The sequence below is a fragment of the Magnolia sinica genome, chromosome 4, assembly GCF_029962835.1.
Source record: "Magnolia sinica isolate HGM2019 chromosome 4, MsV1, whole genome shotgun sequence".
In the NCBI taxonomy this organism is placed as follows: Eukaryota; Viridiplantae; Streptophyta; class Magnoliopsida; order Magnoliales; family Magnoliaceae; genus Magnolia; species Magnolia sinica.
The window spans coordinates 38005459-38149637 of record NC_080576.1 but is presented as its reverse complement, the minus strand read 5'-3'; the positions used below and the strand labels follow the sequence as shown (position 1 = coordinate 38149637).

General features: G+C 39.8%; 5 protein-coding genes, 2 long non-coding RNA genes, 1 other non-coding gene and 1 pseudogene across 9 annotated transcripts in view; 4 read left to right on the top strand and 5 right to left on the bottom strand.

The window, feature by feature from the left end:
* The window catches only part of LOC131244126 (putative beta-glucosidase 41), a 9528-nt gene extending 355 nt beyond the window's left edge, over positions 1-9173 (bottom strand). The window contains exons 1-4 of the mRNA XM_058243781.1: positions 9064-9173; positions 1973-2220; positions 1852-1883; positions 1673-1778 (exon numbers count right to left, since the gene is read on the bottom strand). Coding sequence (XP_058099764.1) covers positions 1673-1778; positions 1852-1883; positions 1973-2220; positions 9064-9173 — 496 coding nt within the window. The remainder of the gene's footprint in view (positions 1-1672; positions 1779-1851; positions 1884-1972; positions 2221-9063) is intronic.
* Positions 9174-14404: 5231 nt separating this feature from the next.
* Positions 14405-14898, bottom strand: LOC131244453 (RING-H2 finger protein ATL67-like; annotated as a pseudogene).
* Positions 14899-27795: 12897 nt separating this feature from the next.
* On the top strand, positions 27796-30840 carry LOC131243039 (uncharacterized). 2 transcript variants are annotated; one of them, XR_009169822.1, is made up of 5 exons: positions 27796-28059; positions 28394-28887; positions 29129-29842; positions 30052-30123; positions 30565-30840. It is a non-coding gene; the product is annotated as an uncharacterized LOC131243039 (long non-coding RNA). The 2 variants fall into 2 exon arrangements; XR_009169821.1 differs by lacking the exon at positions 30565-30840 and having other exon boundaries at positions 30052-30428.
* A 15185-nt stretch (positions 30841-46025) lies between these two features.
* Positions 46026-50075, bottom strand: LOC131243038 (serine/threonine-protein kinase TOR-like). Its single transcript, XM_058242101.1, has 4 exons — positions 50055-50075; positions 49885-49980; positions 49360-49490; positions 46026-46255 (listed from the first exon to the last, which is right to left on the bottom strand). The coding sequence occupies exons 3-4, from the start codon at positions 49476-49478 to the stop codon at positions 46147-46149; spliced, it is 228 nt and encodes a 75-aa protein (XP_058098084.1). The 5' UTR covers positions 49479-49490; positions 49885-49980; positions 50055-50075; the 3' UTR covers positions 46026-46146.
* Positions 50072-63086, bottom strand: LOC131244125 (uncharacterized). Its single transcript, XM_058243779.1, has 5 exons — positions 62940-63086; positions 62529-62651; positions 52222-52413; positions 51511-51576; positions 50072-50315 (listed from the first exon to the last, which is right to left on the bottom strand). Exons 1-5 carry the CDS (start codon positions 63084-63086, stop codon positions 50190-50192), a joined length of 654 nt encoding a protein of 217 aa, XP_058099762.1. The 3' UTR covers positions 50072-50189.
* Positions 56009-56115, bottom strand: LOC131244693 (small nucleolar RNA R71). The gene has a single exon (XR_009170471.1). It is a non-coding gene; the product is annotated as a small nucleolar RNA R71 (small nucleolar RNA).
* Positions 63087-85631: 22545 nt separating the features above from the next.
* Positions 85632-103113, top strand: LOC131244124 (uncharacterized). The gene is made up of 4 exons (XM_058243778.1): positions 85632-85799; positions 102350-102562; positions 102624-102947; positions 103096-103113. Exons 1-4 carry the CDS (start codon positions 85707-85709, stop codon positions 103111-103113), a joined length of 648 nt encoding a protein of 215 aa, XP_058099761.1. The 5' UTR covers positions 85632-85706.
* A 709-nt stretch (positions 103114-103822) lies between these two features.
* On the top strand, positions 103823-110605 carry LOC131244123 (probable helicase MAGATAMA 3). The gene is made up of 5 exons (XM_058243777.1): positions 103823-104842; positions 105414-105738; positions 106457-106712; positions 107465-107692; positions 110338-110605. Exons 2-5 carry the CDS (start codon positions 105504-105506, stop codon positions 110603-110605), a joined length of 987 nt encoding a protein of 328 aa, XP_058099760.1. The 5' UTR covers positions 103823-104842; positions 105414-105503.
* A 2877-nt stretch (positions 110606-113482) lies between these two features.
* On the top strand, positions 113483-117199 carry LOC131244452 (uncharacterized). The gene is made up of 3 exons (XR_009170287.1): positions 113483-113657; positions 115622-115647; positions 116898-117199. It is a non-coding gene; the product is annotated as an uncharacterized LOC131244452 (long non-coding RNA).
* The last annotated feature ends 26980 nt before the right edge of the window (positions 117200-144179 follow it).

Below are 144179 nucleotides of genomic sequence, written 5' to 3'. Positions count from 1 at the left end.
TTCATAATTTCCATGGGAATGGTTTTATTTAATGATAATTACCTTATTGCTTGAAGTGTGTAATTTAGTGTATCTTTGATGAATCAGATCCTGTCCGTGTCATGAAGGATGTCTTCCAATGGCTGGCCATCATCTAGAGTTACATAACTTGGAAATATCCCAATTACTATCATCATATTTCTTCAAAATTAATGAAGCTTAAATCGGCTTTAACTATAATGTAATAGAAACTAAGGTTTCCACAATCAAGAGGAAAATCATTTCTTGTTTATATCCAGCGTTATTTTTGGCTGTCCATTGCATGATATTGCATCTTATTATAAAAGGGGCATGCTCCAGTTGTAATGGTGCCACCAGAAGCTTACCGTGGTACCAGGCAGATGTGGTGTCCGGTGATGTGTTCATAGAATCCAATCCATCCGTAAGATGGGTAGCCTCAGAAAACCTCTAGAGCTTAAAAATCAAAAATCAGACTGATTGAAAATTCAGATGGCCCAGAACAGGGAACATACTGAGGGGGAATGCCCACCCACGTTGTTATTTACATATAAGCAAGGCCGTTCAGACCCTGCCAAGATTCGGGTTTGGTGTTTCCGTCACAGCTCGTTGCCGTTGTTGTGGCCCACACTAGTTTTGGATTGGGCTGAGTTTTGGGTGTTATATTTTCAAAGGCGACATATCTGATGGACATGTTTGATGGTGAAAATACATCATGACAGACCCACATCTGCCATGTATCGACGTAAGCTTAAAATGGGTCGTCTAATATTCACGCACTCATAAAATCAGACTTTGATGGTGAAAATACATCATTTGGGACTGATGTAAGCTTAAAATGGGTAGTCTAATATTCATGCTCTCATAAAATGGGATTTTGTGATCTAATATGCTAATTCAATGGATCGAAGATCCACATTTTCCTTTCTCTACGGTGTGTTGAATTTGTTTGAATTTCTAGATTATAAGCAAGGTATCTCAATTAGTAAATGAGATAATTTTAGGTCTGGCCTGTTTGGATGTCATACAGAAATTGGGCAGCTGGGAATTGGGTCATTGGCTAATTGGGACTACTCTGTATAAATTTCAAAATTTTCTCATAGATAAACCAAAATCACCTCAAATCTTGCATCAAAATTGGCTATTTGGCAGACGTGTCTCCTATAACTGGGTTTGGCTCCTAACAAAGTAACCCTGATGGAAACAGAATCCATTAGTAAGGACCTTCATTTCCATTTCAGTGCTGCAAAATTGTTGAAATGGATTATTGAGGGGAGCCGTTTTGATCCATTTTACGGATTCATAAGAAAAAGTTGTGGAGCAAATCATTGGGGATTTGATTCCTCTCTAATAATCCGGTTTCCAGTACTCAACCACTATTTTTGAAGTCCTGAGGATGGCTTTCCCAGTACCCAAGCAGCATAGGCAATCTCTTTCACAAGAAATCGGTTTCCACAGAAACAGATTCGCTTGGAAACAGATTCACTCCACCTTTTAAGATTCCAAGGAGCCAAACAATCCCTTGCATGTCTATCTTCTCCCTTATTGAGGCATCACATAGAAAGATAGATAAATGAACTATCATATGGAGAACTCTATGTAACAAATCCAAATACATAAAATGAATGGCAGTAACACTAAAAAAAAAAAATCATAATTGGTAAATCTTATTTACCTATCTCAGTAATAGAAACGGGTGGATTTTCATATTTAACTTTGATATAATCCAATAGAAGCTTAATTCCAAATGGATAAGATCTCCAGTAGCTTACTCCTCCTTCCTGCACAAGCATCAATGTTTAATACCATTTAAGAATGAGTCACTTGATTTTTATTCTGAAAACTCATACGTACGCTCGGTCCAATGACAACACCATCTTTCTCACCTGCACATCAAGATGAACATTTGCATTAATGAACATAGCGGATTAGCTTAGTTAACATAAACATGATGGAAAATGTGAAAGAAAATTACTTGTGGTAATAGCAAAGGTATCTTGAACTTCTGGGCTGTCGGGCTCATCTTGGGTGGGACCGTCCATTGGTGGGGCAGGAACTGCAGTGGAATTATCCATCACATACATTGTTATATAATGATTCATTCCAATGAAGTCGGAAGAGCCCTTAATATCATTGGATTCTTGTTCTGTAAAAACAGTTAACCGATTTCCGACCAGTTTTTTCACCGACGATGGGTCACCAAAGACAACTGGGTCTAAGTATCTGTGACATCCAAACAGGTTCCTTAAAATGACTAAAAGAAGATGAATCAGAAAATGAATATACTTGTTAGATTGCTGAAATTACTACCAAAACAGAAGCATCAATTGAAGACAAATGAAAAAAGTCAACAGGTTGAAAAAATCAATGGCTCTGAGACATGCTCGTGACAAATCATGTCTTGCACATAGGTTCCTAGAATTCCAACTTATGGTGGATGGAGATTCAGATCCCGACACCTCTATAACTTGATGCAATGGTCTTATGCCAACATTTTGCTTGTTTGAACAACATTTGTCTAGCATGGAATTGAAAATAGTTACTTAAAATAAAACGCATGACTAGCCAAATAGGAACAATGAGACTCGCAAAATGGATCATGGAAGAAAAGCTGCGTACATCTGTTAGCCCATTAATATGCACGACTATGATTGTAATGTCGTCTGTATGAGCTAGTCTTGTTCTGCAGCTAAAGACGATATGATTCAGCAACAATTGCATCACATGCATCACGAGGATCTTTAAACTTTGAAACCTGAAATTTTAATCATAAAATAAGGTGTAAAAGAAGAAATCATAGAATAATTCTATTAGAAGAAATAAGAAGATCAATGTATAGATTTGGTTTTCACTTTGAAGAGGCCTCGTAGAGATCCTTTCTTCCTTTTATCTTCCTTCATCGTTGTGAATGCTAGATCTTTGGATAGAAGCTTAGAGGGTGTGAAGCCACTCTATCCTTCGTCCCTAAGATCCTTCGTCTTTCACTTCATGCTTGATGGTTTGTAGGTGGTGGATTCCTTTGAATCTTTAAATCTAAAAAGATAAAATTTTATCTTTCATTGTCCTCTCTTGAATTATTTTTTTACCTGATCCTAAGGGCCACCTCAATCCTTTTCCATTATTATCAGACCCAACTCATGCATGGATCTCAAAATTTCACTTATTGAGCCTGGATTATTCCTATGCTAGTTGGAAGATCTTTATCTTCCTTGGGCCCTATTTTCTAAGCATTTTGTTTAGTCAAAAGGCTCATCACTATGATTTGGCCTCAGATCATACCCGTCATCTCTTGGGTCTCACGTTGTTTGCATGTGCATCACATTTAGCTTGGTGATTTTCTTTTATATAACTTTGATTTTATATTAGAACTCAGCCACAGCTGGATTTGCATCATTCTACATCAGCAACCCAATTGCATCTTATTTGTATATTTTCAAGCCATTTATGTAAGACCTGTATCATAGCCCGTACCGTTCCTTAGGCTTCCGCGATCCTCCCGGTCGAATTCCGGCGATCCTCGATCTGTAATCGACATTTGCACGCGACCTTGAGTCGCATCCTATCAATCTGAGTTGGCTTGACCCAAGACTTGTATCCTTGCGACCGCACCGTCGCCGTGGTTCTGACGCCGCGTCTCGCACGCCGAGGCGATACCCAGGCCAGAAGATGCAGGCCCATGTTCATTCCGAAGAAACGCCGTGTGTTGTGAATTTTGAGAGATTCTCTATAACATGTCCCATCAATCAATCAATCAAGTACACAACCTATCTCAAGTACATCACCCATACCCCATGCCACCTCACCCCCTCACTAGTCGACTCCCTCTCTCCCCACCCATACCTCCTTTACACAAATTTCAACTCAACCCATGCTTTCCCATTCCCATCCCTTACAACAACCATTCCATCCATCCCTTTTCATCCACCATTTCTCTCTCTCTCTCTCTCTCTCTCTCTCTCTCATTTCTATCTTCACTCTCTAACCTCAAGAGAAACATCCAAACGTACAAGATCTCCAAGCCTTCCCAAAACAACAAGTGTGGCTCACTCTCCCACCCTCTCATCTCCCATCTCAACCATTCATTCTTCATCAACCTCCATCAAAATTGACGGCAAGGAGCATAGGAGTCCAAGGAGCTAAAGAAGGAGGCCAAAAGTGGGTGATCTACCGTTGATTTTCATTTGAGAGCCCACTTGTATGTGGGACCCATTTTGACGTATGTGTTGTAATCTAGAGGAGCCCAAAGTGGCGGGGTCCCTCTACTGCATCGTCTCTCTCTCTCTCTCTCTCTCTCTCTCTCTCTCTTTCTTTTTGTTCCTAATGATGATGATGATTGTATGGCCCACTTGATCCACGCCGTTCACGAGATGGACCCCACCTTGAAAACTGATTGGCTGGTGTGTAGTAACACCAAGTTCTGGTGGGCCGTGCATGAGGGACCCACCTGATATGGAAAATGGGTTGGCTGGATACCTCACACCAGTTATATAGCTAGTGTATTGACACCACCAAGCCAAGTGGGTCCCATTGTTGACTAACGTTAGCAAGTTCTGTGGGACCAACATGATGTATGTGCTTTAAGGCCATGCCCTACCTCCCTGGTGTGGGGTCCACCTTGATGATGCCTTCCATCGTCCATCCGCTGGACGTCCAGGACGTCTAAATGAAGTGAAATACAAATATCAACTTCATTCTAAGCTGTAGTGGGCCACACGTGTGGACCCACCCCTGATGTATGAGTTTCTTCCATGCTGTCCGAGCATGGATCCCACGTGGGGGCTACCATGATGTATATGACATGATCCACACTGTCCAGATATCTGGACGGTGAGTCACACATGATATATGTGTTGTATCCATGCTGCCAGCAACGTGGGCACCATACACGTGTGGAATCCTTCGTGATGTGCAAATCGTGGGGTCCAGCTCTAATGTATTTGAATCCATACCATTCCATCTAGACGTGGAATCTGTCCCACGTGTGGGACCACCTTTATGAATACTTTGCATCCCCGGCGTCCAATTCATGGACGTGGGCCTTCCTTGATGGTGTGTGGGTCATCCACACCGTCCATTGTTTAGGACGGTAGGGATCCACCCTGACGTGGGGCCTACCTTGATGAAGGGAGTGGATTGGCTAGTCCACCGCTCACCAGCTAAATAGCTGCTGTATTGCGTCAGCAGCTAGTAGCTGGGTGGGTTTTACCCGCACCGTCCATCTTCATGGACTCCACTTTGATGAATGTGTTGTATATTCACCGTGTGGCGGCGGCTACACATGATATATATGTGTTTTATCCATGCCGTCCATATGGTTGGACGGTGGGCCATACCGTGATATATATTATTTCCAACCATCTATCAGGTGGACCACACAGCAGAAAACAGTGGAGAGATGAACGCATACCATTGAAATCCTTTTACGACCACAACAGTTTTGGATCTAAATGATATTTGTTTTTCCTTCCCTGTTCAGGTCTTTGTGACCTTATGAACAGACTGGATGGAAAATAAATACTATGGTGGGGTCCACTGGAATTCAATAGTGGAAATCATTATCACCACTGCCATTTGTGGTATGGTCTAGATGATCCTTGGGATATGATTCATTTTGTAATAATGCTTTAAAATGATCTCTAGCTATAGATGAATGGTGTGGTTGGTTTAGGCCCATTCGACTTGACCCATTTGATTTGGCCCATTTGAATCGGCCCATTTAATTCAGCCCATTCGATCAGCCCATTTGATATGTCCCATTTGATTCGGCCCATTTGATACGACCTATTTGATTTAGCCCATTTGATGTATTTAGGGGCCTTGAGTGAGGCCCCATGATAATGTATATTAGGCCCTTGTGTAATGCTGTGGGCCCACTGTATGTTCGACCCTATGTGGGCCACTCCTTAGGAGCAATGTTGGTTAAATGTCCACATTGATGGGCAATGATGGTTAAATGTCCACATTGTGACCTTCCCTTAAGCCTGGTTAGGCCCATTCTCATCATTCTCTAGTAGGTTAACCCAAACAAATGGGCCTTATTGATATTGCTTGGACCATATCGGCCGTCCATCTATGAACCTCACCTTGCGTCGAGATCGATTACCGATTTTGATTATCGAGGCCTATTCCGATTGTTGAGGTCGATTCCGATTGTCGAGGCCGATTCCGATTATCGAGGCCGATTATTAGGGCCGATTCCGATTGTCAAGGCCGATTATCGAGGCCAATTTCGATTGTTGAGGCCGATTCTGATTGTCGAGGCCGATTCCGATTGTCAAGGCCGATTTCGATTGTTGAGGCCGATTCCGATTGTCGAGGCTGATTGTCGAGGTCAATTCCGATTGCCGAGGCTGATTGTCGAGGCTGATTCCAATTGTCAAGGTCGATTTCAATTATCGAGGTTAATTCCGATTGTAGGCCGATTCCACTTGTCGAGACCGATTCCGATTGTCCAGGCCGATTCCGATTGTCGAGGCTGATTATCAATGCCAATTATCTGTGCCAATTGTTGATACCGATTACGAGTTTGTGACAGCATAGCATCATGATACATGCCCATACGCATCATCTGCATGTTTGTTATGAGATATGGTTAACCATTGCATATGTCATTGGGCAGGTTATTATGAGACTCCCTGATAGGCGGAGATTGTCTCACATGAGCGCACGGTATAAGCAGGATTGATGCCTGACTGGATTGTATGACTCATGCATCTTACATTATGTGTTGTGATTACTATACGCTCTAGCGACATCAGGGCCGTAGCTTCTACAGGCATATCGTGGATGGCCAGATGGGACACCGGAAATATGTTATTAGCATCGGGCTGCCATAGATAGCCCTTGGTGAAAATTCCTAAACTTTCGAGGCCAGGAGATGCCCAATGTCGAGACCGAGTGGATACATGAGTGCCTGAGTACCAAATACCTTTAGGCCGCGTGTCTCACTGTGTCGTGGTCGGTTGAGAAGGGGTGTGGCGTTACCCGCCCAAGGGTAGGGGCATAGCTAGGCTGAGATTGACCAGCTCGTGATTCGATCCTCTATCGACGTGCCGGGTAGAGATTGACTGACTACTGGCTAGGCGGATAGTGAGGTCTCTTCCACTTGCATGGTTGCGCGTCCAGTGGGCGACGATTGCATGTAGAGTGTACTAGACCCCGGTGACGATCCCAAAGATGTACAGTACTGATTTGTGGAGCAGGAGTTGCATACTCATTCATTCATTCATTCACTATCCATTTGGGCTGGTGGTGCGCAACTATTTGTTACATGTACCTTCGCAATGGTCAGGATTTCGGTTGGGGTGCGCGACTAACCTGAAATCAGGAGTTCACCACATTGAGTCTGACTATCCAAATTAGGTATGGGATTGGTTTGGATAGAAGTCCCTTGTGATGGACCCCATAGCCTGCGATACTACATACTATCATCCCGACTTCACACTCTAGCATGGTCATTCCATTTGCACCACATATTGCATTACATCTGCGACATATGGTATTTTGGGCTATTGTATTACTGCATTTATATGATCTAGGTACGGCTGACGGTATTCGTGAACTCATCAGGAATTGTATAATACATTGCATCATCGGCATATGATATTTGACTCTTTATGACTCCTCATTTGTATAGCTGATCTGTATTACGTATTCTGATATTGATTGGCTCATGGACTTGTCAGTATTTCCGTTTACTCTGATATCTTATGATTCATGATCTTACCAGTATTTTTGTTATTGTATAATTATGGCATTGTATTGAATATATTGGCACTTACCTTATGCACACACTTACACCACCCTCTAAGCTTTCTATAAGCTTATGCACGATAGATGTGTGAGGTAATGTTAGGTTGTAGCAGCGTGGAGCTTGGAGCATTTATCTAACTTCTGGATTTTTCTTTGATATTTCTATATTGTATTTCCCTTTCAGCATTGTACTCAAATGATTATATTAGTGGATATGTGATGATGATGTTATTCTTGTGATCTAGGTATACTTGCGGTTATGCTTCTTATGAGACAAATTCATGTTGAAAATCCTCCTTGTAGGGGATCCCAGGATCGGGATTTGGCGTATGAGCGTTGGGAGTCGAGAATGGGGTACTACGGAGGCTGTCGGCACCGGATTTGGCGATCGGAAATTTTGTGAACCTGGTTTTCAAGTTTGGCACATGACAATTTACCTGACAGGTGCATATAGTTTCTTTTTTTTTTTTTTTTTTTAAGATGTGGATATCAGTTTCTTTTAAGAGAACTTGTTAAATGCCAATTTCCATGTTACTTGAGAGCTCTCAACTTGTGAACATTGACCTTTTAACAATTCATTAGAAAACAAGGCTACAAACTAAACAACGGAATCATTTTCTTATTTTCCATTTTCTTAGGGTCTCATACGGTTTTTCATTTCCAATTTTTTTAATTTTTTTTTCTGAATCATCTTTTCAGCTTTCGGTTGTAAACTAGTGCGAAGTTAGCAATTTTTTTTCATTTCCCGAGAATTCATAGGTTTATCATCCCATCCACATGACACATGGCAGGTTTATGTATTGATCAGGTCCACGCATATAGACAAATTGCTCACATTTTAAAATAAAAGCCATGAGACAATCCCAATCCGTCACTTCTAATGTTTATCCAGCTTATCCCACTGCAAATTTGGGATGAAAAAGTGATAATGCAACAATATTGCTAACCATTTCCACAAGTTCATGGTTAATGGGTTTTAGTTCAACAATACCAGCAACAATTAGAGGTGGGCAATTTGGGCCCGATCCGGTGGATCTGACCCGACCAGACCCGACTCGGTACCGTTCCGAACAGAATCGACGGTCTGATCGGGCCTAATCGGTTCTAATTGTCTAGATCCGATGGTATTTCGAGTCGGGTTCGGATAGCACTGAATCCGGATAGATCCGGTTCGAATACTCGGACCGAATGGGTCCGAACCGACCTGAACAGACCCGACCCGGAACGACGCTGGGAATACTATAAATACCCTTTTTTTCACCCAAACATTTTACCCTAGCTCGTTTTTTCCCCCAAACCTCTCCCTCTTTTTACCCTAGCTCGATTTTTTCCCCAAAACTCTCCCGCCCGAACGAGAACATGCGAGCTTCCTCTCCTCTTCTTCTTCCTCTCCTCTCGTCACTTGATCGGAACCACTCCAGCATTTATCATGTAAATTTGTGAATCTAGTAGTCATTTCTTCTACTAAAGGTGAGTAGAAGTCTCAAAGCAGCTGTTCTGGCTCCAAATTGAGTTTTGCTAATTTAAATGGCGCAAACTGCTTTCATGGTGTGTGGATGGGTTTTGAAACATGAGCTGCGTACTGAAATGATAGATTTGTAAATGTTGGATATAGTCTTTCGACAAGCTTGTTGGAAAATGCAGAAAATTGGTTTGGGCATGTGGCTTTGACTTGAGAAATTTTTAGTGAGTTGAAAAGAACTTGGGAATGGATGGGTGGATATTTCCTGTTTCCTTCCAATAGAGGATCTACCATCTTTTTATTTCCTTTTCATGCTTTCAGGTTGTCTGTCATAAATGATTGACAACTATAATTTGCAGGTCCGGGATGAGCTTGAGCACCTTCTAGATGATGATGATGATATGGCTGAGATGTATTTAACAGAGAAGTTGTTGCAGCAACGCCTCGATGGGTCATCATCTCTTTCTTCTCTAAATGACAGAGATGGCATGGATGATGGCATTCTTCGCTCTGATATGGATGATGACAGGTACTCTTTTCTTCTTCTTTTTTCCTTTTTCTTTCTTTCTTTCTTCTTCTTCTTCTTCTTCTTCTTCTTTTTTTTTTTTTGAATGATGACAGCTATTCTGGCTCCAAATTGAAACAAAATTCAAATACCAGGAAGACTATTCCACTAAAAACAGTGATGAATGAACATTAAAAACTATTTGTAGGCCACAGGAAAACAACATATCCGAACCTGGCCCAATCCGATCCGACTCGGTTTTCCTGACCGAGTCGGACTCGGATCGGTCCAGGGCAGCGTGTGTTAGGATCGGATCGAGTCATATGACCTGGACTCGGTCCAGGATCGGTCCGAGTTCGGGTCAGGCCATGCAGAACTCGGACAGGGTCGAGTTGGACCCAATCCGATTCGACTCGGTCCGATGCCCAGCTTTTGCAACAATATAGATGTACAGTGACTGATCAGGCTTTTCAATTATCCAAGGCAACTAAATTATAGTCTTAATATCCTCCATTTTAAGTGGTCAAGGGTCAGGATTTTGTGTTCAGAACATCTCTCGGGATGGTGAAGATTGGCAGATTTGGGATCCTAATCCTAACTGAAACAGTGACAAAGCTGTCATTTCAGGATATTTATGGTAGCAGCAGGCCTGACTCAAGTTTCAGACCTTGTTTAGTTTAGTTTAGTTTTATTAATATTATTATTATCATTTATTGGATGCTACTCAACTTCCGAACAAAAGGAACAATAGTAAGACATCCTCAAGGAACGAAAAGAAAATAGAAAGACATCCTCTGATGTGAAGCAGACAGAATTTGATGTGAAGCTGAATTTTTCCATCTGTTTGCTCATTTCTCTAGTTACTTGGAGTTTTTTTTTTCCAAGATTGGGTGCATTTTCTTTCCCTTCTGTGTATGTAGTCTAGGCATTCGTTGTTAGTATCAGATCTTGATCCTTTCTTTGTTACTCTCTACTTCTCTTTAGCACACCTTTTGGATTGCTGATTCTAACTGAGATTGCGATGGATTATTTAGTAAGGATAAGACATTTTCCATCGGGATTACAAGATATTTGGTCGAGGAAATTGCAAATCAACAGTCAACAGATCAACAAATCTAAATTAGCATTCCTGTATAGGCCAAGTTCTACAATCTAGTTTGACATTTCTTGTGTTTCCCTAATGATGGTTCCATATCTTCCCAATTTTATTTTACTTCTTTCCTTTGATCATCATTTAAAGCAAGTTTGTGACATAGCACCAAACTCATTCAGAGAGCAGTATAAAAGACATGAGAAGTCTATGCTTCCGATTGTAGAAGATCAAGCTCAATATAAAGAAGATCAGAGAGGGACAAAAATAAAAATAAAAATTCTACTGGTGCAAGGACTCCAAAAGGTGAAAAAATCAAACTAAAGTAGATTCCCCACCTAATGAAGGTGAAAAGATCAAACTAAAGTAGATTCCTATTAAATCTTCCATTTAATAAACTCATTTCTAAACCCAATTTGGGACTGTTTCATTGTCCTGATTAAAACTCAGATTCTTAAAGTGAAGAGTCTGAAGACCATCCTAGTGAAGGTGATAAGATCAAAATTTCCTCCCAACTATAGCTACCTTTTAAAGCTAAAGCAATATGCAATTTGCCAAAAGAAAGATGGTCAACACAATGCTGGAACATAGCCCCAACTGCAACCAATCCATTTCTACGACATATTCAATGCATTGGAATATTAAAAAAATGAAAAACAGCAACAAGGGACAGATTCTGCACCCAGATTCGATAGGAACACACCTGAACATGGATTTAAGTGGTGGTTTCGGAGTGTGAATTGCCTGGGGAACACAAATGGTTTTGTTCAAAATAGATACAACTTGGACAATATTTAAAACCATGCACCTGGATCAAAGCACAGCATTAATCAGATAGATCACCCAGATAGATCACCCACGGAACAAAATCTCGCATGATATTAAAAAAACCATGCACCTGAATCAAAGCACAAGATCGCAATTGGTGTCCTTACATTTCCCAAAAATCAGGTGGCCTACATCGTATAAATTTTTTCAAGCATTTAGTGTTTTAAATCACTAACGCTATGCATTATTAAATGACATGACAAGGATTTTATAACAAAAGAAAGGGGAAGAATGGTTTGATACTCTTGCAAGTGTGATGGTTAATACAAGCACTAACAAATTGTACACCTGGCATATAATGCGTCAGAGCTAAAACATACAAATCAAGGGCCCTGACTAAAATGGCTCTTAAGAAATAAAAGGAAAAACTTCCATTGGTTTAATTTCCTATAAAATTGGTTGATTGGGGATGGATGTTCCAAATTCAAGAAACAAATGCTGATAGATCAGAGATTACGATCATTAAATCAATCTAAATTTTATATGATAAGCTATTTAAAATGTATCTGGAGCTAATGTATGCTATGTTTACAATTTCAATGTGCCAGAGTATCAACCATCACACTTTACCAGAGTATGGAGAACTGTGCTTTTGAAACCGATCCTTATTTCTTAATTTACAGTTGGACCTCCATTTCACCTTAACTTGAACTCTCCAAAGTTACACCTAGACTTCAACCATCTCCCCATTTCAATTCTAAGTACAACACGCATTCTAGCTCCAAGTTCAAGGAACATAGCACTTACAAGCAAGTTTATACAAGGTTTCAGGGCAAACAATTCAATTTTAAAATGTTTAGTGTAATGTATGGATTGCAAGGCCACTGCATCAAGATGTGTCATTTTAGACATTATTCCTCTTCCACTGCTCTCTTCCTATCCTCTGTCCTCCTACTTCATCCTTGAATACCACAGTTGATCAGAAATGTCAAGAACTTGAAGTATATGTTTTTCAGATTTTTTTCCCTGCAGCTATCCGAGTACTAGTGAAATTATTTATTTATTTTTTGTTTGTTTAAACCCCTTTAATTGGTCATTTGGGATTGTATGTCAAGAATAAGAAAGCCTAAATATCAGATTTACAAGTCAGAGGTTACTTGAAGAGAGCGGGTATTCCCTGTGCCTCTATGTCCTTCTAACACATGGCATTGATGGGATTGAAATTGTCAATTTTCATATTGCCAGTATTGAATGGCCCATGGTCCATAAATCACAATGTTTGGACAATCCTAACCCTTTAATTTGTGGCATACAAATAAACACAAAAGCGCAAAAATCAGCAGGGTCTCCCATCAAGCCAGGGAAGGCCCATTCATCAGATGGTTAAGATTGTCCAATCATAGAAATATGTAGTAAGGGGCCAACCAAGCGCTGAGCCAATAACGTGCCTAGCTCAAATCATAAGACACGTGTGCATGTGTTTAGTATGCAATCTGCAGGCAACAAAATGTCATGGCTTCAGTGACAGGTAATCCACTCCATTGAAATATCCTTTCATCTCATAACTAAGTGTTACGGATCCAGAGCTTATGGTCAACTTTTTACATATGACGGAGGAAGAGCAGGCGTTTCCCTCCGTGTAATTGCAGGAATATTCCTGGCTTTCTACGGAAGTCGAAATATCGAGTCGCGTGCAGTCTTTTTTCTAATTTAAACCAGAGTTCATAAACTCCAGTACTCAACCGAACTCCATGTCCGGTCAGGTCAGGTCAACTCGAAGATTTGTCCGAGTCTTTTACTTGACTAGACTCGATATTTGAATAATTAATCTAAAATTAGAGATTTTTTTTTTTTAAAGTAGTTTGGAAGGAACAAATAAATAAAAATAAGGTGACTTGACAAATCTTGTCGTGTCCCGACTGAGTCAGGCATGGGCTCCAAAATTTCACTGATTTGAGCAATCCTTCGCACATGACTGTTAGGGTAGATTAGAACATGTTTTAAGATTCATGGTAAAAACACCTAATATTGATTTTGTTGAAAGTATAACAAGTGGCTTTTGGATTTCAGATGCCCAGTAAAACCACTTGGTGGTGATTCTGTTGGAAGAATAACAAGTGGGCGTTGTGGATACTGATGCCTAAATTCAGTTTTGCCTTTTGCGTAACAAGTAATAGCAGGCACTAATTGCTGCATTTCAGTTTTGGGTTTTGATTTTCATTATCACCTTAACAAAAAAGTGTAGCAATCAGGTAAGTTTGATATTGAGATCAATCCCACTGCCCTTTTAGAAACTTGCTCAGCCATGTAGGCCACAGATAGAATAGTCAGGGTTGTTCTCTATCCAGGACATTTTTGGGGCATTGTCTATCCAAACTTGTAATCAACGAACCAATGGCCTGGATGACCGAATCACGGGCCCCACTTGTTGGAAGTGGAAAACCAAGTAACCCCAGCAAACTCATGGGAGGAGTGTCCTATACTTGGTCTTTAAGTAAATACATAATCCAAACATGGCAAAATTTAGTGAAAGGAAGATATAGTTGTACACATGAAAACACGTTATGCAAAGCAGAATTCATCCTCGTTTTCACAGACTAGTCTGAGTCTTTTGTTTCTTCTTTTTTCTTTCTGCCAAAATAACAAAACTCACTCCAAGTAAACCCTAGAAGCTTCGATGCTCTCTCTCACACTCTCTGTATTATCCTATCATAAATCGCAAATCAAACCAAGGAAAATAATAATAGCAGTACTCAGCGCACAACACCCCCCCCCCCCAAAAAACAAAGAGAGAGAGAGAGAGAGAGAGAGAGAGAGAGAGAGAGAAATGTCACCTCCTTCCTTCCGCAAGGAAATGTGAGAGGGGGACAAGCTCAGACGGAGGCATCAACATGGGCATTGGGAGTGGGGAAGTGCGGCAGATGGGGCACGAAGCATTCAAGCGTAGCCACGTGTTAACACAGCAGAGATGGAAGAAGTGGCGGCAATCTGGCAACATCCTCAGCATCTCTCCGTCCCTGTAATCATAAAGATAGATGGAGCAGATGGAATCGCCAGAATGATCCTTGGAGTTGCAGAAGGAAAACTTTGGATAGGAATTTATGCAACTAGGTCGAGGCCAGGACCGGGATGATCCTCTCTTTCATCGTTGTCGTCGTCTTCGGTGACGAAGATGATGCAGGGAAGGACGACGCCGGAGACGTTAGGGTTAGAGGAGGGAGCAAGAGGAGTAGCAACATTGCGGGAAGCGCGGCAGCAAATGTAGGAGGCGAGGAGGATGGTGGAAAGGAGGACTAGGGATCCAAAGGCGATAGCTATAGCATAGCCAAGGTGGTTATGTGGAAAAGATGGTTATGCGGAGTTACAGAGAGAGAGGGGGGGGGAGGGAGGGAGAGCTTGAGGGAGAGTGAGCGGAGAGGGAGAGGCAGAGAGAGAGGGAGGGAGAGGGAGAGCAAGAGGAGAGGCAGAGAGAGAGAGAGAGAGAGAGAGAGAGAGAGAGAGAGAGAGTCAAGGCAGGGAGAAGAGCGCAAATGAATTAGCTAGGGCTGCATTTTTTTGTTTTTATAGGGTCCCTTTGCCGACGGTCGGAAAAACCGGCTGCCGGCAAAGGGTAACCTCAAGCGACGACTATGCCCATTTTTCTTATAGTGCTACATTAGTTCAGAAAAATAAAAGGAGAGAGAGAGAGAGTGAGTGAGTTGTGCAATAGTAAATGAAGTTATAAAAATACAGGATTGAAAATATATGTACCACATCAGACATCACAATGCAGTTTCATCACTGAATCACCTCTTGAGCTCCTTGCAGGATCCATATGCAATGTATGTTTTGGGTCCTAGGTCAGGCTTCAAGCAAACCTTAGGAAGCTTTGTGGCAAGATTGAGAATACCATATTTTGGGTGGGTATAATCATAAAATAGGAGCGCTGCAATGAATGCAGCACCATGCCTTGGCAGACACTCTTCAAATGAACAATTTTAGGCAATGAAAAAAAATTTGCATGCTGCATATCTTGCCAATTATGTCCATAATCAGTTTTAAACAATGCAAATACATAAATTTTCACCATATTAGCAAGCGAGATAAAGTGTATGGAAACAATCCAAGCACTTTTAAGAGACAGAATGAGAACCTTTTGAAAATTTCTATCCAGGTCTTGCAAGGGTTCTATCCGCATGAAAAAAGATATTAGATACTTCAATAAATGCGCGAAATAGTCCCTGTTCTACCTACAAACACAAAACATGCAATAAGCTGAAAAACATTAATGTAATAGCCTAACGGTGGTGTCCTTCACTAAGATTAATAGGGATGCAAATGATGTAACTGTTTTTTAGCAAAATATGGGGCAGCATTGTTGAGGGTCAAATATTGCATAGTAGACCCCAGTTATTACCTGATTTTATGAACATGATACTGTTTAACGCCCGATTTTAGTTGTATTTATGTTGCAAAGTGAAATTAGGAGCTTGGACTGAAAAAGGGTGCTAAATGCATGGATTTGACGCTCCAGAATCACCAAGGTAAGGGATAGGACCCCAGGGGACCGAGATTAAAGAATTTTCACGCCAGAGATCTGAGAAAATCAAGTCATTCATGTTAAAGAAGCCTGAAAAGCGTCCTGAATGCAAGATCACAGGGTTCCCACTATCCATTCAGCTCAAAACTTTATATATGGCTTGAACACCATAAATTAACCGTACATGTCGATTTTCAGCCATTAGATCTCTTGTGGAAGTAACCCAATGGACAGATCAGCCACCAAATCTCTGATTTGGGGCTTGCCTGATAACTGGATATGCTTCAAATTTGGTCGCAACCCCTTAAATGGGGTGACAGAACAGATGGATGGAATAGATTTCTCATAAACATCACGATGGACCTCACAGTGTTTCAGCAGCTCCTTTTGAGTTAGTGCACTCTGATGTTTGGGGACCTGCACCTCCTTTAAAGGTGGATCCCATCTATTATATGACGTGACCTTCATTGATGATTCTTCGAGATTTATTTGGATTGACTTTATGAGACTTCGTTTTGAATTGCTTTCTATTTTTTCATAATTTTGTGCTATGGTTGAGACACGATATTCTACTAAGGTGAAAGTCTTGCGTTGGGATTCAAGGGGAGAGTATCTCCTCTTCCTTTCAGGATTTTCTATTGTCTCGTAGTATTGAGCCCCAACGTTCTTGTCCGCAGACTCCTAAACAAAATGGAGTTGCAGAGCGCAAGCATCGCCATATTATGGAGACTGCTCGTTCCTTGCTACTCTCTGCTTCTGTTCCTTGGGAGTTTTGGGCAGAAGCTGTCCTTATGTTGAGGGTCAAATATTGCATATCAGACCCAGTTATTGCCTGGATTTATGAACATGGTACCGTTGAATAGCCCATTTTAATCATGTTTGTGTTGCAAGGTGGAATTGCGAGCTGAGACTGGATCGGGATGCTAAAAGCACGGATTTAACGTTTAGAATGCACCAAGGCAAGGGACGGACTCTAGGGGACAAAGATCGAAGAAATTACATGCCAGGGGTCCGAGAAATTTGAAAAACTGAAGCTCAAGTGGCCTGAAAGTCAGCCAGATTGCAAGATCACAAGGTTTCCACCATCCGCTTGCGAAACTTCATACATGGCCTGAGGACCAAAAACTAACCGTACACGTCAAATTTCAGCCATTGGATCCTCGTGAAAGTGGCTGAACTAACAGATCAGTCTATAAAACCCTGATTTGGGGCCCACCCGCTATCCAGATACGCTTTAACTTCGGCCCCCATGGCTCAAATGAAATGGGGAACAAGATGGATGGTGTGGATTTCTCATAATCATCATACAGTGTACATAGTACACTTTTTGCACTTAACTTGCATGGCAACACAGGAATCGAATTCCGATTTTTCTGCCACTGTGAACGCGAACAGATAGTCGCGGCTGACATCTAGTGGGCCACTACCTTTGATCACACGGTCAATCCGGACCGTCCAGTCACTCCAGAAGATCGAACCGACCGTACAAAAGGAGTTTCTCCAAACCCATGCACGTATATATGCGTAGGTCTCGGTTTAAATGCAGGACAGACGGCTGAATGAAAGCATCCATGGACCACACCGATTTGGATCCAAAAATAGTGATTTCCGCCTGGTTTTTCGAGCAGAACACAGTGGACGAAGTGGATTTCCCAAAACAGAAGCTATGTGAGCCCCACCAAGTCACAGCGAAAGCCTTTCGCAGGCTCTGTTTTAGCGCCGGACGTCGTCCGACTTTCGCGGCGGGTTGTGCGATCATGGCGGTGATTGGACCCGCGATCTGAACCGTCCATAAGCTCTAAAAGGCGGGACTATCCCCATCCATGAAGGCCAAATAGACGGTGAGGACGACTAGCTGTCCCAAAATCCATCCAAATGCAGGTCGTTTGCGTTTTGTTCCGTAAACAAGGCATGCGGAAACCGGATCCTCTTTCGCTGTTGCTGCGAAAGAGGAGTGCGTGACTCCTTGTTCTCTTCTAACCGACTTACGCACTGACTCAAACATCCACCCACCGCCATCTCTATTGTTTATAAAAGGAGCTGAAGAAAGAAAAAACGAAGGAGAGGAGAGGAGGGCTGGACGTGGCTTGGCTGCTGACAGCGTGGGGAGAGACGAACGGGAAGACAGGGAGGGCTGGACGTGGCTTGGCTGCTGCTGCACGTCAGGGAGAGAGAAAGAGAAACAGAGAAGAGCTGGAACGTGATGGTGAGATCCGGTTTTTATGTTTCTTGTTTTCTTTTCCTTTTATTCATTTGATTGTTTTGTGGTTCTAGCATGATCATGCTAGGCTAAACCTCTTAGCTAGGGCTAAGAGGTGAAGCCTGTAGTGAGATGGGAGAGTCTACGTTGTGCCTTTAAATTTCATAAACTGAATTTGATTTAGTTAATTATTCAAGGAATATTTTTCTTAGTCTTTAATGGTCTGTTGTGACTAAAATTACAATGGGTTTGCAATGGCTTTGAATATTTCTTTCCCCTTTTTATGTTTATGAAGTCAGGAAGCCCTGTTGTTCATCATTGTTCCATGGGCATGGTAGGATGGCAGTACCCTTCCTGAACTTCATACATTGTTGATTGGTTGGTAATTAGTTTAATCCTGTTGTTTGCTTTGTCTCCTGGGCATGGTTAGATGATGGAATCCATTCTAATTCATATACCTTTCATTTCTTGAGAACCAGATTAAGTAAGTTCAGTTTGAATTCCATAATCCTTGATGCAGGCATAAGATCTCCCTGATCTCTACAAGTGGATCCTCTGAATCCCTAGTTTCCTTCCGTTGAATTCCTTAAAGTTTTACATTAATCTCTCACCATTATTCATCAATTTATATTTGATTTAGACTACATCTTAGACTAGTTCTATTTCTACCTAGTTCCAGGAAACGTACAAGTTTCAGTCCCTGTGGATTCGACCTCGGTCTTACCGAGTTTATTACTACATCACAACCCTATACTTGGGGAGTGAACACCTTACCTCTATATACTTGATTAATCGTATGTCAACTCCCCGTCTCTGCAGCCAGAAGTGGTGGGGCAACCGATCATTCGTGATTGAGTCGAGTAGTTGAGTCTATCGCGGAGGAATTCATTCATGGATTGGCGGGCGCACAAACAAACGACTATTGAAACTGAGTCGATTCCTATCTCTCCGTCGTAGTTGAGTCGGAAGATATCCGCTTGACGCTTCCTCCCCCTTTTTTATTTAAGGAACAACAAAAGAAGATTCTTGCGTTCTCTTTCCTCGCCCTTTTTTATTTAAGGGCTTAGGGTCCGCCTTGAATGGTCGGTGTGGCTGATTCCACCATTCGATCCGGTACGAGTATCCGCCGGGCGACAACGAGTTTCATTTCATCCAAAAAGCCGCTTTCTTCAGGGTGCTCCCGCCGCTTCCACCCGCCCGATGCCAGGAGTGGAGATTAGCCGGCCTAAATGACGCTTTCTTGTTCGGTAACCGGTGTCCCTACCTCGGTTTCATGATCAAGCGACCGGCAGAATCTCTTTGTTGATTTCCTCTCAGAGCCTTAAAAGGAAAAGGTTGGGAGCTTCCTTGAGCGAATCGCCCACTCACCATCTTGTAATGCATTTGCAATATCTCGCCCGACCCTCTCAAAAACTCTGTACTTCCTTAGTCCCCACCCCGGTAGTTTCTTGGTACCGACATGCTACGGTTCGAACGTGACTATCAGATATTATTGCCTCGTCGAAAGCGATATCGACGTTTCTTCGACCCTACCTAATGAATGCTCATCAAGGGCTCCCGCGCATACCCCGGGGTGATCATCACCACCTGCACCTCACATCTCGGCAAAGCGGAACGTGTAACCCGCCTACTGTCCCATTCAACTACACTTGTTCATGTAATCCATAGCCTAACATAACACAACAGCGAGGGACAACCCACCCATACAGCCAGCGGGGAGGATGGCACTACTGGCAAAGACTGTCTGGCGAAAATGCCACAGGCGCGAAGCGTGGTAGGCCTGCGCCGGGGGGGAGCATAGCATAGGGAGGAAAGGGAGCCCAAATGGTGGAAGAGCCAGGGGAGGCCGGGTCATTTGACGGAAATGGAAGGCTTTTTCCGAGCGGCTCATGAATTCTTGGAAAAAGAGGGAGCGAGCCAATGGATCAATGAATATATAGATCTCAACGGTACGACAGACAGCGCTGCCTACACGCGAATTAGCTTCCGAGGTCGAGCAGTCTCAATTTCACTACAGGATTAACAAATGAATGCTAAGCTGGGCCACCTTGAATGGCGTGAGCCGCATGCGGGGAGACCCGCACGTACGGTTTTTAGGGGGATCTGGCCGAAAGACCGGCCGGCGCCCACCTGACTAGAGGGACTGAGAAATTAATAGAGTACAAAAGTTTTCTTTAAGCTTTACCTTATTCTGATCGTTCAGAGGGCGATCGCGGAGTCACTGAATGAAGTCCTCCGTTTCTTTCGGAGGTGTTGACCCGCAGAGAGGTTATCGAGGCATATAAGAGGCCACCATACTTTTCTCAATCCATTCCAGATGGTGCAGGACAAACTTGCTAGTCGGGGTGTTCGACGCTGATTGAATATATAGAGGTTTTTGTGTGTAGGTGAGCAGAGGGATCCAAGAGAGGGACAGAAGTGCTTCGAGATGTCCATTGCCATGAGGGGGAGGGAAATTGACGGCATGGTCCCTCTAGCGCTGTCATGGCCCACACGTTATTCTAAATGGGGCGTTGTGGAGTTTATGGCGCGCACGGATCGAGTTGTGCTCAACAGCCGTAAGTCAGGCTCCCTTCGCCTCTCGGAAGCGAGAAAGCAAGCAGCTTCAAATCTGATGCGCGTCGTCACTACTTTAGATAAAGACTAGGACCCAGCTGAAAAATGTATGCGCGGCCGTTGCTTGCTGGCTGAAAAGCCTATTAGTAAATGCGTGTTCACCTTTGACTTAATAGTCATAATCATTTTGAAGCTTCAAAACTACTGTGCGCGTTTTACCACGAGCCATGCACCGAGCGAGGAGTCAGGTCAAACTATGTTTGACCCAACGAAATTAGAAAGCAGAGAGAGAGGGAGGCCAGCGTTCGCACTAGGCCCCGATGGGACGTGTAATGGGCCACCATCACGGACCGGTTCGATGATTGGAACCATCCAATGCGTCCAAGAGGCGGGGCCGACCGTACCCATGGAGACTTTATCCTCCCATGCACAAGCACACACGATTTCCACCGTCAAACACAGGACGGACAGTAGAGTAAAAGATTCTGTGGGCCACACCGAATCCAATCTGAAACCAGCCATTTCCAATTGGTTTTTTGACGTGCATTCAGTGAATAGAGTGGATTTCCCTGAAGACATCAATTGTGGGCCCCACCATTAGCACAACGTAAGAAATTGCGCAAGTCCCTGCGGCCGTGAAAATCGACTTCAGTGGGCTATTATGCGATCTTGGCAGTGATCGGATCAGCAATCTAGACCGCCTATAATCTCCAAAAGGGGGTCACGACCCTTCCCATGAAGTCAGAATGGACGGTGTGGATACTCCCTTCGCCAAGACTCGTTCCAAACATGGCTCTTTCCACACCTTCGCTGCACAACATGCATAAACAGAGTTGGTTCGGCCGGCTCCAAACCGACCTCCTCCAGTCTATAAAAGAGAGAGAGAGAGAGAGAGAGAGAGAGAGAGAGAGAGAGAGAGAGAAGGATGTGTGAAGACTATCCTTGGAGCTGTGAACGAGCAAGAGAGAGAGAATTTGGGACGTGGGCAGCCGTGGAGGCAGTTCGTGGAGCGTGGGCCGGCTTCAAAGAGTATTTTTTTCCTTCTTTTCTTTATTTCTTGTTTGTTTATTTTATATTCTTTTAAGAGATTTGGTTTAATCATGTCCGTGATTAGCTAAACCTCTTAGCTAGGGCTAAGAGGTGAAGCTTGTAGCGTGATGGATGGTTTTCTATGCTTTGATTCATACTTTAGTTGAACTTTCTTTTGATTATAGTTTGATATTAAGGAATGCTTTCAGTTTTTAATGGTTTGTTGTGACTTAAATTACAATGGATTTGTGGTAGCTTTGAGCATGTTCTTAGCATTGTATGGTTGGATGATGGAACCCTTCCTAACATTCATAACTCCCTTGGATTGGATGTGGATTGGCTAAATTCTGTTGTTTGTTTTGTCTCATGGGCATGGTTTTGTGATGGAATCAATTCTAATTCTCATACATATCTTCTATTGAAAACTATATCAAGGGAAGTTCAGATTTGGATTTTAAGGTTATATCTTCCAACTGGATGAAGATAGGACTCTAAGTTCAGTTGTGTTCTTGAATCAAGCATAGATATCCCTGATTACTACAAGTGAATTCTTGGCACCCTAGTTCCTACCTTTGAATTTTACAAGTTTTAGTTTAACCATTCACCATTATTCTCTCATCTTCACCTGATTTAGATTACATCTTCGCCTAAATTCTAGTTCGAGTTACTTTCAGATTACGTACAAGGTTCAGTCCCTGTGGATTCGACCTCGGTCTTACCGAGATTATTACTACATCACAACCCTATACTTGGGGTGTGAACAAGCATTGGATGTTCTTTTTGTCAAGCTCTGGAGATATGTCTAGTTTGGGCCCTAGCTCATTATGTTGGAGTTTGGATGCTACTCTGATGGTATTTGGTTTTCCCTTGTTAGGGGCATCTATTTTATGTTTCGTTCTTCTTCCTTTTGGGTTTTCTTTTCATACATACATACATATAGAGAGAGAGAGAGAGAGAGAGAGAGAGAGAGAGAGAGAGAGAGAGAGAGAGACTTGATGTTGTTCCCAAGGTGCCTCAAATGGCACCCTCAGCCTCCAAGCATAAGCTTTATATAAGTAAAACTTATATATTTTGGCAAGTTGGACTCACTTTTATTTGTCGGTGTGATGTGTCAACTAGTTCTCGACTCAAGTAAAGGTGGGCTTATGTCAAGTAGGTAGCTGTTTATTGACCTTTTCCAAGCAATCATGAGATGCCCAAGTAGCTGGGACAACTAGACAATACTAGTGATTATGGTGATGATGATTTGTTTTACTTTTTTTCCCTCTTTCCCATGTATGGGTGGCAATGGGTAACATTGGTTGTGGGTGATCTATGTTGGTGGTGGCACCCATGATGAGAGCGTGTCTGTGTAGTTTCATGTTTATTTCAACCCCACCATATTTGCAAGTTATGGTGATGTGAGCTGCATTGGGCAAACTAAGACCAGTCAATGACTTGTTTGGACCGCACTTCCAAATTCATTGAGCAAATACCAATGCTTTCCGTATCGTTATCGTGCAATGTAACACACCCTTGGGATACAGATATACATCGGTTATCGCATGTCACATATCGGTTGTATCACATAATTTATCGATGTTGTTGGGAAACATGGGTAAACATTGGGAAATTAGTTGAATTTTTCAATAAAACTTCAAAGATTGTTAAAAAAGACACCAATACACACTTAGGAAAAAATACAAAAAATAAGTGCACATAATAGATTTCCTTTGTATAGGATCATAATCTATGCGCTATCTAATTGAACTGATGCAACTATATTCAAAGTCAATTCATAAATATTATAAATGTAAGAAGACATGTATGGAAACACAAGCATTACATGTTCAAAAGCAAAAGAAGCAAAACCCTAGAAATATACCAATGGATTTCGAATATATATATAACAATATTAAATATTTTTAATTAAAAATTATTTTTTTACATAAAAATCTCCAAATTGGCAAGAATATGTAGATTAGGTTATATACATCTTTGATTTGTGTGTGGACATTAAGATTGCAACCAATTTGGAAATTTTTTAATTTTTCTCCAATTTTCGGCAACTTTGCCCATCTTCCCAAAATCTCAAAATCAAAGCTCTGAATCCACAATTTTTCATGTGAAATATGAAGAATCAAAGATTTCTTACCATTTGAAACTATTTATAATATATAAAAATGAAAAAAAAAATCAAAATCAAAACTAATAAATATGCACCTTTTAGAATCCAGCCCTAAGAAGCTTCTGTTCACATTTTGGAAATTTTTCAAAAAAAAAATAAAAATTCCAACAAACTAGAGTGGATTGGTTGAAACCACCCTACAATGTACTAGGAAGATTTTATTTTATTTTTGTAAAAATAATAATAATAATAAAATAAAATAAAATAAAGATTTTTGTGAGTTTTTAGGATTTTACAGACAAAACAGCGCCAGTTTCCTTTTATCCCTTTCGATATTGCACTTGGTATCGATATATTACACAATACATTAAGAATTTATAAAGGGGGAGTATGTATATATTGCACAATATCGCAATATCTAGCAATATATTGCACAATACAATGAAAAATGGGTATTAAAACTTGGTTTTGTATCACCCAGCCGAGATAACGGATATATCGAGGAATATATTGGTAATTAAAATCGCAAGATACTAAAAACACTAGCAAATACCACAACAATCAAATTATTCTAACCATACAATCGATGGGCAATAAAATGGATGCTTAAGTTAATAGAAAATTGGAGCGATCATTGATCCAAAGCATCCATCTGGAAGCACCTAACCATCCAATCGTGGCCTAGAAAATGAAAATCTATATATAAAAATAATAATAATAATAAATAAGGCCAAGAAGACCAACGTTTGGATGAATATGGTCATTTGATTGGCGTGCTATTTGCATGGCAGCCCATGAAGTGTGGGACAGACTGAATGAACTGTCCGGATCAATTAAGTAGGTTGTCCATCTGGGTCCTATTTTTCTTTTTTTCTTTTTTTTTTTCTTTTTTTTTTTTTAACACACGCACACACACCACCACACACTCACGCTTTAGTGGGATTTCACCACCTATGGGTACTCAGAACCCTTGACCAGGTGTTGAAACTCCTAAGAGTCTACCACTGGAGCAAGAGTAGAATTGCATTGTAATATTTTGTGCTACAGGAGCACTCAGTTTACTTAATATGTAATTTCATAATACAGATGCAACTGTTGGTAACACAAATCAATCAATTATATTTCATACATGGTGCAGGCTAAGTCTCCTTGCATGCCTCCTACATGCAATACTTCATTATTTACAATTTACATTGAGCTCTTTTCATTCTTACTATTTTATTTTTTCTTCTTTAAACATTTGTGAAGCTTGCAACTTGGTACACCTTGAGGCCATAACTAACGTCATGGCGCTCAATTGCCTCAACCATACTCCTGCAAGGGACTAATGGAACTGGCATCAACATATCAGGTCAAGCAGAGTTTGCCATCTAAGAGTTGATATTTATCAATAAGACATCAATCATCCTTGGATTGGGCTTTTACACTGCGGCATTTCTTGCAGGTTGTGCAAAGCTCTCAGTTCATACTAGGAGACTTTGCACGATGACCTGAGTCTGAGGTTTAAGAATATTGATATCGGGAGGTGTATCTGCTGGCCACAAAACCGACAAGGCATGGGGCACATCAAACCATATCAGACGATACAAATTACAAACCCATATTGGCCAATTTCTATTTTTGGATTTTGGGCCCAAAATCTTTGAAAATTATCAGGAAGGTAGGAGAAAATGTGGGCATTGACATTGCTTGATATTTCAAATACAATAATGTTCTTTTAGAGGCTAATTTTGTTTTTATTTTTTAAATCTGTCAATCGTTTTTATTAAAGAAACAAGAAGAAACCATACAAAATCCATTAAGGCAATGGATAAGAGTCCACTATATAAAGAGAAGACTTAGAGGCCGCATCTGAAATCTTTCACAAGGAGCTAAATCAGTGTAGTATGTTCAACTAGGTTTTAAAAAATGACGATTATAAGGCCCTTATGCATAATTCAAGATGTGTATTGTTTAAACATGCCAAATTTGACAAGGGAAATCATGGTTCAAAGATTTAGAATCTGGAAAGGTTGTGACCCAATATTGATTGGAATCATCATCATCATCATCTAAGCCTTTTTTCGAACCAGTGTTTGAATTATCTTCGATATTATCGAAATATCTCCAATATTATCTTTATCTCTGGCTTAGCGATATCGATAACACTGGTAGCGATACCGATAACGTTGGTAGTATCAAAAATTCTAGGTATTAGTAATGCATCACTAAGTATCACCAATATATCAATATCGCTAATGTAATCGTCAATATTTTCAACTATGTAAATTCTACGTGTCACTTCACTACACCAAAATTGTCGAACTGGCACGGTTTACATTTTGGTTTCTGATTTCAAACAGTAACGAACCATACTGGATTCATTATGTTATACATGGTTCTTTCCATTGTTTTGTTGGTGTGTCCCAATTGAGTGTTGGATCTTCTTATTTATTGGTATTTTGTTTTATTGTTTTATTTTGAAATAGATGGACGGAACGGATTCCATTAAAAACCTCGAAATGAACCCCACAAGGCCCAAGAGGCACGTTACTCTATATCTGCCGTAGACTACCGATGGGTTTTAACCCTTTTCTTAATCCGAAAGCCCTGAATTCCTCGTTTCGCATCTCCATCACCGTCTCCGTCTCTCATTCTCCTCACTTTTGATCTTCCGATCTCAAACCCTCTTTATCAATCTCCCTCTCACCCTCCCTCCTTCTCGTTCGATCTCCCTCTCCCGATCTCAACCCTCTTTCTCGATCTCCCTCTCACTCTCCCTCCCTCTCTGTGTAATAGGCCCACCGAAAACGGGTCCAGAACAGATGACGAGAATGAGTTCTGGGAGAAAGTGAGTGTGGCGGAGGAGAGGAAAGAAGCTATGGTGGTGCCGTGGTGTTCTCAGTTGAAGGTTCTGTCTCACTCGTCTATAGGGTGCTTTGTGTCACACTCCAACAAAGTGAGATATTCAGTCATTCAGTCATCTGAGTATACTTTCACATGAAAAACATAAATGATTATGTTCCTTACCAATCTCCAATTTGTTAGTAAATTACCAGTTATTATTAATTTTTTTTCTTTTCATTTTATACAAGTTGGGCCCCTTTTTTCAGATTTTTAGTGTATGGATCATATATAATATCAGAATTTAGGTCACTGAACAATGGCCTCACTTGTAAAAACTGAAAAATCCATTGTATAAAATCTCCTATATGTCATGTATGCTAACTGTTGGATGAAATGTCTCAACAAGGAATGTTTTGTGTGGATCGCATTTGAGTTCCATTTTTTTCTCTACCCTTGAGTCGGCCCATATGGTTGTATGGTTAGATGACTGCAAATGTTTTTGATAGTTGTGGAAAATTAGTAAGTGATATTTTCTGAAATTAGGTCTCTCTCTTGTTGAGCATTGCTGTTAGTCATTGTTTTTATTTATTTTTAATTACTTTGTGTTTCTATATACACCATCTGCTGTCATCCTGTGATATTTGGTTTGGAAAATCAACTTGTGATTTATAGGAACTGGTTTTATCTTGTGTTTGAAGAATCAGCTGGACACCATCTGTTGTTGTCTTGTGATATCCCATATGTTGTTTGCAACAATCCGCTTGTGATACATCGTTTGAAGTAGATTGTGATGTGTTCTGAAGGAATCCTATTGCAAAAATCAGACCATCTGCCATTATCTTTATGCCATTTATTGAGTATATTAGGAGGTCTTTTGGGTTTTTCTAGAGGATCTGATTGATTCTATGCACAGAATTCATCATTATTTACAAAAGGGAGCTAAAAACAAAGAGTTTTTCCATTCGAAAAAAGGTCTGTTTTCCGCCATCTATTTCTCTCATTAATCAGCTTACCATGACAAGTAGATTCCTAATACTACATGGATCTACTTTGAGCTATCAGCTCCCCCATTTTGCGTGGTCAAAATAAATGTAAGCTCATGATATATGATTTAATTGTGGACTTGTTCTGCGTATGAACTGAATGTTTCTTTTGCATGTGCTCCTTGGACTCGGATTGCGTAGTGTGGCACACAACACCAATGTCAGTACTGTGCACTATTGGAAAAGCTATGGGGCCCATCATGATGTATGTGTTTTATCCACGACAAGCAGATTCCTACTACCACATGGATCTACTTTGAGTGATTAGCTCTCCCATTTTGTGCAGTCAAAATAAATGTTAAGCTACGATTTCGTGTGTGCCACTAATTAGATTGGCAAGAGTTCTACAAATGGCTCCGCCCACCAGACATTACTCTCCATCACTAATAGATTCATGTGTGCCACTAATTAGATGACAGGGCATTTGAGTGCAAGTAAAACTTAAAATTCATTCTGAAAGTTTTTTTTTTCCTTATGTTTTCTTCCCTTCATTTCTCTGATTTATGCTCTATGTTTCTGTCTGTTTTGTGTTATTTGAGAAGGAAAAACAGAAGCAGGAAGGACACTGAAGTGGCATATGTAGAAGGACAGAGAAGTTTACATTTTCTTCATTCTTCTTTTCACTTCTCTAATATTCCATTGTATTAAAGAAGTCTTATACTAAGAAAGATTTGATTCACAACTTAGAAAATCATAAAGCAACAATATTTTTGTGAATACAAATTCCTCATGTTTAAAGTAATCAAATAACTGATTGGTTAAAAGCTTCTCAATCACCATCTGTCAACATTGCCTGCAATTTTCATATTTTTATGCAATTAGGTGGTCTTTTTTTTTTTTCTTTTTTCTTTTTTCTTTTGTATGTTGCAAGTTGCATTGTTGGACAAGGGGCTATGATATTGACATTTTCAAACTTTATATATTGACAAATTCAGTCTTTGCATAATCTATATAACACAATGAATTCACAATTAGCAGGGGCTGAGCAACTCTCTGATTACCTCTTAAAACAGATGGATGTGCTTAATATAGAGTCAATGCCTGTAAAGAAACAGAATGTAGCAAAAGAGTTGTTTGGTTCAATTGGCCTAGCCTATGATGGTGATGGCTTCTTCTTCTTCTTCTTTTTCCTTTTTTTTTTTAATGAATTTCTAGTATGTGTTGTGGTATTTTTTTCCTCCTTTATTTGATTATGTTGTTGGGATTTTGATGTTTTGCTTGATATGAGTTGCATTGAGTTGTGTTTTTTTTTTTTTTTTGGGAGAAATTGGCAGGCATCATTGGAATGTGAAACGGGTTTATCTAGTGTCAATTGTAGAGGAATCATTCTATCCTCTTCTTCTTCTTCTTCTTTTTTGGGTTAGTTTCAGTCTTCTATGATTACTTTGTCGACTGTATGAATGGTTTATTGCTTTTCGTATTCTATCGTTTCCACATGCTTCTCTCTTAGTAGTTAGTTACTTGGAGTTCCGCAACAATTTGCTTTTTGTGGACGAGTATAGCAGTAGGGAGTACTATGTTAAAATGTTCCAGGCCATGGTCAGATAATTTCTTATGTTATTTGTATTCTTTACTTCTCACAGTTATGCATGACTTGCGACTTATTCACACAGATCTGAAGCCGGAAAATATTCTTCTTGTTTCTGTAGATTATGTGAAGGTGCCTGATTCTAAGGTGTACTTAAAACATGCATATTTAGGTTTACAATTTCATATGAGATTTTTATTGAAGTTCAACCTAGTAAATGTGTTTTCCATTTTATTTTATTTTTTGTTGAAATATGTATCCTCTGACATGCATCATCATCTCATTTTTTTTTATTTTTTTATTTTTTGTGATTTGTTTAAGTTATATAGATATGTTATATGTATACAAACATGCTATAAGGATTTAATTGTGTTTATTTTATTTGTATCATGCAGAAGGCTTCCTTCTACAAATGTTCAGTCACCTGACATAAATGCACTGTAGTTCTAGAAATGAGAAGGTATTCCATTCATATGAGTTTTTAGACCATTTCCACCTTTTTGTCTAGAGAATTCCACACTTGGATGCTCAAACTATATTTTTCTATTGTTCTTCTTTTAACACATTTGTGACTGCCATTTTCAGAAAGCCTGCATTTGATAGTTTTCTATGCTGAAGTTGGGCTAAAAGGCTTTCTTCACATCATAATTTGTTGCAACTTGTTGACAGATGTGTGAAGTCGTGTGGGATGTTGCAAACTATTTCCCAATGGCAATAATTAGTGGAAGATGATGTGATAAGGTACTGGAGCAATTAGCTACTTTGCATGGAAAATGATCCAATTTTGGACCTGTTTATCTAAGTTATCGTGCATTGCATTTCCATACACTTGGCATGCATGTACTGTTCATCGCTCGGCATTGTCATGGATGGCACATGGCCCAAATATGCTAGTCAGTGCATCGTAGCTGCCGAGTGGACTTTTGGGAATACAAATGTTCTGAAGACGGGTATTGATGCTGCCAAGTTCCTTGCATATTAAGATAAGTTTACCAAATTCATTCTGTAAACCAAAGCTTAAACACTCTGCAACTGAATGTTCAAACTTAGAGCTGTTGGATGGTTGTAATGAATTCTCTGTATCTTGGATCCCCATTCGCATTGAGTTTGTGTAGCATTATCATCTATATGGGGGCTAATCCCTTCGCACTCAGTCTCTCATACAAACTCTGCTATTTGTAGTTGGCATATGGTGGTATCAATGGTTGCAGGACAAACTGTACAACTGCCCCATTGTTTGAGGCATTTGGAGGAGTGCCCTTTCAGTCAGGTCCATATGAGTCCATCCAAAAAAATAAAAAAACAGGGGCATGCATTGGGTACATCGCCGGTATCAGTTAAATACATCCAATACAACATGGAGGCTGGAATTTGAATTTTTTTTATTTTTTATTTTTCAAAATCTCTCTTCTTTTTTAATTTTATAATAGGTGGACTGTGTATGTAAAAAAAATGAATGGTCAATAGAATTGGACCAACAACCCATGGTGCAGGTGAACAAGTTCCCTTTCTTTTTCTTTTTCTTTTTTAAATAATGTTTGTACTATTCCCTTTTACTTTTAAGATTGGCTGGTTTTCAAATGGCTATAGATTGTTGTTTTACCCTGCTATCTAATCTAGTCTTTGAGTACTCTTTTGAATTTTTGAGCTATTGATCAAAATGTCAAAGTACTTTTGACTAGGTTCTTTAGCTTTAGAGAAACCCAAGCTAGCTTGCTGTAAGTATTGACTGACTCAATTTGAATTGACTTGATCAAGTGAATTTGTTCATTACAAGTCAATCAAACTTAGACCCTTTTTATTTGCAAGAATATTCCTCCTATGTCTTAGAACTGCATATTGTCATGTCCAAGCCTTTATTATTGTATGGCATCTCAATTCATGGGAGATGCTCTGATCCAATTATATAACTAGTAGGACTTGCTGACTTGAGTTATGGTACTTTCCCTTCATTAACAGTCACGTGTTTATCAAATCTGTTTTCTTCTGACTGTGGCATGATCCAACTGATTCACATAAGTTGGATGCGGTGGATTCGCATAATATTGTGATGCATGGTAGAACTAGATAGATTTTATTGGCATAGGTATTTAACTGAACGACAAGGAAAGTAAATGGCTGTGAACAGGACATTTCAATGAATGAAATTTGCAACAGTTTCCAGAACTGAGTTCCAGACGATGAATTCAATCCTTTCATCATGAGTATACTTGATTTTCCATTCGTCCATGTCAACCAAAAACCAACATGTATTTATCTCTTTTTAAAACTGAAAACCTCAATTTCCTTTTGAGAGGGCTTTGCTTCACAAACTGTGTTTTACAATAGTAACTTAATACAATGTTCTCATGGTTATATCTCGAGAAAAGCTCATTTCTTGGAAATGCTAACCTTTTTCTATTGGTTTTCATTGCTTTCAAATTCTCCACCAGTCATCAAGGTAGCATTTGCATTAGAGTGTTGTGGAACAAAACATGCCTTGTTAGATAACCTAATCTCTTATGTATTTGCATTACTTGCCAAATAACCTAATCTCTTATGCATCTGCATTATAGTGCTATGGAATAAAACATGCCTTGGGTAAATAACTTGGCATTTCACAGTGATTGATCAATTCTAAATTGTTTGGAATCTTATATGATTTGTGATATTTGGGATATTTTGATAAACATGATGCTTAGGTGCAGTATATGCCTTTTGTTAATGGTTGGAGCAATCAATAGTTGTGAAGCTAGTTCCATTACATTAACTAGAATTCTTTGCTTGCTTTACTCCTATTTTCAGGAAATGGTGAAGGGTAGTTCCATTACATCCACCAGCCAACTTGTTGAACCTAGTTCCATTACATCCACCAGCCAGCTTGTTGAAGAAATGAATGGCTATTTAAATCAAATTTATTTTTCTTTAAGAACTATTATTGCTCCTTATGTTCAATTTTTGTTTTCTCGTGACACTTCTTTGCAGGTTCATCAACATAATTTTTGCCCAAATTATAGATATGATACTAATTATAATTTTTGTTTCTTTTTGTTGTCCTTTAAATTATAGAAACCATGCTAATGATGATTTCCAACTTCATGCATATGCCACTTTTGGGATTTGAAAGTTTAATAACTGGGGAACTCATTATGGAGCCCCACAGTGTTCCTTCTCTTCTTTCCAAGTCATCAATATTCTTTTGTTTCCTATGGTGTGGCCTACCTAGTTTTTGGAATATTGCACTTTTTAGGTAGTTCTTTCATCTTGACAAGGAACACCAGAAGAATGGTTTTAATGTAATCTGCAGGTTTGTGGGAGATACATGTGCATTGACAACTAATATTTTAATGGGGTGGATCTTATGAAAGTTCCACCCAAGGGGCTCTCAGTTTGTTAGCCGGGTTCTTTTTGGATTATGGGAGATATGTGTGCATTGACAACTAATATTTTAATGTAATCTGCAGGTTTATGGCTAATGATGGGAAGATGAAGCTGAAGGCAATGCTTCTAACCCATTCCTCTTCAGAAATACATTCTAGAAAACTTCAGAACTTTGGTCTGATTTCTATTCTTGATTATACCTGCAATGCCATTCCAAATCAGCCTGGAAAGTCCTATTATACCGGCAATGCCATTCCAAATAATGCCATTCCAAATATCTTTTTACAATGTACATGATGCATTTCTCATAAGAATCTAGAGTATTCCATTCTGGATTTTGAACATTCTTCAGCAGAAATTTTCAGCATCTCTACCTTTTGCTAGTTCTATATGCATTACAAGTTTCAGTTAAGATGATTGCCGGAGTTTCCTTGTTGAACTACCAAGGTGTTCTTATGTTGTTATAGATTTCACAGGAGATACATTTTCGCACCTAGCAAGTAAACAAGTTTGCCTTGCTTGGTCTAAAACGAGCTCTCCTCAGGTCAAGAGTGCATTGAGCATATCCAAAAACCAGGTGAGTCAACTAACAACAGTCCCCCATATGTATGTTCAATTGTCACAATTTTTTTCACACTGTTTTGATAGTTGATTGTTGTTCTTTCAATCTATTCACATGTTTTTGTTCTTATTTTTTACTTGTTGCTTGTTAGTTAGGTATATAAAAGGCCATCACATTGTGGAGCTCTTCATCTACTTGACGGACTTTCATTGAATTGTCTTTTTATTTTGAAGTCTTCCATTGTAGATTTTAGTTTTTACTGTTAGGTTTGCAAGTCAAAATAAATAATGTTTCAAATTACATCATGGTTGTTTTTACTTTTGTTTCTTAAATGAATATGGCTTAAATATATTTTATTTTATTTTATACAACAGGTTTTTTTTGTTTAAAATCGTTCCGAAATAAGAAAAAAATACCCTTCTCAAATATGATCGTTGGCACCAGAACGGTTTAAAACCATTCCTAAAATTCCGTTTCTAAAAATTGAAACAGTACCCAAAATGGTTCTGAACCGTTCCTGATTTTTTGCGACGCCTCATTTAGTAATGGTATTTAACCGTTCCTGAAGCATTTAGGAACGGTTTAAAACCGTTCCTAAATGACGATTTTGGTGTACTTGTATTGCCAATGCATCAATATCGCCAATGTATCGCCAATATTTTCGACTATCTAAATTCTAGGTATTGCTTGTATCATAAGTGTATTGATGATATTTCAATAATATCACTAACGTATTGATATCATCAAAATTTTGTTTATTTGGAAAAAAAATTATTTCATGGGCACATGGTTGTATTTAGCGTTCAATTTGCCATTGATAATATTGATAATATCTCGATATTATCGATATTACAACATGCGAGATATTGAGACCAAAATCTTTTGTTTCATTTCCAATTGTTGATGATTTCTTGGTGAAATATCATATGTTGTTGATATTTTGTAATATCGATATTTGTTTGGATGGAAGGTTGGATGATTAAATTGGCCGGAGGAGATGGTTGGACTGATTTCTTACACAAGCACATGCTTTTAAGGTCCCATTAAATGGAAACCTGTTATGCATGCATTCCTTTTGCAATTTTTTTTTTCTAAATATACAAATATGTACATTTTAACATCTCTTGAAGTTTCGCAGAAAATTCCACCATTTTTCCTATGTTTCCATGCATTTTCAGTTATCAGTGATATTATTGGCGATATCGATATTGTTTCCATATCCCTAGTCAGCGAAACTTGTAGCGATACCAATATTTAGAACACTGATTCCACCCAATTGGCAATAGCTACACGAATCTGTTATGCCATTCCACTCTATCAAGAACCATATTAGCCAAAATTGATTGGATGTAACCCTTCAAAAAAAAATTGATTGGAGGTCTAAATAATCTCCACACATCAATGATCCTAGCCATCCAATTTTTGGCCTGTTTTCAGATTGTTGCCCTTTTTCCCCTTAACTATATGCATGTTCTAGACCATTAAAAGGGTTAATGCAGTCTATTTAAGGGGCTTTTTAAATATTAGAATGGGTTAACTTTTTTCAGGTAAGACACTTAAAAGGAAATATAAATAGCATATTGTGAATTCGATATTCAAATTTGTGTCGTCCTGGATCTAAGGAATGGAGATGCCAAGGACCCCAGCATCCTTTCAACATCTATATCTGAATATCATAGCTCTATATAGTAGAAGGTCATCAGTTCATCCTCTTTTCTAGGCATATCCTACCACTTTCTCCTTCCAGTTAAGTATTTCATCCAGCATTTGCACCTATAATTGCTCTTAGCTCTCATTGTGCGTTTATCAATGGTTTTTCTACTTTGTCAGATTCAAAACCAGAAGATTCACATTCAAAAGGTGTTGAATGCTTAAGCATAGGTACCACTCGACAAGGCATGTTGGTGCATATTCTTGCAATGGAGTTAAGAATCAAATCGATATCAAACCTTATGGACCAAATGACAGTTCTTGTGAACAGATAAAAACAATATTGGCCGACATTATCTATAATTGTTGTATTTTGTTTTAAAATAATATTAAAATTTGATTTTTAAAATTTTCGGTGGTTTCCCTCCACTTTTAAATTTTGGTATTTTTGAGGTGTGGGTTTTGTCCTACGTCAGATTTGACAAAGAAAATTCTCTTGTTTATAAGATAGGCTTTTTGCTTTGGGCTTGAGCCTCATTCAGAGGGCATGTGAATTTAGTCCCGGGGGGCTATGTCAATAGCTCTAATCTATGCCATTAACCACACATGCGCGCGCGCCGATCCGTGCCGAGCCGCAACGAGACGCGACGGGACGTGCTGGGCTGGGCGTGAGTGCAGGTGCGTATGAGTGTACCGCGTGGGTGTGTGTGTATGGGTACTTGCGGGACTTTATTTGCGAAAGTGTACTCGCACTTGCGCCTTTTCGTTTTAAACCAGAGAGGTGTGTCCGTTTCGATTGGTCGCATCTGTTGGGTTTAAACCCAACGGACCTAACCCTTTGTAAAGGGTGCTTATGCACCACTTCGGAGTCTATATAAGGACTTCCATTTTAGTTTCAAAAATACGAAAATCCTTCTCTTTTATAAAACTCTCTCTGCTATTCTGGTTTAAGAATTTTACTGAGTTCATTGCTGAGTCAACTCAGCACTTTCGATGTAAACTGTAAGTGGTTCGAGCCCGCGCACAGTGAGTACACCGTTGGGACCGGGTCATAGTCGTTCTATCCTGGAGGTCGATTGCTCTGGAAACCTGTTACACTTGGGACGCTGTCCAAGGGGAGCAAATTTGATTTCAAACCGAGTGACTTAGTCACGCCTCCACTTAATTCAATAAGTCTTTTTTCTCAAAAACTTTATTTATTTTTTGTTCTTGATTTTAATAGTCTATTTAATTCAACCAAATATTCCAACAATCTTGAAATCGAATTGTTGAATTACATAGACTATGGCTATAGTAACAGTAAATGCTTCTGTTGAGTTAGCCAAAATCGAACCGTTCGCTGGACAATATTTTAAATGGTGGAAACAGAAACTGATATTTGCATTGACCACCATTAAAGTTTCATACATACTATCTGAATCATTTACTATAGATCCAGCAAATCAAACTGAAGTAGCAGATGAAAATAATTGTAAAAACTATATTCTAAACTCTTTGTCCAACAAACTATATGACGTGCATGCTTCTTATGAATCTGCTAAATACAAATGGACTGCTTTAGAAAAGAAGTACATATTGGAAGATGCAGGTGCTAAGAAACATGCAATTGCTAATTTTCTTCATTATGAAATGACAGACGATAAACCTGTCACAAATTAGATTCACGATTTTCAAAGTCTAGTTCACGAATTATCGATAGAAGGAATTAAGTTGGATGAAGTGTTTCTGTCAGGAGCGTTAATAGAAAAGCTACCACTCTCCTGAAAAGAATATATGAATAGAATGAAACATACAAAGAACGGTGTTTCTTTGGAAACCACTATCATACATATATGAATAGATGAGGCCAATAGAATCAGGGACCAAAAAGAAAATGGAAATGAGATAAATTCAAAGGCGAATCTTGTGGAATCAAGTCGGGCAAATAATAAGAAAAATGGCAATTGTCATAACTGTGGCAAACCTAGACATTACGCAAATGAATGCAGGCTCAAAAAGAAGAATGCAAACAATGAATTTAAGAAAAAAGGAAAATTGCTACAGCTGTGGAAAGCCAGGGCATCACATTAAAAGCTATTGGCTTAAGAAAAATAAAAATAAGCTACATGCTAATCTTACAGAAACAGGTAATGAGTCTGACATGGTAGTAGCTGTGGTGTCAGAAGTCTTTCTTGTAGACAACTTGGAGTGGGTACTAGACACTGGTGCAATTAGGCACGTGTGTAAGGATCGTAGCATGTTTACCTCCTACCAAGTATCAGGAGATGATGAACAGGTGTTCATGAGTAATGTTAGAACATCTCCAGTTGTAGGGAAAGGAAAAGTACTTCTAAACCTCACTTCTGGAAAGACTCTAATGTTGAATGATGTCCTACATGTGTCTGACATTAGAAGAAACGTGGTCTCTGGTTCGCTCCTCAATAATGCTGGTGTCAAATTAATATTTGATTCAGATAAACTTGTAACGACTAAGAATAGAACTTCTGTTGATAAGGGGTACTATAACGATGATTTATTCATTGTAAATGTATCCAATAATAATAAGAAGAAGACATCTGGTTCTGTTTATATCGTTGAACCTTTTTATCTATGGCATAGTAGATTAAGTCATGTGAATGTAATATCTTTGAAGAAAATGAAAAGATTAGGTTTATTACCTAATATATCTAATGAGGAATTAGATAAATGTGAAACATGTGTAGAATCAAAATTCATTAGAAAACCCTTTAAACGAATAAAAAGATCCTCTGTTCTATTAGAATTGATACACAGTGACTTAGGTGATTTTAGAAATCATATGTCTAGAGGTAGAAAAAGATATTACATAACTTTTGTAGATGACTACTCTAGGTTCACTAGAGTCTATCTGTTAAGAAACAAGATAAAGCTTTAAATGTTTTTTCTAAGTATAAAATTGAAGTTGAAAATCAGTTAAATATAAAAATTAAAAGACTTAGAACAGATAGAGGAGGTGAATATGAATCTTCTCTATTTAGAGAATTATGTAAAAAGAGTGAAATAGTTTATGAAACTACAGTTCCTTATACACCAGAATAGAATAGAATAGCAGAACGTAAGAATAGAACTCTAAAAGAGATGATGAATGTCATATTAAGCAGTTCAGGCTTACCCTCAAATATGTGGGAAGAAGCAATTTTATCTGCTTGTTATATCCTAAATAGAATTCCTTCTAAATCTTCTGAACAAACACCTTATGAACTTTGGAAGAATCATGTTCCTAGTTATAAATATATTAAAGTGTGGGGATGTCTTGCTAAAGTAGGATTGCTTAAAACTAAGAAAAGAAAGTTGGGCCCTAAAACGACCGACTGTGTATTTATAGGTTATACACAAAATAGTGCAGCATACAGGTTTCTAGTTTTAAAAATTAAGAATAATATTCTAGATGCTAAAACAATTATAGAAGCTAGGGATGTAGAATTCTTTGAAAACGTATTCTCTATGAAATCTAAATCTATAGGAATAAAGGAAGTCAATGAATCAGATATCGCGTCTACTAATAAAAATGCTTATGAGAAAGTAATAGAAGAAATACAACCAAGAAAAAATACTAGGGTTAGAAGAGAAACTAACCTAGGAGATGGTTTTTTCACCTTCTTAGTAGAAGATGATCCTACAACCTATGTAGAAGCTATTAACTCTCCAGATACAACTTTTTGGAAATAAGCAATAAATGATGAGTTAGAATCTATAATATCTAATAACACTTGGGAACTTGTAAATCTACCACCTGGAAACAAACCAATAGGCTGTAAATGGGTGTTTAGGAAGAAACTAAAACCAAATGGAACTATTGATAAGTTTAAGGCTAGGTTGGTAGCGAAAGGCTTTAAACAAAAAGAATGAATAGATTGTTTTGATACATATTCCCCTTTAACTAGAATTACAACTATCATGGTCTTAATAGCGATAGCTTCTATATATAAACTGGTGATATACCAGATGGACATTAAGATGGCTTTCCTAAATGGAGACTTAGAAGAAGAAATACATATAGAGCAACCTGAGGGTTATAAGATATCAGGTAAAGAAAATAAAGCATGTATACTAATTAAATCACTATATGGTTTAAAACAGACTCCCAAACGATGGCATGAAAAATTTGATGGTGTTTTAAAATAAAATGGTTATCATCTAAATGATGTAGATAGATGTGTATATAGTAAAATTTCTGAAAACGATTATGTTATTATATACCTTTATGTTGATGACATGCTTATTTTTGAAACTAATATTAAATTAGTTAATGCAACTAAGAAATTCTTGTCATCTAAGTTTGACATGAAAGACTTACGAGAGGTTGGTGCAATTTTAGGTATTGAAGTAACCAGGAAAGATGGTGTTATTATATTATCACAATCTCATTATATTGAGAAAATATTGAGAAAGTTTAACCATTTTGAGTTTTTACCTGTCAGTGCTCCTTATGATTAATAGTGTAACTCTCATAAAAAATACAGAAAATAGTGTGTCTTAATTGGAGTATTCCAGAATAATTGGTAGCCTCATGTATCTAACAAACTGCACTAGACCAAACATAACTTTTGCAGTAAGAATACTTAGTAGATATACACATAACCCTGAAAAAGAGCATTGGAATGCCTTGTCTAGGATTTTGAGATACCTAAAAGGCAGTCTAGCTTATGGTTTACATTATAATGGTTATCCTGCTATATTAGAAGGATATAGTGATGCTAACTGGATTAGTAATTTAGATGAGACAAAATCTACAAGTGGATATGTCTTCACTTTGGGTGGAAGAGCAATCTCTTGAAAGTCTATCAAGTAGATATGTATCGCTTGGTCGACTATGGAATCCGAGTTTATTGCCTTAAAAAAGGCTGGTTCAGAAGCCGAGTGGCTTAGAAATCTCTTAGTTGATATACCATTGTGGCCAAAGCCTGTATCGGCCATGTCTATTTATTGTGACTGTCAAGCAGCTATAGCGAAAGGAAAGAGTAAAATATATAATGGAAAGAGCAGGCATATTAGACTCAGACACAACATAGTGAAACACATATTGCGTAATGGAGTCATATCTATTGACTTTGTGAGGTCAGAAAAGAATCTGGCAGATCCTCTGACCAAAAGACTATCTAAAAGGTTAGTCAATGATACATCGAAGGGAATGGGGCAGAGCCTAATATATGAGCTACCAGTGTCAGCAACCCAACCAATACAAGTGGAGATCCCATGAGATAGGTTCAATGGGTAAACAACAAGACACGAGGTAGACGATTGCACTGAGTTATATAAGCTCCTTCTATGGTGTACGGTGCAAGCAGCAATGCAAAAGGATGAGTCTTTAGAACTCTTCATGGATCCATAGTTATATATTTGGTGGTGTATACAATTGTTGGATACACTTAATGGAATTCACCTATATGGGTGTAGAGGTGGAGGCCACTTCCTATGAGAACCTAGGCGAATTCTATAGAGCACTCATGAAATTCAGGTAATGGTGTATAGCCGAAACGCACCGAACCGCAGAATCACTTATAGAGGAAGAGTTGTGTGAGTGGCATGTACTTGCGACCTATATTAAAAGGATTCAGGTTCAAGACTATGGTGTCACCTGATTCCTGTAGACCTGTCTTGCTTATTCTAATGTCAGTTCAAGTCTATGGTGACACCGCTCGGTTTGACTAGTGTATAGCTTTAATGAGCATCTCTTCATATACGTATATGTATATATGCTATTGTATTTTTTTTAATAATATTAAATTTTGATTTTTCAAATTTTCGGTGGTTTCCCTCCACATTTAAATTTTGGTATTTTTGAGGTGTGGGTTTTGTCCTACATCGGATTTGACAAAGAAAATTCTCTTATTTATAAGATAGGCTTTTTACCTTGGGCTTGAGCCCTATTCAGGGGGCATGTGAATTTGGTCATGTGGGAGGGGCTATGCCAATAGCTCTAATCTATGTCATTGACCACACACGTGCGCACGCCGAGCCGTGTCATGTCGTGTTGTGCTGAGCCGAGTTGAGTCCGAATCCGTGTCCGTGTCCGCCTGCGCGACGCGATGCGATGAGACGGGACGGGACGGGTTGGGCTGGGCGTGGACATGGGCGCGGGTGCAGGTGCAGTGTGAGTGTACTCACGTGGGTATGTGTGTGTATGGGTACTCGCGGGACTTTATTTGCAAAAGTATACTTACACTTGCGCCTTTTCATTTTAAACCAAAGAGGTGTGTCCGTTCCGGTTGGTCGCATCTGTTGGGTTTAAACCCAACGGACCTAACTCTTTGTGAAGGGTGCTTATGCACCACTTCGGAGTCTATATAAGGAATTCCATTCCAGTTTCAAAAATATGAAAATTCTTCTCTTTTATAATACTTTCTCTGCTATTCTGGGTTAAGAATTTTACTGAGTTCATCACTGAGTCAACTCAGCACTTTCGGATTAAACCGCAAGTGGTTCGAGCCCGCATACAGTGAGTGCACCGTTGGGACCGGGTCATAGTCGTTGTATCCTGGAGGTCGATTGCTCTGAAAACCTGTTGCACTTGAGACGCTGTCCAAGGGGAGCAAATTCGATTTCAAGCCAAGTGACTCAATCACGCCTCGACTCAATTCAATAAGTCATTTTTCTCAATAACTTTTTTTTTTTTTTTGTTCTCGATTTTAATAGACTATTTAATTCAACCAAATATTCCAACAATAATCTCAGCATTGCTACGAACATTAGATGAAACATTGCCTGAAAATTGCACTAGTCAGTTGATCATGACACCTAATTTGATGGTTAAAAGAGAATGGTCAGTGGCAGTATGCCATTTGGACTGCATGGATGTTCATGCGTATGGTGGCTAGGTCACCATGAGAGGACGAACGGTGTTGGATGGAACGTCGTATGTGAGGGAGTGGGCAGTGCAATCGATCTTGAGGGCGGTATCGTTGGAGTCCAATCGGCATCGACCGTCAGGGAAATAGAGATTGGATGGTCCGAAATCGGTGCCATCGAACATGACGATTTGGTTGGTGTAGATGAGCTGCATGTGCATGGCTGAGATGCCAATGCTCTTCTGCAGGAGGCGCCATTCGCCTCTGGCGGGAAGCTGTTGGGAGAGGGAGAGGGAGAGGGATGGGATTGTTGAAAAGATGAAGAGGGAGAAGAAGAAGGAGAAAGAACGCACGATTTTCCATGAGAAAGGAAAAAGATTCGGAGCGTTTGGATGGTTTTCTTGAATTTTGGAGGAAGAAGAGGAATTGGAGAGCAGAGTAACGGGAGTGTAATGAGAAAGGAATTAGATAATGAGGTTGAATCGTTGGAAGAAAGTATTTAAAGAGGGCGCCTCCTTCAGATGCCGCGCAGAAGGGGTTGAACGCATACATGAATATCGACCGTTGATTATCTTCTTTTTGGTACATGGGTGTCCCATCTGTGAATCTTACTGGTCCGATTTACGTGTAATGTCATTTATGGGTATGCTCACCTGTTGAATGGTCCGGATCTATCGCACATGTGCCACGAGCTAGCGATTACCATGAAGGTGTGCAGTTATCATTTTTGTCAATCCCGCGGGAGTACGAAAACAGAATGTATAATCCTTTCTTGATTTTTCATATCATATGTGCAAGTGGGGTTCTTGTTCGCGTGATCCAAACCGTTCGTCACGGTGAATGGGCATGCCAGGAAATCTTCAATGGATAAACTTTGGATTTACATACTATAAATGGATGGTTAAGATGAGAAAAGCAGCAATGGTCCACACCCAAATGGAAAATGCAAGCGGATTGGTACGCGAGAGCTGGAGTATGCTATATTTTTGGGATTATCATCCACGGTTTTCAGTTTCTCATTTTTTTTTTTTTTCTTTTTTTTTGTTTGTTTTAGGAGACTGGTTGTTGTGCAATGTTGTAGGATAGGATTATTCCATGGCATTATTTTTATTTTATTTTTGTATGTGGGGCCTGTTGTGGTGTGTGTATGGCGTGCATGCAACCCATCGAACCATCACATGGGACATCATGCTTCAATATGGGTGTTTGGGTGGTTGTGCATTGTTTTCTATTGTGTGGGGCCCACTACAATGTGCGCATGTGATGGAATTCAACCTCACCAGTCCATCATGTGGACCACCACTCTACAGTGATGGTTTTTTAGTAGTTGTCCTGTGTAGTGTGTATTGTATTGTGTTCATGTCATGACGATGGTTTAAATATAATTGGATTGGCTTTTGATAAATGATAATAACTTGTTTTGAACATGCTTTTGCTTGAAATATTTGTTAGGCCTTTTTTGAGTTACTTTGCTTTTTCTTTTCTTTTTTTAGTGAATTTTACACAAAAAAATCCACCTAATTAACATGGAATTTACATTCTGATAACTTTTTTTTGTTCTAAAAGCTACTTCATTAATCAATATTATTATCATTCCACTACCTTCTTTTATAGGGCCGAAAGTTGGGCGGGTTAGGTTGGGTCGGGTTGGTGCTCAACCCTAGCCCAACCCAAGGTTCCTATACCTCAACCCTAACCCAATCCAACCCAACATCAGGTTGGGAATTCTCAACCCAAGCCCAACCCAAGCAGGCTCTATCGGGTTGGTCGGGTGGATATATGCTGATATTTTCATTATTATATTAATCTATTATATTTCAATACATCTTATTTTTTGTATTTATGATTTTATTAATTATATATGTAGTTATTTATAGTAAAAAAAACTTCATTTTTTATAAACAAACAAGCTAAAATATAAGAGAACTACTCCTTTAAAAGTGGTGATGTATAGCACGCAATCTATTTGGGAGTGAGAAATCTTGCATATCTTGTTAGCTTGAGTCATTGGAATTGATGTGGACTGATGAGACCCGACAACACTGGAATTTCCTATGCCTTCAACACAAATGATTCACACTCAATTATAATTTATTAGTAACTGACTTATATATTGATCGGGTTCGGATTAGGTCGGGCAACCCAAGACCTTAAGCTGAGCCCAACCCAAGTTTTATCAGGTTGTTGTTTGTATAGCCCAAGCCTAAGACCGGACTCGATACATCCTGCTTGAACCCAACCCAATGTCGGGTCGGTCGGGTTGAACCCGCCTAACTTTCAGCCTTACCTTCCTTAATGTTTTTAACATCAGTTGGGTTAACATACCTGCAAATGGGTCAGTTGCTTGGGTGGGCTCTACCATGATGTTTATGTAAAATCCACCCTGACCACCAGGTGCATATATCACCTCATGTTTTGACAAGGACCCAAAAATCACCCCCATATGTGAATTAGGTGGACCACGTGATTGGAAACAGTGTACATGGCAACGATCACCCTCAAAGTTGTTTCCCTTGGTATTACTCACATCAATCATAGATGGGCTTGAGTTTTAGGCCCCAAGCTTGAAATTTGGTTTGGCATCTAACAGTTGGAGTGGATTTCATATAACCATTACAGTGGGCCCTGTAAGAGGCAAGGGTGGACATCTCTCCCTAATATTTTCTTTGGTAGAATACTTGAATCACAAGTTTGCATGAATTTTTTTGGGTTTTGGGCCTAAATTGGATTACACATCTAATGGTTGGAGTGGATTTTGCATATAAATTATGGTGGGGCCTACCAAAAATCAAGTCCTAACACTGCCCAACGATACAGAGAGAGGGAGAGTATTTAGAAAAAATGGAGAATTGCGTGGTAGGTTGTTCTTGATTTTGACATCCCACTGTGATGTTTACGTAAGATCCACTGTGAGCATTAGATATTTAGTCTCATGATAGGCCCAGAGACAAAAAATTCAGTCTGACGTGTGATTCTGTTGAAGGAAACACTTGCGAGAGTGACGTCCACTCTTAATTTTTACAAGGCCCACCATGATAATTATATAAAATCCACACCAATCATTAGATTCCACAAAAAAAAATTTAGGCATTTGTCCCAAAAATCATACCCATCTCTGATTTACATGGGCTATATTGATGGAAATAGTTTAGAGGGTGTGGGTTGCCCTGTACACTGTTTCCAATCATGTGGTCCATCTAAATCACGGATGGAGCCAATTTTTCGGCCCTTGGCCTAACATGAGGTGACTCACGTGGTGGTTGGGGTAGATTTTACATAAATATCATGGTGGGGCCCACACAAGCCATCAATAGGTTTACTCGCATGACTGGCATAACGGAAAGCAGGGGAATGACCATTATACTTATTAATGTGGTAGGCTTTTGAAAGCCTTTTTGAAAAAGGTACTTGAAATGAATTGCATGTTAGTTAGGTTGTTCTTTGTAAAATTCATTTTTTAAACATTTATATTTACTGTTTGATATATTTTCCCCCTTTTTCTTTCTTTAATTAAAAAGCAGAAGTATCCCATAGCTTACGCTAGACGCTATAGAGGGTTGAACTCTACTTTGGCTACCTGCTTTTTAAAACATTACCTTATGCTCCTCCCATTGTGTTGCATGGGTTTATGCCTCTACATCCTTTGAAGCACTAGGCTAGCCCTTCACATTAGCCAACCTCTTGCTAATTGTTCCTTCAACCTAAACCCCCACCACCAACTCCACAAAACATGTCCATAGTAATTAGTTTTAGATCCAAATCTATTCCCCTCAATGGGTGTTTGGCGCATGGTATTGGGAAGGCACTACAAGAAAAGGGGGCTTTAGCCTCGGTTCAAAACTGTAGCTAAAAAGGTTAAAAACTATGGCTAAAGCCTTTAGCCTCAGTTTTGTCTCAGTTGTCCAAACCGAGGTTGAAACCCCCGTGGCTAAAGGCTTTAGCCTCAGTTTTAGCAACCAGGGCTAAAATGACTTTTATAGCCTCGGTTCTTCAAGTGAGGCTAAAAGAACTTTTTTAGCTTTAGTTTTCTCGAAATGAGGCTAAATCAAAATTTTAGCCTCCATTGTTTCCAACTGAGACTAAATCCAAATTTTAGCCTCAATTGCCTCCAACCGAAGCTAAATCTATTTTTAACCTCAGTTCACAACAACCGAAGCTAAAGCTTTAGCCACGGGAATTTCAGCCTTGGTTCTCAATAACCGGGGCTAAATCCAAGCCTCGGTTACAAATTGAGGCTAAAAATATTTAATTTTTTTAAATATTTATTTAACTACTAATCCATTCATTCAATTCACTCATGAAACAATCAATCATAAAAGCCACAATACCAACAAAACAGTTAACAACAGTCTATTTAAAGTTTTCAAAATAAACTCAATCAAACTATTACACAACATTAGGTTCCACAAATAATACAAAGTCACGACGCAAGATTTGGATATGACTTTTGCTTGGCTGATGAACAACTACAGCTTGTTCGGTTGTCTGAAAGCATCTACAAAGAAGAAGAACTCGCCATTAGCAATAATTTATAGTAGAGTCCATCATATCAACAGTTCAGATCGCTCCACTGGCATGTCCCTGGCTCCTAATTTTACTTTTAACAACTCTAGAGGTTTCTTTCTCAGCATTTAAATGTCCAAAAAGCAAAGTTACCATATGAAGTCTAAAATAGACTTGTTTGATACATGTACAAGCATATGGATATCCGAGCAAAAACATATGAGAGCAAAAGAAATGAAAGAAACCTTCATTGCTACTTTGCAATAAGACAGAAACATCAATATCATTGTGATATATGTCAAAAATGGTACAGATCTTCAGTGGGGGAAAATGTTATTCAATCCAATAGTCAGTTTATGGATGCTAGCAGAATATATCAACCTATATGCATGCACACAAACATTGTACATGTGGCACAAGCATGCAGCGATTGAATGCTAGAAAGAGTGCTGCTGCAGGACATGAAAATTAAATATGATATGGGAGATTTCAGGCTTAAGATCACGTTAGTTCAGAAACAATTACACAAATTCCATATCCCACATGAAAGTCCAAACATTCAATTAAGGGGAATCTATGCGGGTTCAGGCCTACACATGATAGGGCTAGATCAATAAAAATTATGAACCAAACGATAATCAAAGATAAGAAATAATCATCCACACATGCATAGTAATCAGTCCCTAATCCAAGGGATTCACCAATTTCAAATCAAGGAACCCTAGGGTAAGAAAATGGGCATAAAATTGGAGATTTGAGTAATTTAGGGTTAGGTTTAGGAATTTTGGGTGAAAGCGGAGTGAAAGAGAGGAGAGAGACGAACCAGAGAAGTACCGCACGCATGGACAACAACAATGGGCCAGACGCACATGCGTGTGATCTCGGCCGCATGTGTGTGGGGCCCACTATTCAGAAAAAGGCCACTTTGGCCCTGGTCGGTCAGGGATGGACTCCAAAACCTCCAAATCTCAGCTCGATCCGATGTACGGTTTGTGCGGGTGCTCCGTCGAAGTTTTAGCCCTCATGTAGGGCTAGATTCTGAAATTCTGCTGTGGGGAGGAGAATTGCTGCAATAGATGATTGATTCGAAGTGTAGATGATGGAGTGAGCTGAGAAGATGGGTAGTAGAGATGGTGATAGATAGGGGTGAATCGGGATAGATGTGGCTTCGCACCACGGTACTTAACCCTTCAATAAAGGGAAGGCTTCGCACCCAATTAGGCTTCACAATTCTAGAAAGTAGGAAAACGTAGAATTTTTATTAATCTTCAATCAAATAAAAGAACTACAAGGGGTGCCTATTTATAGGGAAAACCCTATACCTCAAAACTCGCGTCATGTGCATAACCTATTACTTGGCGATGAAATAAACTAAAATAAAAATCAATCAAAGAAATCTACAGCGTTCACGATGTTCTAAATAACATAAATAAGCAAAACCTAAAATATGAAATCAATCCGACTAGTGGGCCACAATCATGAGATCCCATGATGGGCTTTTCTTGACTAACGGGCCCACTCTTTTAAATCAAAATTTCATCTTCTAGGTAGGAAGCCCTCCCTGGACGTCGTCATCTATCCAGATCGACGATAGAGCCCTCCTTCTGGCGTACGTGCGTGGGAGGGGGGGCCTCCCCCGTGTGCACGTGATGTCCCCATCAAGTGCTAGTATCAACAGACAAAAATCTCACCAGGAATAAACAAACATACTAAAGAGGTATAAAACAACAAGTTGGTTCAGGTCAGGTACTTAATAGGGTAGACATTTTGTGTGCGACTGTCCATGTGTCAAATGAACACAACTCCCCGTGCTATCTTCCCTATTACGACCTGAGAAAGTGACTAAACCCAAAAACAAAAACAGAAATAACTCTGCTTTTAACCTTTTGGAACATCAGGTCAATGGAATCTTGGCAATGGTTAAGTGAGATGTATGCAGGACCTTCTTGAACACATCTCACTCAAGTTTATTCAATGCACACACCATGGTTCTTCACAAACTGTTTAATTAGGGACCTAATAGCTGACACTTCAAATGTGCTAGGAAAGTAATTTTTTTTTAGTCCATGTATGGTGGAGCATACCAGTTCAATTGTGCTTATAACCATCCAAATCTCAGAGGACGTAATTTTATAGATACTTACAGCAGGAGGGAAAAAAAAAAAAACCCATAACAACAATAGATGATTAGAACTCACTATGGAAGGGATTCCTGGATGGGTGAGAACATAAGCATATCCTTGCATGACTTTATCCGAAGGGAATGGCTATAACTGTTGTGTGGATCCTGTATCATGATTGTCGATGAATGTGACACTCTTTTCTGGCCACAATCCAATCATTCCGGGCGGTCTCCCATCCACGTCCTTCATCCACCACAATTCCCCTTGCACTGCAGCTTGGAGAACCCCTTTAGTTGTAAAATCAAAGGCTGTCGCAATCCACCAGCTATTTGAACCCAATCCACCAGCTCCTTCAACAATTTCAATAGTAAACCAAGCAGTTATGGGTACTCTTTGTATGGAGCAATCACATAACTACCAAACGAAAGAAATCAATCCGACATTAATCAAAACTAAGGATTATCGCTACGAGTTATAGAAACCTATTTAAAGGGAAACTCAAAATGCATCCCCAGTTTAGTTAATATAAATGCTCACGGATCAAGAAGCAGAACAGTAGAGAGTTAACCTGGGCTCGCCTTTTGTAGACACAATCATGGGGAGTTCTCATTAAAAGAAATTAGAGAGGACCAGTTTGGACCAATACTTGCAAGGAAAAATAAAATTCACAAAGGTAGAAGCCCCTTAGAGATCACTTTTTGGGAATTGAAAATCTTTTCTTTTGTTCCTCTTAGCGAAAGCATATCATTTTATTTATTTAATGTCAATCAAATGGAACTTAAGAAAAATTTGGAATTGTATTGGCGACTGAAAGAAGAAACAAGATGTGTCCTGAGAACTGGTTATCGAGACTCTTAGAAAGCATGCCATTTGGGGCAAGCTATTACCAATCATAGCTAAGACTGGTCAATGACCATGCAATGTCAGGTGATGTAATATTAAATTGAGAACAGCAAATCAGAGGACAGCATACCCAGCGCTCTGTACAACTTGACCAAGAGTTGCGACAGCCACTTCACGCTTTATAACAGTAGTTCCATCCAAGAGGGCTTCAACAATTACTGGCATTAGTTCACCAAGATATTGCTTCATTCCAAAACTTCCCTATAACAAGGACCACAACAAACGAATTAAGATCACACCATTGCTAATAGAGAAAAAACATTCACGTGGAAACATGACTCGTAAGTGATTATCCTCACATCATGTGGTCCCCAAAGTGTAATGCAGCAAGCATGCTAGCCTCTATGAAAGGAGGTAGATACCAAAATGACAACATGATCACTACTTGTTACAAATTAAAGTAAACAAGCAAAAACTCCTAGAGCAATGCTTCGATAATTTAGCATCAAAATAGAACCTTTTCATCATTCCTTTTCATACCACCCACATAAAAGGCAAGCTAATTTAAAGTATCAGACTTGATGAAATTGGAACTTGTACCATAGCACACTGCGTGATTCAAAATATAACCCAAAAAATAGGGAAGTAAACCCACCACCCTAGCAAGCTCCCCAACAGTTGCAAGAACTCCAGTGACAACACCAGTATTAGCATTTGGCCCGGTGCCTTCCCTTAGCTTCACCACAAGTGCCTGAAATGTGACAACCTCACTAGATGAGATGGCATACATTTAGCTTGTACTAAGGACCAAATCATTGAGTTGACCTTGTGTATCGGAGCAATGTATGGAAGAGAAAAGTTGTGATCTGAATATTTCAAAGATAATGATGTGAAACAAATAAAAGGGCATCCATTTCCCCATAAATCAATAATATTATTGGCAAGTAGATATCTTTCAGATTACCTTTGCTCAAGATGCATCAACAATTGTATGAGATGGCGACGAAGTGCAGGCAGAACATATGCTGGATTCTTTTCAGACGATCTGCCAGCAACTGATATAGCAAACTCTCGAACATCAAAATCCTATGACATGGAAAAAAAAAAAAAGATAGTGAACATGCCCCTATGTTCATAAACATTTTTCAAATAAAGATAACAGTTCAAATGCTCATAGAAGAGCCATTGGCAGGTTGTAAAGATTGAACTGGAGGAAAGGAGAGAATGGTCCAACAAAAAGCGAGAGAAAAAAGAAATTCAACCATTCAATATATGGTCTTCATTTCCTAAACAATAGAATAGATCAGAGGCCTGAAATTGACTGAAGAACAGGTCCCCCAAGTCAAAATCAATGTGCATAAAAAGGTACAAACTCCACAAAAGAGAACTGATCACCAACAGCCAGCCACATGCTAACTTAGCAGGCAGCCCCATCTCAACTGCCTGCATGTCACATCAGTGGGAGATCGGATCCATGCAAAATGAGACCCACCATGAAGCTCACCTGCCTCAAAAATCAGACCAATCCACTCATTAGGGGGCCGCACCTGTGTTGTATCAGACCATTGACCACCCATTGATTTCAACAGTGTGGCCTACCTGATAGGTGGATCGGCCTGATTTTAGCAGCAGGTGATCTTTGATGTGGGACCCCCAGTTTCGATGTATTTATTAACCAAACGTTATGCTTGTTTGATTATCTGACCATCAAATTGGTGGATGCTTATTGGATGGTTATTTTCCACTTACCAAGAAGAGCATTTACTAGACCCCCAGAACAGGTCTCTAGTGACCAAGAATCTATCTATCTGAACATCCTCGTTTCAGCTATAATCATCCTATACTGGTGAAAAATCAGCAATCCAGACAGTCGAGATTGTATTCTTGGATTGGAGATATGATTTTTGTGTCTTACTGTGAATTTGAACTGATAGTTGCTGAATTCTGAACAGATTCCACACGTCAGAGCTTGTAAATAGATTTAGTACAAAAACTAATGCATTATTGATGTGGACTTAGATATGTAATGCCTGGTCCAATGCAGTTCCCTAGTTGCTGCACTCCCAAAAGGGTACAACAATTAAACCATACACCAAAAGATAATGACATTTGAATCCTTTTTCTGTTTTCTACTTCCACACTATTTCAATTTTCACGTCTCCCCAAAGAAAAGAATCTCATGTCACCCTATTGATCAGCAGCAATTCATCATTTCTTCTAAACAAGATATGTAAGAATCTAGAAGAGATGGAACACAAAATAAAAAGGTGGGACTGCTCACCTTTATTCGAAGTTCCTTCATTGGATGAGGTGTCAGGTAAGCTCGGATTGTGGTAACAATAGGCCCCTAAAATGGAAGAAGGGAATATATGTAAGAATCTAGAAGCATTGTACAATACCTTTTCTTTCAAGAAAAGGAAAGAGAAAAAATAAAATATAATCTAAAAGTCGAGATATCATCTCGATTCACATTGGCAGAAACAAAATGCAGGATGCTCGATTAAGAACATAAAAGAAGGAATGATCCGCTCGAGAAAGAAATTTCTCTTCAGGATCTGAAAGAACAAAAGCCAGGAAAATGAAAACAACAACAGAAATCAAAATCGCTGCAAATAACAGAAAAAATAAAGATCCAGAGCGAGATAAACTCGCTAGAAATCAAGTATTTTAGAGATTTCATCAAAATCCCCAATATAAAAGGTACAATCAAACGAAATCATCTGCTGAAAAGAGATCCAACAAGAAGTATCGGCATACAGAGAGAGGAATCCTTCAAAGAAAGAGCGTTTTAGAGCTTTCGAATTACCTGAAAGCAGTATCGGCATACAGAGAGAGAAAAAAGCTTCAGATAATAATAAAAAATTTAAAATTAAAATAAAAAAAATATAAAAAAAAACGCAGCAGAATCTCACTAAACACATTCAAAAGAAAAAGAGAAAGCAGAGGGATTTCAGTAAAGAAATTGGGCCCAAAGAAATTCCAACAAGAATACCTGTAAGATCGAGCTTCTTCTTCGTTTCGATTCCTCCAATCGAAGATCCAAAACGAGGAAAAGAGAGATTAAATTGCTCGCCTCTGTCTGATCGAAATACGAGCGCTTTTGATTTTGATTTTTCTTTTCTTTTTCTTCTTTCAAGGAAACGATGATAGAGAGAGAAAGGACTGGCCTTGGAGAAATTTCCGACTGTACGACCCATTTAGGGCCCATTTCCGAGACGAAGCCCACCTCATTTTACCTTCCAAGAATAAGCCCCGGCTGTACGGACACCTTCCCAAAGGTAAAAAATGCCGCTACTTTTCCTTCCGCAGGAGGATCGGCCGCTGACGCTCCTCGAACTCCGAGTTGTACGAATGGTTCAAAAGATATCAAAGTTACATAGCCCTACAGTTATGTATTTATTATATCCACAACGTTCATCCATATATTTCGAGATCATTTCGGAGCATTATCAAAAAAAAAAATCATACCCAAAGATCAACGGGACACACCACGAAGAGCAGTGGGAAAATTGATTTTCACCGTTAAAAATTTTGTAGGGCCACCGTAACATTTATTTTCCATCCAATCTACTGGTAAGGTCACAAAGACTTGGATGAAGAGAAAAAACAAATTTCATAATAATCCAAACTTCTGCGATCCCTAAAAGGGTTTCAATGGTAGACGTTCAATCCTCCACTGCCTTTTACAATGCGGTCCACTTGATAGCTAAATCTGTCTTATTTTTTGTCTTAAGACTTAATACGAGTTTGCCAAAGAGATGGACGGTTTGGATATAACACATACCTCATAAAAGGACCCACAAAGGCAGTGGGGATTATAACAAGGAAAGAAAAAAAAAAAAGCCTGGAACCTATGGCTACGGATTATAACCGTAGCCATAACCGCAGCCCATGCTTTTTCGATATGTCCTTTACTATGTATCGAATGCCTTTCGATATGTACTTCGATGTATCGAAGGTCTTTCAATATGATCGAAAAAAGTCTAGAACTGTCCAACGAGTTTGCATAAAAAATCCTGCAATTTTCGATACATATCGAAGTGTATTCTATATGTATCAAAGCTACAGCTACAGATTATAGCCGTAGCTATAGCTGTAGTCAGTAAAAGTCTATGTAAATTTTTTATTTTTATTTTTATTTTTTTACATGGAGAACTTTATTCTACCTACAATTTTCTCTAATACATATTTATATAAATATGTATATATAAGCATATAAAATTTTTTTTCCTCTTTTTTTCATTTCTTTCTTTATTCATTTAACAAGAATATCATCTAAACCAAAATTAGTTACTTGACATACCATATATGATTTTGGGGTAGGATAAGCTACTTTAACCAACTAACCTTGTTATTTTCCAACATTCCATCAGGTCGATGGTCGAAAATCCATTTCATTCACTTCGCGGACAATTTAAATCAGTTTGCGGTCAATTTTATTTATTGCATTTACTTCGTGATCAATTCCATGCATTTCAAGGTCAATCTCGATGATTCCCCTTCACTTCACGGTCAATTCCATGCATTTCACAGTCAATTCCGGCGATTTCGTTTAGATTCACGGTCATTTCCATGCACTTCACGGTCAATTCCCTTCACTTCACGGTCATTTCCATGCATTTTACGGTCATTCCCAGCAATTCTGTGTTCATTCACGGTCAATTCGACGCACTTCACAGTCAATTCACTTCACTTCACGGCCATTTCCACGCACTTCGCGGTCAATTCACTTCACTTCACCGTCATTTCCATGTATTTCACGGTCATTCCCGGCAATTCCGTGTTCATTCATAGTCAATTCGATGCACTTCACGGTCAATTCACTTCACTTCACGGCAATTTCCACGCACTTCACGGTCCATTCACTTAACTTCACCATCATTTCCATGCATTTCACGGTCATTCCCAGCGATTCCGTGTTCATTCACAGTCAATTCGACGCACTTCATGGTCAATTCACTTCACTTCACGGCCATTTCCACGCACTTCGCGGTCAATTCACTTAACTTCACCATCATTTCCATGCATTTCATGGTCATTCCTGGCGATTCTGTGTTCATTCACGGTTAATTCGACGCACTTCATGGTCAATTCACTTCACTTCACGGCCATTTCCATGCACTTCGTGGTCAATTCACTTAACTTCACTGTCATTTCCATGCATTTCACGGTCATTCCCGACAATTCTGTGTTCATTCACGGTCAATTCACTTCACTCGCACCGCCCGTGCACCGGACGGTCAGCCCGGTCAAAGACGGGCTGACCCGTCTTCTTCTTCCGCAACAACAGCGGACGGACGCCGTCCGTCCGTTTTTCATCAGTAGGCCCCACTCGCTCTCCAGATGATAAATCTGGACCATTCATCAGACTCCCAGGGTCCATGTTACTATGGCCTAGGTGGAGAAATTTCAAGATACATCGGAGATTGATTTTCGATCGTTCAAACGGAAGACGGACGGCCGGTTTAAAAATTCAATGGGCCACACTCAACCCAATCCAAAACCAACCATCTCAAAACGTTTTTTTGAGGAGAAACTAATGGACGTAGTGGATTTCGAAGATACCAAGTATGTGGAGCCCACCAACTCTCATTCAAGAAACAGAGCCTTCCGTTTCGGTCTCTGCTGCGAAAGCTTGAACAGGGACTTGCGGCGGATCACTTTAGGCCAACACCGTGTATCAACGGTTAGATCCGAACCGTTTATGAGACTCAAACCACTCCTCTCACTCAGGCCTAGGTGGATAGATTTCAAAATACATCGGAGATCGGTTTTTGATTGTCCGAACGGAAGATAGACGGAGGAACTGTTTCAATTGATGGGCTGCACTAAACCTGAGAAAAAATACTCCTTCTTGACTGAAATTCCGAGAGAAATTCAATGGACGGGTCGGATTTCTCGTCTGACATCAATCCTAGGCCCATCAATCATCACAAATGCATAAGGCTTTGCTTTTTGATTCCTGTGTAAACAGGGAGTCCGGCTCCGTTACAAACTAACTGCGAAAGAGAAGTCGGTGCTCGACTCCAGCCAGGCCTCTCCTGAGAGAGGGAAAGTGGGAGGATGGGGAGGATCAACCGAGGTTGGCTGCTGGAACGTGGGAGAGAGAAAGAGACAATAGTGCTGTTTTTCCTCTTTTCTTTTATATTTCTTTTTCTCTTTTTATTTGCTTTGTTTAAAAGGTTCAGCCCATTCATGTGTGGCTAAACCTCTTAGCTAGGGCTAAGAGGTGAAGCCTGTAGCGAGATGGGAGATATTATTTCATACTTTTAATTTAAATTCATGAACTGAATTTGATTTTAGTTGATTATTAAAGGAATGTTTTTTTCTTAGTCTTTAATGGTCTGTTGTGACTGAAATTACAATGGGTCTGCAATGGCTTTGAATATTTCTTGTTTCCTTTTGATGTTTATGACGTCAGGAAGCCCTGTTGTTCACCATCGTCTCCTGGGCATGGTTGGATGATGATACCCTTCCTAACTTTCATACATTATTGATTGGTTGGTAATTAGTTTAATCCTGTTGTTTGCTTTGTCTCCTGGGCATGGTTAGATGATGGAATCCATTCTAATTCATATACCTTTCAGGCTGATTGTATCCTCAGATACATTATATTTTCCTAATGTATCTGAGGATACACTCAGGCTGAAACTCTTTCCTTTTTCCTTAAAAGAGAAAGCTAAGACGTGGTTATATTCACTGCGTCCTAGATCCATTGGCACATGGAACGACATGCAGAGGGAATTCATAAAAAATTCTTCCCACATCATAAAACGATTACCCTCAGAAAAGCAATCATGAACTTTGCCCAAAAGGAAGATGAAACATTCTTCCAATGTTGGGAAAGGTTCAAAGATTTGGTCAGTTCATGCCCACAACACGGATTTGAAACGTGGCGCATTACAAATTTTTTCTATGATGGACTGACATCGTCCATGTGCCAAATGGTCGAGACAATGTGTAATGGCGAATTCATTAATAAAAATGTTGACGAGGTATGGGATTACCTCGATAGTCTTGTCGAAAAAACACAATCATGGGACTATTACCCAAAGTCGAACACCACGTCTAGGCCGACTCAATTAAAGGAGAAAGGTGGATTATATCTCTTGAAAGAAGAGGATGATCTCAAGTGTAAAGTGACTACGCTCATAAGGAAAGTTGAGGCCATGGAAGGAAAGAAGGATAAGGTTAATGAAATTGTTTGCGGCATCTGTGATTGCAACATTCATACAACTGAAAATTGTCTTACAATACCCACCTTTCGAGGAGTGTTGAATGAACAAGCGAATGCCATAAACAACTATCAAAGACCTTTTACTGGACCTAACTCCAATACGTACAATCCTGGTTGGAAAAATCATCCAAACTTTAGTTGGAGGAATGGACAAACGGCTACCCCTCAAGGTTTCTTTAATCAAAATCCAAATCAAGTGAAACCTCAAGAGGAACCGGTTCAAAATTCCATACAAGAGCTGGCTCAGGCAATGAGAGGAATTACAGATTTTATGCAAAAGATAGATTCTCGTATGACGGTTATAGAAAAGGGGATGCTTCTTGCACAACCTCTCCCCAATCCTAAACCGCAGTATGAGATTAATGATCCCAGCTCTTCAAATCAGATGGGGCACGCTAAATCCATCACCACTCTTAGGAGTGGAAAGATCATTGATAAAACTCTTCCGGTTAGGCCCGAAAAGCCTCAAGAACTAGAAAAGGACAACAATGATGGATCTAGTGATGCCCCACAAAAATTAAAACTAAAACTTCTAGAGAAGCCAATTGCTCCGTTCCCCCAACGGTTGGTTTCACCAAAACCTCTCTCTAACTCTTAGGATATCCTAGAGGTGTTGAAACAAGTGAAAGTCAACATTCCTCTACTTGATGTCGTGAAACAGATACCTTCATATGCCAAATTCCTGAAAGACTTATGCACGACCAAACGACGGCAGAGTATTCAAAAGAAGATCTTCTTGACCGAGAAAGTGAGTGCCATCCTAAAGCAAGACGTGCCACAGAAATTCAAGGATCCCGGTAGTCCAACCATATCATGTGTAATCGGGGACCATCGAATTGATCATGCATTTCTTGACTTAGGAGCGAGCGTCAATCTGATTCCCTACGCCGTATATAAACAGTTAGGTTTGGGTGAATTAAAACTCACCCTAACCACACTACAACTTGTTGATCACTCTGTTCGTGTACCAAGAGGGATAATTGAGGATGTATTGGTCCAAGTTGATAGATTTTACTACCCTGTAGATTTTATCATCCTGGATACCGAACCCATCGATACCATAAGCACTCAGATCCTCGTCATTCTTGGCCGCCCATTCCTTGCCACTTCAAATGCAATTATCAATTGCAGGAATGGTGTCATGACTATGTCTTTTGGGAATATGACATTGGAGTCAAACATCTTTTTCAATAACGGCAGAAACTTAGAGGAGGATGACGATTTCCACGACATTAACATGATTGACTCTTTAGTGGAAGATACGATACCTCTAACCTTATCCTCTGACTCTCTAAAGACGTGCCTGGCCCACTCCCATGATTTTGATGATGACATGATTAGGGAGACGTGTGCCTTACTTGATACTGCACCGGTACTTGAAGTTAACCGGTGGAGGCCACAATTTGAAGAATTGCCACAAATCGATGTAATGCCTCTACCGTCTAACCTCAAGCTGCCGAAGCTTAACCTAAAACCTTTGCCCTCTAATTTGAAATATGCCTATTTAGGTCAAGATGAGACATACCCGGTGGTGATCTCTGCCCACCTGGAGAAAGAACAGGAGAGTATGCTCATATCTACTCTCATTGAGCATAAAGGAGCCCTGGGATGGACGATAGCGGACCTCAAGGGAATCGATCCCTCGATATGTACTCACTGCATATATCTTAAGGATAATGCAAAAACCGCTCAGCAACCACAACGTAGACTAAATCCAAACATGAAGGAAGTGGTTAAGGCCGAGGTTCTTAAACTATTAGACGTGGGTATCATATACCCTATATCTGATAGTCAATGGGTGAGTCCAACTCAAGTGGTCCCTAAGAAGTCTGGAATCACCATCGTAGCCAATGCTAATAATGAACTCATGCTAACTAGAGTCACTACTGGTTGGAGAATGTGCATTGACTACAGGAAGTTGAATACCGTCACGAGGAAAGACTACTTTCCTTTACCATTCATTGATCAGATCCTGGAAAGGTTAGCTGGTCATTCCTATTACAGTTTCCTTGATGGGTATTCGGGCTACAACTAGATAGAGATAGCCCTTGAAGACTAGGAAAAGACCACATTTACATGTCCCTACGGCACTTTTGCCTACCGAAGGATGCCATTCGGACTATGTAATGCCCCTGCCACCTTTCAGCGATGTATGCTTAGTATCTTTTCTGATATGGTGGGGCAATATCTAGAGGTCTTCATGGACGATTTCTCTGTTTACGGTCCATCTTTCAGCAAGTGCTTGAAAAGTCTTAAATGTGTGCTGAAAAGATGTGAAGAAAAGAACTTGGTACTTAATTGAGAGAAGTGTCATTTCATAGTTCAGAAGGGAATTGTTCTTGGGCATATCATCTCGTCCAAGGGAATCGAGGTAGATAAGGCAAAAATCGATCTTATCTCTAACCTACCTCCACCTAAGAACATCAGAGACGTGCGATCCTTCTTAGGACACGCGGGATTTTATAGGCGATTCATAAAGGACTTTAGTCTCCTCTCTCGTCCTTTATGTAATCTTCTTCAAAAGGATGCTCCGTACGAGTGGACTGAGCAATGCCAGGAAGCTTTCACTAAGCTTAAGGGCACGTTAACCACTGCACCTATCATGTAGGCACCCGACTGGAGCCTTCCTTTTGAGCTTATGTGCGACGCTTCTGATTATGCTCTTGGAGCGGTTCTAGGCCAGAGAAAGGATAAGAGATCCTAAGTCATTCATTACGCAAGTCGGACTTTAAATCCGGTCCAAGTGAACTACTCAACTACGGAAAAAGAACTCTTAGCCGTAGTGTTCGCCTTGGACAAATTTGGGTCTTACCTGATCGGATCCAAGATCATTATCTATACAGATCATGCGACACTGAAGTATCTTCTTTCTAAGAATGATTGTAAGCCCCGCCTGATACGATGGATCCTTCTACTCCAAGAATTTGATTTGAAAATTAAAGATAAAAAGGGAGTAGAAAACGTTGTGGTCGATCACCTTTCTCGCCTTAATACCTCTGATTCCCTTGAGATGACCCATATCAACGACATGTTCCCTGATGAACAACTGTTCAGAGTCTCTCATTCACCTTGGTTTACTGATATTGCTAATTATCTTGCTACAGGTGCCATACCGACATAGTGGACTACGCAAGATAAGAAGAAATTCTTCACCAAGGTGCACAACTTTTTCTGGGATGATCCTTATTTATTTAAATATTGCCCAGACCAAATCCTAAGGAGATATGTACCAGACGATGAGCATCAAAGCGTCATCTCCTTCTGTCACTCACAGGCCTGTGGTGGCCACTTTTCTGTTAAAAATACCACGGCCAAGATTCTGCAGTGTGGCTTTTACTGGCCCACTATGTTTAGAGACACTCATGAGTTTTGCAAAGCTTGTGAGCATTGTCAAAAATTGGGAGCATTGTCCCGTTGGAATATGATGCCTTTGAATCCCATCCTTATCATTAAAGCATTTGATTGCTGGGGCATCGATTTCATGGGACCATTCCCCCAATCGTTTGGAAATCTATATATTTTGTTCGCCGTGGATTATGTCACTAAATGGGTCGAAGCGATTCCGTGTCGAACTAATGACCATCGCACGGTCATTAAATTCCTAAAAGAAAACATCCTTTCTCGATTCGGAACACCTCGAGCCATTATTAGTGATAGGGGCTCACACTTTTGTAATAAACCATTTGAGAGCTTAATGAAGAAATACGGTATCTCTCATAAGGTGAGCACCCCGTACCACCCACAGACAAGTGGGCAAGCTGAGATTTCTAATAGGGAAATTAAAAACATTCTGGAGAAAACGGTTAACCCTGATCGTAAGGATTGGTCAATCCGATTGACCGATGCCTTATGGGCATACCGTACTACTTTTAAAACCCCTATTGGAATGTCTCCCTTTAGACTTGTCTATGGGAAAGCTTGTCACTTGCCTGTAGAGTTGGAACATAAAGCGTACTGGGCGATCAAAAATCTTAATTTCAATCTGGACAATGTTGGCTTGCTATGCAAACTTCAATTGAATGAACTTGAGGAAATCTGGAATGATGCATACGATAATTCGAGAATTTACAAGGACAAGATGAAAGCATTTCATGACCAACACATTTTGCCAAAATCATTCACGCCTGGTCCGAAGGTCCTTTTGTACAATTCTCGATTACATCTCTTTTCGGGTAAGCTTCGATCTCGTTGGACCAGCCCTTACATTGTTGTTACACTTTTTCCTCATGGGGCCGTTGAGATAAGAGATCCCGACAATGGCAAAGAGTTTAAAGTCAATGGACATCGATTGAAACCATTTGTCGAGAAATTTAATTCAGAGGACATGTCCATGCCCCTGACTGCTCCTATTTACCAGGATTGATCTCCTAGTCTGATGGAGGTATAGGTAGGTTTATCACTTTCATAGGACTAGGGTAGTTGCTTTATTTGTCTGGCTAAAGACGGTAAACTTAGCGCTCCTGGGAGGCAACCCAGCTCTTCATTTCATTTCGTTTTTATCGTTTATTAGTTCAATGTTTGTGGGTAACATTACTGCAAACCCTCACGAGACTACAACTCGTCCACTAGGGGCAACCTAGGGGTTTAAAAGCTTGTTGCATACGCTAAATGCAATCGAGAGCACCTACGAAAGTGGTATAGGTAGGATTTTATTTTTATTTTTGTGTTGCCTTCTCTCTCATGCTGACCGACGCCCATGTTGCGATCTCTTGGAAAGTGTCTCTCGATTCATCATCCAGGTACTATCTTCCCATCACTTCATATTTACTTTTCGTTGTCCCAAGTGCATTACATGCTCATATCTTTTACATTGAGGACAATGTAGATTTTAGGTTGGGGGTGGGAGATTAGGTGACCTAATCAGTATGTTCTTGGTCTTGAACAAAAATTGTGGAAATTTTTAAATTTTTTTTTTTTTTAGGATTTCTGATGAATTCGAAGTGATTTTGACGGCCATCTAGGGCACTTAGAATTTCAAGATGCATGATGTTGGTACTTTATGACTCTTGGATTCAGTTATCTATTAAGATTTCACAGTTAAATTTAAATTGTTAGTCCATGGTTAGAGGTTTTAAACATTGATGGAGTCATGATTTCACAGGTCACATTTCGCTTACACATTAAGATTTCAGTTTGATACTGAAGGGTTAATTTGGTGATCAGTAAGCATGGAAGGAACCATCTTGAAAAATTGCCCGTCATGATCAATTGAACGGAAAAGATACCGTTGACAGAGGTTAGGCAAGGACTCTTCACTATAGGTTTGCTCCCTATACGTATGGATTTCATTCCCTACGGATAATACGTAAGAAGGTTTGAGTACGCAGTCTTCACCATAGGTTTGCTCCCTATAGGTGAGGATTTGTTTTGGTATTACTTTTAATGAAAAAAAAAAATCAAAAGCTGAAGGAATGAAAAGATGATCTTCGAGGCAAGTGTTGATTATCATGGACTCTCTTACTGGTTACCAATGATATCCTGAAACAGAGAGTTGCGTATTAATGTTGAAAGCCGAGATTACACTATACACCTATGGAACTCAGTGTTTAGGATTGTTCTAATTGAGGGACTAATACTTTGAAATTGATTATGAAATTTACCATGTGTTTGAGTCTAGGAGAGAGTAAGGCCCAGCGTTCATGCAACGTAACGGTCTCGTATCTGAATTATTTTGCAAAAGTCACTCGAGTTCATACGAATTGTCCTGGAATTCTCAACTTATTTTCGCATATTTTGCTCGGGACTAGCAAAATGCTGGTTGGGGGTTGGGCAGACCCATTGTAATTTCAGTCACAACAGACCATTAAAGACTAAGAAAAAAAACATTCCTTTAATAATCAACTAAAATCAAATTCAATTCATGAATTTAAATTAAAAGCATGAAATAGTATCTCCCATCTCGCTACAGGCTTCACCTCTTAGCCCTAGCTAAGAGGTTTAGCCACACATGAATGGGTTGAACCTTTTAAACAAAGCAAATAAAAAGAGAAAAAGAAATATAAAAGAAAAGAGGAAAAACAGCACTATTGTCTCTTTCTCTCTCCCACGTTCCAGCAGCCAACCTCGGTTGATCCTCCCCATCCTCCCACTTTCCCTCTCTTTATAGAACTGTAGTCGGAGTAGAGCTGGCTGGAGTCGAGCACCGACTTCTCTTTCGCAGTTACTTTGTAACGGAGCCGGACTCCCTGTTTACGCAGGAATCAAAAAGCAAAGCCTTATGCATCTGTGATGATTGATGGGCCTAGGATTGATGTCAGACGAGAAATCCGACCCGTCCATTGAATTCCTCTCGGAATTTCAGTCAAGAAGGAGTATTTTTTCTCAGGTATAGTGCAGCCCATCAATTGAAACAGTTCCTCTGTCTATCTTCCGTTCGGACGATCAAAAACCAATCTCCGATGTATTTTGAAATCTATCCACCTAGGCCTGAGTGAGAGGAGCGGTTTGAGTCTCATAAACGGTTCGGATCTGACCGTTGATGCATGGTGTTGGCCCAAAGAGATCCGCCGCAAGTCCCTGTTCAAGCTTTTGCAGCAGAGACCGAAACGGAAGGCTCTATTTCTTGAATGAGAGTTGGTGGGGTCCACATACTTGGTATCTTCGAAATCCACTACGTCCATTAGTTTCTCCTCAAAAAAACGTTTTGAGATGGTCAGTTTTGGATTGGGTTGAGTGTGGCCCATTGAATTTTTAAACCGGTCATCCGTCTTCCGTTTGAACGATCGAAAATCAATCTCCGATGTATCTTGAAATTTCTCCACCTAGGCCATGGTAACATGGACCCTAGGAGTCTGATGAATGGTCCAGATTTATCATCTGGAGAGCGAATGGGGCCCACTGATGAAAAACGGACGGACAACGTCCGTCCGCTGTTGCTGCGGAAGAAGAAGACGGGTCAGCCTGTCTTTGACCGGGCTGACTGTCCGGTGCACGGCCGGTGCGTCTACACCATGTACACGCACTGTTTATGTAGGGTCCACTGTGATGTTCGTGAGACATCTGCTCCATCCATTTGCTCTGTCACTCCATTTAAGGCGTTGAGAACAAAATTGAAGCATTGTTCACTCCCCAAGTGTAGGGTTGTGATGTAGTAATAAACTCGGTAAGACCGAGGTCGAATCCACAGGGACTGAAACTTGTACGTTTCTTGAAACTAGATAGAAATAGAACTAGCCTAAGATGCAATCTAAATCAAATAGAATTTAAGGAGTAATTGTGGAATAATTATCTAATAACTTAAGGAATTCAAAGGAAGGAAACTAGGGATTCAGAGGATCCACTTGTAGAGATCAGGGAGATCTTATGCCTGCGTCAAGATTTATTGAATTTAAACTGAACTGACTTGATTTGGTTTTCAAGAGATGGAAGGTATATGAATTAGAATGGATTCCATCACCACACCATGCCCATGAGACAAAGCAAACAACAGGATTAAACTAATTACCAACCAATCAACATGCCATGAAGGTCAGGAAGGGTACCGTCATCCAACCATGCCCATGAGACGATGGTGAACAATAGGGCTTCCTGACGTTATAAACATCAAAGGGAAAAAGAAATATTCAAAGCCATTGCAGACCCATTGTAATTTCAGTCACAACAGACCATTAAAGACTAAGAAAAACATTCCTTTAATAATCAACTAAAATCAACATCAGTTCAGTCTAAACAAAAGGCACAAGTAAAAAGGTCCCCCATCACGCTGCAAGCTTCACCTCTTAGCCCTAACTAAGAGGTTCAGCCGGACATGGATGGGCTGGATCTCTTAAAAACAAAATAAACAAATTAAAATAAAAATAAAAGGAAAAAGGAAAAAAAACAAAACTCTCTTCACGCGTCAAAGGATGTCTCCAAATTTCCCTCTAAAAAGCTCCCCATTTCATTTGAGCCGTGGGGGCCGAAGTTAAAGCGTATCTGGACAGCGGGTGGGCCCCAAATCAGGGTTTTATGGGCTGATCTATTAGTTCAGCCACTTTCACGAGGATCCAATGGCTGAAATTTGACGTGTACGGTTAGTTTTTGGTCCTCGAGCCATGAAGACCTCTAGATATTGCCCTACCATATCAGAAAAGATACTAAGCACTGGCTGACTTTCAGGCCGCTTGGGCTTCAGTTTCTCAATTTTCGCGGATCCCTGGCATGTAATTCCATTGATCTTGGTCCCCTGGAGTCCGTCCCTTGCCTTGGTGCATTCTGAACGTTAAATCAATACTTTTAGCATCCCGATCCAGTCTCAACTCGCAATTCCACCTTGCAACACAAACATGATTAAAATGGGATATTCAACGGTACCATGTTTATAAATCCAAGCAATAACTGGGTCTGATATGCAATATTCGACCCTCAACAAGCATTTTCAGATACCAGGCGGGCCCCAAATCACTAACTTATGGGCTGATCTGTCCGTTGGGCCACTTCCAGAGGGATCCAATGGCTGAAATTTGACGTGTACGGTTAGTTTTTGGTCCTCGAGCCATGTATACAGTTTTGAGCTGAACAGATGATGGAAACCCAGTGATCTTGCATTCTGGCTGACTTTCAGGCCGATTTTCGCAGATCCCTAGCGTGTAATTCCATCGATCTTGGTCCCCTAGAGTCCTTCCCTTGCCTTTAGTGTCATCAGAGCGTTAAATCCATGCTTTAAGCTCCCTTTTCAGTCCATGCTCGTGAATACACTCTGCATCACAAACATGATTTAAGCGGGCCATTAAACGGTATCATGTTCGTAAATCTAAGCAATAACTGGGGTCTAATATGTAATATTTGACCCTCAACACATGCCCATTTCCACGCACTCGCGGTCAATTCACTTAACTTCACTGTCATTTCTATGCATTTCACGGTCATTCCCGGCGATTCCGTGTTCATTCACGGTCAATTCGACACACTTCACGGCCATTTCCATGCACTTTGTGGTCAATTCACTTCAGTTCACCGTCATTTTCATGCATTTCACAGTCATTCCCGACGATTCCGTGTTCATTCACAGTCAATTCGACGCACTTCATGATCAATTCACTTCACTTCGCGGCCATGTCCACGCACTTTGCGGTCAATTCACTTCACTTCACCATCATTTCCATGCATTTCACGGTCATTCCCGGTGATTCCGTGTTCATTCACAATCAATTCGACGCACTTCACGGTCAATTCACTTCACTTCACAGCCATTTTCACGCACTTCGTGCCACGCCCCAAACCCAGAAATTGGATTCATAGGAATCCCGATCGCCGAATCAGGTGCCAACAGCCTCCGTAGTACCTCATTCTCGGCTCCTAACGTCCATACATCATATTCCGATCCTGGGATCCTATAAGGAGGATTTATTTTTTTCTTTTCCAATGTACATTTAACTAGTTATAAGCATAACCACAAGATTACTCAATTCACAAGGCAACATCAACAACACATATCTACTAATATGATCATTTGAGTACAATGCTGAAAGGAAAATACATAAATCGAAAATCAAGCTCCAAAAGACCACTGCACGCTCCAAGCTCAACACTGCTGCAACCTAACATCACCTGCATGCATCTATCGTGCATAAGCTTATAGAAAGCTTAGAGGGTGGTGTAAGTGTGTGCACAAGGTAAGTGCCAAGTATTCAATACAATGTCATCATCATACAGTACCGAAAATACTGGTAATCCATAAATCGTACAATATCGGAATAAACAGAAACATTGACAAGATCATGAATTATCAGAGTAAGCAGAAATACTGACAAGATCATAAATCATACGATAACAGAGTAAGCGAAAATACAGACAAGTCAATGAGTCAATCAATATCAGAATACGCAATATAGGACAGCTATGCAAATGAGGAGTCATAAAGAGCCAAATATCAGATGCCGAGGATGCGATGCAATATGCAATTCCTAATGAGTTCACGAATAGCGTCAGCAGTATCTAGACCATATAAATGCAGAAACACAGTAACCCAAAATGTCATATGCCGCGGATGTAATACAATATACGGTGCGAATGGAATGACCATGCTGGAGTGTGAAGTCGGGATGATAGTACATAGTGTTGCAGGCTATGGGGTCCATCACAAGGGACTTCTATCCAAACTAGTCTCATACCTAAATTTGGATAGTCAGACTCGATGTGGTAAACTCCTGATCTCAGGTTAGTCGCGCGCCCCAACCGAAATCCTGGCCATTATGAAGGTACACGTGATAAATAGTTGCACACCACCAGCCCGAGTGGATAGTGAATGAATGAATGAATAAATGAGTATGTAACTCCTGCTTAATAAATCCACATATCTGTACGATTCCTCTCTGGAATTATTACCGGGATCTATTACACCTACGCTAGCTTGCCGCCCTATCCGAGCGCACAACTGGGTAAGTGGAAGAGACCTCACTATCCGCCTGCTAATATCGAGCCCGACTCGTCGATAGCGGACACATTCCTCAAGCTAGTCAAACTCAACTTAGACATTGCCCCCTCACTCAAGCGGGTAAGGTCACACCGCCTCCCAACCGACCACGACATAGTGGGAGACGCAGCCTACTGGTATACGGCCCTCATGCGCTCATATATATCCACTCGGTCTCGACGTTAGGGCGTCTCCTGACCACGGAGGTTTAAGAATTTCACCCAGGGACATTTATGGCACCCGTATGTTAGAACCAAACATTTTCGGTGTCCCATCTAGCCATCCACGATATGTCTGTGGAGGCTACGACCCTGATGTCGCTAGGGCGTATAGTAATCACAATACACAATGCAAGATGCATGAGTCATACAATCCAGTCATGCATCAATCCTGGGCATACCGTGCACTCATGTGAGATAACCTCCGCCTATCAGGGAGTCTCATAACAATCTGCCCAATGACATATGCAATGATCAACCACATCTCATAACAAACATGCAGATGATGTGTATGGGCATATATCATGATGCTATACTTTCACATACTCATAACCGGTATCAGTAACCGGCATCAACAATTGATCTCGATAATGTAGACATTTAACCAACATTGCTCCCAAGGAGTGGCACATATAGAGCCAAACATAAGTGGGCTCATAGCCTCACACAATGGCCCAATATAAGTCGCATTGGGCCTTACCAAATGGGCCGAAAATATATCACAATGGGCCACGACATATGGGCCATAAATACATAATAGGTGGGCCTCGAATATACATCACGTGTGGGCCTTGCACATGCAGCAAGTGGGTCTACTCATCACAGTTGGGCCTACCGGCAGTCCAGCCAAAGGACAACCTGGATAACATACACATCACGGTGGGGCGCATCATTGAACCACACCAATGGGCCTTATATACAACAAGTGAGCCGCATTAATGGTCCGCACCAATGGGCCTTGTATCCATCAAATGGTCCGCAATACATGGATCGGAAATATATCTCAATGGGCCTCACTATATGGGCCATAAACACATTACGTCAGGCCTTGCCCATGGGCCTCGAATACATCACAATGGGCCACAACCTGTAACGCCCTGAAATTCGGGGGTTGAGCATAACTCAGCTCCCGAGTTCCAAAACATCACTTATGCAACATATTTGATGATGGGTGTATGTTGTCTGTATTAGTGCATAAAACATGGAATATATTAAGCCAAAGTGCAGATATAATTCAGGGATAAGTGAAGAAAGCAAGCGGAAGACTTAAAGAAATATATGTGTGTACATGTGCGAATCCCTGAAATATATATACATATCAGGTCGTAATGTAAGTGTTACTATTAAAATTACAAGTATCAAATTACATCATTTAGTTCCCAAAAGAAATCCCAGCATCCCGCGCATCAGAACGAGGCTCACTAGAACCCGACTAAAAACTGCATAAAAGAGAAAGCAGCCTCATCATCATTAAAGTCTGGCTCCGCCTCGCAGGCTATGCCATCATCTAAACCTACAATAGGGTCTGGTTGGTGTACACAACACCGCCCCAGAACGTGGGAGTGAGTGATCAACTCAGTGGAACAATAAAGCAAATGTTAACATGTTATCAGTTCAATCAAGCAGTAATGATAAAGTAGAACAATTAAACATGTCCTAAGTACTCTTGTTAATGCAAGGATGTATGAAGAATGATGTGTGCCCTTACGCGTACACCCTCAGCATCTTTATCTTACGTTACGCATGACATCGCCTCAAAGTGCGCCACGTCTATAAAGCACATCCAAATGCGGTGCATGAACATGATTACCAAGTTGTTATTAGTCCTTTTCATACAGCAGGATTGGGAAGCTAAGATACCTTCCTCATATCACCATCCAAACAGTGATCCATTCTAGGGTCGTCAGTCCTAGACATCTCATACGATCATATAGTTGTAGGTCGTTGCAAAGGGCTCGACACCAATCAATGCACGCCTATCATACCTTCGTTACTATACTAAGGCTCGTCACCTCAATGCAGTATCCAGGCATGCTTGAGGTCACTATAAAGGGCTCGTCACCAATCAATGTAGGTCGACAGCACGAATATAGTGTCCCATACCACCATAATCGGCTCACGAGTTTGGTTGCTCACTGGTCACTACGGGGAGGCTCGTCACCCCAGCGTAGGCCGACAGCTCGACCACGGTGTCCCATACCACCATGTCTGGCTCATGAGTCTTAACGGATCAATGTACCATGGTTAATAGGATTTCATTGGTAAGTTTGGTACCCTAAATTCAAGCAGTAGCGTCCATACATAGTGAACATACATTGGACAATCGGGTTACTTGACGAACTCGACTAGCATGAGCATACGTTGGGTTGAATGACATAGAGTGCGCAAACACTCCGCATGGCCAAACCACTGCCGACAACTCTAATACGACTCAGGTTCGTCTAATCATGTCTTACATGGTGAAAGTAATCTCAGCCACGAACTTAGGGTCGATTACCGATTTCCTGGACTAACTCATAGTCCCACACACATTCCACTACAACAGATATTCGTATCTACAATTTATAATAGTAATGGAACAACAACTCAAATCATGTAGTACGTAAGCATTTGAAGAATATCAACTTAACATGGAATTTCACATAAGTAAGACTTGAAATTAAACAACAAGGAATGTAACTTGCATGAAGGAAATCATACACACTAGTGGGAGAGTTGAGAATCACTTCTCAACGCCCATACTAGGTGGATATATCACACCTTAGATCATTCAGACATTTCTACAAACACTTAGAATACATAATATAACATACATGACGTATGTTGAAATATACACATTTGGACAATCCCTTTTACCAAGGAGTTGCCGCACATACAATTAGCATAAGTACACGACAGATAATCATGGCAATCACATGTTCATATTTCATACGCATACGGTACTTTATACATACACAGAATACACAAATCTCAATGTAACACATGCATATCAGGAACGCAACATAAACATAACATTTGGCGTGTGAAATCTCATTCATAGCAAGAATAAACCATTCACTAACATTGAGAGCCTTGAAAATCATAACATATACGATTAAAGTCCGCACCTTAATCCAGAAAAGAACATCGAACTGATTTCAGACGATAAGTCTTCGTCAACGGCGACAGGATAACTTAAAGCAAGAATAGAAATGAGCTGCAACAACACAAAGACTATCTAAGCTCTAACACAGATTAGGGTTAGGTTAACTTACCCAAGGATGAACTCAGAATTGTCGGAATAACGATTCTAAAGTAAAGGTTTAAGGATGAAGAAGAACAGAAAAGAATCTAAGATGATTCACCAACTTCTCTCTCACTCTCTCTCTTTTCCCTCTCTCTTTCTAAGCTAAGGTTAGGAAATTCGTATGGAAAAGAGAGCTAGGGTTTTAAGGTTTATAAATAGGCCTAACATTGATGAAAATAACCCCAGAGCCAAGGTATACTTAGGGTATAACCAAAACAAGCCTCTCTCGATCCAACGAAGCACTTCCGGTGGGTTGATTACCACAAAAGGTCAGACTTAAGCTCTTTGACCATGGATCTAGGTCAAGCTGAGTTTTCGTACCAACCGGATCTTCAGATCAGCCGTGGCGGACCAAACTCAAAACAATGGTCACCGAATCTCGATCAGGTCCACAAGCACAAGGACATGCCTGGGCCACCTTTCCTGATCAGAGGGCGAAATTGGGTCAAAATCCAATGGTCAGATAGCTTAAAATTGTCGCGCAAGCGACACGACTCAGATTTCATAAAATCTCATTAAATTTTCAACCGTTCTCACACTCTTCACTCCGGACTCAATCAAATCGACCCAGAACATCATATGGACTTGATTTTTGAAGTGATGGTCAAGCCCAACATGGTGACCGCAACAGCCTAAGATCATCGCTATCGGACTTTCGACGCGCGGTCCAGGTCCGATCCAGAACTTTCAAAAATTCTCAAGAACAACTGGATTTAGCAATGAATCCCAGATTTCAAAGTAACATAACGCTAACCATTCTACAGGTTTAGAGTCATACAGATCAAATTTAGAGTGATTGATGCAAATTTCACAAGCAATCGAGTATAGCGCTAATTACCCCAAAAAGCTTCTAAGGAAAACAAAGGTAGTACTCGGGTCTTGGCACAAAATTTTTCGGGTCATTACACAACCCATGGGCTTCAAACACACAATAAGTGGGCCTTACACATGGGCCTATATACTTCACAGGTGGGCCCTGCACATGGTCCTCAAATATACATCATGATGGGGCTCATGGATGGACCACACCAATGGGCCTCAAGTGGGCTTGGACCACACCACAAATCATTTAAATGGTTGTAGGTGTAACATGTGTATCACTGTACACTATTATTCCATGGGGCACATGGCCCACTAATGATGATCAGCACTGCTCAAACATTGACTAGGTAAATCAGCACCATCCAAATGTTTACCATGTAAATCAGCACCATCCAGCCATTGTCCCTCAAAATCAACACCGTCCAAATATTGTTTGGTACCGTCCAGCACCATCTGGATGATATGGATGGAATAAATACATCATGGTGGGGTCCCACAGAATCTGGTGACGTCAAAACAGGTGGGCTCTGCACATGGGCCTCATCATATCAAGTTGGGCCGCATCAATGGGCGGCACCGATGGGTCTCATAAAACAACAAGTGGGCCTCAAATATACATTACAGGTGGGTCCTATCACATGGTCGAGCGGTGTGGATGAATCACATCCATCAAGATGGGACCAGTATAAGGAAGACGTGGACATAAAATACATACATCATGGTGGAGTCCTCATCACCGTCCAAACACGTCCAGCACCGTCTAGATCATCTAGACGGTGTGGATGAACAAATACATCATGGTGGTCCTTGCACAGCAGCACAACAGATGGACGGCTGGGTGTGCACCTACATCAATACAAGGTGGGCCCCACACGCTACTGATGAGGGTCGAATATTGCATATTAGATCCCAATTATTACCTGATTTTACGTACATGATACTGTTTAACGCCCTGCTTTAATCATGTTTGTGATGCAAGGTGTATTTAGGAGCATGGACTACAAAAGGGTGCTAAAAGCATGGATTTAACGCTCATAATTCACCAAGGCAAGGGACGGACCCCAGGGGACCAAGATCGACGGATTTACACGCCAGTGATCCAAAAATTTTGAGAAATTGAAGCTCAAGTGGCCTGAAAGTCAGCCAGAATGCTTGATCACAGGGTTTCCACCATCCGTTCAGCTTGAAACTTTATATATGGCCCGATGACCACAAATTAGCCGTACACGTCAAAATTCATCCCTTGGATCAGTGTATAAGTGACCCGATGGGCAAGATCAGACAATAACCATTAAGAAAGTATCTTGGACATCCTTGGGCGATCGGGACCCAAACTGAACCGATGGAAAGAGCACGAAAAATGGTGGATATTCGCCAAATTTCACTTCTTTTGGATGGTGTAGCAGGGAGGAACGAATGACAGACTATTCTAGAAGGGAGAGTGGCAAATTTGTAAATAAGCAAAATTTCATATGCATGCATGTAAAGGATAACAGAGGGTTGCTTCAACGGTGGGTAGTGCCTCATCACAGGTGGATAGTGTGGCCCACATAGAGTTCGGATTTACTTCATACTTTGACCCATGGGCTTACACGTTACTGAGAAAATGATGAACGGAGTAGATCCCCGAGAATATCATCAGAAGTGGGCCCCACCTATTTTATTTTTTTTGAATAAAGCATCCAAACAGTTCCTTTCTGGAGCAAAACATCCAATGACGGACGTGCTTACTACTGGGTTTTGACAGTGGGCCCCACCCATCATCACTTTTCATGATCTGGACCGTCCAAGGTGTCCCATGGGGTGGCAGCAACCCATGCCTAGGTGGCAGAATTGTAAAAGATCGCGAAGATTGGTTTTCAGCTGTTCAAACTAGGACGGACGGACGCTACCATGGTGGGGTCCACGTCTAATGGGTGGACGATTTAGATATAAAATATATACATTTATTGGGTGGCCCATTACAGCCCCATCCTAATAAGTTCAGCACCATCCAGATATGTCTGGACGGTGAAGGATATAACACATGCTTCATCAGGGTCCACCATCCTGAGGGACGGTTTGGATAATACACCTGCGTCAGGTGGGGCCACGTCCAGTGGATGGACGGTTATGATATAACAATACCTCGTGGTGAGGCCCACGTGTTGACGTCCGAGCACAGTAGCACCTTGCTGCTGCTCGTCCATCAGATGGACGGTCTGGACAAAACATATACATTATGGTGTGGGTCCCACTATAACGTTTAGTTTCCATCCCATCCGCTGATAGGGTCACACAGACCTTAATAAAGGTCAAAAAACAAATATCATAAGCATCCAAAACTTTTGGGACCCAAAAACAAAGGTTTCGAGGGTAGGCATTCAACCCCTACTACTTTGAAATGTGGACCACCTAAGTCCCATGTATGGCTGATTTTTGGGGTGATCCACTAATTAAAGGGGACCCATCGGGTGCATGGTGTGGATGTTCAACACACATCATGGTGAGGTCTGTAGTGAGGCCCACCATCCCACCTAAGTCCAACAGCGAACGCTGCAACGTCCTCTGGACGTTGGACGTCAGCAGAAGGAAGCCCCACACTAACATATTTTTATAAATTTTAGTTTTTCTGAGGTTTTTCTTAGGTGGGGCCCGCATCAGAAGAATCCACCCCACCCATTAGATTTTACAGCCCATAAAAGATCAAACAAGCCCAATATTGAGCATATTTCGGTGTATAGAAACATCAGGGTAGATTCCAATGGTAACAACACTATTTTCTATGCTATGGCCCGCCAGATAGTCGAATTGCCTTCATCTTTCGGCTCAACGCCTAAAATGATTCAAGGAATGGAATGGACGATGTGGATTAAATCCATACATCAAGGTGGGGCCTGCATGAGTGGCCCACCTAAAATCTCAAATAAAGTTGATATATATATTTTTTTTCACGTGTAGACGCCTGTCTGTTCAAGCTTCACTGAAGCACGTCTAGCGTCCAGAGACGCTGGACGGATGACGTGAATTATCTCATCAACGTGGGTCCCACATGGACGGCCCACTTGATTTGGATCAATCCAATATTTGTGTTTTCTTCTCACCATACGGTAGGGCCCACATGGCTTGCACGGCCATGGGGTTCATTTGATGGACGGTTTGGATACCACATACAATCATTAAATGGGCCACAAATAAAGGAAGGAGAGAGAGAAACACCCAACTCTAGATCAACTCCTTCCACCAACGTAATCTAGAGCTCCAAAGGACGAACTTTCGCGGTTAAGATTGTTTTTGGAGGGTGGGGATGAGAGATAGGAAGTGGGCCACACAAAGCCTCTCATGGAGTTTTGCTTAGATGTGGGTTGCTCCCATGGGAGTTTCTTGGAATGATGAGAGAGAAAATGGGAGAGAAAGAAGTGGTGAGGTGGAGTGATGGGATGAGAGGGATGGTGAGTAATGTAAGGGGGTACTTTGTTGTAAGAAAAGTTGACTTTAGGGGAGGGGTGGTTGTACTTGGGGATGGGGTGTGAGGTGATGGGAGTACTTTGATTGATTGATGGATTGATGTGACATTTCGTAAAGATTCTCTAGGAATTACAACGTACGGTATTTTTTTCGAATTGAACGCGGGCCCACATCTCCTGGCCCGGGTATCGCCTTGGCGTGCGAGACTCGTCGTTGGAACTGCAGCGACAGCACGTTTGCAAGGGTACAAGTCTCGGGTTGAGTTGACTCTGGAATAAAGGACACATCTAAGGATCGCGCACAAATGCTAATAACAGATTGCGGGTCGCTAGAATTCGACCAGAATGACCGCGGAAGCCTACGGAACAGTATAGTATAGGATACGGGTCTTACACTTCGCGGTCAATTCACTTCACTTCACCATCATTTCCATGCATTTCACGGTCATTCCTGGCGATTCCGTGTTCATTCACGGTCAATTCGACGCACTTCACGATCAATTCACTTCACTTCACGGCCATTTCCACGCACTTCGCGGTCAATTCACTTCACTTCACCATCATTTCCATGCATTTCACGGTCATTCCCGACAATTCTGTGTTCATTCACAGTTAATTCGATTCATTCGATGTTGATCACACTGGATTTCATTCCATAATTCTATTCGATTCCATTCGATGATGATTCCATTCATTTCCATCCGATGATGATTCCATTCGATTCCGTTCAATGATTATTCCATTCGAGTCCATTCACTCACCGTCATTTCCATGCATTTCACGGTCATTCCGACCTATTCCGTCACGGTCAATTTGACGCACTTCACGGTCAATTCACTTCACTTCACGTACATTTCACGCACTTGCGGTCAATTCACTTCACTTCACCATCATTTCCATGCATTTCACGGTCATTCCGCCTATTCCGTGTTGATTACGGTCATTTCGCACTTCACGGTCAATTCATTCACTTCACGGCCATTTCACGCATTGCGGTCAATTCACTTCACTTCACCATCATTTCCATGCATTTCACCGTCATTTCCATGCGATGGAAATGAGGATGACATTCACAGTGAATGACGCGACTTCGCGTGGAAATGCCTTCACTCAGTGCATAGTGAATTCACACGTGAAGTGCATCAATTCACGTGAATGAACATCACCGAATTTCCATGAAATGCATGGAAATGACGGATGAAGTTAAGTGAATTGACCCAATGCGTGGAAATGGCCGTGAAGTGAAGTGAATTGACCGTGAAGTGCATCAAAATGACCGAAACGGAATCGCCGGAATGACCATGAAATGCATGGAAATGACGATGAAGTTAAGTGAATTGACCGCGAAGCAGGGAAATGGCCGTGAAGTGAAGTGAATTGACCTGAATGCAATTGACCGTGAATGAACACGGAATCGTCGAGAATGACCGTGAAATGCATGGAAATGACGGTGAAGTGAAGTGAATTGACCGCGAAGTGCGTGGAAATGGCCGTGAAGTGAAGTGAATTGACCGTGAAGTGCGTTGAATTGACCGTGAATGAACATGGAATCACCGGGAATGACCGTGAAATGCATGGAAATGACGGTGAAGTGAAGTGAATTGACCGCGAAGTGCGTGGAAATGGCCGTGAAGTGAATTGACCGTGAAGTGCGTCGAATTGACCATGAATCAACACAGAAGGCGGGAATGACCGTGAAATGCATGGAAATGACGGTGAAGTGAAGTGAATTGACCGCGAAGTATGTGGAAATGGTCGTGAAGTGAAGTGAATTGACCGTGAAGTGCATCGAATTCACCGTGAATGAACACGGAATCACCGGGAATGACGGTGAAATGCATGGAAATGACGGTGAAGTGAAGTGGATTGACCGCGAAGTGCGTGGAAATGGCCTTGAAGTGAAGTGAATTGACTGTGAAGTGCGTCGAATTGACCGTGAATGAACACGGAATCGTCAGGAATGACCGTGAAATGCATGGAAATGACGGTGAAGTTAAGTGAATTGACCGTGAAGTGCGTGGAAATGGCCGTGAAGTGAAGTGAATTGACCGTGAAGTGCGTCAAATTGACCGTGAATGAACACAGAATCGTCGGGAATGACCGTGAAATGCATGGAAATGATGGTGAAGTGAAGTGAATTGACCACGAAGTGCGTGGAAATGGTCGTGAAGTGAAGGGAATTGACCGTGAAGTGCATGGAAATGACCGTGAAGTGAAGGAAATTGACTGTGAAGTGCATGGAAATGACCGTGAAGTGAAGAGAATTGACCGTGAAGTGCATGGAAATGATCGTGAATCTAAACGGAATCGCCGGAAACGACCATGAAATGCATGAAAGTGACCGTGAAGTGAAGCGAATTGACCGTGAAATGCATGGAAATGACCGTGAAGTGAAGAGAATTGACTGTGAAGTGCATGGAAATGACCGTGAATCTAAACATAATCGCTGGAAATGATCGTGAAATGCATGAAAATGACCCTAGAGTGAAGTGAATTGGCCGTGAAATGCATGGAAATGACCGTGAAGTGAAGGCAATTACCGTGAAATGCATGAAAATGACTATGAATCAAAACGGAATCGCTGGGATTGACCGTGAAATGCATGGAATTGATTGCGAAGTAAATGAAATGAACGAAATTGATCGCGAACTGATTGAAATTGACCGCAAAGTGAATGAAATGGATTTTCGACCATCGACTTGATGGAATCTTGAAAAATAACCAGGTTGGTTAGCTAAAGTAGCTTCTCCTACCCCAAATCATATAGGGTACGTTAAGTAACTAATTTTGGTTTAGAAGATATTCTTGTTAAATGAATAAAGAAAGAAATGAAAAAAAAAAAGAGAGAGAAATTTTTTTTTATATGCTTATATATACATATTTATATAAATATGTATTAGAGAAAATTGTAGGTAGAATAAAGTTCTCCATGTAAAAAAATTAAAAAAATAAAAAATAAAATAAATTTCATAGGCTGGCACAGACTACAGTTATGGCTATGGTTATAATCCGTAGCTATTGGTCATCTCACCTATCGAAAATTGCAAGATTTTTGAGGCAAACTCGCTGGACAGTTCTGGACCTTTTTCGATTAATCAAAAGATCTTCGATGCATATCGAAAGACATATCGAAAGACCTCGCTAGACAGTTCTTGACCTTTTTCGATTAATCGAAAGATCTTCGATGCATATCGAAAGACATATCGAAAGACCTTGCTGGACAGTTTTGGACCTTTTTCGATTAATCGAAAGATCTTCGATGCATATCGAAAGGCATATCGAAAGACCTTCTATACATATAAAAAGACATACCGAAATGGCAGGGGCTATTACTATGGCTATGGTGATAATCCGTAGCCATAGAAAACGTCGTAGCCATAGGTTCCTTTATTTATTTATTATTATTATTTTTTTATTTTTTGCTGTTGTAATCCCCACCACTTTTTTTTGGGTCCTATTACAAGGTATGTGTTATATCTAAACCGTCACAAACTCGTACTAAGGCTTGAGAGGAAAAATAAGACAGATCTAGCTATCAAGTGGACCACACTGTAAATGGCTTTGGAGGATTGAAGGTTAGCTATCAAGTAGACCACACTGTAAATGGCTTTGGAGGATTGAACGTCTACCATTGAAACCATTTCAGGGGTCACAGAAGTTTTGGATCATTATGAAATTTGTTTTTCCTCTTCATCCAGGTCTTTGTGACCTTATGAATAAATTGGATGGAAAATAAATCTTATGGTGGGCCCTACAAAAGTTTCAACGGTGAAAATCAATTTTCTGCTGCTCTTTGTGGTGTGGTCCAGTTGATCTTTGGATACGAATTTTTTGGTTTTTTTGGATAATGTCCGAAATGATCTCTAAATATGGATGAACGTTATGGATATAATAAATACATAGCTGTGGGGCCCACGAAGGTTGATCTCTTTTGAACCGTTCGTATAAATCGGAGTTTGAGGGGCGTCAGCGCTCGTCTTCGAGCACCAGCCGATCCGAATGAAGGAAAAAGCAGGGGCATTTTCGACCTTTGGGAATGCGTCCGTACAGTTGGGGCTTATTCTTGGAAGGTAAAATGAGGTCATAAATGGGTCGTACAGTCGGAAATTTCTCCTTGTCATGTATTAGTAGAAGTGCTGTGACCGGGCTTGGACAAATCAGCCGGCCCCTTGACAACCTAATTGAAAATTGGCCCATCATCTGAGATTCCGGATTCCGTACATGTGAGCTCGTGGTTTAATGACCCAGATCGTTTTATCCATGGACCTCACATTGGATGGCAGATGTTCCCAAAGACCCTCATTTGAAAGATCCTAGCCATCCAATTCTGTAAAAAAAAATTTCTTTTTTTGGCCTTTTCTTCCGTCCCATTTATTAGCTTTCCATTATTAGCCAAGAATCAAAGGGTCAGGATCTTCCATCACCGGGATTGCTCGAGTGCTCGCTCGGAAGGTAGGTAGGGCCCAACGTGATGTTTGTGAGAAATCCACTCCGCTCCATCTGTTTTGTCAGACCATGTTAGAACTTGAGCTAAAAAGATCCGGAACTCAAGCGGGCCACAGGACGGGAAAAAGTGGGTAGGGAAATGCCTACCGTTGAAATTACCCTGAGCTCCACCATGATGTTCATATGCCATCTATACCGTTCATAGGGTTATTCCTATTGGGATGAACTGAAAATATAAAAATGTTAGCCTGATCCAAAATGTCTATGGTCCTACAAATGATTCAACGGTGGATGTTCTGGTCTCACTATTTTATGTCGATGCGGCCCACTTGACTCTTAAATCTGCCTCATTTTTGGGCTTATACCCTAACACTATCCGGCAAAATGGATGGATGGGGGTAGATTTCTTGCAAACATTACAATGGGCCTACTTCAAATCTTTGAAACTTAGTGACATAGGCCATCCATGACAAGGTCCATAGGAGCAATTGTCTAGATTACTCACCCTTGGATCCCCCAACTAAGGCTAAAAAAGTATTGAGAATAACGCATGTTATATCCAAACCGTTCATCTGTTTTGTAACCTTATTTTATGGCATGGGCCTAAAAATGAGGCAAATCCAAAACTTATGTGGCCCCAAAGAAATTTTCAACGATAGGTGTTCAATCCCCACTGCTTTCTGTGGTGGGGTCCACTTGAGCTTTAGATCTACCTAATTTTTTGGCTCATGCTCTAAAATGATCTCAAAAAATGGATGGATGGTGTGGATATAGGCTACACATCATGGTGGGACCTACACAACTTACTAACATTGAGTGGAACAGGCACACGGGACCAAACGCAATTCCATCTAATCTAATTCCAAGCTTTTCCATTCTTCCCAAACATTGAGTGGAATTGGCACAGGACCAAATGAAATTCCATCCCACCTAATCCCATCTAATACCATGCGCCAAACACCCCCTCAAGAAGCTAGCTATGTTGCCACCCAATGTCCCTTGGTCCTTTTTTCAACATTTTACATTAATTATACAAAAAGAGAAAACAATGTGATGTAATTAGTAAACGATGGCCAATTAATATTTTGACTAAACACTCATAAATAGAATTTTTCATATTTTTTTCACCTTAGAGTTCCGACCTATTTCTGCCCTTGAGTTTTGATTTCTCTCCCAAGCCTGAGATTTGATTTCAAACAATTCAAGAGTGGTTGAAATCATCTTAAGTAGAGATCTCCAAAAAAATTTTAAAAATGGTTTTTTTAATGGATTTTATATATTTTTTTCAGTCAATTTTCTTAGTAGTTACACATGCTGTGTTAATAGTGATGATAATATCAATATTATTGTCAATGCATAACATTTATACTAAAAGTGGCCAATATCTTACAAGGGCGTGGGCATGTGTGGCTCGAGCGCACGTGCGCGTGCTCGGGCAAGGGCATGGGCAGTGTGGCCGTAGTGGTGTTAGTTGGTGCACTTTACACTTCACACATGCGCATCATGATCATGGTGTGAGTGGTCTAGTATGAGCATAGGTGCGATGGGTTTGAAATGAGTCAGGATTTTTATAGGCGACTGAGAATAGTTGGATTATTAACCCAAAATGGTCAGCCGTTTCTGAAAACGGCTAGCAGCTTTAAAAGCCACAACATTTCAAAAACAAACGGGCTATGATGATCCAACGGTTAAATCTTTCGATCCAATGATCAGAAACAACTCAAATTAATGATCAACAGTCAGAAACGTTTTTCAAACTTTCCGAACCATTGATGGCCACCTAGCAACAGTCAACTCCCTAGTGCCTATATAAAGTAGACCATTCCAGTCCAAATTCCATCAAGTCAAACACATCTCTCTTCATCCATCAAATCCTCCAAATTGCATCTCCATTTTTTAATATTGTTAACATATCCACTAGTTGATTCTACTAGAAGATCTGCTTTGTTGAATTGTTCCTATGTGGATCTTTCGTGATTGTTGAATACAGGATCCAGATAGGCTTGTCTATCCTTAAAGCAATTCGCATGTAACCTATCAACAATTGATAAGGGGGCAAATCACGCTTTAAGGACAACGGAATTTTTACGTGATTCAGCCTGGTGAAACAAAAATAAATAATTTTATTTTATTTTTATTTTTCGTTATTTCCAACACATTTTCCCAACACCGTGGCATCAAAATTTCATTAAATTTGAAACGTGCTAACCGTAACAAGCTCCTCTAGGATGGTTTGTGCTCATCTCCAGGTCAGCATGGATCCACATCATGCGCTGACCAAGGTCAGGCGGAGCACTTTCAATACACTCTGATCGCCAACGGTTGAAGCTAGTGCGGATTCATGTTTCCAATCCGTGCTCACTATCTGAGAGAGAGCATGGGATCAAGTATGACGTACTGCGCTAAGTGTCTATAAGCCATGTAGCACTAATCACTTCAACAAAAGTCCGCTTTGTGTTTAACGATGTTTTGCACTAAGCGTGCATCGACAGAAAGCACTTTGAGTGGTCCAATGGCAGCGCGACATGTGTTTATAACCTCCCAACTAACTTGTAGGTGGGAAATAACTGTGTAACCATCTCATGGGAGGAAAATAATGGCCTCCCGTCATTATAAACCCCTTTAAATCTTCATTCCCACAACTCATGCCATTTGATTCCTGGGATTGCTTAAGAGCCATTCGGCTCTACACCAACTGTTTGAGTACCAATAACTGGTTGACTATTTGAGAGACCTGAGCTGCAGCCCAACGCTTACTGTTCATGGCACCGGTGGTGGCTATGTTAATTATCCAAAGACCCAAACAGTGACCTGCGCTGATTGTTTGGATTGATTAATAGAACTCCTGGGTGGTTCTGCTCTAACTGTCAAGAGCATCGACTCTTGGTTTCTCCAGTAGAATGTACCTAGTTTTGTTTTTGTCCAAGGACTTTTGGATGCCTCAAGGTAAGGCAAACATGTTGCTAGAACTTCCAAACTTTCTGGAGCTTATATAAGATACAATGTTAAGTCTATTGAGTGTTTGAAGCATTGGTATGCTCTGCATAATCAATGATCTAGACACACTAAAAACGAAGGATCATAGACTAAGACTCTTTTTTTGTACCATATAACAAATTAGTTTTCTCTAGTTTTGACCTTTTAATTAATGGGTTTTCCTCAGAAAATGTAAGTAAGGGTTTGTGTAGAAAAATGGAGAAAAAGCTATGGACTATGGATGCCTTTAGTTACGGACATAAACTGTAGCTATGCTGCGAGCTTATTCCATAGCTAAAATTTACCGCCCCCTCCCCGACTAGCAGGCTCTATGGAGCCCACTGCAATGTGTGCCTTTTATCTAAGCCGTCCATCCATTTTGACAACTCATTTTAAGGCATGAGCATAAAACAGTAGGCAAATAAAGGCTCAAGTGGACCACGTCGTAGGAAACAGTGGAGATTAAGTGTCTACCATTGATTTGTGGTGTGGTCCACCTGAAGCTTCGATCTACCTCTTCATAGGAATCATCCATAAATTTTCCCATTGAAATTAATGGACGGCATGGATACACCACATGCATCATTGTAGGCCCCATAGAGCATATAACGTGAACATCCATCTCGTGGTACCCAATCAGATTTCCCGTGGAAAGCCTTTTGAGAAGTTTTCGACTATAAACCCCACCTTTTACCCACCATCTTTTCCAAACGCTTCTGAACTTTACTTTGCAAAACTAAACCATTCTGTACGAACATACTATTTTCAGATGAAAATACCCTTGCATTCATCATGGTTGGACCATCCATTCTATGTATCTATGGCTATGGTTTATAACCGTAGCATAGCGTAGCCATTGCTTCATTAATTTCATAGCCATTAGTTCTATGGCTACAGATGTAAACTGTAGTCATTTCTTCAGTAGAGAAAAGTACATACAACTATAGATAATTGAGCGAGCCTAACATGAAATTTAACAATCCTAACATGAAATTCAACGAGCCTTAAAGAAAATTGACCGAGGTAAACATGAAATTCAACGAGGATCAAAGGAAATTAAGCAAGGCAAAAATGAAATTCAACGAGGCAAACTGGAAATTGAGCGAGGCAAAAAAGAAATTGAGCGAGGCAAACTGAAAATTGCGCGAGGCAAACTGAAAATTGAGCGAGGCAAACATGACATTCAGCGATGCAAATTGGAAATTCAACAAGGAAAATTGAAAATTAAGCGAGGCTAACATGAAATTGAGTGAGGCAAACTGAAAATTCAGTGGGGCAAAGTAGAAATTGAGCGAGACAAACATGAAATTGAGCGAGGCAAAGAGGAAATTGAGCGTGGCAAACTGGAAATTGTGAGCGAGACAAACTAAAAATTAGGCGAGGCAAACTGAAAATTCAGCGAGGCAAACATGAAATTAAGGCAAACTGGAAATTGAGCAAGGCAAACTGAAAATTAAGCGAGGCAAACTGGAAATTCAGCGAGACAAACATGAAATTGAGCGAGTCAAACTGGAAATTAAGCCAGCCTAAAATGAAATTGAGTGATGCTAACATAAAATTGAGCAAGACTAACATGAAATTGAGCGAGGCTAACATGAAATTGAGCGAGGCAAACTGAAAATTGAGTGAGGCAAACTAGAATTTCAACGAGGTAAATTGAAAATTAAGCAAGGCAAATTGGAAATTAAGCGAGGCAAACATGAAATTGAGCGAGGCAAAGAGGAAATTGAGCAAGGCAAACTGGAAATTGAGTGAGGCAAACATGAATTTGAGTGAGGCAAACTAAAAATTGAGTGAGGCAAACTGGAGAAGCTGATTTAGCCAACCAACCCAGTAGATTTGCGAGATTCCATCAGATCGATGGCCGAAAGTCCATTTTATTTTCGTTTTTACTATAAGTATTAAGTTTTAGTTAGATTAGGCTGCCTCGGCATTCTTCTCAACTCAAACTTGAAAACTTTAAACCCATGTGGTTAATCACTAAAGAAGATGTTAATATTAGCTTTTTGGATACAATGTGAACCACATCACAGAGGGACCAATAAATGATTATGAATGTTTTAATGGGGGTAACTTCTCTCACCAGGTGTGTTGTGTAGTGATGTGGAGTCGACTTTAAGTATACTGTTATTTTGAGTATACTGTGGAAAGGCTTAAGCCCATGATCCTCTAATTCTTAAATCTATACATCATCCCCTCTTTCGGGTCATCCGTAGATATAAAGAAACTAAAGGCAGCGATTCACACGATGCATGAAATTCAACGAGGCAAACAGGAAATTGAGCGTTAACCTCGCTCAATTTCATGTTAGCCTAGCTTAAGTTCCAGTTTGCTTTGCTCAATTTCCAGTTTGCCTCGTTGAATTTCATGTTTGCCTCGCTAAATTTTCAGTTTGCCTTGCTAAATTTTCAGTTTGCCTCGCTGAATTTCCTCTTTGCCTCGCTCAATTTCTAGTTTGCCTCGTTGAATTTTCTGTATGCCTCACTCAATTTCTAGTTTGCCTCACTCAATTTTCTCTTTGCCTCGCTCAATTTCATATTTGCCTCGCTCAACTTCCAGTTTGCTTTGCTTAATTTCCAGTTTGCAATTTCCAGCTCGCCTCGCTCAATTTCATGTTTGCCTCGCTCAATTTCTAGTTTGCTTCGCTTAATTTCCAGTTTGACTCGCTCGATTTCCTTTTTGCCTCACTCAATTTCCAGTTTGTCTCGCTGAATTTTCAATTTGCCTCACTCAAATTTCAGTTTGCCTCGCTCAATTTCCAGTCTGTCTTCCCTTGAGGAAGATGGGTTTAGAGAATGAGGGGTTTTGAGGGAATTGGTTTTAAAAGGAAGAATTTTGGTAAATAAAGGGCCTAGAGATGAAGATGATATAGAGAAATGGGATTTGGTAGGGAGGATTTGATGCAGGGAATGGGCTTAGAGGGAGGTTTTGGGTTTCAAGAGAGAGGGATTAGGAAAATTTCGAAATGCTAGTGTTTTTGTGGCTAAAAAAAGGGCTAAAAAGGGTTCCACACGTGTGTAGAGAGCCCCCCAGAACTCAGGTCTTGGCAGGGTTGCGCCGAACTAGAAGTGGCCTAGTTGCCCTAATGCTACGCTAATTACAGCTACGGTTATAATCCGTAGCTATGAATCTACAGTATGGCCAATACAAAAGTTTTCTCGTCGGGAAATAGTGTGTCCGTACCGAATGGTTTAGTTTTGAAAAGTAAAGTTTGGGACGGTTTGGAAAAGACAGTGGTAAAAGGTGGGGTTCACAATTGGAAATTTCTCGGCCTAATAGTTGTTATGCAGACACGCGTCCAGCGACATACCCATACACACTCAGTCAGACGTGCTAATACAAAAAACACGTAACAGATCCGAGATTTCATCCAGCGTACCACAAAGCTTAGATACTGTTTTACAAAAATCTGGCCTTTTCACTCCAGCCTACGAAAATAAATGGATGCTACAGAAAAAAACCACTTCACCATCCTAATTTTTTTATACAAAGCATCCCACTTGAGAAATGGAAAAGAAACGGTTTAACTTCTAGACCACAACATCTAAAGAGTGTGGCCCATCGGATGGACAGCTCGTATCCACACACACGTGTGAATTAACTGACATAAGTGCCTGCGTGTGTATAGCAAGGGCTACAAACGCATGGGAGGCATGGCGAACTTCAGTCAAAGAAATAAAGAAGGAAAACGAAAGAGAAGAGAAGGAGACTCGAACAGACGCCGACGTTCGCTCTCCCCAGATTGCCTTTCTTTATTCCTAAGCTATAATTATTACTCATTATATTCCTACCCCTCCTATACTCTCTGAGAGAGAGAGAAAGAGAGCTGCTTTCCCAATTCAGGTGAGTGCGTGTAGAAATCAGTAGAGGCAATGGCAATAGAGAAAGCAGAGAATGGTTTGGTGAATTTCGTCTTCTCTTGGTCCATCCAAGACGTACTGAACGACAATCTCCTCAAAGGAAAGGTTAGATCTTCGTTTCTTGCAGCTTTCTTCGAGTTTACACGTGCCAACTCAGCACACGTATAAAAATCCTACCCGATTATCATACTCGATTAGAAATATTGGCGGGATTCGCTCGTTCTGTTGTCTACTTTTCGGACCGCTGGTGAATCTCTTTAAACTCTCCGTTTTGTTTTAATACGATTGTACCACCTGATGTGAGGTCCCGCCTGATTTATGGGGCGTGGTATATAGAGAATGGTGCCAACCTGATTCATGGCTTGGATCTTTCACAAATGTATTGTTTGGCACGTGTATGTGCGATTAGATACAACTGTAGTCAAGCAAATGCACTTATCGAGTAGCCTTTTTCTTTTTCCCACTCGTAGAAATTACATGGGAATTGCATACGTGGCATGCGAGCAATTTAAATTAAACTGCCCAAATGGGTATTCGTTTAGATTTAGGGATTTTGACCGTACTAGCACCGTGGTATGGTCAAAATCTCTAAATCGAACAGAAGTTCTAAATATTCCGAAGGTAGTCATCTGATAGGTCTTAAAAAGTTTTTCAGACCAAATTGCCCTTGTCCTTATATCAGTAGTTGTATAGTTTTTTAGTGAATAAGAAGTTAAGTCGTATTCAATTCCAAGAGAGTGACATGGCGAAAGCCCTTTTTATGTATGTGCAAGGCCCAACTCGTGGGGCCCACATTGATGTATGTGTACAACCCATGCCGCCCATCCTTTTTGCCGTGTCATTTTAGGGCTAGGGCCCAAATATCAGCTTGATCCAGAGCTAGTGTGGGCCACGTAATAGAAAACAATGGTGACAGTGTCACTCATTGTTGAAACTTTCCAGGCTCACTGTTATGTTTGTTGGAAGTGGACCATGCCCAAGTTAGGACTTCTTGGGACCACAACGAGCTGGCCAACAAGATGTACGGAACGGATCACCCCATTGTGGGTCTTAGGCTATAGTACCAATCGCTACGGACTAAAACATTCTTTCACTACGGATTTAGTCCGTATACTTTCATCCATTTTTAGTAGTAAAGGAAGTGAACATATGACAATCACGACCCTTAACACATGACAACCTGAACCCTTAACACATGACAACTTGGACCCTTAACACATGGCAACCCCGACCCTCCTAACCTCTACCCTTAACACATGACAACCCTGACCCTTAACACATGATAACCTCAACCCTCACAACCTCGACCATTAACACATGACAACTTTGACCCTTAACTTATCACAACCTCGACCCTTAAGACATGACAACCCCGACCCTTAACAAATGATAATCTCGACCCTTACAACCTCGACCCTTAACACATGACAACCTCAACCTTGCCAACCTCGACCCTTAACACATGACAACCTCGACCTTTAATACATGACAACCTCGGCTCTTAACACATCACAACTCCGACCCTCCCAACCTCGACCCTTAACACATCACAACCCCGACCTTTAACACATGATAACCTCGACCCTCATAACCACGACCCTTAACACATTACAACCTCGACCCTTAACACATGACAAGGGTCGAGGTTGTCAGGGTCGAGGTTGTGATGTGTTAAGGGTCGGGGTTGTCATATGTTCACTTCATTTATTACCAAAAATGGATGAAAGGCTATCAAGGTCGAGGTTCTCATTTGTTAAGGGTTGAGGTTGTTATGTGTTAAGTGGTAAGGTTATTGAAGTCGAGGTTGTCATGTGTTAAGGGTTGAGGTTGTGAGGTTCAATGTTATCATGTGTTAAGGGTTGGGGTTGGGGTTGTCATGTGTTAAGGGTCAAGGTTGGGTGGGTCAAGGTTGTGATGTGTTAAGGGTTGAGGTTATCATGTTGCATAATGATAATGCGTTGATTCGATGAAACTGATAGAGACTTGAATGGCTGCATGAACGGTAGTGTCGCAAGGCTAGATTAAGTGGATCAGATCTGAACTTAGGTAGCTCAGGAGGCTTGGACTTTGGCTAGGTGTAACGCCCCGATTTTTGAAACCTGAGTATACGACTCGTTTTCCAAAACCCGAGTGATAACTTTTAAAAATAGCCAAATTTCACGTAAATTTTTTTTTTTTCTTTTTATTTTCTTTTTCAGAGTTCGCAGTTTAGCGGAAGAGGGACAAATCAAGCATAAAGGTAAGTCCAAATATAATATCCAAATACCCAAGTGGCTGCCCGAAGATTTATACAAACGAATGTCTCAATACTACAATTATAAGAATGAATAATTTAACACATACAACAAAAGAAAATGCAGCTAAACTTGAGCTGCAGGAATTGTGTAGCTTCTCTTGGAGCGGATACGACCATACATCGTTGGTACTATACCCTGAACCTGAGTGTTATTTAAAGTACCTGCATTACCTATACAGTTATATATTCAAAGGATGAGTGGTTCCATAAGTTCGGTTATCAGGTAACACCCGAGTGCTGAAAAGTACGTGGTGTTACACTAGGCTAGGCTAGACCAAGTCCAGGCTCTTTCTCTCTCCTCACTCTTACTCTCCTTGGTGAAGGAATGGACCTTGATGGGTGTGGCCTCTGAAGTGAGAAGGGATGGTTTCTGATGTTTCTAAGATGGAAGTTGTGTTGAAATAAGAAGGGAATGGGGCAATTTATAGCCTCCAACCCCGTTTCTTGTAATTCTTGGTGATCCTAGGGGTAAAAAGTGGTTGAAGGGATGAGATTGGATATTGCCACGCATCATCTCATGGGTTGGATGAGGTGGTAAAAGGGTAATCTTGGGTAAGGAGATGGGCATCAGAGTAAACGCACCTCAACCGCACACTTGAGCCTCGAAAAAGGTGAGTTCCACACGCTGAGGGACGTTGCCTTAAAGAGGGGGAGTGTCAAGCTACCGTCGGTCCCCACTTGGACTCCCTGCTTTGGCAGGCAACATCTTCCAAGTGTTTGGAGGTTTTGTTGTGAGAGTTGCTGCTTTGAGGTTTCAGTTATTTCTCCGATTGGGCTTGTTTTTGGGCTTAGGTATGGGCTTGGTTTTGGGCTTAACTAAGTGAGTTGACTGGGTTGTGGGGTTGGGTTGGTTGACCGGGTGAGTTAACTCAGTGAGTTGACTCAAGGCTATAGCATTTTAGGTTCTTAGGGTTTAGGATTGGGCTGACTGGGTTGACTGGGTTGAGTTTAAGGTTTAAGACTGGGGTTCCCGGGGTTTAGGCTTCTAGGGTTAGGGTTTGGGATCGGGGTTCGGTTGCCCATCCATCCATTTAAACTCAATTAGCTTATTAGCTTGGGGTGGGGTGAGGTGTCTACATGCGGTCAATGTGGAAGCATGTCATATATTACTCGGTCGACCATGGCAATCGGATCGTAATGAGACCCACTGAGGACAAGACAACATTTACGTTTTTGTCAAGGATGATCGAAAGATGATCCTTGCTCCTATGGCACTAGAGAACCACTTCGAAGCTTCTAAAGTGGAGGGGAGCTCCCTCTTGCCTATTCGGGATTTCATAGAGGAATCTAGGGAAACCGGCGATGTGTACCCCGTGGTGGTAAAGGGCAAGGAATCGGAGTCCTTAAATGTTACTTAAAGTTTAAGGCCGTTGCTGAATGGATTTAAAGAAATTTGACCCGAAGATTTACCCGATGAATTACCCTCCATGTGTAAAATCCAATATTACATAGACCTCGTCCTTGGGGCTAGTTTACCCAACCGCCCTCACTACGGATGAGTTCGAAGGAGTTTGAGATACTTCAGGGGTAGGTGGAGGAATTGATCTGTAAGGGTCTTTTGAGAGAGCATGAGCCCATGTGCTATGCCAGCGTTGTTAATGCCTAAGAAAGATGAGAGTTGGCGTATGTGTGTTGATAGCTGGGCAATTAACAAGATTACCATTAAATATCGGTCCTAATACCGCGGTTGGACAACATGCTCGATATGTTAGAAGGTGTCAAGGTGTTCTCTAAACTAGATCTGAGGAGAATGTACCATCAAATTCGTATCCGGCCTGGTGATGAGTGGAAAACGACATTCAAGACCAATGAAGGGTTGTATGGGTGACTGGTAATGCCCTTTGGTCTATCGAACACACCAAACTCTTTTATGCATATGATGAATCAAGTGTTGAAGTCGTTCATTGGTCAGTTTGTGGTAGAATATTTTGATGACATCCTGATATATAGCTAGGGTGAGACAAAGCACATGGAATATCTTAGGCAAGTGCTACAGGTCCTGTAAATTAACAAGTTGTACTTCAACTTGAAGAAGTGCGGTTTTTTAACAGGCAACCTGTTGTTCTTAGGATTTGTTGTAATGTCCATGAGCATCCGTGTGAACAATGAAAAGGTGCGAGCCATTATGGAATGGCTGATTCCGATGAACATTCATGAAGTGAGGAGTTTCCATGGGTTGACAAGCTTCAATCATCGATTCGTGTAGAATTTCAACACTATAGACGCACCTATTACAGATTGCATGAAAAAAAGTCTGTTTCAGTGGATCAATGAAGCTAGCAAGAGCTTTGCTGAAATCAAACATCGATTGTCCACAACACTGGTTATGGTTCTTCCTAGTTTCGACATACTGTTTGAGGTTGAGTGTGACACCTCATATGTCGGAATTGGAGGAGTCTTATCACAGGAAGGCAAGCCAGTAGCCTTCTACAACGAGACGCTCAACGAAGCTTAAAAGAAGTGGTCTCCCACAAACACAGCATGGCATGGATTCGGTGTTAATGGTGGTAGATTGTTTTTCAAAGATGACGCACTTTATCTCATGTAAGAAGACCCTCAATGCAACACACATGACGAATCTATTCTTCAGAGAGGTCGTGCGGCTACACGGGATTCCCGATACCATTACTTCTGACTATGACATGAAGTTCATTAGCCACTTCTGGCGGATTTTGTGGAATCAATTCCGTACACAACTTCAGTTCAACAGTGCCTACCACCCACAGACTGATGGACGGACTGAAGTTGTGACTCTCACGTTAGGAAACCTCATTCGGTATATTTCAGGTGATATACTAAAGTAGTGAGATTTGGCCTTCTCTCAAGCGGAGTTTGAATTCAACAACATGGTGAACCGCTCGACAGGGAAGTCCCCGTTTCAGATTGTTTATGGTCGAGTGCCTCGCCATACACTTGACTTGGTCCCTTTACCTAAGCTCTCGGGCATGAGCATTGCAACAAAACATATAGCGGATCGAATCCCGATCATTCATGTGGATGTGCAAGCCAAGTTGTATGCCTTAAACGACAAGTACAAGGAGCAAGCCGACAAGCATCGACGACAAAAGGTGTTCGAGGTGGGCGACCATGTTATGGTCCATCTACGCAAGGATAGATTTTTGACTAGGACCTACAAAAAGTTGAAGAATGAGAAGATTGGACTAGTACCAATCCTCCGAAAGATCAATGACAACACTTACGTTGTTGATCTTTCAGATGACATGGAGATCTTGCGTGCTTTCAACGTCGCGGACTTGACCTAGTATCATGAACTGAAGTGGGACGAGAACTCGAGGATGAGTTCTTTTGAAGTTGAGGGGACTGATATAGAGCGGGTTGCGGACACTTTCATGGCTAAGATGGACTAGAGAAGGCCCGATCGGAGGTGGAAGTGATAAGGATCGTCAGAATCTTAAAACAGTCGTATCTCGCAAATCGGAATGAGTTTTTCGACGTACCGTATATGATTTTGGGGTAGGAGAAGCTACTTTAGCCAACCAACCCAGCATAGCCCAGGTTGCCCACACTGGATTTGCGAGATTCCATCATATCGACGGTTGACAGTCCATTTTATTTCCATTTTTACTATAAATAGTAAGTTTTAATTTGATCATAACTTTTGATCCTTTAAGTTTTAAGAGTCGTGCCCAACATGAAAAGGGTTTAGAAAAATTAGGAGAATAATGTGGTTAGGCCAAATTGGACACTTACTATTTTTGGTTGAAAACCATGAAGTCTAATAAGAATCATGACTGTCTATAAATAGTAAGTTTACTATTTATAGTAAGTCACATTTTTAGGGAGTTTGAGTCTGAAACTCCGTACTAGGTTTGAGTTCACTATTTAAAGGATTGTAATTTTGTTTTTTTTTGTTTTTTTTTAATCATCAATCAATTTATTTTGAATTATTAGAAATTATTTTTTGTTTTCATCCCTTGTGGATTCGAGCTCTGTGAGGAGTCCAGAGATGCTCCGTGGATTCAGAGTAGTTATCCTTGAGGAAGACAGTGATCGACCTCATCGCGTCCTTCCTTACGTCACAAGTGCTTTCATATAGTCTGTGAGGTGAATTGGTTCGTCTTCTCATATGTGGTTGATTTGAGCAGACCACTGGGTTCTGTGTTTCAACTCCTTTACCCAGTGTGTAATCTGTCATCCAATCCATAACAACAACAACAACAATAATAATAAATATAATGTGTCATGCTATCCATACGCCCCTAACAATGGTATTAGAGCATCGATTGACATGATTCTGACGGGAAAGAGTAATGAGATGGGTTGCCTATTTACCTATTTATCGTCCTATGTGAAATTCTTCTATTTAGAGGATGTCGTATTCCTATTGTTTGTGTCGTGCGAGTGTCATTGCAACACACAAGTCATAGCGTCGCTTCTCTAATATGTTATGAAGCAATTAGGTTTTGTTATTGTAAGCGTTACCTAAGTATTGCCATGGAGGGATTCCTTTATTGTCCTTTCGACTATGATTGTTTCTGCTAAGACTAATCGAGTGAGTGGAACTTTTGGGGTCAGACTGGCAATGACTGTATTGCCCTTGTGTCAATTAGTTTATGTGATGCCAGTTTCGACCTTTTAGACTACTGATGATGATTATGCATGAATATTATTAAAATTAAGTGTCTTGAACGTGTTTTCTGATTGACTAATACAAGACCCTCTTTCACCTGATGTAGTGATAAGATATGGCGTCCAAATTAGTTGTGGTCGATCTTTTGAAAGGAGAGAAATTTGATGGGAACAATTTTGATGGCCAGCACAGATTTGTTATATTGGACAAAGAAAATGAATTATACACCCTAGAAACCATTAGGATAAAGTCAGAGATAAAAAGGTGAAGATATTTCAATGGGTAGTTTGAAATTTGCGCAACAAAAATACAAGAAATGGAAGAAAAACAACAAAACAAACAAAAATATCCTTATTAACTTTATGCACAAAGATGTGATCCCTATATATGAAATTTATGGAACTGTTAAGGAAATGTGTAGCGCCTTAATTAAGCCCTACGCCAAAATATTGGATGCTAAGATTAGAACGATGCAAAATGGAATTCGATGCATGCAGGATGCCAGTTGGATGATACATTAAGGACACCATTAGAAAGATGGAACAAATAGTGATGGAGTTACGGAATGTAGGCCGTGACTTAACAAAATATAAAAAAATCATAGCGATATTTTGATCTTTGCTGGAATCTTGGTCCCACAACAAGGACATTTTAAATTGCAACGAAGCAATTGATACTTTTAAAGATTTAGCCCATTATCTAGAATCTGAAGTTGAGTCAAAAGCTATTCAGTTTAGAAGTAGTGTGGTTTTTGTTGCTGAAAGTAAAAAAAAAAAAGAAGAATATTTGATGAAATAAAAGGTTTAGGAGAATGGACAAACAGAGTGCTCCCAATCATCAATCCAATCTGTTCTATTGTTCACCCATGGATCCTCGTATCCATTTGTGTCCATCTCATTACCATCAACGACCACTCCAACACCACCTATACGCATCTCAACAAATAATATCTACATCAAAACCTTCACAACCATTACAGTCTGTCATGTAATGGATTGTGGATTTAGGGGAAACAATGCATGTGAAAAAGGATGGAGAAGGCTTTGTGGACTTTTGGATTATCCCACTTCGAAGTCACAAGATATATATAGGAAACAATGCATAGTAGGATGTCATTGGAGTTGTTACATATCGCATCAAGTCAAAGACAGGCCATTTAAAAGCACTCTTTTTGCTTTCGGGATGAGAAGAAATATAATATTTGTCATGTGTCTAGTTGAAGAGAATTTTGATATAAGATTTTGTAAACACATGGTTTCACTGAGTAAAAACAATGTACTACTTGCTTGGGGAGAATTGTCTAAAGACCCATTTAAACTAGTTGTTGTAAGTAATTTTTTTGTCAATACCAAGCAGCTCATCTTTTGTTGTTGTGTCCGATACTAGTGTTGTATCCGAATCTATTAATTGTAATAACAAATTGGGATAAAGGGATTGAATGATGAGGTTAGCACGAGTAGGTTTACTAGGAACATTGACATACCCTTCTTTGAATATTGTGTGTTAAGAAAGGTGACTATAAAACCATTCTCTATAGCAGCCAGATATAAGGAACTTTTCCAGGTTATGTACAGCAATACGTGGACCCTTGAATGTGAGACGTAAGGAACTTTTGTAGATTATACATATTAACATGTGGACCCTTAAATATGCGACTTCAATTGGCTAATAGTATTTTATACACTTTTCTTGATGACTACCCTTGATATGGAATAGTATATCTAATTTCTCAAAAGTCAGATGCATTCAACTACTTTTAGAAATACAGATTAAAGTAAAGAATCAATTAGCTAAAAGAATCAAAATGTTGAGAAGGGATGATAGTATACGTAAAATAAATCTTCAAATCATATTGTGAAATGTCAGTGTTGCTCATCAGTATACCATGGCTTACACTACTTGGTAAAATGGTCATGATGAAAGAAGAAATGAAACCGTGCTAAATATGGTTAGGTCTATGGTAGCTTACGCAAATATGCCAACTATCTTTTGGGGAGATGCACCTTTTACAACTACTTTTGAAAAGAAATACAAGATACTCTAACTTGATGTAGTGACAAGAAATGATGCCTAAATCAGTTGTGGCCGACCTTCTAAAAGGAGAAAAATTTAACGGGAACAATTTTGATGACTGTTGCAGATCTGTTAGGATCCTAGTAGACAGAAAATGTGTTGTACACGTTAAAAATCATTATGAGAAAGCTGGAGATAGAATATAAAGACATTCAAATAAGTAGCCTGAAACTTGCATAGTAGAGATATAAACAATTGAAGAAAAACAATAGAGCTGCTAGAAATATTCTTCTTAGCTCTAAAGAATTGATCTCCACGTACAAAGTTTATGAGACTGCCACAGATATGTGGGATGCCCTAGTTGAATTTTATGTCAAAATATCAAACACTAAGATCAAGATGATGTGAATGAGATTCGATGCATATAAGATGCTGGTTAGATGTTCCGTTAAGGATTACATTAAAAAGATGAAATAGATGATGATAGAGTTTCTGAATGTAGGCTGCATCTTAAAATAAAAGTAGATAATTATTGGATGTTTCGATCTCTACTAGATTCATGGTCCCACATTAAAAACATCTTTAATCATGATGAGTCAATAAAGACTTTTAGGAACTTAGCCCATCGTCTAGAGCATGAAGTTAAATCAAAAGTAGCTTTATCTAGAAGTAGTGTGTTTTTGTTGCCGAAAGTCAATAGAGGAATATTCGATTAAAGTAAAGGTTTATAAGAATAGACAGATATAGTGCTCCCAATAATCATTTTAATCCACCTTATCATCCACCCATTCCTCATTTCCATCCTTATCCGTCTTGTTATCAGTAATGCTCACCCCAATAGCAGCCACATCCATTTCAAAACCGATTGTATCTGCCCAACTATTATCCCATGAAACCTCCACAATCCTTCCAACCCTGTGATATGTAAGATTTTGTGAAGATAGAGTTTCATTGAAGGAAAACAATGTAACACATGCTTAGGGTGAGTTATTAGGAGATCTGCCTAAATTAGATGTTGTAAATAGTTTTTCGTCAATGCCAAGTAGCTCGTTTTTTGCAGTGTGTTCGATGCTAGTGTTGTATCCGAATCTATTAAATGACACAACATATTGAGATATATAAAAGAAGATTGAATGATGAGGATAGGACGAGAAGGTTTACCGAGAATGTAGACGAGAGTAGATTTGCCTTTCTGTGAATATTGTGTGCTAGGAAAAGTAACTAGAAAACTATTCCCTAAAATAGATGGATCTAAAGAACTTTGACAGATTATACACAGTGGTACATGTTGACTCCTGAATGGGTGAGCTCGAATGACTACCAGTATTTTATAACCTTAATTGATGATTACGAACAATGTAGAACATTATATCTAATTTCTCAAAAGTTAGAAGCACTCGACTATTTTCAAAAATATATATTAGAATAGAGAATCAATTAAATAGAGGCATCAAAGAGTTGAGGACAAGTAGAGGTGGAGAATCAAGGTGTTCTGTATCTGTTATGATACGCCCGTAAAGGCCGATACGTATAGGTAACAGTCATGACTGTTTCGCGATACAGGGGTGAAAAGGAGCAGTTAGTTTTTTGAGATCGTATTAGCCGTTACGGTGGCCATAAAGGCCGTTACGGGGCATAACGACCATTACTCCCGTAACGGTCGAAAAACGATCACTTTTTTTTTTTCTTTCTATTTAAATTCAATTTTCTCCTCTTTTTCACTTTTCTCATTCCAAAAACTCTCCTATATCATTTTACAACATATTTCAACCACTCTTACTATAGCTTTTAAGATTAAAACTGTGGATTGAAGTGATTTGAGCGAATAGAATCTCCGAGGGCCTTTTTTTTTCAAAAAATTAAAAAAGCAATATTTATGCCTTTTTCTGATTTCTAGTTCTAATGTTGATTGTGATGTGTAAACATTAGAGACATAATCATATTAAGCAATTCACTAGACAACTTGATACAACACTCTCACTAAAGAGTGGACCGTTACACTACCATAAACTTGTTCAAAAAAAAAAAAGAATACATATTTGAAATATTTACATTATTCTTGATTTTCTAGATGTTTTTTCAGAATTTTTCGGGTGAAAGAAAATTTTCAACCATTACAGGCGTTGTAACGGTCGTTACGCCTCCATATCGGCCGTTATGGCCGATACCCGTATCGGTAATGGTGGTGACCGTTATGGCCACCGTTACCAATTCGGAATACCTTGTGGAGAATACACATTAGGCATCTTCAAATCATATTGTGAAAATGCCGACATCGCTCAAAAGTATATTGTCTTATACTCAACAAAATGGTGTAGCCGAAAAGAGAAATAGAAATTTGCTAGATATGGTCAGATTTATGATCTCTCATGTAATTATGCCAACTACCTTCTGGGGAGATGCTTTGCTTATAATTGCGTATGTATTGAGTAAAGTTCCTTTAAAATCCATTTTCAAAACACCTTTTGAATTATGGACTGCTAGGTTACTCATTGTGTGATTTATGTCCGTGGGGTTCACGCTAGACAGGCCGCATGGCCACATGCTTTGTATAGCCACATGCCTTGTATGGCCACAAGCCTTGTATATCTAATTTCCATAGATAGATGATTCTATCTTTATCATTTACCTTGTATAGATGACAGCAAATCTCTATATATTCAACCCCTTTGGATTATCTCAAATACACAGAAAACCAAAGGAGAATCGTTTCTCTTTGCTTTCATATCGTTTTCTCTTTGCTTTCAATTCAATGGGTCACATTTTAATTCCCGCTCTGAATAAAAACAAGTTAGATACATTTATTCGGTATCTCGCCCATTTGAAGGAATGTGTTAGTATATGAAGACCATGGTAGATAGATTGAATTTGTATATGGAGATGTGACATTTATGGAAGATGAATATCCTAATAGAAAGAAACCCAGAATAGAAATAGAACTCTATGAGATATTAGATGTAGTTTAAGAAATTGGGAGTGGTAGTCTAAACAGTGATAATCAAGTCATTCTTATGATTCATGATGATTGTGGTAGTGCGTCGTCTAGTGTACTTGTGTTGCAACATAGTTTGCGAGGAAGAATTGCTAAAAGACATTTTGAAATAGAAGGTGAGTCGTACTATGTATCACAATAAATGAAGATGAACCCAATTCATATCAAGAGAAAGGCAGATGGTTCAATTGATAAGTATAAAGCTCATTTAGTAGCAAAAAGGTTTTATATAACTAGAAGGTATTGATTATGAATAAACTTTCTCACATGTGGCCAGATTTACATCAATTTGCATTTTAGTAATTATGCATATACCTTGATTTAGAATTATATTACATGGATGTATAAACTGCTTTGTTGAACAGAGACTTACATGAGATCTGTATGGAACAACCCCTGGGATATGTAGAAAAGGGTCAGGCAAACAAGGTTTGCAAACTCTTAAAGTCTATTTAGAAGCTAAAGCAATTGTTGAGGTAGTGGTATATGAGTTACCATGAAACCATTACCTCTTTCAAAGTCTTTGTGTGAAGAAGTCCATTGTGTATGTGTGAAGCGATTTGGTTGACGCTTTTTGATATTATCTTTATATGTCGATAATATTTTAATAGCAAGCAATAGTATGGGATTGTTACTTTCAACTAAGGAATAACTATCTTCAAATTTTGAAATGAAAGACCTTGGTGAGGCAAATTTTCTACCGGGGTGAAAATCACAAGAGATTGTTCAAAGAAGTTTTTGTGCATGTTGTAGGCATCTTATATCGAGAAGATTCTAGAAATATTTATAATGCACAATTCTAAATCATTCAAAACTTTGATTGATAAGTACTGTAAATTAAACAAAAAGTATTTATCCCTAGTCTAATACAGAAAAAACAATCTATGTCATCCGTGCTTTATGCCAATGCAATAGGTAGCGTTATGTGTACCATACTATGTACTGGGCTAGATATATGTTATGTTGTGGGCCTTGTGAGTTGATATCAAAGTAATCTAGGCCAAATACATTGGCAAATAGTCAAGATGATTTTCCTCAACCTCAAGAGCCTTGGGTGTTGTTCCTACTGCTAAAACTCCTCTCTTGATAAGGATGACAACATATTAACTGTAAACCTCGCGAAGGATCCAAAGCACTATAAGAAATCCAAGAACATTGAGGTTAAACATCACTATGTTAGAAATCAAGTTAGAGATGGGCATGTTGTACTTGAATATTCCTACTCGAGTAATGTTAGTTGATCCTATGGCGAAACCATCATGTTAAATAGCGATAGTCAGCCCTTTGTACCGTGTAGTGTAATTAGCGTAGCATATAGCTTAATCTACACGATACTTCTATTTTCTTAATTTAAAAATAGAAAAAATATAATAACTAGTAAGAAAAAAATGCCTAAAACATTATTCATTTTTTCAAGTACAAGCATGTTCAAACAAATTATTAATCATCATTTATCAAAAGCCATTTCACATACATAAACCAAATCAAATTATTATCATATCAGCAACTTTTTAAAGCAAACTATAATTAATAATTTCTAATTGAAACCGTAAGTCACAAGTACAAAAAGAAATTAAAATCTCATAGGTTGAGAGTATTAAGCACAAAATACAAAATATAATTACCATTTATTAAAAAAAGGCGTAGCATACACTATGCACGCTATGCACATTCTACATACACTGCGCATGCTACAATGCTACATACACTACGAACCCTGTATCATACACTACATGGGATCTACACAATTTGCTAACGCTACGTAGTGCCATAGCTACGCTATGGGTGCTATTCAAAACACTGGGCGAAACCTATTGCTAGAGACATGTTTAAATACATTTCAAACAAATGGTATCTTTTTGTAAATGTGGGAGTGGCAATTTTTTAAGATTTTCAGTTATATTCCTCACTAATTGTGATGGTAAAGATCCCACTATCCAATGTTTGAGACTTCCACACTTGAGATGTGGTAGAGTCCATGCACTCTCTCTAGTGATTGGGTGATATAAATTACTATTGTCTTATATTTAAGATTTATTTTATAAAATTAAATTTCTTAATAACCACATATCAATTAAATATGCATGCACAATCAATTTTTCTTAGCCTTAGATCATCAAACGTTGTTTTTTTGTCGACAGGCCGGTCTTCCCCACTCACATGGGAATTAACCACCCCTGATATATGAGTAGAAGGCATGTTTAGGATAAGGAAGCATGCTAAGTTTCAACTGCCTTCATAGCGATGTAGAAGATGAGGTGGCACAAGGCACGACCATATCTAGTTACAACTATGTATATGTATTATTTGATCCCTAACATGTTGAGTGCATTCAAATGAATTTTTACACGTGTTAGTGTGTATTGGCTCATGTCATCACACAGTGGATAGCTTTGAGTGACTGGTGATGGGATTCTTAGAGTTGAATGACATTCATAGTGGTAGTGAGATTAGAAGATATTGTGCTAAATTCGCATGCACTTTGGGTGAGACCTCTATCTTCCGATAATTTCATGACCTGTATGGAGCTAGGTTAGGAGTTTTTTGAGCCAATACTCGTATGCTTTTGGCGGGACCTCTGTTTAATGAGATTAGGAGTTGATAAGGCAGTACTCACGTGCTTTAGGTCAGACTTGCGCAGTGTAGGCTTCATGTATGCCTATTAATGTCTACTTTACAGCGTGGGTGAGCGACCACGTGCTTGAAGAGTTGAGTTGGACTACACTCCAATTTACCTACTGGTGCCTAATTCGATTCAATAATTGCATTGTGCAAGCACGCTAGTATTGTAGGTGACCCTTTTGCCCTTAACACTTTTGCATATAGGAGGATGAGATCGAGTGTTGCTACTTTAGCCTTTAGTACGAAGGTCATGATTGATTTGGCCAAGAATGTACTGCTAGGAAACTGGCTTAGGGGCGGTTTGATTTTCCATTTCCACAGTAAATACCTAGGAAATAGGTCTTTATTACTCATTGCACATGTTTGAAAATAGAAGAGTATTTCCACCTCGAAAACCGGTTCGAAAGGGCCTACTTAAATTTGTGGGCCCCATAGTGATGTATGTGACATATCCATGCCATTCATCCATTTTACTGGAACATTTTAGAGCATGAGCCTAAAAATGAGGCAGATGCAAAGCTCAAGTGCCCCACATCACAATAAACAGAGGCAGCAAAACTTCCACCATTGAAAGTTTTTTTTTATTTTCCCTAAAGCCCATTATTTTTCATATAACTCGTTCATATGGCCACACAAACATGGAGCAGGGGAAAACACAAATATCAACTTGATCCAAAACTTATGAGGCCCCCAAGAAGTTTTTAACGATACGCCATTCAATTCCCACTATTTCCTATGGTGTGGCCCACTTGAGCTTTGGATCTGCCTCATTTTTTGGCTCATGCCTAAAATCATCTAGTAGAATAGATGGGCAACGTGGTAAGAGATATACATCATAGTAGGCCCCGCATGAAATTCACACCCTTCGATTTTAGGGTTCAAAAAGCAAAAACATCACGTTTGCATTGAGAGTATTGTTGGAATTACATTGGTAAATGATAAATGCACACTTCCTGCATATTTACCATGAAATTGAGAAAGCAAATAGCCCCTTAGTTGATTCTAAATTGCATAGTTGCACGAGATAGACCCTTTGGCAGTTACACCAAGTTCCTTGGATTATTGTGCAACTTTAGACTTATCCATTGCAACATTATTGAGTTTTACAAGATAATGATTTACAAATTGTTTCTTGAAATTGTACGTACCTTAATAATTTATTTTTCTAAAAACTTCAAAGAACGTTTCAAAAGATTTGTGATTTGAACTCGATAAGATGATAAGTGTGTATGCTGGCAGAGTGATCCTAATCGAGGTTTGTCTTCATCTGGTGTGGTCATGTGGGTCTAGGGCAAGCCTTAGAAAGTTTGGAAGGTTGTGCCCTAGTGCAGTGGTTGCTTAGTGTATAGACACGTATGTATAGAGACACTGGAATCCGAGCTGGTTCAACGTCCTCGATTCTTGCTCTTTGTATATGATGTCAGTCAACATTATTGTGGCAGACTAAAAAAACTGTTCCCCATTATGTGGTTGAGGTCAGTCATGCACTGCCTCTCTCCCCTTATTTAAACTCTCTCTCTCTCACTCACTTTTGCTCCCATTACTCTCTCCTCTCTTTGCACTTAATAGCGCTTGGACAACGCATAACGCCTCCATCGTATGCCTCGCTCCACTCTACATGTGATGTTTTCCTTTCTTCAACTACTTTTTGACTTCCACAATCCAACTTAGAGTGCACCAATGTGCATTTGATTCGCTATTGAATCAAATTGCATATTATGCTTTAATGAAGAGGAAATAACCATATTTCCATTTCCTTGGCATTCGTGTATACATTTTGCTACTTTGAAGTTGGAGTTGATGGGAAAAGGAACTGCAGTGTCAGAGTTGCTAGAAACATTATTAAACTAGTGATTTGCTCTTCATTGAATTGAATGCTCGAGATAATATTTGTTTGTGCATCCAATTGTAGGCTAAGAACTCTCAAGCAAATTGCAAACTAGATTAAGAGAAATGAAACAAAATTTCGCATTTTAAAACAGCATTATTCATCTTTGACTATGTTTCTCTCAACTCTCTCTTCATCTTATCTTGAACTTGAAATATCTTGAATTGGTCTGTATGAGGTGAATCAATAGTGCCATTGACTTCTCCTTGTTTCCTATTTTCATGTGAAATTTCAGAGCCACCTGTCTTTGCAGGTGAGAGAGATCCCAAAGAGATTTCAATCCATAGAGCAGTATTATGGATCATTCATTTTTTCTTTGATCGAGGAAACACGGACCGAATTGTGTTCTAGTATGAAGGTTCTCTCTACAGCACGAGTCTATAGAATACGATCAGTTGGGTTATATGATTGTAAGGAGTCGGCATATGGCATTTCCATGGAACCTTTCAGAAATGTTTCGGATAAGGTAGGAAAAGATATTTGCATATGGCATTTCCATGGAACCTTTCAGAAATGTTTTGGATAAGGGAGGAAAAGATATTTCTGGTCCAAAGAACGGAGATATCTTTGCTTTGTGCGATGCGGTACCTTCAAGAGCTGCTGATCTAGACTGTGATGGAATATCCTACACTCTTGGTTTAGTTACTAAGAATGAAGATGCTGAAAGTGGCCCACCATTTGAAATTCGAGCCAAAGTATCGAAGGATGTTGTGGCTCCAAAAGGAAAGGAGAAATCTCTTTTTGTCGTTTTCTTGATCAATACTACGACAAACAATCGTATATGGATGGCCTTGAATGCAGCCCATAGAAATTCTAATGTCGTAAAGGAAGCATTATGCACCAATTCTTCGGTATGCCACGTCCCTTGATAATTTTTTTTCATACATTTGATTCATTGGCTATGTTCTGTCGCAAGCATACCTCATTTTCTTTGAAAGAAGACGTGATTTTGTTTTCCCATTTTTTTCAAATACACTGATAGAGTTTAATCTTATGTAGGTCCCCATGGAAGGGTGATGTCCCCCCAAAGTCTCCTAGATTGGAAGATCTTATGACTTTCATCTTTCTTTTAATTCCCATTTAATGTGGACACTGGTCTTTTTTCTTTTCTTTTCTTGGCTGTTCATTTGTACGTCGATGATTGAGGCATTATGACCTACCATTTGGGAGATTTGGCGCGATGGTTTAAAAACACAAAAATAGCCTTGTTGGGTCAACTCAACTTAAAAAACTCAGCTGAGTTTCTCAAAAACTCGTATGAGTTTTTCAGTGGTTTTTAAATATTATTAATTATTTAAGAGATTTTTTTAATTAATTATTGAAGAGATATTTTTTAAAAGTATGAGTTGGGGTTCTCTTCAATTTTGACCAAGTCATGGCCAGAGAGTTTTTCTAGAATCTTGGTGAAATCTGGTCCAGTCGATTCAACAAGGGTGAGTCTAGTTTCATTTTTTTGAGTTTTTAAGGTATGGTATGAGCATCCACAATCCATGGTGGGTTCATTTATGGAAATGCTACAACTAAGCAATTGATTATTTTTCTCCGAAGAAGAACAATAGGAGGTGATCCATGGCATTTTACATTGTCATGTCACCCAGAACCCTCACTTTTGCAATTAACCTGTTTTGAGTGTTTTGTTCTTTACACGGGTTGGGAGAAGTTGCAAAAACTGTTCTTCGGGAGAATTTGCACAGAAAATCGAAGTTCTGTTGCTCATTCAAGCTGAATGAGTCACAAATCAGAGCAGTATTGAGTTCTATAGCAGCAAAGCAATGCAAGCATAAGCACTCGATTCAACTAATCTGGGGCCTACCAGGGACTGGAAAGACGAAAACAATCAGTACAATGCTACTGACACTTCTAGCATTGAAATGCAGAATACTTGTATGCACACTGACAAATATTGGTCTTAGAAGTGGCCTTGCGTCTCCTGAGGTTGTTGAGAGAGTCATGTCCTACTGACCTATACCCGTTGGGAGACATAGTTTTAATGGGAAATAAGGACCGGATGAACATTACTGACGATCTTGAAGGTATTTTTCTGAATAACCGCATCGATAGGCTTTCAGATTGCTTTGCACTACTATCAGGGTGGAGATACAAGCTAGAGTCAATGATACGATTTCTCGAAGATTGTTTTCCTCAGTATGAAATCTATTTGGAAAATGAAAAGGCAAAGGAGGATAAGAGGGGCGTCAATGCCTTGACATTTCGGGAATTCGTCAAGAGCCGATTCGGTGCCATGGCAAAGTCATTGAAGGATCATATAAGAAGCCTTTGTACCCACCTACCATCATCTTCACTTTCGAAAAATAACTATAACAACATGGTTTTAGCTTTCAAGTTGATTGAATCTTTTGAAAGCTTGTTACGTGTGAATAATGTCAGTGACAAGACACTCAAGAAACTATTGATGCAGTCTGAAGGAGTAAACAATTTGTGCAAGGCCTGAAACGAGTGTCTTCAAGTTCTGAGAGATCTTAAAAGAAATTTTCAGATTCTCCAATTTCTCGAAAAAGACTTGATTCGAAAATTTTGCTTGAAAAGTTCTTCCCTTGTTTTTTGCACGGCTTCTAGTTCATCTGCATTACTTTTTTTAGAGATTGAACAATTTGAGCTGGTGGTTATCAACGAAGCTGTTCAGTTGAAAGAATGTGAGTCATTGATTCCATTACAACTACCAGGTACACGGCATGTTATTCTTATTGGTGACGAGTGCCAATTGCCTGCACTTGTTAAAAGCAAGGTTTGCATTTTCTCCTCTGTTGGTTCTTATCTGCATATTGTGGGGTTTAATTGGGTCGCAATTTGTAGAAGTGGACCAATGGTTGGGTTCAAGACCGTTGATCTGATGAGCCCTATAGTGAATGGTCCATTCCCAAAAAGTCTCCTTCCATGGGGCTATCCTAAACCTTCTCTTGGGGGCCAAGAGCTAGATGGTCAAGGAATACACACACGCGCGCGCACACACACACGAATGCACACACACACACACACACACCAAAGTTTTGGATCAGGCTGAAAGTTGGGCCCTGAGGGTTTCATGGGGTGCCACATCATCTTGACTTTTTGGATTCTGGGCCCATGACATGCGTGCAAGGTGTGCAAAGGTATGCAAGTGAGCGTGACTCTCTCTCTCTCTCTCTCTCTCTCTCTCTCTCTCTCTACACACACATTCCAGTTGATCACCCAACTGTTGGCCCCACTTGAACAACCCAATAAAATCCGATGACAGGTTGTATAATAGAGTTCCTTGCAGCATACTATTGTTTCTGATATAATTTTTCTTTGTATTCTTAAAATTTACACTCTTTTAGATTTCTGAGAAAGCTGGATTTGGAAGAAGCCTCTTTGAGAGGTTGAGTTCAGTGGGACATGAGAAGCACCTTCTCAATGTGCCGTACTGAATGCATCCTTCCATAAGTACTTTCCCAAATGCCAATTTTTATGGGAACCAGATTTCCGATGCTCCATTCGTCAAGCATAAAAGTCACGAAAGGCAGTACCTTCCACACCATTTCTATAGTTCATATTCATTTATTAATATTGACGATGGAAGGGAGACGTTCAACGAAGGTCACAGTCAGAAGAATATGGTGGAGGTGGCTGTAGTTTTGCAAATATTGAGAAACCTTTATGGAGGTGTGTGCACTGTCAATTGGTTGAATATTATCCTCTGCAGTTCGTTTTTAGCAAGAAATATTTCATCTTGGGGTTATGAACATGCAAATTCTCTTTTGTTATGTTTGTGTTTGATGAATCATTTATTTTAAAGAATCTTGTTATATGTGTAGCCCACCTGATAAGTATGCCAGCCTGATTTTGGACCTGGTCACCTAGAAGGTGTGAGACTTCCCGGTTCACAGATTCTTATCAAAACGATGCTTAGATAATCTCTTTAGAGATTGTAGTCAGTCTTGGGATTGTTGTTTCCGATTCCTCTGTCACATTGGGTAACTGGGTGCTTCTTTGTAATTTTCGAGATTTTAAGCATGTGTGGCATGACCCCCTCATTGCAATCTTTGAGGAAATATGGACAGTTGAAAAACTTTGTCTGCCTATTTGATGAGAGACCTGGATCAAATGCACTCCTCCCTCGTGTCCATATGGAAAGTCACATAACCTGGACATGTTGGAATAGCACCCGGTTCAGGTTAAGTGACAGATGAAGGAATTCTATACTAGTCATTAGTAATACATATTGCATACGTTGTACTCTTGATTGTGGGATGTCAACCACATTTTTACTAATAGTTATGCATTTACTCGCAATGAGTATTTCTTTGACACTCTTAAGGATGCATGTTTCATTTCTTTAGTATTGGCATGAACAGTTTTGCTTTGATTTCTTCTTTTACAGCATCCATTGTTTTGGGACAGAGGGTTAGTGTTGGTGTCGTGTCACCCTACACAGCTCAAATCGTTGCAATTCAAGAGAAACTTGGAAAAACATATGAAACACAAGTGGACTTTGTTGTGAATGTCAAGTCCATCGACGGGTTTCAAGGTGGTGAAGAGGATGTGATCATAATGTCTACTGTCAGGTCAAACAGTAACGTGTCAGTCGGTTTCCTTTCCAATATTCAACGGACAAATGTGGCTTTGACCAGGGCCAGGTATGCTTCTCTTACTTGGATATTAGGAGCCATCACTCACCAAACCATTAAATAAAAGAACTTTTATCAAGCTTATTTGGATGTACAACTGACTTATATTGAGATTATTAAGTGGGAACAAAGCAGAACGTCCTAAGTATAGGTAATCTTTATCGTATCTAGAGTGGAGATTTCATCCCAAATTGTGATACAAGAGAAGTCATCGTCATTGTTCGTCAACATCTTAGTAACTTTTTGGTAGACACCTAAAAATGAGTTTGTCTCATTTTAGTTAATCATAATCATGGTTGTTGGTCATAAAGATTATTTTTTAATCCTTAATGAAAAGAATGTGATTTCAAATACATGAATATGATTACTAAAATGAGATGAACTCATTTTTGGGTGTCTACCAAAAAGGCCCTTAGCCTTTCTCCCAGCAATGTGAGGGACGGCTTTTAAGTTCTAGATTGATGAAAGTTTCACAATCAGCTGCCCAACAGGCTTCAACATTAATTTTTTAATTGGGCTTTTTTTAAAAGCTCACGTTCCAGCACTGTCCTGCCCAGTATTTCCCCGAGCCCAATTCATTAGACATGGGACTCAAAGGGTGAGCAAGCAAAGTAGGAAATAATATTTCTATTATAAAAAATGTGATCATTCACTTCTAGCTTGCAGCAAATTAATCATTGAATTCCGAGTCAATTGTACATCCAAACGCAACATAGAGGTCACTTATATAGTTGAGCTGTTTTTTTTTTTTTTCATTGTAGGCACTGCCTTTGGATTGTGGGGAATGGGCAAACTTTAATTAAAAGTGGTTCTATCTGGAAGAAAATAGTCCTTGATGCAAAGCATCGAGGATGCTTCTTTAATGCTATGGAGGACGCGAGTTTGGCCAAAGAAATCATCTGTGCCAACAAACATGGGGAGGACTTATCAAGATGTTTTCCTTCTCTTAATCTAGGCAATGAACATGGCGGTTCAGCCCGACAGTTAAGGTAGGTTGTTATTTTACGTTTGAGAGTTGTTTATATGTTCCTGTGCATAAGGAAATCATACATAACACAATCCCATTAACAAAAACTCAGAGAACGGAGATTCCAAGAATAGCTTAGGGACGAAAGCAGGACCTATGCAATGTACCGGTAGTCGACCAATGAGTGCCTATTGACGCAGGGAAGGACGCGATGAGGTCGATCACCGTCTTCCTCAGGGATAACTACTCCGAATACATGGAGTTCTCTGGATTCCTCACAGAGTTTCCTCAAATCCACTAGGGATAAGAATAGAAATAAATTCTAAATAAAAAAAAAATAAATTGATTGATGAATAAAAACAAATTTACAATCCTTTAAATAGTGAACTCAAACCTAGGATGGAGTTTTAGACTCACTCTCCAACTCAAACTCCCTAAAAATGTGAATTACTATAAATAGTAAACTTACTAAACATGACTTACTATAAATAGTAAACTTACTATTTATAGACGGTCATGATTCCTACTAGACTTCTTGATTTTCGGCCAAAAATAGTAAGTGTCCAATTTGGCCTAATAACGTTATTATCCCAAATTTTCTAAGCCCTTTTCTTGTTGGGCACGACTCCTACAACTCAAAGGATCAAAAGTTATGATTGAACTAAAACTTACTATTTATAGTAGAAACGAGATTAAAACGGACTTTCAATTGTCGAAAAATTCATTGTGGTTTGTGAGATACGCCTGTTTTAAGGTTCTGACGGTCCGAATCACTTCTGCCTCTGATTGGGTTTTCTTTGGTCCATCTTTGCCATGAAGTGTCCGCGACCCGCTCTACATCACCTTTACTCAGTTGAAGCCTGAAATGAAGAATAAAGCAGAAGATGTTGCGCCTAATGACTAATTTATTGCTGAAACACTACATTTGGCAAACAAAAATTACCTAGCTGCCTCTACCACCAAGTTAATTGCGGCCATGTGTTGGTGTTTGATTTTGCTACTTTTCATATCTCGATGCTTTCATTGACATGGCTCTGATACATATCTCTGGATTCATTAAGCCAAACCCAAATAGCTTGGTCTAGACTATGATGATCATGACAAGAATTATAGGAATATCTTTAAGTTTTCTCTTACATTTCTAAATCATTAATGTTTTAGAGGTCAAAACAGGCTGAATTTCACTTGCGAGGACCTTTTGATGCTATGGCATAAGTGTCTTGCATGCCTTCTTGCTAATTACCTCATAAACTCGCTTACTGTATTCCAAGGGTAAGATTTCACATCTTAAGAGTCCCAAAAGAACTGACTCCATGGACATTATCAAGTAACTTGGCTTTGCTCAATCTAGGGGAGGAACATGGTGCTTCAGCCATGGCTTCAAGGTGAACCATCATTTTAAATTTCCATCTTTAATAGACGGTTGTTTGGATTTGTCCTAGCTATTCACTGCAATCTCTTGCATGCCTTCTTGCTAATTACCTCATAAACTCGCTTACTGTATTCCAAGGGTAAGATTTCACATCTTAAGAGTCCCAAAAGAACTGACTCCATGGACATTATCAAGTAACTTGGCTTTGCTCAATCTAGGGGAGGAACATGGTGCTTCAGCCATGGCTTCAAGGTGAACCATCATTTTAAATTTCCATCTTTAATAGACGGTTGTTTGGATTTGTCCTAGCTATTCACTGCAATCCCATTAATGAACAATATAAGTATAGAGATTCTAATAATAGCTCAGGATTGAAAGCGGGTTCAGTGCAAAGTATCGATAATTCTATGCTTTGCACTGAACATGCTTTCATACATCTGATATAAGCAATAGGTGATAGCATTTTTTGTCCATATTATACATTTGTGCATTTATTGCTTACAGTGGATAACAGTTTTTATGGTTTTTGTTTGTTTGTTTTGACTAATTTTGATGGTTTGATATGAATTAATGAGATGATGTGGTTTTTGGGAACAATTATATGCCACTCTTTTCAGAAAACAGAATTTGTTTTGCATTCTCTGCATAGCTTACTCCTCCTGCATGCCTTTGGACCCACATGTATCCATTTTCAGACAAATGGAATTGCTGATTTCTGGGAAAAACCATGATGCTGGGAACTATTGAGTATGGTCCAAGGAAATCATGCTGGAAAGATGATGCCGATGATTGACTGGTGGCTTTAAAATGAATGACCGGAAACAATAACAGTCAACGGTCCACAGTTACTGTGAAAGATTGATGGTCAGAATCATCGTCTTAGTGTGATATTTTTAGCATGGCCTTGGTATCATCTGACTGCAGCTTCATGTGGACCTCCAGATGCTATTGCATGAGTACCACGCATTGCAATACATGAAAGAATGAACTCCAGAAAAAAAAAAAGACCAGGATGCCTTAGTTTTATTATGTTCTTATCTGTATAGTAAGACAACCAAAGCAATCAGTAACACATGTTTGATTTTTTGGATTATCTTATACATGCTTTTCATTAGCATGGATGAGAGAGAAAGATCAGAGCATGCAAGCAAGCTTTAATACAACGAATTTTAAATGTATGTGCCTTCAAATGCTGCATTTTGCATGTGTTTGCTGATTTAATGATTTCAGTTCTGTTGGAGGCTCTTTGTTTTTGCCGTTCCTTTAACACAACTTCATTTGCATTGTGAGAACAGAGATTCTAAGAAAACTCAAGAGTCAAAATCAAGTTCACCAAAAGAGACTGGTGATTCTCGACCTATGCATACTAGCACTAGTATCGATTTCCGAAAGAGGAGTGAAGGAGAAGCTGTTGGGGGAAGTACTCGTGCAGACAAGCCCAATGGAGGTAATTTGCTTGTGCTCAATAAAGAAGTTCATGTGTGCTTGTGTTTATTGAGAAATATTCAGTTTAATCAACAAGAAATAGCAAAATGCATGCAAATGTATCATAGTATTCATTGAGAAGTAGCCCTGAAATTTCATAAATTGTTTCCTTCAAGTCCACCTTGAAAACAACATAATTTCATTTTGGAGCCTATACCATCAATATTGTCAGGTCAGGTAAGGTTGAGAGGAGTTCAATCAGGTCTAGATATCAAACCCTGGATCCAAAACATTGATATGTAGGTCGCATCTGGGTTGGGTAAAAAATGAAATAAGTTGGGTCTTTTTCAGGTTTGCAATAAGAGCGTCCAGACCAAACGAATATATCTGTGGTTTGGTTTTGTATCTGATCTAAGATTAGGTGGGTCCAATTTCTAATTTTCCAGTTAATATATGTAGATGTGCAATCTGTCACTCCCATATCACACACCCATAGAAGGTTAACCACCAAATGATCCTTGACTATAAGGAGATCATTCATTCACTACTACAACTCTATCACTTGCCTTTACTCCCAAGTATTACTATAAAAGATTGTCCGGAGGTCTTCGGTTGTTGGAGAGCCTTGTGAGCATCTATATGTTGCAATCTTGCCCGGAGGTAGTCATCATGACCACCACCATCACAGTTATTGTCATCTTCACCATCATTAACTAAATATTAATCATTCTGGTCACTGGATTCCCATTAGCATATGCCAACTTATGTATCGATTGTTGCCTCTCTCTCTCTCTCCCTTTTTTTTTAAAAATTTAATCTGGCCATCAAATAACATATATCACAATGCAAAATTTTTCTTTAATATACATACCTTGCATTGGTTTGGCCAAGATTTTGAACTGGCTTGGCCCATCAAGTCGTGTTTTTATGGCTCGGCCGGGGCCTAATCCAGCTCATTGACCGGCATACATGTTTGTGCATGGAGATGTTATGTTTTGCATGCCTTGCTGACTCTGAGATTTATGTTTTTGGCTGTTTGGGTGCAGGAATTGGAGTTTAAAATTCTAAACAAGTAAGTTTTTGGCAAAGATTAGTTGGGTCATATTGATTATGTTAATTTGCTCATTTATACATTGTTTTCTTATGGTCAAAAATTACAAAAGCCTATTCTATTTGATCTTAAAGCCCTAATTTACCTTAAAAATTGGAATAAGATATTTATTCCTGAAACCCAACCAATTTTCAAAAGTAATTACCAAAACCTACCTGCACTTGCACTTTTTTAAAGTTTGCTTTGACAATGTTGTGACTTGGGATCCAACATGTGTCACCTTCCATTGGTGTCTTCATGCAGAGTGGTCCAATGTTCGAAACTGCCCATGTTGTGAATTCTATGGTAGAAGAGCCATTGTAAGAAATTTTTTGGTGAAGTTTTTATTGTGACCGTTGGTATCTGCTGATGAATTTCGAACAAAAGGGGGGTGGGTGGGTTGGGAAGAAAAGAAAAGAAAAAGAAAATTTTCAATTTTTCACATTCGACTCTAAAAATCAGAGGTTAGGATCATCAATGAAGCATGATTATGGGACAATAGCTTGTGGTAGCAATGAGAATATGGACTGTTCATATCTTATGCCTATCTAATCATATAGCCCCAATGGGTGTCCTCACACGCTAGATCTTGAGTTGCAACAGATGCAAAACTCCTTTTTTTTTTTTAAATTACAAAATAACCAAGTTCTTGTTTAGGTCATCAGCCATTTTACTCCTTACACGTTCCACAAATAGGATCTGTGGATAATTCATTGGGACCTACCATGGAGGCATGGAGAGAACAAAGTCCCAAAGATCACATTCATTAAGCAGTCCAAACCATCCTGGGACTACATTGTCGAGTACTGAGTTGTAGATGTATCCTATGTTGCCTACAACCCTTGCAATCCTATGCACTTAGCTATCGCATCTTCCGATGGCACCCTCCAGATCCGGGACATGGCGAGTAGCATGACTAGGGTCATCATCCAAGCCGATGATGCACCTATCATGTCCTGTGACTAGAACTTGCACGACGCTACCTACATTGGTCTCGAATGATTGGAAGGTGGTTATGTGGGATTATGGCCTGGGGATAAGAGGACCCATCTATCACATCTTATGAGTATCATTAGGGAGGGGGTTGTCTGTGGGTTGGATATGAGCAAGTCAGTTGTGGGGCTGTTGGCCAGCACCAGACGGGATGACCTCTTTTATATGTGGTCGTGCTCACTACCAGAGACACAAAGGTCTTGAATTCAAAGACCAGCTGTGGATCTCTGTAATTTTGATCTTCTTCTTCTTCTTCTTTTCTTGTTTTGTTCTTGAACACACATACACACTCGTATTGCATTGGGTTTCTTGTTTCATATTTCCAATAAATTATATATTTTCATCTTGAAATCTTGGGTTTTTCCTATCAACAGCTGATAACGTGTACAGGTCTGACCCACCTTCGAGTGATCCAGATCATTCATCTGGTGGGCACACTTTTTATGGCTGATGAAGCTTCAAGATCCTACCAATTATCCATCTGGTTGTTTGTGCACATGGCATTTGTATCATCTGGCCATGGCTTCAACTGGGCCCCCATGAGCTAATGCATGAGTACACGAATTGCAATGCATGAAAGAAAAACTTCAAATAATAATAATAATAATAATAATAGTAATAATAATAATAATAATAACAATAAATAAATAAAGAAAGAAAGAAAAAAAAGGCCATGATGCCTCTGTTTTTTTTTTTCTCATCTGTGTAGTAAGACAACCAAGGCAGGCAGTAACACATGTTTTATTTTTTGCATTATCTCATGCATGCCTTTCATTAGCATGGATGAGAGAGAGACTTAGGGCATGCAAGCAAGCTTTAATAAAATGAATTTCAAATATACGTGCTTTCAAATGCTGCATTTTGCATGTGTTTTCTGATTCAATGATTTCAGTTCTGTTGGAGGCTCTTTGTTTCTAACGTGGCTTTAACAACACCTTTATACATTGCGACAACAGAGATCTAAGGAAAGTTCGGAGTTGAAAGCTATTTCATCGAAAGCAACTGGTAATTCTCGACCTATGGATACTAGCACTAGTATTGACTACCAAACGAAGAGTAAAGGAAAAGCTGTTTGGGGAAGTAGTCACGCAGACAAGCATGATGGAGGTAATTTGCTGGTGTTTAATAGTGTAGTTCATGTGTGCTTGTTCAATTGTGAAATATTCAGTTTAATCAACAAGAAATGGCCAAATACTGGAAAGTTTATCATAAGTATTCATTAGGAAGTAGCCCTGAAATTGCGTAATTGTTTCCTTCACGTCTACCTAGAAACAAGGTGATTGGAGCCTATATTGTCAATATTATCCAATCAGGTCAGGTTGAGAGGAGTTTAATTAGGTCTAGATATCAACCCCCGGATTTGATACATAGATATGTATGTCGAATAAAAAATCAAAGAAGTTGGGTCTTTCTCAGGTTTGCAACAAGAGCCTCCAAACCAAACTCAAATATCTTTGGACCCACATGTATCCATTACTAGAGCAGATGGGTCTAATCCAAGGTATTCCATAACGGTAACGGTGGCAGTAACGGCCACCTCCGTTACCTTTACGATATGGGGCATAATGGCTGTTACGGCCCCGAAACGGCCCTTACGGTCTCTCTTTTTTATTTTTTTTATTTATTGAAAAAACCCCTGAAAAACCTGTATCTGCCCCGTAATGTTGATTAAAAAGTATGAAAAACCTATATATATATATCCTATAATAGACCATTACGGGGCTATTATGGCCTTTATAAGGGATGTGATGTGCCGTTAACAACAATTACGGGTCATTTTTTTCCATAATGGCTGTTATGGCCGTTACGACCCCGTAACATATAACGGTTGCCACCATTACCTTTACGTAACGGCCTTTACGGCACACCATGGTCTAATCACCCCTTTGATTCTACGGTATAGATGGCCTCAAATTACGATATACGGCTTAGATCGTTTAAGGGACAAGCTAGATGGACAATATTAATTTCTCAATTTTCTCTATGTACTCTCATTGTTTCATGATATAATTTTCACGGAAGGACCTCTTTACATTTATAGGGAAGGACCGGGAGTTTGGATGAGACCAGAGAGTATCCGATCTTATCCTTACCTCCTCATCTAAATTTTTGTTTAAAGTTAAATTTGTAATTTAACTTCAAATGATAGAGAGAAAAACAGATTTAAAAAAAAAAAGGAGGCTAAACCTCGTGGGACCCACCTGCTAGTGATTACCCACAAATGGGCCCCAAGGGCCTATGCCCAACAGTTTGATCAGGTCTAGATATCAACCCCTAGATCTGATACATATATATGTTGGTCAGATAAAAAATAAATAAGTTGGGCCTTTTCTGGTTTGCAATAAGAGCATCCATGCCAAACTCATATACCTATGGTTTGGTTTTGTATCTGGGCTAAGTTAGGCTGGTCTAATTTCTAATTTCCTAGTTAATATATGTTATGTGCATTCTGTCATGCTCCGCAATTGCAGAGCATCATGTCACACACCCATATGAGGTTAACCACCAAGGGATCCTTGACTATAAGGAGGGCATTCATTCATTCCAACAACCCTATTCACCCACCTGAGTATCAATATACAAGATTGTCCGAAGGGCTTCATGGGTTGGAGAACGTTGCAAGCTTTGATCTGTTGCAATCTTGCCTAGAGGCTGTCATCATCATCATCAATGTTATTGTTGTTGTTTTTGTCGTCATCACCACCACCACCATCACTGTCTGTCGTCACCATCATTAATTAATTATTTTCGTTCTGTTCACTTTATTTGCATCAACATATACCCACTTACGCATCCATTAAGAGTCATTTATGCTTGTACTTTTCCTCCTGTTGCATTTTTTCTTATTTTGGGCATCAAATAACATGTATCTCGATGCAAATTTTTCTTTAATATACATAAGCTTTCATCAGCCCAAATTTTGAAATAGCTTGGCCCATCAGTTTGTGCTTGTTTGGCTCGGTCTGTGCCTAGTCCAGCCCATTGATTGCCATACATGTTTGTGCATGGAGATGTTATGTTTTGCATGCTTTACTGATTCTGAGATTTTGTTTTGGGCTGTTTGGGTGCAGGAATTGGACTTCACAACTCTGAAGAAGTAAGTTTTTGGCAAGGGTTAGTTGGGTCGTATTGATTATGCTAATATGCTCATTTCTGCATTTTTTTTTTTTTTTCTGATAGTAACATAACTGAAGGTTTTCTCTGTGTGAAAATTACAAAAGCCTACTCCTTTTAATCTGAAAGCCCCTAACTTACCTTAAAATTTGAATAGGGTATTTATTACTTGAACTTAACCAATTTTCAAAAGCAATTACCAAAACCTACCTCTACTCGCACTTAAGTTTACTTTGACTTTGTTGTGACTTATGATCTACTGTCTCCTCCCAGAGTGGTCCAATGTGAGGAATCACCCATGTTGTGAATTCTATGGTATAAGAGTCATTATGAGAAAATTTTGCTGAACTTATGATTGTGACCATTGCTACTTGTAGATAACAATAAAAAGAAAATTTTCAATTGTTCATTCAACTCTAAAAATCGAAGGTTAGGATCATCACTGAAGCATGATTATGAGACAATAGCTTGTGTAGCAATGAGAATATATATGGTTCATATCATAGGAGCATCTAATCATGTGGCCCCATTGAGTGGCCAGACACGCAAGATCCTGAGTAGCAACAGTTGCAAAGCTCTTTTTCTTAAAAAAACCAAGTTTGCAATTAAGCCATCAACCATTCTACTGCCTTATGCATCCCATGAATACAATCAGTTTAAATTCGGTGGGTCCTACCATGGAGGCATGAACGGAACAAAATCCCAAAGAATGCATTCATTAAGCACTCCTAACCATCTGTCCTGATGACTTTTGAGGGGAAAATGGTTCGTTAATGGGCCATTGATCAATGTCCTAAACATCTATTTTCTTTACTCAAAACTTTGCCTATCAAATGGTTAGAAATAACTGACTGGTGTAATTTTTGGGCTGTGCACCGTCCAAGCTATGGTCTGCAGGATGAACAGTTAGGAATTCTTACATGTGTGCATTGAGATAAAAAAAGAAGAAAATGTATCACTCTGGCTCATTCCGACACAGTTAGAATCCTTCTGATCTGGGCTGAGCCTGACTCCCCAATGCCTCATTTCGTTCTCCACTGCTGCTGATTCAACTCAGTTGAGCTTAGCACCGGAGGATTTTTGAACCATAAAAAATCAGCATTCAAGCTACAGATTGGCACTCTTTATGAGTGACCGACCTGGAAATCAAGCTACACCTTAAGCACGGGTTATATGTCCCACACATGCTAATCTGTTTGTATGGTTTATTCATGTGACAATTGATACATGCAGGAAAAGTAAGCAGATCACTCCGACAATAGCTCTCTTCTGCTACCAAGCATTGCATATGGTGGCTTATGCATTGTGGGGGTTCTCCTTTATCGATTTTGGGCGCAGGATAATGCTTAGAATATAGTTGTAAAGGTGTGGATTTTGTTTATATACATAGGAATTGGAAGAAGTGAAATTTGTTATTCATGTTGTGAGACTAGAGCATACGTTGCTATATAAATTGTGAGGAATACTACAAGTGGAAAAAAAAATGTATTTACATGCCCTTTGTTGTATTTTATTTCAAGAAATTTGAACAACATAACAACAGTAAAAATGCTATCTTGAATAACCTGTGATAAAATTAATTTACTTATGGTCTGGTAAAAAAATGGATGTTTATAACTGCATATGTAGTGTTTGCATAGAAAAAAAGTATTGCTAGGCTAAGAAATCGCAAATAATTAGCCATTTATAACAATTGAACCATGTAATACCAATGCACATGGGAAGGGTTTTAAGCAATTGATAGGGCAATTGGATAATTTAGAATTGCCATGGGCGAAAAAAACAAAAATTGCCCTCTTTAGCGTATATAATATGAAAGGATATAAGAGGGTTTTTTTTTTTTTTTTTTTACACACCCCCACACACTCATGCCGTAGTGGGATTTCACCACCTATGGATACTGGAACCCTTGACCGGGTGTTGAAACTCCTAAGAGTCTATCACCAGAGCAAGAGTAAGGATATAAGAGGGTTTATTTGCTATTGAAAGGGTATTTGGGTAATGTAAGATAGTGTGTAACTGTCTTCTCCCAATCAAAGGAGACCTACTTTTTATAAAAATTTCTATTCCTTCTTAGTTCCATTTATAAAATGGCATTTAGGTAATTTCAAGTGAATCTATGTCAGGCATTTTTTCCATCAAAAGAGACCTATTTTTTTATAACTATTTCTCTTCTCCACGATTGGTATAAACCTCTCTCTCTCTCTCTCTCTCTCTCTCTCTCTAGCAATGTACTAAAATGCATATGCATTCATGAATTTGATTGCGCTTGTGTTCTCTTAACTTTGACAAATGTTTAACATATAACAAACTTAATTGCAAGAGTAGCTCTTGAAAATAGTTTCATTGATCTTGGAAATCAACAATAATCCAAAGTTTGATTTAATAGCCCCTTGAATTTTGCTATCCTAGCTAAAAAATGGTAGTGAAAGAAGGTCCATTCTGCCTCTCACCACATTCGCTGATCAGCCATTGTCATCTGCATTGGGTAACAAGCAGTAGAGGAAACAATGGCTTTTGATTTGAGCGAGAATGATGTCACTTGTGAAATGAAGACCGTCGTGAGTTCCACTAGATTGGGTGCATTTGAGATGGACACAAGGGCCTTTGATCAAAGACGCTGGCCATGATGGGATTTGTGAATGTCATGGGTTAGGAAAAGCAGGTCAAGTGATGGTTGAGCCATAGTGGCCATACAACAGCGTGGATCACTTTAGTTGGGCTTCTAGCTTGTGCATTCGAGATGAGCATACTGTGCGAGCTCAGATGAAAGATTGCAAAATATGGGTTGGGTCGAATGCGTTGTGGCTAACGGTCCATGCATTTGATGACTATGATGGTGAAAATTGGTTGCGTGTCCAAGGTACTGATCAAACCGTTGATTGTAAGCCAAGCTATTGTAATCCCGGGAATTGGATGCCGAAGGTTACATGTTATATGTTGTTTATATGGTTTAACTAATTCAGTAGTTGGGTTCCAGTCCTTCCCTCAGTGGTAGACTCAAAGGAGTTTCAACACGAGGTCCTGGGTTCGACACCTATAGGTGGTGAAAACCCACTTCTGCGTGCGTGGGTCCGCACTACTATGATTTATATTAAATCAATGGATTGGATAACCAACAAACACCACATTAGGCCCCCACAAAATTAATGGTCCTTTTACTGTAGACATGGCTCTTATTTATAACTTTTCGGTGCCAGTGGAGCCGAACTGTCAATTGCGGAGGGGCGTTTCTTCGAGGCAGGTTGGGTCGATATTGATAGTCGTTAGCTGGTCGTGGCAGTGAGACTTCAGCCAGAGCCAAGGTCACATTGCTTGCGGTAGATGTTGGGGCTGTTCGTAGAGGTCGTGCTCGACAGTCAGGACCGAGCTACTTCCCTTTAAATGCTTTGTATTCTCTTTTATTCTGGTCGGTTCACTTTTACCCATAACAGTGGCTCATCTACTTCCGAGCGCTCTTCGGGAGCTCGGGAAGTAAGTTGGTATGGACTGAGGCTTGAGTGCAGGAGATCGTGCACAAGTGGACATCAGGTCGGGAAAGCTTGTCATTATAGCAGAAGGGGGAAAGGTGGCAAGTATAGGAATCGAGGCGGATCCCATAATGATCGCAACAGGTCGTACGAGGAGATGTGCACTGGAGCGACGCCTGTTCGGCTTTCGGCATATAAGGTGGAGACATGTGGTCCTTCCTCAGTAGTCGGGTCGGTTGACAAATAGGCAGAAGTCACGTGGAGGGAGACATGAGCTATAATGCCTATTTAGGCCATGGCATTGAATGCGAGCAATCAATGCCTACAGCCGAGGAGTCTATAAAAAGGGGGAAGGGTATCTCAAAATCGGTTTCATTTGCTTTCTCTGCTCTTGCCGCTCTTCTAGGTCACTTGACTTGGTGATTTCAGGTAAGTTAGAAATCTTTCCTCCGGTGCTTTTTTTCTTCTTCTCCAGTTCTCTGCTTCCATTCCCTTCTCCTTTTTGTTCCTTCTCTTCTCATTGGTCGGAATGTCGTCGGACTGGTCCGATAGAGTGTCTGGGGGCTTTCCACGGTGAGTCCGAACCGAAAAGTGTGGACTCCTGGCTAGGCTCCCCTTCTAAGCCACCATCTCCGGTGTCGTTATGTCGGGAGGACGTATCAAAGTTTTCCCCAGTTGAAAGGGTGGCAGCTCAACCTGCTGTGGAGCGGCCCTCGGACATATACCCTTTTGGGTTGCGATTGGGGAGTGCTGACCTAACCTGAATCAGGGTGGAGTACCAGATCCCAGAATTAGTGGTACTCTGGGCTCTCGAGCTTGGTGAAGTCCTCGACCATCCCCGAATTGGTGAGGTGGCTATATATCTGGTTGCTCTCCAATGCGGCCTCTGACTTCCTGTGCACCTTATTGTGCAGGAGGTCACTCACCGTCTGAGGTTGGCCCCAGGCCAAATCATTTTGAATGCCTGGAGGGCCCTGTTCAGGATGTATATCTTATGACACTAGCTCAGACATACATAGTTGTTTGTCGACGAATTTATGTATCTGTATAGAGTGAAGGCCAGCCCTAGCCACCAGGGTTGGCTCTACTTTAGTGCATGGGCAAACAAGGGCCAGGCCCTTATTATTGGTGACCCATCTTCCAACAAGAACTGGAAGGATAACTAGTTCTGGGCATCTGGAGAATGGGAAGCCCTAGCAACTGGAAGGATTACTCCCACGTCCCCATTGAATTTGCTCTCCCAAGTTGAAAATAGCCAAGCTGTAGACTTGTATTTTTCTTTAGTCTTATAGCTTTGCTTATTGACCAGTCGTGTTCTCTGCAACTCTTCCTCGGAGCCAACCTCAACTTTCTGACCTACAACTTCGCCAAGTCAATCGCGGGAAGTTGCGTGACATTGCAGAGAGAAATTGGAAGAAGTTGATTACTCCTCAATCCCTCTACCGATCCGGCTTATCTATAGTTGAGCCCCAAGATTGGTAGTAGATAATATAATTTCTTTTCAAGCTCTTGTGCTCGGGTTTTATTCTTTCACGTCTGACTGGAGTCTTTTGTTGAACAGAAATGGCTGATCTTCCTCACCCTGTGAAGAGGATCCAACTTCCTTTTGAGGCTGAGATTGACAATCGGAAGAAGACGGTCAAGAAGAAAACCATTGTACCTCCTTTGTCGCATCAAGCAGGATCCTCTACCGCCGTGGAGGGTAGACCAAAGCCCACCATAGAAGGGCCTATAATTAAGCAACCGACTTTGGCTATTGCAAGCGAGGGAGCTCTGAAAGCCCCTCCTTCTGAGATCCCTCCTCAGCCGGCAGCTTTGGAGCGGGTAGATTTGGAACCTTCTCCAGCTCGGGAGGAGGTCCCCCCTGCTGAGGAGCCCCCCACTGCCCAAGTCCAGGTCGAGGGTGGCGGCACTTCGGGGCATCAAGCCTCTAAGGCCAGCGGGTCGGCCCATCCTATGCTCCCGGGGTATCACATGGGTCTCCTTACTTCGTGTGTGGCTTGGCACGTACCGAAAGAGGAGATCTTGGCGATTATGAAGGTCCACCCGATGTCTCTCATGACAGATCTGGTGGCGTCCTTCTATAAGGTAGACATCCTATCTTTTGTATGTTGCTTTCAAATTGTTGCTTTCTCTTAATTGATTGTCCTCTGTCTTTATTTCTCCTTTTAGGCCATCCTCACCCTTCTAGATGCCCACTGATCGTTTGGACGAGTGGCATAGGAATGTGAGCAAGCGAAGTGGCATTCCAGACCAAAGTCACTGAGGCTAAGACCCTCCAATGGGCATTGTAGAAGTTTGGGGAGGAGTAGGTGTTTACAACCCCAAGTGCAGGGTCGTGATGTAGTAATAACTCGGTGAGAACGAGGTCGAATACACATGGAATGGGGAGTGCGGTTTAGAATTAATCTAAGTCTAACGGTTTGTCTAGGTTTTTAATCGAGCGATAAAGAAAAAGATTTTGAAATAAATGAAGATAAAAAAAAACTAAGGATCCAGGAATCCACCTATAACAATCTCAAGATTTAATCTACTTGATTCAACGATAACTCAATTGGAATCGAAGTCCTATCATATCCAATCGGATGATGAAGCATTTAAAACACAATGGAATTATGAACTTTTTATTAGTTTATATCCCAAATATTCGTCTAATTGCAATGATCGTAGGGAATTCAATCATCTACCATGCCCATAGACGATGGTGAACAACGACTTTTATAGATCACATAATTTCAACGTCAATAAGATCATATCAAAATCTTTCACAGCATCTACTGTAATTTTAGTCATAATAAATCATAGAAAATTAGAAATATATCTTTATTTAAACTAAAACTTAATAAAAGTTTAACATATACCTGAATCAAAGCAAACTAAACATCAAAATAAACTACAGGTTTCATCCCTTAACCTTATCTAAGAGATTAGCTTGAGAAGACTAACATCCTAGAAGAAAAACAAAAAGATCAAGTAGAACTTGTGAAGAAATCGAAGTGGAAGAATGTTGTTGGCACTCCACCTAGGCCTTCTCTCCCTTTCCAAACCCTAGAAGATGTTTTAGAATATCTTAGAGACTCCTTTAAAGAGTTTTGTAACTCAAAATTTTGCACCACCTTCGAAAAGTTCACAAACTGCTTTAAATTTATGCATTCTGCGCAACTTCGATAGCATTAAAATGTCTTTAATGTCATCAAAAATCGTCCAGAACTGTTCAGCGAGTTGAGCCCAAGATTCCTAAATTGTCAATGCCATCAAAGTCTATTTTTAAAATTATTTCAGGAATTCTCTTTTCAGACTCGGAGTTTAAGAATATTATTTTTCTAGCCAATTTTTAGGATTCCTTTTCTTCACTTCAAATCTTCAATTCTCTTCATTCCTCACTTGGTTTTCTTGGATCTTTAGCATATGAATTCTTCATTAATGACTTCCAAATCTCTAATTATTCATTATCTTCTTTTGAGCTCTAAATCCATCCTTTTAAGTGCCTATTCATCATAAGCTTCCAAATTACCTCGCATGATAAAAACACATATAATGAAATCTAGTTAACACTAATATTTTAGGACAACTAATGTAATTGAATGGTTAAATATGCAATATTTAACTCTCAACAACAGCCTACTTTGAAGATCTAGTTAGACAAAGCCCAGAGGAAGGAAGCCATGACATGGGCTGAGTTGGATAGGGTAAGGTCGCACCTCTCTTGGTCTGAAGGACAGTGAGCTGAGGTGGAAGCCAATGTTACAGGACTAAAGGCTGAGCTGACTAAGCTGTCGACGAAGTTGGCAGAGGTCATGACCAAGCTAGCTGAAGTTGATGCCTCCATCTTGTTAGTTCGGGCTGCCACGGTGGAGGAATATAAGGCGTTGAAGGAGCAGGCCAAGGAGGGGGAGGTATACTATATCCTCGACTATGAATGTTGCATCGAGGACATCAAGGGAAGGTATCCCGAGCTTAATCTTCTTCGGCGAGGAAACCCTTGAAGATCTGGCCCCGATTGTCGTCGAAGCCGAGCAACCTCCTTCTCAAGCCAACTAAGCCTCATCACCTCCTTATACACTTGTAAACATTTTTTATTCTTTTTTTTAATGATCCTTTTTTCAATGAAAGAACAACTTTTTTATCATGATCATCCTGAATAATGTCCTCAAGTAAATTTAGTAGATTAGATGTAGTTTAGTAGGTCGGATGTAGTAGAGCGAGTAGGTTGAGAAATGTAGATAAGTTGATTGCGTAGCAGTAGGTTGTACATGGTAGAATTAATAGGTCAACCTCAAAATAGTAGCCATAGTAGTAGCCCGAGCACTATGAAGGACTTTCTTCCCTTAAATTGAGAGAAGTCCTTGTGGTCAATCGTACAGATCGGATAGTTGAAATTTGAAAGAAATTCTCTTCCCCATATCTGGGGAAGTTCTTTCAATGTAGAATTCACAATGGAGGAGAATTAACATGTCGCTCACTTAATAGTGGATCGAGCAGTCGGTAGGAGGACCTTCTTCCCTAGAATCAAGGGAAGCCCCCATAGTCTATCACGTAGTTTGGATAGTCAAAAATAATAAAAAGAAATTCTCTTCCCTTGACCTAGGGAAGTTCTTTTATCGTAGAATGCACAAACATAACAGATATAAAACAATAGCTTTCCAAACACCTTTTTCCCTTTGAGAAATGAGGTCACCCTAGTAGAGTAAAATGATAGTAATGCCCCGAGCACCTTTTTCCCCTTGAGAATGGAGGTTGCTCTAGTCAAGTAGATCAGTCAGTTGATGCACTCTTGGTTAGAGGACTTCTTGAGTCCTCAACAGTAGTAGATTTTCAAATGCTTGGCATTCCATGGATGAGGCAAGGGCTGTCCATCCATATCCTCAAGTTGACGAGCGCTTGGCCGTGTCGTGCTTGTAATCTTATAAGGTCCTTCCCAACTCGGTCCTAAAGTCCCAGAGCCGGGTTTCTTGGTGTTCTGGAAAGATTCGCGGAGGACCAGGTCTCTCACTCGAAATCTCTGTACCATGACCCAAGAATTGTAGTATTGAGCGACATGTTGCTGATGGGCGGCGATTTTTAACTGTGCTCGTCCCCTCTCTTTCTCAAGTAAATCCAATCCTAGGGTCATTTGCTAGACATTTTGATTTTCGTTGAAGGAACCCTACTTCAACTGGTACTACGGCCTCTGCACCGAAGGCCAAAGAGAAAGGAGTCTCCCCTGTCGATGTCTGAGCAGTAGTTTGGTATGCCCAGAGGACGTATGGTAGTTTCTCGGCCCAAGCTCCTTTGAATTTCTCAAGCTTGGTCTTAAAGTGGTTTTTTATAATTTTTTTCACTGCCTCCACCTATCCATTGGCCTAGGGGTGTTGAGGTGATGAGAAGGCATTGTGAATCCCGAGCCTTTCACAAAGACCTCGGAATCGCACATTGTTGAACTACTTGCCGTTGTCCGAGACAATAGTGTGAGGGATCCCATATCTGAAGATTATGCACTTTTAAACGAAGTTGGTAATCTTCTGCTTGGTAATTTTGGCCAACGACTCAGCTTCAACCCACTTGATAAAGTAGTCAACTGCTATAACAATGAACTTGGTCTGACTTTTACCCATTGGCAGCGGTCCTATGACATCGATTCCCCATTGGGCGAATGACCAAGGGCCTGTCATGGGGGTTAGTTTCTCGAATGATTGTCGAGGTATGGCAGCGAATCGTTGGCACTTATCGCACTTCTTTGCATAATACTTAGCGTTCTCTTGGATGGTCGGCCAGAAATACCCCTATCGAATCACTTTGTGGGTGAGTGCCCTTCCACCCAAGTGATTACTGAAAGTTCCCTTGTTTGTTAACATACGTGAATGTTGAGTCCGTTTGTCAAGTGAGCCCCATATGAAGACAATAAGACTAAAACTCACCAAGTTAAAGAAGTTCAAGTGCGCTTTACAGGTATATTAAGCCTCACCTCCCAAACCAAACCCTATCAGGTAAAAGACCCACTTGGAATATATCTAAACTTGCCAAAAATCATGTTTGGAAAACCTTAGTAAGCTTAGATTAGAGTGTGTTTAAAGTCTAAGGAGATGTAAGAAAATTAGGAAAATTTCATATTCTGTCGATTGCAATCGAAGTGCAATCAAGACAACTTCGATGGCATCGAACACCTGTTCGATGACATCGAGATAGCTTTGATGGCATCAAACACATGTTCGATGGCATTGAAAAAGAGCCTTGCAAGTCTAGCAACCAACTATAAAAAACCTGGATATATTCAATGGAATTGAATACATTTCGATGCCATCGATGTAAGGCTTAATATCTCCAGTAAGCTTTGAAACACTCTAATTATACTCGATTCAATCGAATCACTTTCGATGGTATCGAAGTAAGTTAGTTGATGGCATCGAACACAGTTCGATAACATTGAAAAGAGGACCAGTTTGTCAGTGAGCTTATAAGAAAAACCATATATTCTCGATAGCATCGAAAAGAGGGCCAGTTTGTCCAGTGACTTACAAGGAAAATCATATATTCTCGATGGCATTGAAAGCCATTCGATGACATCGAAATTTAAATTTCAATGACATTGAAAGGCTGTTTGATGGCATTGAAATATGGGCCAAACTGTCTAGTGTGTTTTTATGGGAATTTTTTTTTCACTCGATGGCATCGAAGCACGTTCGATGACATCGAAAAAATGCTCAATATATCCAGCAACCAAGTGATATTTTTAAATGAAAATTCCAATGTCATCGAGCCATTTCTAAATGACATCGAAGGGCTCGTCGATGGCATCAAAGGATGTTCGATGGAATCAAACAAAATTCGTCCTGCACTTATTTGAAAATCATAGTGTAGAGAGTTGATGCAATTGAAGAAAGTTCGATGACATTGAAGGAAACTTTGATGGCATCGAAGACCATTTGATAGCATTGACAATGAAAGATTTCTGGTGATTTTTTTACCATAGGGATTTGATTCTATATAAACACTTGATTGTTTCTTTAATTTTTAAGTGAATATTGAAGAGAACTTTGAGAGAGTTATTACTAGAGTTATTTCCTTTACTCTTAAGTCCTCTTTTCCATAAGAGTTCATCATTCAATCTATGGCTTAAAGCCATTTATTGGTATATTGATAGCTTGGATTGAAAAATGAACTTCGGTCTTCATTGATCATCCAACAACACTATCTAATGGCAAATCATTGTGCTAGGATATTTAAAGGCTTTGCTTGTGGGAATCTTCTCTAGATCTTTGTTCACAACTCCAAGTGTAAGGCTGCGATGTAGTAATAATCTCTGTGAGACCGAGGTCAAATCCACAGGGACTAATCTCGTGTGTTTTCTGAAAGCAACTAGAACTAGAACTAGAAGAATATGAAAACCTAAGTCTGAAAGTATAGAGAGTAATTGTGAGAGTTTTAATGAAAAACTTAAGAAATTCAAAGGTAGAAAACTAGGGTTTCCAAGGATTCACTTGTAGAGATCAGGGAGATCTATGCTTGATTCATGAACACAACTGGAATCAGAGTCTCATCTTATCCAATTGGAAGATATCTCAGTAAAATCAAATCTGAACTTCCTTTGACCTAATTCTCAATGGATGAGAGGTGTGAGAACTGGAAGTGATTCCATCACAAAACCATGACCAGGAGACAAGGCAAACAACATGATTTACCAATCCCACAACTGATCATAAGAGAATTGAGAAGATTAGGTAGAATTCCATCACCCAACCATGCCCATGGGACGATGGTGAACAACGGGATTGCCTAATTCCACAATCTCAATACATGGAAAGAACATACTCAAAGTTATTGTAGATCTATTGTAATTTGAGTCACAACAAACCATTAAAAACTGAAAGTATTCCTTAAATATCAAACTAGAATCAAAGATAATTCAACTTAAACATGAATCAAAGCAATAGAAAACATCCCATCACACTACAAGCTTCACCTCTTAGCCCTAGCTAATAGGTTTAGCCAACCATAGACGTGATTAAACTAGAATCTGTTAAAAAAAGCATAAAAACAACTAAGAAAAAGAAAGAAAAACTCTTGGTGATGGCTTCTCCACGCTTTTACTCCACTCCACAAACCCTAGAAGATACCTAGGAACATCCTAGGGAGTCCTATTTATAGTTGTGGAACTCCAACTTTCGCACCTAGTTGGAAAACTCTAAAAATCGCCTTAAATTTACGCAGTTTCTCAAAATAGGCTTCACTCTGCACAATTTCATATAATGCCCCAGCATTTTAGAATATGCTTCTTCAGGACACTTTTAGGAATATGTTTGTTTTCAGGACAATTTTAGGATTCCTTTTCTTCACTTCAAGTCTTTAATGCTTTTCATTCCTTACTTGGTTTTCTTAGATCTTTAGCATGTGAATTCTTCAGTCTTGGCCTTCTAAGATCTATTCCTTGCCTTGGTGATTCTTAAGCATCAAATTCATGCTTTTAACATCCTTTTCAATCTATGCTCTTAAATTCACCCTGTAACACAAACGTGATTAAAATAGAACATTAAGCATTATCATGTTCATAAAACTAAATAATAAATAGGAGATAATATGCAATATTTAAGCCTCAATAAAATCCCCAACCAGCATTTTGCTAGTCCCAAGCAAAGTATGCGAAAAATATTTCGAGAACTATAGGACAATTTCTATAAGCTCAAGTGGTTTTAAAACAATCCAGATAATAGAGTTTCAAAATACATCGATGTTGAGCATTATTTTCTCTTAAACTATAGCACTCGGTAAATTTCATAGTCAAGTTCAAAGTATAATCCACAAATTAGAACAATTCTAAACATTGAGTTTCATGGGTGCATAGTGAAATCTGAACTTATTACAATCAAATGTTCAATTCTTAATTTTCATGATAACATTGATAATCAAAAGAGCATTCAGGACAACCAAAACCTAAACTAAAACTTGCCTTACACTTCATCTTTTCATTCTTACAACTTTTGGTTTTTCCATCGATGGCTTTCACGCTATGTCAACCTTTTTAAAGATCTTTAATAGGTAGTCGTTTTCGACGATAACTGTTTTTTTTAGCTGGGTATTTATTTATTTATTATTGTTATTAATATTATTTTTATTTTCAATTCTTCTCATTGAACATGATGGACAAATTCCCCAGGTTGGTTCTTTCCACGCTTAATAATTATCAAGTTAACAATTCAATATCAAACTGACACTTTCCTGTGTAAGCTAGATGTGACATGTGTAATCGTGACTTAATCAATGTTTAAAACTTCTAATCATAGATTAATAATTCGAACTTAACTGTGAAATCTAACAAGTAACTGAACCCAAGAGTCATAAATCACCAACACTAAGTATCTTATACTTCTAAATTATGGATGAACTTCAAAATCGCTCGAATTTACAAAATTTTTAGAAATTTTTTCACAATTTTTGCTCAAAGACTAAGAAAACACTGATTAACTTGCCTAATCCACATCCCTAACCTAAAATCTACATTGTCCTTAATGTAAAAGATATAAACATGCAATACACATGAGACAATGAAAGTAAAGGAGAAGTGATGGAAATGTAGTACCTGAAGAAGGAATCTAGAGGCTTTTCCAATGGTCTTAATGTGAAGATGGGTTAGCACAAGAGTTAAACCAACAAAAAGCAAACTATCCTAAACAGCATAAAGCCGACTATCCTAAACGTAACATGAAAACAATAAACTAATCCTAAACTAGGAAAGCAAGGAAAAAACTACTTAGTTATGCCGCAAGGTTCCTCCTCCAGCCAATATCTTGATAAATTTCTCAATAGGTTTCTCAACAAGATCATCCAAAAACCTTTTTTGCAATAAGCTTGGATACCCTGGAGCATGGATTTCCAGAGAAATTTATGGGTTTCAGCAAAAAATTGTTGTTGAATCGCTTGAGATATCCAAAGTATATATGATTCATCTATGACAAAAAAAAGTTTCAATGTTAGTACTCCATAGTGAATCAGAGACTACAGGTAGCTAAAATTCAGAAAAATTCTCAGTAGATGATGTATTCTCAACACATTCCGAAGTTTCAGACTTTAATTCAATTGTTAGCACTCCCTCCTGTGATAGTAAACATTCAGGATCTATGGAGGAAAAGGTTTCAGAATAAGGGTTCTCTCTGTTAGTAACAACTACTGAGGTGTTGTCATGCAAGGTATTCACTATGTCTTGTATCATAGGATCATTTGAATCTGCACAGTGTGCCAAGCAATCATTCAAAGAGTTGGAAAATTCAGCTGAGAGTGACTCATTTTCCTCATTGAAATTTGTGATAATCTGTCTAAGTATTCCATCGTCTCTGGAAGTGGATGGAAGCATGATCTCTTGCTCTTCATCATGGTGAGAATAAATCGTCACCGGATGTATCTTGTCTTACCTTTCATAGGTGAATTGAGAATCAACAGGCAAAGAGTTGATGTGAAGACTCTGTTCATTGATACTACTCAGTAAAGGCATTGTACTGTCAAAAATGTACAATTCAGATGGTGGTCTCAACTGGGTGGTTTCAACTTCCAGAGTCATATCGAGCAACTCGTCCATCTCCCGAATCATATCATCATTCAATTCAAGGGAGTGGTCTAAACATGTCTCACAAGAGTTAGAAGGGTCGGTTGAAAGGGGCTCATCCTCCATATTTAAATCAGCCACGTCAGATGAGTGGAGGAGCTCATTATGACCGATCACTTCGTGTACTTCTTGATCATTGACCTAGACCAAACTCGAGATTGATTCTAGGGGAATTTGGGCTGCACATTCATGATCGTCATCCCAATACTCATCATTTTCCAATTCAGTGCAGTATGCACTTGGGATGGGATCGCTTTCCTCACATTCTATTCCTAAATTGGGTTGAGGTTTGAATAAACTAACCTCTCCCTCATCATTGAAACCAAGTGTGTCATGTGAGTGAAGTGTGTCATTATCATTATATTTGAAAGACACCCATGTCTCTTGATCATTCCTTTAGACCGTTATCGAGATCGACTCTTCGAAAAATTGAACCATATGCTCATTAACACAATCCAACTCTTCATTCTTAATTTTAGTATTCTCCATAATCGCATCACGTGAACCCCATTGTTGTATATCTTTTATAAGTTCTTGAAATCTCTGAAGTGTGTTTTACTGACTGAGCTCTAAAGTTTGTATGGAATTTTAAAGTGAATTCTCTTAGATCGTTTCTTGTTGGATCTCAGAGGTATAGGACCCAAGAGAATTTTCACTATATTGCATTGTTGATTTAGCTTCCCAATCTTGATGTTTCCATTGATCATAAGTAGAGAGTTGGGAATGAAGAATTGGATTGGGTTGAGGCTGGGGTGAACTAGCCTCCATTAACTTATCAAGGCGTAATTCAAGCGCTTCTATCATTCTTCTGATGCCAGCAAAATTGCTTATGTAACCTTGAAGTTACTCCTCTTGGATCGTTTCTGATTGAGTTTCAAAGGTAGAGGACCCAAGTGAGTATTTACTATGATGTCTTGCTGGTTCATCTTCCCAACATTGATGTTTTCACTGATTATAGTCATACGGTTCATAGGTGGGAGAATGTGATGGTTGTTGATACATATTATCACCCATAATATAATCTCTCATTATTTTCTTCATGTCTGATAAGTGATAATAATTCTCACTCTCATAGTTATGATAACACCAACACTCACGTACTGTTTTATTAATCCATGGGGTGTAATTGTTCTCTTGCATATGATCGCGTAAGCATTTCTTAACCGATTGAGCATTGTATTCCGTTCAGTTCTCGATAATGGTTTTAGAAAAATTTTGAGACATGGGTTGTTTCCTCATATAATCATCTGACAGCCCTTCACAATTTCTCTCATTCTCTAAAACTAGCTCAGCATATGATGTTCCCACTCTTACATATACATGGTGAAACCCTAATCCTGAACCTAATCCTAAAAGAAAATAAAAGAAAAATCCTACAACAATATAAAAAGTAAGTAAAAGAGAAGTTAGAAGGAAGTTACCAGATTGGAGGAGATCTATGTTAGGATCCTGCAAAAGAAAAAGGAAAGTGAATTAGTTTCTAAAAAACAAATAAGAAAGTTTCTAAAAATAAAAATAAAAAGATGAGTTAGTGTCTAAAACTAAAAAAGGAACTAAAAAAGCAACCTAGTTTCTAAAAACAAATTAGGAAAGTTTCTAAACCTAGAAAGTTAAGTTAGTTTCTAAAAACAAATTAGAAATAACCCTTATCTTATCTTATCTTATCTAATATTATCCTATCTTATCTTATCTTATCTTATCCTATCTTATCTTATCTAATCTTAGCTTATCTTACTTATCTTATCCTATCCTATCCTATCTTACCTAATCTTATCTTATCTTATATTATCTTATCCTATCATATCATATCTTATCTAATCTTATCTTATCTTATCTTATTTTATCCTATCTTATCTTATCTTATCATATCGTAAAATTAGAAAATAAATTAGTTTCTGAAAACAGAAAATGAAAGTTTCTAAAAAACCTGATTAGGAAAGTTCTAAACCTAGAATTAGAAAGTAAGTTAATTTCTAAAAATAAAAGAAATCCTACAATTAGAAAGTTTCTAAAAACAGAAAACAAACTCTAAAAATAGAAAATAGAAAAACCCTAATCTTAACCTAATTTTAAAACTAGTTAATCTCAGAAAAACACAACCGTTAATTCTCGGCAACGGTGTCAAAAACTTGTTCACAATCCCAAGTGTAGGGCTGCGATGTAGTAATAATCTCGATGAGACCGAGGTCGAATCCACAGGAACTAATCTAGCGTGTTTTCTGAAAGTAACTACAACTAGAACTAGAAGAAGATGAAAACCTAAGTCTGGAAGTATAGAGAGTAATTGTGAGAGATTTAATGAAAAACTTGAGAAATTCAAAGGTGGGAAACTAAGGTTTCCAATGATCCACTTGTTGTAACATCCCGAATTTTTTCTAACTTGGCAATGAACGTCCTTAGACGTAGAACTGCCCTAGGACCTTATTCTATTGTAATTAGGGCGTAATTTAGTTAAGTATTAATAGCTTGGATCACTTTCTATACAAACTGCAAAGGCCCAAGTACCACCTCAGGCAGAAATCACCCAGGACCAAAACCTTTACGAATTAGGTCAATATTAGTAAGTGCTAAACGAGAGTACTTATGAAATTAACACTAATCATTTTAAATATGATCTGCAAGACCCAAACCGTGCAGTATCATTGACGATACATTACCCTGAAATTTAGAATCCATCCCTAAACCCGGTTGCTCTCGGGAGCACACTGAAACTCCGTATCGGACTTGGACCACACGTCGAAAGTCCGATAACCGCAAAACTATAAAGCTATGACCGCATTACTAGACTTGACAATCCCTTGGAAATCAAGTCTTAATTGTGTGTAGAAATGCACAACTTGAGCCTGGAGCAAAGTGTGTGAGGAATGTGGATATTTTTAGAAATAAAATCTGAATTTAAGTAATTTGAGTCGTGTCGCTTGCGGGCCAAATATAAGGATTTAGACCGTCAGAATCTGACCCAAATATACCCTTGGATCAGGGAAAATGTCCCATACATGGCAATGCACTTGTGGCCCTGATCGAGTGCCCGTGACTGTTGATCTGAAACTGGTCCGCCACGGTCGATCTGTAAACCGATCGGAGCGAAAACTCAGCCTGACCTAGATCCATAGTCAGGGAGCTTAAGTCCGACCGCACGTGAAAAAGGGGCCATTAGAAGCGCTCCGTTGGGCTGAAACAAACGCCCTTTGGATATAACCTAAGTATACCTTGGCCTTGGGGCCATTCCCATTAGTTATGGGCCTATATAAGGGCCTTAAACCCTCTCTCTCTCTCTCATTCCATACGATTTTGCAACCCTAGGAGAGAGAAGAGAGCAAAGAGAGAAGGAAAGAGAGAGAAAGTGGGAGAGAGTTCTTGGTATCCGAGCCCATCGCTCCACGTGCTGAATCGACCTATCTGTATCGTTATACTAGCGATTTTGATTCCATTTTCGAGTAAGAAATCCTAACCCTAATCTGTTTTAGGGATTCAGGTAGAGTAAATGGTGAAATAGCTAACCTGTTTCATGCTATAGGTTGCTGTTGTGCCGTAAACAAAGACTTAGTGTTTAAACTGAGTTCATTATGCGTTTACCGGCGAAAGGTGCAGACTATAAACAAGATGGTATCAGAGCATGATTTGGATTAAACTGGACCTGGGTTATGGTAACACGACGCACTCTGACGCACTCTGATTTAGGAAGGGGGTGATGGAATTTAGAAACCACATTAGAATCCTAAGTTTCACTGATAGGCAAGATTGAATACTGTAATTTAATCCATAACATATCTTCGATCACGTGGATCAACCTAAGTCGCCTCTAGGCCGTCAGTTGACGAGTTTGAATCGTTAGTTGACAAATTTTAAACCTGGAAATAGATGTCCTTAGGCAATGGATCGATCATAACACCTTATTAACTTTCCAAAACTCAATCCCAAAGCGTAAAGTCCTTTTCCTTTGAAATCTCACCTTTCACCATCTTATCTTTCAAAGTTTTCTAAGCACATTCATAATACACACCAATCCTAGGGTATAAATGATGAAGAACAATACCGAAACTAAAACTTACCATAAATAGTAAATAAATGGATAAAATGGGTTTTTGACCCTTAACCTTTTGGAATCTAATAAAATAAACAGGTTAGTTGGATAGATTAGCATCTCCTAACCTAAAATCATATATTGTACATCAAATAAACTCATTCTGATTTACAAATTGGACCTGAAAATGCCTCACACGGACGCGGGGGCCAAAAGACACAAATCGGGGGGACCCGAGGTGGGTCCCGCTTGTATCCGGCACCCTGGGGGGGGGGGGGGGGGAGGACCTCGCCCCACCGGCGACCCCTCACCGGAAGGTCCAGAGACCAGCGAGGACCTCGTCCGTACAGTAGGCCTGGCAAGGCCGCAACGGGCCGATGGCCCATTTTTGGTAGAAACATTCTACAATGTACATCTGACTTTGAAAAATTATATTTCTCTCGTTATAATTCTGATTTAGTTGATTCAAAAGCCAGATTGAAGCTTGATAAGTATAATTTCATATATAAATAAGTAAAAAATATAATAAAATAGTTAAGATAGTTAAATTAGGTCATTGGGAAAACTATTCGAAAATTATTAGTTTGGACAGCTGCTGCTTCTGAAATTTTTAGAATTTTTCTACAACACAAAATCTAATGAAATTTGGTAGAGATGAAGTAGAATTGATGAAAAACTGCTAGAAAAATAATTAGAATAATATAAAAATTAAAAGTACCAGAAAAAGGATATAGAATTACCCTAGGATGACGTTGAGTGTTGGTACTCCTAGATTTCGAAAAATCCGACAGTATAGGAAATCTACTGATGTAATAACCTGAACCCTAGGACCTCCTTAGATAGTATGGGCATATGTGTAGTACTCAAGAGCAGTTAAATTCAATTTTGGGCAACTCAATTTCAACCAGACGACTTTTGACCCTAAGCGATAAAACATCTTCTTGTATTAGAAATGGTACGAAATCATCTAGCATATGAGCATAGACTTTGGACTACAACTATTAGAGTACAACTACTTCCAAGTTAAGACTAAAATACTGGTTATACTAGAAAGATTGATTATGCTAAGGTAATTGAAATATAGACTTAGTTAGTTGTCATGATTAAGTTAGAGTGAGACCTCGTTCCTTCGTTGAATTTTCTTAATACTTATAGGCTTCTTTAATAACTCTTAGGAAGCCTGTTTTGATTCAAAACTAGTCACACTCTAAGAACAACTCATCGGATTGAACGTTAGGTCAAATCAACACACCCCCTAGAATAGCCTTCTCAAGGACTTGATACACTCGGGAACATGGAGTAGAGGAACTATATATGAGCGAAGTATTCGCGGTTTAAATCAAATTTTCAATCTTGGTAGTTGCCCATGAACTTAATGCTCTGATCAAGCAGAAAGTCGGGATCAACTAGGATTAAGAACTGATACGACAAACTTTCTGTCATAGCCAGGCAGAAGGTCCATGTATCCGATTCAGACCCACTATACAACTTTCCTTCCGTGTTGGCCCAACCACTTACAACCACAAGTTTCATACTTCGGCTTTGAGAGGTGTTAAGAATATATAGCCAATAAAGATATTTCCTTTTAGGCCCAAGAAATTTCTTAAATGGGCAACAGACAGTTAGGAATTAGATCCCGAATCACAGACCATTCTGGCCTACATATGAACTTAGAAGGATAGTTTGCCCATTAACTTGTGTTGTCCAACTTCCTTATTTACTACTAATGTATAATTTATCTTATGGTATTAAAATGGACATGATTAAAGAGGGTAAGTCAGGGCTGTAGCAAAAGTTCCTTCTTGGGTAGAATTAGACATCCTGCCATAAACTCACACCCGCCCCTGGAATCAACCACAATACCCATCATTTTAGCTTCTTTCTATAACCATAGGTACCAATACTATAGCACACATTATCGATGGAAGGAAGACCAATGTATTGGGAGATCGTATCCCATTTCATTTCAAGGATAGGTCCTAAATTACACATTGTTCCGACATACGGATCAGGACATAAATCCTTGAGCCTTGAGGGTGAAAATAATTTTTAAGGGGGGTAGAACATTATGAGCCCAATCTAGTTAGGTCAGTTAATGCTTCCATTTAATCAAAGTGGTGCAACAGAAGTGTGGTTGGCCCTTGCCCCACTGGCCCAGGATCAAAGGAAATTGATCCAGGTTAGACGAAAGGATAGGTCACTAAATGGTCACTAAATAGGAGCTGAACCTTCGTATTAAAAAAATAGGCTCAACAATAGTTACGAGTTAAGTCACAATAAACAAAGTTAGTGTATCCGCAAATGTTAATAGAAACCTTAGCCAATTCTATACTATTAGAAACCTCCTCAGGATGATCTATTACAATATTGATTTACCCCTTCCTTGGAGATAGATTAAAACGAGGACTCTCTTAGACCAAGACCTAAAGGGCAACCTTAGAAATAGAAAATTTGAACCTTTCAGTGATGGGCATTCCCTAAGCTTTTAGAGTGATCGGACTACGGAGTTACTGAAATATACAACTGTGAAACATTTGTGGCTTGACCCAATTCTCAATCCTAGAAGACTACCAATGGACTCACTACTTTGACCGAGTAGAAGACTAGGTACCACCAGGACTAAGAAGGGATACATGAGCCTTCTACCTTGGTCAGGTAGATGATCAATGTATCGGGATCAAGCCCATTACAACTGTCTCTTCGTGTCGGTCGACCATTAATAACAAATAGCTTACTCTAAATAGATGGGAATCATCGTCAAGACTCCAAATAGGGAAAGAAATCCATTGTAGCAAACCATCAGGATATAAGTAAGAGATAAAGAAATAAGTTTTTAAGGGGTTAGAGACTAAAATGTACCAGAATAGCATGGACAATGTACACCCTATCACACGTATAAACTTGAAATAAATAAAACTTAAGCAAATGAAATAATCAAATCGTTATTTATTCCACTTAGGTAATTTCGGGGACGAAATTGGTTTTTAAGGGGGATAGATTGTAACATCCTGAATTTTTCCTAACTTGGCAATGGACGTAGAACTGTCCTAGGACCTTATTCTGTTATAATTAGGGCGTAATTTAGTTAAGTATTAATAGATTGGATCACTTTCTATACAAACTACAAAGGCCTAAGTACCACCACCTAGGACCAAAACCTTTAGGAACTAGGTCAATATTAGCAAGTGTTAAACTAGAGTACTTATAAAATTAGCACTAATCATTTTAAATATGATCTACAAGACCCAAACTATACAGTATCATTGACGCTACATTACCCTGAAATCTAGAATCCATCCCTAAACCCGGTTGCTCTCGGGAGCACAGTGAAACTCCGTATCGGACCTGGACCACACGTCGAAAGTCCGATAACTGCAAAACTATAAAGCTATGACCGCATTACTGGACTTGAAAATCTCCTCAGAAATCAAGTCTTAATTATATCTAGCAATGTACAACTTGAGCTTGGAGCAAAGTGTGTGAGGAACGTGCATATATTTAGAAATAAAATTCAAATTTAAGTAATCTGAGTCATGTCGCTTGCAGGCCAAATATAAGGATTCAGACCGTTAGAATCTGACCCAAATACACCCTCGAATCAGGAAAAATGTCCCTTACATGGAAATGCACTTGTGGCCCTAATCGAGTGCCCGTGACCGTTGAATTGAAACTGGTCTACCACGATCGATCTGTAAACCCGATCGGAGCAAAAACTCAGCCTGACCTAGATCCATGGCTAGGGAGCTTAATTCCGACCGTACGTGGAAAAGGGACCACTAGAAGTGCTCCGTTGGGCTGAAACAGACGCCCTTTGGATATAACCTAAGTATACCTTGGCCCTGGGGCCATTCCCATCAGTTTTGGGCCTATATAAGGGCCTTAAACCCTCTCTCTCTCATTCCATACGATTTTGCAACCCTAGGAGAGAGAAGAGAGCAAAGAGAGAAGGAAAGAGAGAAAGTGGGAGAGAGTTCTTGGTATCCGAGCCCATCGCTCCACATGCTGGATCGACCCATCTGTATCGCTATACTGGCGATTCTGATTTCATTTTTGGGTAAGAAATCCTAACCCTAATCTGTTTTAGGGATTCAGGTAGAGTAAATAGTGAAATAGCTAACCTGTTTCATGCTATAGGTTCCCGTTGTGCCGTAAACAAAGACTTAGTGTTTAAACTGAGTTCGTTACGCGTTTACCGGTGAAAGGTGCGGACTATAAACGTATAGGTTATGGTTTTCAAGCCTTTCAATGTCGGTTAATGATTTATTACTGACGTGGGTACTATTTCACATGCCAAATGCGTCGTTTGTTTCGCGGTTCAGATATATATGAACTATATTGACTATAGTGTATTCTAGGTATTTGTTGAAATGATTGAATGCGTGTAGAATTGGGATTCATGTTTGCCATGATTATCTGTCATGGATAGGGGATAGTTGCATTTGTAACAACTCCTTGGCAAAAGGATCCGCCCAAATACATGTTATGACCGATGTACGTCATGTATGTTGAAGGGTGTAGTTTAAGTGTTTGTTGAAATGACTGAATGAATATGAAATCATGATTTGTGCCTACCATGGCTATGGGATGTATGTGTATGATGATGGTGTATGTGACAACTCCTTGTCAGAAGGATTTGTCCAAGTATATGTTAAAAATCAACATATGTCATGTATGTCATTAGGTGTAGTATAAGTGTTTGATAAATTGTCTGTATGAGTAAGTAATTGGTAAATTGTATTGTATATGGGCGTTGAGATAAGGTTCTCAACTACCTTAACTATGTGCATAAATCCCTCTATGTACCTTATATTATATTGTCTGATTACTTATGAAATGCATATGTATGAATTCATGTTTATATTGTATTTCATAAAATGCTTAAATGGTTATAGGATTTGAATTACTTACTGCTTGATTATCTCACATGAACTCTTGTTGGTATTGAGTGTGGTTGAGACTATAAAATAGTCCAGGCAATCGGTAACAGGTTCTGATTTGGTGGCTGAGGTCACCCATAGGATGTGTTCGATGAGCCCGAGCCGTACTTCAATTGTCGACAGTGGTTAGGCCACACGGAGTGCTCGTGCACTTCATGTCGATCAATTCGATGTGCGCTCGTGCTAGTCGAACTCGTCAAGTAACCCGATTGACCCGATGTATGTTCACCATGTATGGACACTACTGCTTGAACCTAAGGTACCAAACTTACTAGTAGAAACCCCTTTAACCTTGGTACCTCGATCCGCTAAGACTCATGAGCCGGGCATGGTGGTATAGGACACCGTGGTCGAGCTGTCGGCCTACGCTGGGGTGACAAGCCTCCCCGTAGTGACCAGTGAGCAACCCAAACTCGTGAGCCAAATATGGTGGTATGGGATACTGTATTCGAGCTGTCGGCCTACGCTGAGGTGACGAGCCTCCCCGTAGTGACCTCGAGTATAAACTCTTGAATTTGCCAGTTGGTAGGGTATGAGTGGTAGTGACCTCGAGTGTACTCTGAGACTGCGTTGAGGCGACGAGTCTTTTCGTAGCAACCAGAGTACAAACTAGGCTTGCACTGATAAGGTGACGAGCCCTTTGCAGTGACCTAGAACCGTAACATCGTATGAGAATTACTAGGACTGACGACCTTAGAATGGATCATTGTTTGGAAATTGATATAAGGGAGGTATCTTAGCTTTCCAATCCTGCTGTATGAAAAGGACTAATAAGAACTTGGTAATCACGTTTATGCACCGCACTGCATGTGCTGTTTGGCGTTGGGCAGAGCACTAAGGAAGTGACTGACATGCGTGACCGTTAGATGAAGATCGCAGAGGGAGTGCAGGCGAGGGCATGCATCATTTATACATACCATTCTTGCATTAATCAGAGTACTTAGGGATATTTGATTGTATTGTTTTATCATTATTGCTTGACTGAATTGAGAACATATTAACCTTTGCTTTATTGTTCTACTGAGTTAATCACTCACTCCCATGTTACGGGACGGTATTTTAAACACCAACCAGATTCTATCTTAATTACAGATGGAGACCCAACTGATGAGGCAGAGACGGACTTCGCAGACGATGAGGATGTTTTCTCATATATGTAGTATTCAGGCGCATTTACATAGACCGTTCTGATCGGCGGGGCTTCAGAGTTATACTTGTAGTGGACTATTACATTTTTGTCATTTTGTATTTTAAAACAATACATGTAATTATTGACCTGGCAATGCATAATACTTTGGGGACCTATACTGATTTATAAAGCTATACATATTTAAGTCAGTCTACCGCTTGCGTATTACAACTGTCCCTGGATTATATTTTGCTGATTTGACTTAATCTTATTCATGTTTTATGCACTAATACAGACAACATTTAATCATCATTAAATATGTTGCATAAGTGATGCGTTGGAACTCGGGAGTTAGACTTCTACTTGACCCCCAATTTTCAGGGCGTTACACTTATAGAGATCATGGAGATCTATGCTTGATTCATGAACACAACTGGAATCAGAGTCCCATCTTATCCAATTGGAAGATATCTCAATAAAATCAAATCTAAACTTCCTTTGACCAAATTCTCAATGGATGAAAGGTGTGAGAACTGGAAGTGATTCCATCACAAAACTATGCCCAGGGGACAAGGAAAACAACAGGATTTACCAATCCCACAACCAATCATAAGAGAATTGAGAAGATTAGGTAGGATTCCATCACCCAACTATACCCATGGGATGATGGTGAACAACGGGATTGCCTAATTTCACAATTTCAATACATGGAAAGAACATACTCAAAGCTATTGCAGATCTATTGTAATTTGAGTCACAACAAACCATTAAAAACTAAAAATATTCCTTAAATATCAAACTAGAATCAAAGATAATTCAACTTAAATATGAATCAAAGTAATAGAAACATCCCATCACGCTACAAGCTTTACCTCTTAGCCCTAGCTAAGAGGTGTAGTCAACCATAGACATGATTGAACTAGAATCTCTTAAGAAAAGCATAAAAACAATTAAGAAAAAGGAAACAAAACTCTTGGCAACGACTTCTCCACGCCTTTACTCCACTCCATAAACCCTAGAAGATGCCTAGGAACATCTTAGGGAGTCCTATTTATAGTTGTGGAACTCCAACTTTTGCACCTAGTTAGAAAACTCTAAAAATCATATCAAATTTACGTAGTTTCCCAAAATAGGCTTCACTCTGTACAATTTCATAAAATGTCCCAGCGTTTCAGAATATGCTTCTTCAGGACACTTTCAGAAATATGTCTGTTTTAAGGACAATTTGAGGATTCATTTTCTTCACTTCAAGTCTTCAATATTCTTCATTCCTTAGTTTTCTTAGATCTTTAGTATGTGAATTCTTCAATCTTGATCTTCTAAGATCCATCTCTTGCCTTGGTGATTCTTGAGCATTAAATTCATGCTTTTAGCATCCTTTTCAATCCAAGCTCTTAAATTCACATTGTAACACAAACGCGATTAAAATAGAACATTAAACATTATCATGTTCATAAAACTAAGTAATAAATGGGGGATAATATGCAATATTTGACCCTCAACAATCTTAAATGCATATCAACCATACCATAAACCCATCAACCTCGGTACCTAGAATAGAGCATTTACAAGCGGTTGCGTTTCAAGGGAGCTGAAGACTCTTAACCACTAGGAAGATCTTCAACAACATGTGCTAAAATGGGGCTCACTCACTTACAAGTAAGTCTAAGAGCCCATTGAGTCTGAAGCCCTTTTCTTGTGTAGGATTGGGTTTCAAAGTTTGAGTTGTCAAACTTACTAAGACCTTCGTAGGCCTTCGATGGGAGAATATGTGTTTTTGTCCTTGTGTAGGACATAAACGATAGGTTCTTGTGTAGGACCTTAGCTTGTATGACCTAAATTGTTTTGTCCTTATGTAGGACATAAACGTTAGGTTATTGTGTGGGACATTAGCCTATGTGGCCTAAATTATTATTTTCTTGTGTGGGACCTTGGCCTGTGTGGCCTAAATTTTCAGGTTCTTATATAAGACCTTTTGCTCTTGTGTAGGGCATAAAGCATTGGGTACTTGTGTAGGACCCTTGTTCTTTTGTAGGGCATAAACTTTAAAGTCCTTGTGTAGGACTGTAAAGGTTTGAGGTTAACCTGATTTAAAACCTCCCATAGTGAAATTTGGTACACTCTAGGAGAGAGTGCGTCCACCGGGAGTGGAGTAGGCACGTAGCTGAACCACTATATATGATCGTGTTTGGGATTGTCTTTGTGAATTTGTTTAATTGTGCTAATGTAATTTAGATACTTGATTATAATGCATGATTAGATGAATGATTAAGACTAATAGGAATCACATCCCACAATCTCATATACACTATCTCTATAAGCTGCTTGCTTATTTGTATATCTTTAACAATCTATGTGATTGGACACTCGATCGGCTTGGAAGCCATAGAGTTAAATTGCCTTAATTAATTTGATAGGTAAATAGTTAAGTTAGGTAATTTAAAGTTTTAAACAGGCATATTTTTTAAAAGGTCCTATTCACCCCCCTCTAGGAGACTCAGACATTATTTCATACTTCAATTAGTGGTTTAGCCACAATTTCAATTACTGCATATCCCCTTGTAGATCTCCCTTAGGACATACTCAGCCTCATCGGGTCAGAGACACCTCAGGTACATTAAGGAGAATCTTGTTTTGTAGAGGACGTCCCCTACCATTGTGTACCGAGCTACTCTGCTCCAAATTCTCCATGCCTTGAGCTTGTCGTTGGGTAACTTTTTCTATCGGAGGTAGTTCGTGATCGGGTCCATCCATCTCAGGGTCGAGACGATGGGAATCATTTTTTTCATTTATGTCAGTTGATGTTAGGCTTAGGCAAGAATTCGATAGGAATCAATTTGGTGACGTCAACCACAGCTGCCATCTTTGCCAGAGCATCTGCTTGGGAGTTTTTTTTTTCTCGAGGGACCAAGGTGAGTTTGCATTTACTGAATTTACTGATAAGGTCTCTTGCTTCCTAGACGTAGGCGATCATCTTCTCTCTCTTCGCATGGTATTCGTCGGCAATTTGATTGACGATGAGCTACGAATCACTATGGATCTTCAAAGTCTGAGCCACATGGCTTTCGTCGGCCTGAGCCTGATGAGGAGTGCCTCGTATTCTACCAGGTTGTTGGATGTCAAGAATCCAAATCTTAAGGAATATTGTGTGTAGGTTAAGTCAGGTGCCACAAGAATTATCCTTACCTCACTGCCTTTAGAGTTGGAAGACCCATCGACGTGAAGGGTCCATACATGGGGATTGATTTCTTCCCTGGTCTCCTCAAACTCTTTCGGGAGTTCGGAGCTGGTGAACTTAGCAATGAAGTCGCCCACTATCTGGACTTTGATAGCAGTGCGGGGTCGATACTCGATGTTAAACTCACCGTGCTTAATTGCCCACTTTGTCAATCTTTCTGATAGTTCAGATTTTAGGAGCACTTGATGAAGGGGTTGATTGGTCAGGACCACAATAGTGTGGGCCTGGAAGTAAGGATGGAGGCGATGTGATGACACAATCAGGGCCAGCGCAAGCTTCTCGATGTCGAGGTATCTAGTCTCGGCCTGGATCAGTGCCTTGTTGACTTAGTAGACAGGAAGCTGCTTGCCTCCAACCTCTCGTATCAGTGTCGAGTTGACTATTATAGCTGAGACTGCTAGGTAGAGCAGTAGTAGCTCTCCTTGCTCAGGCTTGGAAAGTAGTGGGGTGACCCCATACACTGCTTGAGTTTGTTGAAAGGCATGTTCGCAGTGGTCGGTCCATGTCGATTTTGCTTTGCCTTTTGACTGTCAGAAGAATAGAAGACACTTGTTGGTATCTCAGGAGACGAATCTGTTGAGGGCTGCCACTCTACCCGTGAGAGACCGAATCTCCTTTGTCGTTCTGAGCAAGTTCATATTCAACAATGCCTGGATATTGTCGGAATTTGCTTCAATCCCTCTCTAATTGACTAAGAAGCGAAGGAACTTTCTCAAGCTTACTCTTAAGGCACATTTTCTCGGGTTTAGCTTCATTGGGTACTTCCTGAAGATGGTAAACATCTCCTCAAGGTCAACCATGTGGTCCAACTTAGCATGTCATCAACATAGACCTCCATCAAGTGTCCAATCTGTTGGGCGAACATTTTGTTGACAAGTCATTGATATGTCGCTTCTATGTACTTCAGCGCAAAACGCATGAATCTGTAACAGTATAGCCCCTTGTCTATGACAAAGGTCATCTTCTGCTTGTCATGCGTGTGCATGACAATCTGGTTATAGCCTAAATATGCATCCATGAAGCTAAGGAGATCATGCCTTGGCATACTGTCAACCAGCTGGTCGATCCTCAAGAGAGGAAAACTATCTTTAGGACACGCCTTGTTCAGATCTGTCTAGTCGATGTATACCTGCCATTTTCCATT

Bases quoted from the DNA above. Each gene is read 5' to 3' on its own strand.
- LOC131243038 (XM_058242101.1), bottom strand. From the start codon at position 49,478: ATGAAGCAATATCTTGGTGAACTAATGCCAGTAATTGTTGAAGCCCTC. The intron at 46,256-49,359 runs GTATGCTGTCCT...TCTTCTTTGTAG, and splicing joins CAAGTTGTACAGAGCGCTGG to ATGCTTTCAGACAACCGAAC.
- LOC131244125 (XM_058243779.1), bottom strand. From the start codon at position 63,086: ATGGACGTAGTGGATTTCGAAGATACCAAGTATGTGGACCCCACCAAC. The intron at 52,414-62,528 runs GTTGGCTGCTGG...TGGGTCGTACAG, and splicing joins GATGGGGAGGATCAACCGAG to TCGGAAATTTCTCCAAGGCC. The intron at 50,316-51,510 runs GTGAGCAGTCCC...TCCATGTCATAG, and splicing joins TGAAGGAACTTCGAATAAAG to GATTTTGATGTTCGAGAGTT.
- LOC131244124 (XM_058243778.1), top strand. From the start codon at position 85,707: ATGGCAATAGAGAAAGCAGAGAATGGTTTGGTGAATTTCGTCTTCTCT. The intron at 85,800-102,349 runs GTTAGATCTTCG...CTGTCTTTGCAG, and splicing joins ACAATCTCCTCAAAGGAAAG to GTGAGAGAGATCCCAAAGAG. The intron at 102,563-102,623 runs GTAGGAAAAGAT...GTTTTGGATAAG, and splicing joins TCAGAAATGTTTCGGATAAG to GGAGGAAAAGATATTTCTGG.
- LOC131244123 (XM_058243777.1), top strand. From the start codon at position 105,504: ATGCATCCTTCCATAAGTACTTTCCCAAATGCCAATTTTTATGGGAAC. The intron at 106,713-107,464 runs GTATGCTTCTCT...TTTTCATTGTAG, and splicing joins GTGGCTTTGACCAGGGCCAG to GCACTGCCTTTGGATTGTGG. The intron at 107,693-110,337 runs GTAGGTTGTTAT...TTGTGAGAACAG, and splicing joins GGTTCAGCCCGACAGTTAAG to AGATTCTAAGAAAACTCAAG.